General features: G+C 44.0%; 1 protein-coding gene across 1 annotated transcript; it reads right to left on the minus strand.

Moving 5' to 3' along the window:
* Nucleotides 1–20,363: 20,363 nt before the first annotated feature.
* Nucleotides 20,364–82,747, minus strand: LOC142750153 (beta-1,3-galactosyltransferase 2-like). Its single transcript, XM_075858994.1, has 2 exons — nt 81,961–82,747; nt 20,364–23,066 (listed from the first exon to the last, which is right to left on the minus strand). Exon 2 carries the CDS (start codon nt 23,056–23,058, stop codon nt 22,027–22,029), a length of 1,032 nt encoding a protein of 343 aa, XP_075715109.1. The 5' UTR covers nt 23,059–23,066; nt 81,961–82,747; the 3' UTR covers nt 20,364–22,026.
* Nucleotides 82,748–144,179: the final 61,432 nt, after the last annotated feature.

The following is a 144,179-nucleotide window of genomic DNA, read 5'->3' on the forward strand; positions in this document are numbered from 1 at the left end:
TGTGGAAAATCTAGAATACTTGTAACATAGTCATTGGTGTTTTCCTGTAATTTTCTGATGCTTTCAACACAGTGGAAACAAATCTCACATTAGCAAACAACGGGGTGGGGAATTGGGCCAAGGATCCTGGTAATGGGGTGCAGTGGGAAACACACCAGACCTGTCTGTCCTGTGACACAAAACATAGCACCATAATGGGGGGCCCAGTTTGCTATGGGGCACCCTCTCTTCTGTGCATGCTGCTGTTTAGTGCATTCGTTTCCACAAACAAAATGTTTTTTCTTAATTTAATCCATTAGGTGGCACAATATAGTGGTATAGTTGCCATTAAGGAACACCGCTGCCATGAAGGGGGTACTTGACTGCTGCAATGTTTAGGTAAGTGGTACATGTCTAAGTAACATCCGCATGAATGCCAAGACCCAAGATTTCCCAGCAGAACATTCCCCAGAACATCACACTGCCTCCACCGGCCGTCTTCTTCCCACAGTGCATCCTGGCGCCATCTCTTCTCAGGTAAGTGACGCACACGCACCCGGCCGTCCACGTGATGTAATAGAAAACGTGATTCATCAGATCAGACCTTCTTCCATTGCTCCATGGTCAAGTTCTGATGCTCACGTGCACATTGTATGCGCTTTCGGTGGTGGATAGGGGTGGTCAGCCAGTGGGTACGTAGCCCTAAACACAACAAGCTGCTATGCACTATGTATATATACGCTGAGTATATACAGTATACTGATTAAGTATATACAGTATATACACTGAACAGTGTATATAAACTCATGTTAATTACAGAAAATATATTGCTTCCCTAATTGTGGATAACGCAGGATCAGGATCTGTGCTCGCAACTTTCATGTTGAGTGTCAGCTCTAATTTGTTGACCGTGCACCTAAGTGGTTTTACAAGGGGGTCTTTGTAAGCCCATTGGCACACCCGCGATGTGTTAATGGGTGCCGATGGGTTGATATGGCAGCTGAGGGCTTAACAATAGTCTGCCATGTCCCAGAGTCTATAATTGGTATTGCCACATCCGCGAATACAGACAACGACATGGCACTGTGATTGCACTATTTTCCTGGACATAGTGTGTTACAATGGAGGATGCTGTCTATTCACATCTTCCTCCATCTGTGCCCATATTATGGACTGGAATGGAGTGCTACTGGAAAATAAAGCTGATAAAACAAGGGGCGTGGCTTATTAATGCAGAAAAACCATGTAGAACTTCAAAAAAAGTTTATTGAAATCATGATTGGTGTCCGTCGGGCTGGTATATGTCAGTGATCCCTGAGAGATCGCGCAAAAAAAAAATATACCACGCGGTATATTTTTTTTAACATGAGAGCCTATGGGTGATGCATGCCACTGTATGGAATCCGTCCCAGGTATACATTAAATGTATACATCAGGAAGCTCCCGACATCACTGTCCATATATGTCAGGATCTACAATGCAGGACTACCTGGCCCATACTTCAGAAGAGCTCTGCCCATGGACTTTGACCCTTATATGGACTGAGACATCAAGAGCTTCCCCACTGCTGAAAAAACCCAGCCAGAGCACTTGTGATGCTCTGACCAGGAACTCCGGCATTGTAGCTCCTGACATATATGGACAGTGACATCAGGAGCTTCCCCCGGGCAGAGAACTTCAGGTAGCACTCTGCCCTGGGAGATTCAGGCGACGTATCCCACTGTATGCCTATGGAGTGGGATACGTTGCAGCCATCTGTCAGAAGTATTGGTAGAGGATGCCAACATATACCACTGACGGAAGGCAAAAGTGCGATGCGAACTAGGCCTAAGCGCCGTCTAAAGAGTGGTCATTTAGATGTCAACCTGTAGGTAAAACAAATCATAATAGAAATCACAATTTTCAACAGTGGAAACAGCAGAAACACTTATTGTTCAAGTAATGAACTACAAATATTTGTATTATTTTTTTATTTTATTTTTTTTACTTCTTAGAAGTTTTATTGAGAATATAGTAAGGGCAAACACTGATTGACACTATATGATGTCTTCTAGTTTCCCACTGGTCCCTTCTTATTCATCACTTCTAAAGCTCACTTCTCTAGACGTCTGACCACAATATCAGCAAGTCCTCATTCTTATAATGGTGGACCGTGACAAGATCACTGAAGATGGTGTCATTGTAATCTATTTTCAGCCCATGAAATACATTCTTAGGAGGCGGGGTTAGTTATACCCCTATAAATGCATTGTCTACATTGAAAACCAAACCTATCACCTCTTGAGGTGGTCACGGTGGAGTAGCTGCTGGCCAGATTAGAAACCGGCACTGGCAGATGGTACCGTGAAGGATAAAAGCTGATAGCAGATCATTGGTCACAGGTGGATAGCGGATAGTTGGATACAGGCAAGCAGCGGATAGCTGGACACATGAAGGTAGCGGATAGCTGAACATCGGGTGAAAGAAGATAGCAAAAACTGACCAGATAAAGGCTGACAACAGGAACCTTTGCTGGATAACTCTAGGTTGTTCCAATGTTGCTCAGGCACCCTGTGGATAGTGGAAGTGCCTTAAAGAGGCTCTGTCACCAGATTTTGCAACCCCTATCTGCTATTGCAGCAGATAGGCGCTGCAATGTAGATTACAGTAACGTTTTTATTTTTAAAAAACGAGCATTTTTGGCCAAGTTATGACCATTTTTGTATTTATGCAAATGAGGCTTGCAAAAGTACAACTGGCGTGTTGAAAGTAAAAGTCCAAGTGGGCGTGTATTATGTGCGTACATCGGGGCGTTTTTACTACTTTTACTAGCTGGGCGTTCTGATGAGAAGTATCATCCACTTCTCTTCAGAACGCCCAGCTTCTGGCAGTGCCTTGAGAAAGGTTCATGTTGAACCGAAACGTTGCTGTATTGAGGTGAATAAATCCACCTTTGCTTTCATCTACTCTGAAGTCCTGGTGCCGTTACTGTGTTCTATATTTCTCTCTATTGGATGTTGGGGAATTGATTCACCCCCAGGTAACGAGCACATGGCCTGATTTCCTGGAACCATTGGAGTGCTGTGTTCATCTACCTTTGGACTGTATATATATATATATATATATATATATATATATATATATATATATATATAAAGAACACTTCAAAGGTGTACATAACCATTAAAGATTGTATACTCATTTTGTATCTTATGTAATCACATATTTACTTAATGCAATAAATGTAAACTTTATATAATCATGCACAAGTGCTTGTAACTTGGTATCTTTTATATAACTGTAAAGGATCTGCCAGGCACTGCGGGGTTAACTCCCAGAACTAATCAGTCAGCACCTGAGAATACATCCCTGAGACTGACTCCTGCTTCCACCATTCAGGCTGGCAGGCTTAGGAGTGGGAGAGCCTATCGTAACCTGGCCAGACTCAGCTAGCTCCCGCCCTCGGTCTATTTAAGCCTGCACTTCCTGTCCCTCGGTGCTTGTTATTGCTTTTGTTTCCTTCCTTTGATTCCTGATCTCTTTAATCAGGTTCAGGGGGCCCAATGGTTTTCTAAATTGGATCTACGGGGGGCGTATAACCTTATTCGCATCAAAGAGGGGGATGAGTGGAAGACTGCGTTTAACACGCCCGAAGGCCATTTCGAATACCTCGTCATGCCCTTTGGGTTGTGTAATGCCCCTGCGGTCTTCCAGAATTTCATAAATGAGATTTTGAGAAATTACCTGGGGATTTTTCTGGTAGTGTACCTTGATGACATACTGGTGTTCTCCAAGGACTGGTCCTCCCACGTGGAGCATGTCAGGAAGGTGCTCCAGGTCCTTCGGGAAAATAAACTGTTTGCCAAAACCGAAAAATGTGTGTTTGGGGTACAGGAGATTCCATTTTTGGGTCAAATCCTCACTCCTCATGAATTCCGCATGGACCCGCCAAGGTTCAGGCTGTGGCGGAATGGGTCCAACCTGCCTCCCTGAAGGCGTTACAGTGTTTTTTGGGGTTTGCTAATTATTACAGGAGATTTATTGCTAACTTCTCGGTCATCGCTAAGCCCCTTACGGACCTCACTCGCAAAGGTGCTGATCTCCTCCACTGGCCTCCTGAGGCTGTCCAGGCTTTTGAGGTCCTTAAGAAGTGCTTTGTCTCGGCCCCGGTGCTGGTTCAGCCCAACCAAATGGAGCCATTTATCGTGGAAGTTGACGCATCTGAGGTGGGAGTGGGGGCTGTCTTGTCCCAGGGTACCAGGTCCCTCACCCATCTCCGCCCCTGTGCCTACTTCTCCAGGAAGTTTTCGCCAACTGAAAGTAACTATGATATTGGCAACCGCGAACTCTTAGCCATTAAATGGGCATTTGAAGAGTGGCGCCACTTCCTGGAGGGGGCTAGGCACCAGGTAACGGTCCTTACCGACCACAAGAATCTGGTGTTCCTAGAATCTGCCCGGAGGCTAAACCCGAGACAAGCTCGATGGGCGTTATTTTTTACCAGATTCAATTTTTTGGTTACCTATAGGGCTGGGTCTAAAAATATTAAGGCTGATGCACTGTCGCGTAGCTTCATGGCCAGCCCTCCTTCGGAGGAAGATCCTGCTTGTATTTTGCCTCCAGGTATAATCATTTCCTCGATCGATTCTGATTTAGTCTCTGAAATTGCTGCTGATCAAGGTGCAGCTCCCGGGAACCTTCCTGAGAACAAGCTGTTTGTTCCCCTGCAATTCCGGCTAAGGGTACTTAGGGAAAATCATGACTCCGCACTATCTGGCCATCCAGGCATCCTGGGTACCAAACACCTCATTACCAGAAATTATTGGTGGCCTGGGTTGCCTAAAGACGTTAAGGCCTACGTCGCCGCTTGTGAGGTTTGTGCTAGGTCCAAGACTCCCAGGTCCCGACCAGCGGGCTTACTGCGTTCGTTGCCCATTCCCCAGAGACCTTGGACACATATCTCCATGGATTTTATCACCGATTTGCCTCCATCCCAAGGCAAGTCGGTGGTGTGGGTGGTGGTGGACCGCTTCAGTAAGATGTGCCACTTTGTGCCCCTCAAGAAACTACCCAACGCCAAAACGTTGGCTACCTTGTTTGTCAAACACATCCTGCGTCTCCATGGGGTCCCTGTCAATATTGTTTCGGACAGAGGGGTACAATTTGTTTCATTGTTTTGGAGAGCCTTCTGTATGAAGTTGGGGATTGATCTGTCCTTCTCCTCTGCCTTCCATCCTGAAACCAATGGCCAAACGGAGAGGACTAATCAGTCTCTAGAACAATACTTAAGGTGTTTTGTCTCTGACTGTCAATTTGATTGGGTCTCTTTCATTCCCCTCGCCGAATTTTCCCTTAATAACCGGGTCAGTAACTCGTCTGGGGTCTCTCCTTTTTTTTGTAATTTTGGGTTTAATCCACGGTTCTCCTCCGTTTCACCTGGTAGTTCCAACAATCCTGAGGTAGAGGTCGTTCATCGGGAACTGTGCACAGTCTGGGCCCAGGTTCAGAAAAACCTAGAGGTGTCCCAGAGCGTACAAAAAACTCAGGCTGATAAAAAACGTTCTGCTAACCCCCTGTTTATGGTCGGGGATCTGGTGTGGTTGTCGTCTAGGAACTTGCGTCTCAAGGTTCCGTCCAAGAAGTTTGCTCCCCGGTTTATTGGGCCGTATAAGGTCATTGAGGTCCTCAATCCTGTCTCCTTCCGGCTGGAGTTACCCCCGTCTTTTCGGATACACGACGTGTTTCATGCCTCCCTCCTCAAACGCTGCTCCCCGTCCTTGGCTCCCTCGAGGAGACCTCCTGTTCCCATCCTCACCCCGGAGGGGGTGGAATTCGAGGTGGCCAGGATTGTGGACAGCAAGATGGTCCAAGGCTCCCTCCAGTACCTGGTCCATTGGAGAGGATACGGGCCCGAGGAGAGGACTTGGGTACCCGCCCGGGATGTTCACGCTGGGGTATTGGTCAGGAGGTTCCACCTGCGTTTCCCCAGTAAGCCAGGTCCACTTAGAAAGGGTCCGGTGGCCCCTCATAAAAGGGGGGGTACTGTAAAGGATCTGCCAGGCACTGCGGGGTTAACTCCCAGAACTAATCAGTCAGCACCTGAGAATACATCCCTGAGACTGACTCCTGCTTCCACCATTCAGGCTGGCAGGCTTAGGAGTGGGAGAGCCTATCGTAACCTGGCCAGACTCAGCTAGCTCCCGCCCTCGGTCTATTTAAGCCTGCACTTCCTGTCCCTCGGTGCTTGTTATTGCTTTTGTTTCCTTCCTTGTGGTTCCTGGCCCAGCTACAGCTCCTGCTATTTTTGATCCTGCTCCATACCGACCCTGGCTTACCGACTACTCTTCTGCTTTTCGTTTTGTACCTCGCACACTCCTGGCTTGACTCGGCTCGTTCACCACTCTGGTTGCTCACGGTGTTGCCGTGGGCAACGGCCCCTTTTCCTTGCTTGTGTTCCTTGTATGTTTGTCGTGTTTGTCGTGCACTTACTGAGCGCAGGGACCGCCGCCCAGTTGTACCCCGTCGCCTAGGGCGGGTCGTTGCAAGTAGGCAGGGACAGAGTGGCGGGTAGATTAGGGCTCACTTGTCCGTCTCCCTACCCCCTGCCGTTACAATAACCTCTATAGTGTAAGAAATAAGCAGACAGATTAAGAGTTAATGTACAACTTTTATATATCACCACAGTTTTGCTTCAAAATTTTGTGGTGAGATATTGTTTCCTGTACATCAGTGATCTTTGTTTGACTAAGCTGACGAGCCATCATAACCTTCACTCATATTTCAGGAACTATTACTCATTCAAAAGAAGGGGATGTTTTATTAATTGTTTGTGGAGCTTCCCACACAGGGGAAGATTACAATGAGGGCAATCTGGGCACGTGCCCAGGGCCCGAGGCTGAAAGGGTGCCCAGTTCGCCCGGTTCTCCCAAACCGGATGTTAAAATTACAGCCGGTTCAGAGAACCGGGGTGAAGCGGGATCTCTCACCCAATTGTATCTGTATCCTTAGGACGTGGATACAATTGATTACTATTGCGCTGGTGAGATGGGAACTATCAGTTCCCGCCTCGCCCTCTCGGCGCTTTAACAGTAACGCTGTTGACGCAATGAGGTCATCACACTGACTGCGCCATTTCCTCGAATGATGCTGACTGGTTACTGACCAGTGCTATGTCGCTGGAGGACGGCACGGGAATGGGGAGAGGTGAAAATTCTATATATTTTTTTTTTCTGCTGCAGCGTTGGGGGTAATATCTACACTGGGCGCTATCTACACTGGGCGCTATCTACACTGGGCAATAGCTGCACTGGGCAATATCTACAGGGGGCATTGTGACTGGCACTATCTACACAGGGCATTGTGACTGGCATTATCTACAGGGGACATTGTGGCTGGCGCTATCTACAGGAGGCATTGTGACTGGCGTTATCCACAGGGGGCATTGTGACTGGCACTATCTACAGAGGGCATTGTGACTGGCGCTATCTACAGGGGGCATTGTGACTGGTGCTATCTACAGGCGACATTGTTAGTGTGTGGTGTTTTACTTTACAGTTTTTGACACAATTGAATTCATCGGGCAGAGTATGGTGCTATTATATTCAGGGCAACAGTGTATAGTACTATTGTATTCAGGGGCACAGTGTGTGATACTATTATATTCAGGGGAATAGAGTGTGGCACCATGAGAATTTTATCTTCGTTTATAGGTGCAGAAATGTTGGAAAAGTGAGGAGCCGAAGACATCTGAGCGGCAAACTCTGTGGACATAAGCTGTGGCCGGGAGAAGTCATCATAGAGGTCTGAACCAGATGGAGAAGAAAAGAGAAAAAGAACAAATAGAATCTGAGGCGTCACCTGTGAGTCACTCAATGTAAATGTTTATTCTCCCTGTGACTGATCAGTGCTGTAGTCACTGTATGATCTGCAGCGAGATGGTGAGTGTGTCATTCTTTTTTGTGAAACAACAACTCCCAGCATATTCTTACCATTGTTCTGGCTATACTGGGAGCTGTCGTTTTATGTTGTACAAACTTATATGGGAGGGGTTAAACTGATTCTCCAAATTAGATCTGTACGGACCTGTATTTGTGCTGGTGCTGTATTTATGTATTGAGCTTAGTTCTGGTGCTGTATATATGCATTGAGCTTTGTTCTGGTGCTGTATTCATGGCTGAGCTTGGTTCAGGAGTTGTATATATGTACTGAGTTTGGTTCAGGTGCTGTATATTTGTATTGAGCTTTGTTCTGGTTCTGTATTTATGTATTGAGCTTGGTACTGTATATATGTACTGAGCTTTGTTCTGGTGCTGTATTCATGTACTGAGCTTGGTTCTGGTGCTATATATATATATATATATATATATATATATATATATATTCTAAGCTTTGTTCTGGTGCTGTATATATGTACTGAGCTTTGTTCTGGGGCTTTATTTATGTACTGAGTTTGGTTCTGGTATTGTATTTATGTATGAGTTTGGTTCTGGTGCTGTATATATGTACTGAGCTTGGTTCTTGGGCTGTATATTTGTACTGAGCTTGGTTCTGTGGCTGTATATATTTACCTTATCTTAAGGTAAAAGTAGATGTTAAATCTACTTTTACCTTAAGAGAAGGTAAATATATACAGTAAAAACTAAACCCATCTGTTTTGATGTGAACTGCCTCCCACCCTCATAGATATTTTGCTCGAGGATGCTCCAAAGGTTCTCAATAGGGTTGAGGTCAGGGGAACATGGGGGCCACACCATGAGTTTCTCTCCTTTTATGCCCATAGCAGACAATGACACAGCGGTATTCTTTGCAGCATGAGATGGTGCATTGTCATGCATGAAGATAATTTTGCTATGGAAGGCACGGTTCTTCTTTTTGTACCACGGAAGAAAGTGGCCAGTCATAAACTCTACGTACTTTGCAAAAGTCATTTTCACACCGTCAGGGACCCTAAAGGGGCCTACCAGCTCTCTCCCCATGATTCCAGCCCAAAACATGACTCCGCCACCTCCTTGCTGACGTCGCAGCCTTGTTGGGACATGGTGGCCATTCACCAACCATCCACTACTCCATCCATCTGGACCATCCAGGGTTGCACGGCACTCATCAGTAAACAACACAGTTTGAAAATTAGTCTTCATGTATTTCTGAGCCCACTGCAACCGTTTCTGCTTGTGAGCATTGTTTAGGGGTGGCCAAATAATAGCTTTATGCACACTTGCAAACCTCTGGAGGATCCTACACCTTGAGGTTCGCGGGACTCCAGAGGCACCAGCGGCTTCAAATACCTGTTTGCTGCTTTGCAATGGCATTTTAGCAACTGCTCTCCTAATCCTATTAATTTGTCTGGCAGAAACCTTCCTCATTATGCCTTTATCTGAATGAACCCGTCTGTGCTCTGAATAAGCCACAAATCTTTTCACAGTACGATGATCATGCTTAAGTTTTCTTGAAATATCCAATGTTTTCATACCTTGTCCAAGGTATTGCACTATTTCCCGCTTTTCGGCAGCAGAGAGATCCTTTTTCTTTCCCATATTGCTTGAAACCTGTGGTCTGCTTAATAATGTGGAACGTCCTTCTTAAGTAGTTTTCCTTTGATTGGGCAGACCTGGCAAACTAATTATCACAGGTGTCTGAGATTGATTACAATGATCCAAAGAGCCCTAAGACACAATACCATCCATGAGTTTAATTGAAAAACGAATAATTAAATGCTTATGACACTTAAATCCAATGTGCATAATAATTTGGAACACGGTGTATTGGGAACTATCCTGGGGACCACAATGAGGGAATCTTACCGCAAAGTCCATATCTCTTTGGGGGGGGGGGGTTAAGGGTGAAAAACAGAGGATTCATTAGACTCCGCATTCTGGGCTAACTCGATAACTCGTTCTTGCCTGCTGCCAAACCACTTCTGCGCTGGATGTCTGCATGTAAGTTTGCATGGTGTCACTGAAGTGTGTTCCTTCTTCTACGCTGTGCTATTCTTCATAACCATATAGAGTAGGTGGGAGGGAAGGTTGTGGAATTAATAAATGGCAAAGAATTGTGGGATGGTGGGCAAAGGATATTTAAAAATAACAATAATAACAAAAATGTTAACATTTAATTTTCTTTTTGTTTTATAGATGTTCAAAACTTGTCTGGGTATCTTTTTTTAACGGCAGGGGCCGGAGCTAGCTCTAATACCCGCAAATTAACCCCTTAGATGCCGACTGCGTCATCAAAGTGGTTTATAGCTGATCTGCCCCTGATGACAATGACCTCCTGGTCTGAGTTCTACGGAAGCCTATAAGGTTGTAGAAAAATAAAACATGTAAATTCCAAGTTATTTATCCTGCGCTATGACCGCCATAAAAACATAAAAAACAACTCCAGAAACGCTGTTTTTTGATCATCTTGCCTCCCAAAAGATGGAATAAAATGTGATCAAAAAGTTGCATGTACCTCAAAATGCTACCAATAGAAACTAAAGACCGTCCTGCAAAAAAGAAGCAATTAGTACTTGATGGAAAATAAGGAGATTGTGGCTTTTGGAATATGGCGACACAAAAAATGTATTTATTTAAAAAAAGGGATTTTAGCGTGCAAACGCTGTAAAACATAATTTTTTTTATATACATATAGTATTTACGTAATCGTATCAACCCACAGAATAAAGTTAATATGTCATTTGTGGCACATGATGAAAACTGTAAAAAAAATTATAAGAATTATAAAAAAAATAATACGAGAATTGCTGTTTTTTGGTCACCTTGCCTTGCAAAAAAAAAAAAGGAATAAAAATTTATCAAAAGTCGCATGTACCCCAATATGGTAGCAATGAAAACTTCAGATTGTTCCGCAAAAATTAAGCCCTCACAAGCTCCGTTCCGGCTCTCAGAATAGGGCGACACAAACTGTTCGGCATGGGCGTTGCTAGCACTGGACCTCCGGGGTCCAAGCCCCGGATCTTTGGCCCGGTGTCCCGGATCCCTGGGCAACTGCCGCTACAGGGGCCCTGCGTCTATAGAAATTTACTATAGTAACTGGGGCCTATGTCATAAAATACACAGGCCCCTGTTAGTATAGTAATACCACTATACTTACCCTCCTTCCCAAGCGCAGCAGAAGTCCTGACGTCTTCTCGCGTCATGGCGCTGTGTACCACGCATGATGTCACGATGGTGGATGGTGTCGGGACATCCGCTGCACCGAAGAGCTGGGTAAGTGTAACATCATTACTTCCTGCTTGGGTCCTGTATCTAAGCCTGCCTTGTGGTAGGCTTAGAACCAGGGTCCAACAGACAGCATCACACATGGGCTTAGATACAGGGCCCATGTATGATACTCTCTGTTGGACCATGTATCTAAGCTTACCACAAGGCAGTGGGGGAAGGAGATGTCAGGAAAGAAGTTGGGAGGGGGGGGCGCCAAACTGAATCTTTGCCCCGTGTGCTGGAGAACCTAGCTACGTCTCTGCATTATTACACCTTATTATGCCCTGATATACACTGCACTGCTTACATGCGCCACCACATTATAAACTGAACATACTATATAAACTTACATATTATTTTTTTTTAAATTACATTTTTATTTTCACTGACAATTTCTAATAAAATCGATGAAACACTTGTTTTGTCAAAATGCTTACTTCACCCCTTTTCTCGATAACAGAATTTGTCCAGGATTCATTCAAATTCACAAAAATGACCGATTGGGAAACATTGCACATACAATGGTTTGATGTACAGAAATCTCAAATGGCCGTGAATGGAGCCTTTATTTATAGGTTCATGCTTTCACTTAACAAATATTAACCAATCAGATAAAGCCAGGTATACAATGTGTACGTCCACTTCTATATAAGGTAACAAGATGCTTTCTAGTTGAATGCCTTCAAACCCCTCTGGTAGTCATTACTCTTGAATGCCTGATGACGTCATCTTGGGGAATGTCTTCTTTTAAGAGAATCTTAAAACATATCTCATACATATCTCATTGAATATCATGCAGTCATTTTGATACAATTTATACGAATAACTTTATGAGGTCCCCTCTTTTTGACAAAATGCTGCATCCAACTATTCTATCCCTATGGGCCCTGATACTCCCTAAAGGTGAAAACTCGGATCCTCCTATCCCTTGCTGAAAGCGGACAACCCCATTTATTTAAAGGGGTATATCCACCACAGACATTTATGGCATATCCACCACAGGGGACCTCCTATGGGACATGCACTAATGTCGAGAATGGGGGGGTCACCCAACTACCGTCCTGCCTGGTGAATCTTCTGAAGTGTGCCGCACCCAGGTGGAGAATGAATGGAGAGGTGGGTGCACATGTGCGACTCACCAGGCTCAACGGAGTTCAGGTAATCCCTGTTGAAATAAAATGGTGGAAAAAAGTCACCTGCTTAAAAGCATATCCTAATCAGCCAGCTTTAACAATCTTCAACGTTTATGATCTGCTGAAGTATGTACGCTTCTCAAGACGTGCTTCTTTTTAAATAATGTCTGTGAAAATATCTACTTTCAAAGCTGTAAAAAAAGGATTGAATCGTTGGGCCAGTAGTTGTGGTTTGTTCATCATGTAAAGGCTTGGTGGCCTGTAAGGAGAGTGAACTGTATAGCCTCCAATTGCAGTCTGTGAGGAGGGTGAAGTGCCCCCTTCCCAACTACAGCCTATGGACTGTAAACATACCGTCTGTGTAAACTAGTCCTTCAAGAAACTTCAATAGTCCTGGGCCAACATGGATCAGGTAAATTAGTTTTGAATTTCGAACTCGAAAAATATTGCGGCAACAAGCAGAGGACACCAGCAGACGTCTGCAGCCTGGGGGAGAGAGAAGGTACGAGACCTGTCGGCAGGGACCACCGGGAGGAGTGGGATCCGCCGCTGGCGTTACAGGAATAACATTGAGATTCCATTAGTCCCGCTGACCTGACCGGATTCAGGTCTCAGCACAACAAACAGCGGCTCTGTATTTAGGAAACAAAGCAGCTGTATCTGAAAAAGTAAACATAATTCTTAATAAAAAGTATTTAAAAAGTTGCTCCAAGCACACTGATACACACACATATATATATATATATATATATATATATATATATATATATATATATATATATAAAGAACACCTCAGGTGCACATAACCATTAAAGATTGTATACTCATTTAGTATTTTATGTAATCACATAATATGTACTTAAATAGGCTCTGTCACCACATTATAAGTGCCCTATCTCCTACATAATCTGATCAGCGCTGTAATGTAGATTACAACAGTGATTTTTATTTTGAAAAACTATAATTTTTGAGCAAGTTATGAGCAATTTAAGATTTATGCTAATGACTTTCTTAATAGACAACTGGGCGTGTTTTTACTTTTTACCAACTGGGCGTTGTACAGAAGAGTGTATGACGCTGACCAATCAGTGACCAATCAGCGTCATACACTTCCCATTGTTCCAGCCCATTGTTACAGCGTGATTCTGCAATGAAAGAATCTGGGCTGGAACAATGAGAAGTGTATGACGCTGATTGGTCGCTGATTGGTCAGCGTCATACACTCCTCTGTACAACGCCCAGTTGGTAAAAAGTAAAAACACGCCCAGTTGTCTATTAAGAAACTACTAAAATTGCTCATAACTTGCTCAAAAATGATCGTTTTTCAAAATAAAAACCACTGCTGTTCTCTACATTACAGCGCCGATCACATTATGTAGGAGATAGGGCACTTATAATCTGGTGACAAAGCCTCTTTGATACAATAAATGTAACCTTTATATAATCATATACAAATGCTTGTAACTTGGTATCTTTTATATAACCTCTATAGTGTAAGAAATAAGCAGACAGATTAAGAGTTAATGTACAACTTTTATATATCACCACAGTTTTGCTTCGACATTTTGTGGTGAGATATTGTTTCCTGTACATCAGTGATCTTTGTTTGACTAAGCTGACGAGTCATCATAACCTTCACTCATATTTCGAACTATTATTCATTCAAAAAAAGGGGATGTTTTATTAATTGTTTGTGGAGCTTCCCACACAGGGGCAGATTACAATGAGGGCAATCTGGGCACGTGCCCAGGGCCCGAGGCTGAAAGGGGGCCCAGTTCACCCGGTTCTCCCAAACCAGATGTTAAAATTACAGCCGGTTCAGAGAACCGGGGTGGAGTGGGACCTCTTACCCAGTTGTATCTGCGTCCTTAGGACGTGGATACAATTGATTATTATTGCGCTGGTGAGATGGGAACTATCAGTTCCTGCCTCACCCACTCGGCGCTTTAACAGTAACGCAGTCGTAGCAATGAGGTCATCACGCCGACTACGCCATTACCTCGGATGACGCTTACAGGTTACTGACCAGTGCTATATAGCTGGAGGACAGCGCGGGAACGGGGAGAGGTGAAAATGTTTTTTTTCTGTGGGCAGCGTTGGGGCAATATCCACAGGGGCGCTATCTACACTGGGCAATAGCTACACTGGGCAATATCTACAGGGGACATTGTGACTGGCATTATCTACAGAGGGCATTGTGACTGCCATTATCTACACAGGGCATTGTGACTGGCATTATCTACAGGGGACATTGTGGCTGACGTTATTTAAAGGGGTCTTAGTGACTGGCGCTATCTACAGGGGGCATTGTGACTGGCACTATCTACCTATGGAATTGTGACTGGCGCTATCTACAGAGGGCATTGTGACTGGTGCTATCTACAGGGGCATTGTGACTGGTCTTATCTACAGGGGACATTGTTAGTGTGTATGGTGTTTTACTTTACAGTGTTTGACACAATTGAATTCATTGGTACAGAGTATGGTGCTATTATATTCAGGGGAATGGTGTATAGTACTATTGTATTCAGTGGCGCAGTATGTGATGCTATTATATTCAGGGGAATACAGTGTGCCACCGTGAGAATTTTATCTTCTTTTATAGGTGCGGAAATGTTGGAAAAGTGAGGAGCCGAAGACATCTGAGCAGCAAACTCTGTAGAAATAAGCTGTGGCCGAGAGAAGTCATCATAGAGGCCTGGACCGGATGGAGAACAAAAGAGAAAAACAACAACTAGAATCTGAGGCGTCACCTGTGAGTCACTCAATGTAAATGTTTATTCTCCCTGTGACTGATCAGCACTGTAGTCACTGTATGATCTGCAGCGAGATGGTGGGTGTATCGTTCTTTTTGTGAAACAACAACTCACAGCATATCATTTCCATTGTTCTGGCTATACTGGGAGCTGTCGTTTTACGTCGTACAAACTTATATGGGGTTAAACTGAATCTGCAAATGATCTCTGTACGAAACTGTATTTGTGCTGGTGCTGTATTTATGTATTGAGCTTAGTTCTGGTGCTGTATATATGTATTGAGCTTGGTTCTGGTGCTGTATTCATGTACTGAGCTTGGTTCAGGAGCTGTATACAGTGAAGGAAATAAGTATTTGATTCCTTGCTGATTTTGTAAGTTTGCCCACTGTCAAAGACATGAACAGTCTAGAATTTTTAGGCTAGGTTAATTTTACCAGTGAGAGATAGATTATATTTAAAAAAAAACTGAAAATCACATAGTCAAAATTATATATATTTATTTGCATTGTACACAGAGAAATAAGTATTTGATCCCTTTGGCAAACAAGACTTAATACTTGGTGGCAAAACCCTTGTTGGCAAGCACAGCAGTTAGACGTTTTTTTGTAGTTGATGATGAGGTTTCCACACATGTTACATGGAATTTTGGCCCACTCCTCTTTGCAGATCATCTGTAAATCATTAAGATTTCGAGGCTGTCGCTTTGCAACTCGGATCTTCAGCTCCCTCCATAAGTTTTCGATGGGATTAAGGTCTGAGACTGGCTAGGCCACTCCATGACCTTAATGTGCTTCTTTTTGAGCCACTCCTTTGTTGCCTTGGCTGTATGTTTTGGGTCATTGTCGTGCTGGAAGACCCAGCCACGAGCCATTTTTAATGTCCTGGTGGAGGGAAGGAGGTTGTCACTCAGGATTTGACGGTACATGGCTCCATCCATTCTCCCATTGATGCGGTGAAGTAGTCCTGTGCCCTTAGCAGAGAAACACCCCCAAAACATAATGTTTTCACCTCCATGCTTGACAGTGGGGACGGTGTTCTTTGGGTCATAGGCAGCATTTCTCTTCCTCCAAACACGGCGAGTTGAGTTAATGTCAAAGAGCTCAATTTTAGTCTCATCTGACCACAGCACCTTCTCCCAATCACTCTCAGAATCATCCAGATGTTCATTTGCAAACTTCAGACGGGCCTGTACATGTGCCTTCTTGAGCAGGGGGACCTTGCAGGCACTGCAGGATTTTAATCCATTACGGCGTAATGTGTTACCAATGGTTTTCTTGGTGACTGTGGTCCCAGCTGCCTTGAGATCATTAACAAGTTCCCCCGTGTAGTTTTCGGTTGAGCTCTCACCTTCCTCAGGATCAAGGATACCCCACGAGGTGAGATTTTGCATGGAGCCACAGATCGATGTCGATTGACAGTCATTTTGTATGTCTTCCATTTTCTTACTATTGCACCAACAGTTGTCTCCTTCTCACCCAGCGTCTTACTTATCGTTTTGTAGCCCATTCCAGCCTTGTGCAGGTCTATGATCTTGTCCCTGACATCCTTAGAAAGCTCTTTGGTCTTGCCCATGTTGTAGAGGTTAGAGTCAGACTGATTAATTGAGTCTGTGGACAGGAGTCATTTATACAGGTGACCATGTAAGACAGCTGTCTTTAATGCAGGCACCAAGTTGATTTGGAGCGTGTAACTGGTCTGGAGGAGGCTGAACTCTTAATGGTTGGTAGGGGATCAAATACTTATTTCTCTGTGCAGAATGCAAATAAATATATATCATTTTGACTATGTGATTTTCTTTTTTTTTTTTTTTTATATAATCTATCTCTCACTGGCAAAATTAACCTAGCCTAAAAATTCTAGACTGTTCATGTCTTTGACAGTGGGCAAACTTACAAAATCAGCAAGGGATCAAATACTTATTTCCTTCACTGTATATGTACTGAGCTTGGTTCTGTGTCTGTATATATGTACTGAGTTTGGTTCGGGTGCTGTATATTTGTATTGAGCTTGATTCTGGTGCTGTATTTATGTACTGAGCTTGGTACTGTATATATGTACTGAGCTTGGTTCTGGTGCTGTATTTATGTACTGAGCTTTGTTCTGGTGCTGTACATATGTACTGAGCTTTGTTCTGGTGCTGTATTTATGTATGAGTTTTGTTCTGGCACTGTATATATGTACTGAGCTTGGTTCTTGGGCTGTATATTCGTACTCAGCTTGGTTCTTGGGCTGTATATATTTACCTTATCTTAAGGTAAAAGTAGGTGTTAAATCTATTTTTACCTTAAGAGAAGGTAAATATATACAGTAAAAAATAAACCCCCAAAAAATTGAGGAATCTCAGTTTTTCCCAACTCAACCATTTTATGGTACTTTAAGTGGGCCAATAAAAACTACAACTCCTGCCGCAAAAAATAATCCTTCACACACCACTCCATTGACGTAAAAATAAAAAAATTATGGTTCTAGGAAGGCGGCGAGTGAAAAATGAAAAATGGCATGGACTTTAAGGAGTTAAACAACGGAGACTGGTTCTTTAAGGATATATTTATGCACAGCAGATATATTTTTTCCAGAAACCACAAACAATTTAAAGCTCCTGACCTCTTTAGGGTCTCAAAGTATTCTGCTTTCTCTCTTCTGTATGGCTCATTCTGCTTTTACAGCAAAACCGTGCCAGATCTGTGGCCACCAAAACACAAATCTGCAAATATATACGGTTCAGTGTCTTCAGAGTTGGGGGGGGGGGGGGGGGCAGACTTGAAAAAGCCCTGGTGGTCCGTTCCTTGATATTTTTCATGGTGTGCCCTGTGATTGCCTGTGTTTGACCGGCTTTCATCTTTACTCAGATTGATCCCACTAATCTGTGTTCCAACCTCTGGCCTGACACTGACCTTGCCTACTGATACGGATTGGTGGACCTGATGTTGCCCACCTATTACTGATCCGTATCTGTTTGACCACAATACTGCTTATACCAGCCAAGACATCTATTGGGAACTATCCTGGCGACTACAACGAGGGAATCTTACCGCAAAGTCCATATCTCTTTGGGGGGTGGGGGGGGGGGGGGGGGGGTTTAAGGGTGAACATCAGAGGATTCATTAGACTCCCCACTCTGGGTTAACTCGATAACTTGTTCTTGCCTGCTGCCAAACCTCTTCTGCGCTGGATGTCTGCATGTAAGTTTGCATGGTGTCATTGAAGTTTGTTCCTTCTATGCTGTGCTACTCTTCATAACCATATAGAGTAGGTGGGAGGGAAGGTTGTGGAATTAATAAATGGCAAAGAATTGTGGGATGTGGGCAAAGGATATTTAATAATAAAAATAACAATAATAATAAAAATGTTAACATTTAATTTTCATTTTGTTTTATAGATGTTCAAAACTTGTCTGGGTATCTTTTTTTAACGGCAGGGGCCGGAGCTAGCTCTAATCCCCGCCAATTAACCCCTTAGATGCCGACCGCTCCATCTAAGTGGTTTATAGCTGATCTGCCCCTCATGACAATGGCCTCCTGGTCTGAGTTCTACGGAAGCTTATAAGGCACGAAGACCGCCATAAAAACATAAAAAACAACGCCTGAATCGCTGTTTTTTAATCACCTTGCCTCCCAAAAGATGGAATAAAATGTGATCAAAAAGTTGCATGTACCTCAAAATGCTACCAATAAAAACTAAAGACCGTCCTGCAAAAAAGAAGCAATTACTCAGCTTTCTAGATGGAAAATAAAAAGGTTGTGGCTTTTGGAATATGGTGACACAAAAATTCTATTTAAAAAAAAAAGGCATTTTAGTGTGCAAAAGCTGTAAAACATAATTTTTTTTTATATACATATAGTATTTACGTAATCGTATCAACCCACAGGATAAAGTTAATATGTCATTTGTGGCACATGGTGAAAACTGTAAAAAAAAAAAATATAAAAAAAATAATACAAGCATTGCTGTTTTTTGGTCACCTTGCCTTGCAAAAAAAAAAAGGAATAAAAATTGATCAAAAGTCACATGTACCCCAATATGGTAGCAATGAAAACTGAGCACTCCTTTCTGTCTTTTGTATTTTGTATATTTTTTCTCTCTTTCTTCTTCTTTCCATTCTTCACTTACCAGTCCGTATTCCTCTAAGTGCAGTGACATGCGCAGCTCTTGCGGTCTCACACTTTGTTCTATCGCTGTTGCTCAGCACTCTGCACGCAGGCGCGTGCCTTTCCTCTGGATTGGTGCAACATACTGACAGTTGCCATTGGCCCTCAGACCTGTCCGTCTCACAGATGATGGCCAGGCTGTATGGCCTCATTCTATTGGGTCTCAGTGTTTTCACGCCCACTGTCATGGCGGCCCGAGGGCTTAAGAAGGGCGTATCAGCAACACGCCTTCAGATACCCCATTTGTACCCCTGAGGACGCTACGTTGTAGCGAAACATGTCGGGGGGGGGGGGGGAGCTTCTATCTCCATTTTAATTACAATACCTCACTGATTCGGTAGCCACTGACGCCATTGATTTGCATGCCACAGTTACTGCAGATACTGTTGGTATGCATTAATACAGACATATCCTATTGCCTATTTTCTGTCTGCATCTGAGTGATGCAAAATACATTACTGTCAGTGAGCATTGGCTAATTTTTAACATTGTGTGTTAGGGTATGTGCACACGATGAGAGGCTTTTACGGCTGAAATGACAGACTGTTTTCAGGAGAAGACAGCTGCCTCGTTTCAGCCGTAAAAGCTCCTCCTCGTATTTTGCGAGGCGTCTGTGACGCTCGTAAATCTTGAGCTGCTCTTCATTGAGTTCAATGAAGAACGGCTCAAATTACGTTGCAAAGAAGTGCCCTGCACTTCTTTGCCGAGGCAGTCAATTTACGCGTCGTCGTTTGACAGCTGTCAAACGACGACGCGTAAATTACAGGTCGTCTGCACAGTACGTCGGCAAACCCATTCAAATGAATGGGCAGATGTTTGCCGACGTATTGTAGCCCTATTTTCAGACGTAGAACGAGGCATAATACGCCTCGTTTACATCTGAAAATAGGTCGTGTGAACCCAGCCTTATGGTTTAGTTACCTGCTGTTTAATTTATACCCAATAAAAGTTATATTTTAATATATTACACTATCTCTTTAGCCGGCTGGGAATTAAGGCACCTCTCTTTTTTGCTTTACCGCAAATCAGTTTTTCCACATTATAAACTGAACATACTATATAAACTTACATATTATTATTTTTTTTATTTAATTTTTATTTTCACTGACAATTTCTAATAAAATCGATGAAACACTTGTTTTGTCCAAATGCTTACTTCACCCCTTTTCTAAATAACAGATTTTGTCCAGGATTCATTCAAATTCACAAAAAATGACCGATTGGGAAACATTGCACATACAATGGTTTGATGTACAGAAATCTCAAATGGCCGTGAATGGAGCCTTTATTTATAGGTTCATGCTTTCACTTAACAAATATTAACCAATCAGATAAAGCCAGGTATACAATGTGTACGTCCACTTCTATATAAGGTAACAAGATGCTTTCTAGTTGAATGCCTTCAAACACATCTGGTAGTCATTACTCTTGAATGCCTGATGACGTCATCTTGGGGAATGTCTTCTTTTAAGAGAATCTTAAAACATATCTCATACATATCTCATTGAATATCATGCAGTCATTTTGATACAATTTATACGAATAACTTTATCAGGTCCCCTCTTTTTGACAAAATGCTGCATCCAACTATTCTATCCCTATGGGCCCTGATACTCCCTAAAGGTGAAAACTTGGATCCTCCTATCCCTTGCTGAAAGCGGACAACCCCATTTATTTAAAAGGGTATATCCATCACAGACATTTATGGCATATCCACCACAGGGGACCTCCTATGGGACATGCACTAATATGGAGAATGGGGGGGGGGTCACCCAACTACCGTCCTGCCTGGTGAATCTTCTGAAGTGTGCCGCACCCAGGTGGAGAATGAATGGAGAGGTGGGTGCACATGTGCGACTCACCAGGCTCAACGGAGTTTAGGTAATCCCTGTTGAAATAAAATGATGGAAAAAAGTCACCATGCTTAAAAGCATTTCCTAAGCAGCCAGCTTTAACACTCTTCAACGTTTATGATCTGCTGAAGTATGTACGCTTCTCAAGACGTGCTTCTTTTTAAATAATGTCTGTGAAAATATCTACTTTCAAAGCTGTAAAAAAAGGATTGAATCGCTGGGCCAGTAGTTGTGGTTTGTTCATCATGTAAAGGCTTGGTGGCCTGTAAGGAGAGTGAACTGTATAGCCTCCAATTGCAGTCTTTGAGGAGGGTGAAGTGCCCCCTTCCCAACTACAGCCTATGGACTGTAAACGTACCGTTTGGGTAAACTGGTCCTTCAAGAAACTGTCCGGATGCCAGGTGATTATGTCTCGTAGATGTTTTTCTATTTTCTTGTTTTGCAGGTACCAGGAGGAGGCAAGCAGCTCTCCATCTATTCCTATCGGAGATAGGGAAAAAGCCATTTTTGTTTTAAAGCCAGGAATCTAAAGCAGGCTTAAGTGAGAGCTGCATTAATGTGCAGCTCCCACTTCAGCCCATGTGAAGGAGGCTGAACACTTGTTGGCAGGAACACCACCCTTTTATACAAGAAGCGTGTTGGTGTTGTTATGGCGCTGCAATATACTAGCTAATATCACATCTGAGATTGAGGGACTGTGCTAAAGCAGCGATGGGAAAGTTTGGCTTTTCACCTGCCCAATCCTCTTACATAAGTGACATCATAGGCATATGGTAGCTGCTGATCTCTCTCCCCTATAAAAATAACATGCATTTGGTCAAGTCGAAAAATTAATTTGGCCCATAGCTAACTTATGTCTATGGCCAACTTATAGGAATCACCAATGTACCAGATTTGTTTTACATAGAACCTACAAACAATTATAGGTATTCCCTACAGAAATTAACAATTAAAAACCTAATGCATTCCTTCCTATATCAACATGTAAATCTCTTTTTCATCCAGAAGTCTTCCCAAACTTTTAGCAAGTCATTATCCTTATAGTGGTGAACCATGACGAGATTGCAGAAGGTATAGGGATTATAATCAATCTTGTGCCCATGAAACATATTTTTTGGTGCTTTTGTAGGTAAAATATTCAGTTTATACAAACATACACCAATAAAAGCATCTTCAATGCCAAAGACTAAGATATCTTGTGCCACTTCATAGATCTTTCGAGACATATCTCCTGAAAACACGTATGCTGGACCAGATGGGTATGGTGGATATGTGTCCCCAGGATACACTTCCTCAGGTATATACCATTTGCTATTGTTGTTCCTTATGGGTCCTGTATAGCACACAATAAACCCAGTTAAAAAATTACTAAGAGGTGGAAGTTGTGGATGTAGAAGTTGGTGGACAAGATAGTTGACATTGAGAAAGACATCGTTGTCTACTTTCATTACATAAGAGACATTAGGGCAGAATTTTGTCACCCACTCCATTCCCATTAAAATTTTCAGAGTTAGATTACTATATGTATCCAAGAAGTCCTGTTGAACAATGTCCCCATAAATGCTACTTTCCTCTTCGAGGGACCTCTGTATGGTAAAAGTCATATTGGGAGAGATGCCAACCAAAAAAATTCTTATGATGTCAACATCTTCGTAGTTGCTTAAATTTCCCCAAGTGGTCCGAATGGTATCTCTAGATTTCACACCTTGACTCTCTCCCATCACCAGGAGAACAAGGAATGGGTTCCTATTTTGACATTTTTCTGGTTGGTTAATTAGAAACCTATAAGGATATGGATAAGGCAATGCCAGAGAGTGATGTGTGGTAGAGGATGAAGAGTTCAGGATAATGATATGACTTGTGAAAGATTGGAGATGTAGGTGATGTCGGAGCCAGTTCCATGTGTCCAAGATGTAATTATCTCCATCAAATATGGTAAACAATGTGTAAAATACCACACTTATAAGACATAGTTTAAAGTATCTCCAAATGTGCAGTCTTCTTATCATGATGCCACCTAAAAAACACAAAGACAATTTACTTGCTTGTGTTCACTTACTTACATCATGGTGGCCTCTTAATTACACCAAGGTTCCACCACAAACCACATGAGATAAACAAAAACCAAATGTCTCAAATTAGGCTATGGTCACACCTGCGACAGAGGTTTCTATTGTTCTGCTCCATCACGGAACATATTGACTTTAATGGGTTTCATTGGCTTTCCGTCAGGGTGTCTGTAGTTTTATCAGAAACAATAGTGCAGCATATAGCGCTATTGGTTCTGGTCATCTCGACAGGATCTGCGACAGAGGCCCCTAATGGAGCCTCCAACACAAAGTTACATATAGTTACATAGTTAGTACAGATGAAAAAAGACACATGTCCATCAAGTTCAACCAAGGAATGGGGAAGGGATGAAACAAAAATTCTACACATTGATATAGGAGCTGATATTTTTTAGGTTTATGAAATTATGCCTTTTTAAAGCCATTTACTGTCCCATCCTGTGACCAGCTCCTGTGGTCGGCTATTTCACAGATTCACAGTTCTCACAGTAAAGAAGACTTGTCATCTCCGGAGATTGAACCTTTTTTTTATCTAGACGGAGGTGTCACGGCGCGGGGTGTGGACCCACTGGGCCATACCGCATAGCGGGGAAGCAGCTGGCAAACAAGGTACAAAACAATGTCTATAGTTCGGAACGGGTACCTGAGGCAATGTAGACAGTAGCGGGAGCACGACTTGACTTTCACAGCAGGTAGCACCGTGGGTGCAGCGGAAGGCACGACTTGACTCTCTCAGCAGGTAGCACCGTGGATGCAGTGGAAGACTCGACTTGACTTTCACTGTAGATACGATAGCACGGGAAAGGGTACAGGCAGCAGGAACGGGTAACACTGGGAACTGGAAAACACTGGGAGACCTTTTGCAAGACAAACTTAGGTATACAACAACGCTCAGGCAAGGAACCAGTGGGCAGAGCCCCTTTTTATAGTCCAGCAGCCATTTGGGCAAATAATTGACGGGTGACAGCTGGACGCGTACTGGCCCTGCGGGAATCAGTTTGAGGACCCGAAAGTGAGTGCCGGCATATCCCTGGAGGGAGCTGACGCCGTGAAGAGAGATGTCCATGGCCGGGGCCGTCAAGGGGTTAGTCTGAACGACGACCCCCGGCCATAGACGTTACAGGAGGGAGTGCTCCCTTGTCTTTTGAGGGGGTTTTATATGGAACAGGATTTCACTATATTTCTTGTATGGGCCATGCATATATTTATATAAGTTAATCATGTCCCCCCTTAGTCGTCTCTTTTCAAGGCTAAATTGGTTTCATTCTTTTAATCTTTTCTCATAACTTAGATTCTCCATGCCCCTTATTAGTTTAGTTGCTCTTCTTTGTATTTTTTCCAACTCCAGGGCATCCTTTCTATGAACTGGAGAACAGAATTGAACTGCATATTCTAGATGAGGCCTCACTAATGCTTTGTAAAATGGTAATATTACATCCTTGTCCCGCAAGTCCATGCCTCTTTTAATACACGACAATATCTTGCGGGCCTTAGAAGCAGCTGATTGAGATTGCATGCTGTTATTTAGTCTATAATCTACAAGTACACCCAGATCCTTCTCAAAAGTGACTCCCCCATTGTAGCTCCCCCTAGGACATATGATAAGATGTTTATCTACATTAAACCTCATTTGCCAAGTGGATGCCCAAACACTCAGTGTGTCCAAATCGGCTTGTAATTTCTGAACATCTTCAATAGAGTGAACTATATTACACAGCTTGGTGTCATGTGCAAAAATAGAAACAGTACTATTAATCCCATCCTCTATATCATTAATAAATAAGTTGAATAATAGTGGTCCCAGCACTGAACCCTGGGGTACACCACTTATAACCGGGGACCATTCAGAGTAGGAATCATTGACCACAACTCTCTGGATACGGTCCTTGAGCAAATTTTCAATCCAATTACAAACTCTACTTTCTAACCCCATAGTCCTTAATTTACCCATTAGATGTCTATGAGGGACAGTGTTGAATGCCTTTGCAAAGACCAAAAACACTATATCCACAGCGGCCCCTCTGTCTAGGCTTCTACTCACCTCTTCATAAAAACATATCAGGTTAGTTTGACAACTTCTGTCCTTAGTAAAACCGTGCTGGCTGTCACTTATAATAAAAATTTTTGTCACATACTCCTGTATATAGTCCCTTAAGTGCCCCTCAAACATTTTCCCCATGATGGATGTTTAGCTTACTGGTCTATAATTACCAGGGGAAGACCTAGAGCCCATTTTGAAAATAGGCACCACATTTGCTCTGTGCCAGTCCCTTGGCACTTTACCAGTCACTAGAGAATCTCTATATTATGAAGAGGGGGACAGAAATAACTGAACTAAGCTCTTTAAGAACTCTAGGGTGTAACCCATCTGGTCCCGGGGCCTTGTGCTCATTTATTTTATTTAACTTAGCTTGGACCATATCTACCATATCTACTCCTCATTACCACTATTTAGGGGTCCTACATGTTCAGACTTTGGCTTTTTTACATTTATATACTCGAAGAATTTTTGGGGATTTGTTTTACTATCATTCGCCACCCGCCTTTCATTTTGTATTTTTGCTGATTTTGTTACTTTTTTGCCGATTTTATTGAGCTCCTTGTAATCTACAAAGGCTACAGCTGTACCCTCAGATTTGTATTTTTCAAATGCCTTTTTTTTTTGTTGTCATATATTGCCCTTTTTACAGAAGGTGTAAGCCATGTGGGGTTTAATTTTAGTTGTTTATACTTGTTACCTATAGGAATACATTTTGCACTATAATTATACAAAGTGGATTTTAAGATCTCCCATTTATTATTTGTACCATTATTTGACATTTGACATATTCCCAGTCTATGTCCTGAATTGCAGCCCTCATCCTGGGGAAATTGGCCTTCTTAAAATTAAATGTTTTTGCCCTCCCAGCCTGTGTTTGTTTTTTACAGTAAAGGTAAAATGTAACTATATTATGATCACTTTTACCGAGGTTTTTATGAACATTGACATTCCAAACAAGCTCTGCATTATTAGAAATGACCAGATCCAACAGAGCTTCACCCCTAGTCGGGTCTTCCACAAACTGGGCCATAAAACAGGTTGAGGAAATGTCTCCCCTTCACAGTAGCCAAACCATGACCCCAATTAATATCCCGGTAATTAAAGTCTCCCATTATCACTACAGTATCCCCCTGTGCAGCCCACTCCATCTGTTTATATAGCTGACCCTCCATCCCCTCAGATATATTGGGGGGTCTATAGATTACACCAAAACAATTTTTTCCAGTGTTTACCTCCCTTTGTAATTCCACCCACAAGGTTTCAATCTCCTCACAATCTTCACCCACTATTGTCTCTTTCAAACTCGCCTTCAAATCACTTCTCACATACAGACATACACCACCTCCTTCATATCACTTCTCACATACAGACATACACCACCGCCTTCATATCACTACTCACATACAGACATACACCACCGCCTTCATATCACTTCTCACATACAGACATACACCACCGCCTTCATATCACTACTCACATACAGACATACACCACCGCCTTCATATCACTTCTCACATACAGACATACACCACTGCCTTCATATCACTTCTCACATACAGACATACACCACCACCTTTCCTATCACTTCTCACATACAGACATACCCCACCACCTTCATATCACTTCTCACATACAGACATACACCACCGCCTTCATATCACTTCTCACATACAGACATACACCACCGCTTTTCCTATCACTTCTCACATACAGACATACACCACCACCTTCATATCACTTCTCACATACAGACATACACTACTGCCTTCATATCCCTTCTCACATACAAACATACACCCCCACCTTCATATCACTTCTCACATACAGACATACACCACCGCCTTTCCTATCACTTCTCACATACAAACTGTCATGGGGTTCATTAGGTTAATACACGATCAGCAGAGCCAGTGACGACAGGGCAACTCCAACAGGGTTTATTTCATCCAATGTTGACAGAACAAGTAGCCTTCAATGCAGGAACAGCACACAGTCCACAAAATCAGGTAATCACAGGAAACTCCTCAGAGCGCTGGCCTCAGCTTCAGCTCTCATTAAAGTCTACATCCAGGAGATCTCCAACCTTCCCAGGACAAACCCTTATATACCCCTCATGGGGATGAACATCCTGGGAGTTTCTAGTCACCATCATTTGTTATAATGACTTTAGTTTGTAGTTTGTAGTTCTACTATCTGTATGTGAGTTGTGGTCTTTTGTACTATTATGTCTATTGCCTCAGCCAGGATGAGGATAGGGGGGGGGGGGGGCGGGGGAATTGGATCTGCTTGGTTTGCTGGTCTGCACTCTGGCTGAGTGATGGTGGTGCCTCTTGATGACCCCCTGTGGAGACTGGACAATGAGGACACTTTATGTCTCGTGAACTGTACCTATGACTCATCTGATTGTCCATAGGCTGGAGAAACGACCTGTGGTACCTGATTACAGAGTCATTTCTCTCTGCTGAGGGCTCACAATAAACCACACATATTGCATCAAAACCTCTCATATAGTAAGTGAGCTGGCCAAGTGGCCTACTCAGGCCGCAGGCCACCTCACTCATAAGCCACTTATTACTGTTCAATAGGAACACAGGCTGTAAAGAAAGTCCAGTGCACATGTATATCCGGGGAAAAACGCAATGTCTGGAAACACAATCAGAAGGTTCAAGAAATTTCTACAAATGTTCCACGTTATCTGTTCGTTTTGGAAGATCTGATCCAGTGGCTTCCAGGACAGTCCAGCCCGTGAGATGAAGTCTCTGGGGTCAGGAGGTTTCTTTGGACCTTTCATCCAGTTTACAGGTTTCTGCAGACTTCGCATGGTCCATCCAGACACTTTCCTCCCCACTGCATCCCACCACAATATATTCGGTAATGCTGGCATACTATCTAACCCATCACCCAGGCAAAGATCATACCAGAAAATGCAGTCACTGTTCAGAATTGTAGTGAGTCCAGAGAAGTTGGTGGCAGAAGATGGGGAGATAGAAGTCAAATCGGTTTGAGAAAACAAGGGCCATGTTCATATTTGAAAAGGGTCTGAAGTCTCACCATCATGGATATCACCACTGCTGTTGAGACCAGTGTCTTGTTGTCCTTCGTAGACCTGCTCCTCCAACACTCCTTCTTCCACCTTAGAACTCGCTGACACTCCAGTGTTCTCTTCATCCATGTTGGAAGACTGTGTGCCCGGAGAGTCCATACTGACCGTAACATCCACAACATCATTGGACAAAGACAAATCAGACATCAAGGTAACAATAGAGTTGGGTTCCTCAACCTCTTGGAAATCCTGGGGTGAAGGGAACGCAGGAAACACATCGCAAGGAGAAGCACAAACATCATTGCTCACTAGTGGGTATGTTACGTGTGCCTTAAAGGGAAGGTGTCATGATTTATTTTTTTAGCATATTGCTTTTAATATGGTATTAACATAAATTTTATTCATTTGTGTTCTCGTGTTCTACTTTTAACTTTGTACCTACTTTTACTTCTCTATGGGGGCTGCCATTTTTTTTTCATCTCTGTATGTGTCGATTAACGACAAATACAGAGATAGAATACGGCACATACAACCCCATAGAGAATACGAACAGGAGCCGTTCTATTCTCTGCGGCGTACGCCGTCTGTGTGGGAACGGCGAATGCGCCGCTCCCACACAGACCAAAACTATGCTCGTTCGCAGAGCGAAATTCTGCGCCATTTTTATGTGGACCGGAAGCCGCTGCCGGACAGTAAGATGACGAATTACGGCCGCGGCTTCCGGCCATATGTTCAAGGAAACGAAGGCGCAAGGAATAGGAGTGGAGGCGGCCGCAGGAGCAGGTAATTTATGTTTGTGTATGTGATGTGTGTATTATGTTCGTGTATGTTCATGTTATACTGTCTGCTGAGCACTGTATCTAATCCTCCTAGACTGTGCAGTCGCTCAGAAAATGGTGGCACACAGTGTAGGAGGTTTGAAGGTTCAAACCCCTCCTTCTCCTGGCACTAGCCAGAATAAGGGAGGGGGGATTGTGTGAGGACAGTAGAGAGAGTGTGTCTACCCCAAATTTGCAGCATAAAGCAATGAGGTTGCTTTACCACATTGACCATGCTGCAATTTTGGGAACTGCTCCCTCTAGTGACTAGGACATGGAAATGTTATAAATTAGAATCTTTAAAGGGAAGGTGTCATGATTTTTTATTTTTTTTTATTATTATATTGCTTTTAATATAATATTAACAAAAATGTTATTTAATTGCGTTCTCATTTTTTACTTTTTAATGTATTCTTACTTTTACTTCTCTATGGGGGCTGCCATTTTTTTTTTCATCTCTGTATGTGTCGATTAACGACACATACAGAGATGGAATACGGCACATACATCCCCATAGAGAATGCGAACGGGAGCCGTTCCAGTCTCAGTTGCGTGCGCCGTCTGTGTGGGAACGGTGCATGCGCCGCTCCCACACAGACCAAAACTAAGCTCGTTCGTAGAGCGAAATCCGGCGCCATTTTCATGTGGACCGGAAGCCGCTGCCGGACAGTAAGATGACGACTTCCGGCCACGGCTTCCGGCCACGGCTTCCGGCCATAAGTTCAACGAAGTGAAGGCGCAAGGAAGAGGAGCGTAGACCAGCGGAGGCGGCCGCAGGAGAGGGTAATTTATATTCGTGTATGTGATGTGTGTATTATGTTCGTGTATGTTCGTGTGATACTGTCTGCTGAGCCTTGTATCTAATCCTTCTAGCACAGTGCAGTCACTCAGAAAATGGCGGCACACAGTGTAGGAGGTTTGAAGACATTCAAACCCTTCCTTCTCCTGGCACTAGCCAGAAGAAGGGAGGGGGGATTGTGTGAGGACACTAGAGGAGAGTGTGTCCACCCCAAATTTGCAGCATATATCAATGAGGTTGCTTTACCACAGTGACCATGCTGCAATTTTGGGAACTGCTCCCTCTAGTGGCCAGCACATGGAAATGTTATAAATTAGAATCTAATTTATAATATTTCCTCACTTGTGAAAAAATTAAAAAAATTAAGACAATGTGTAATCACTTAAATACTAATTGTTTAACTGAAAAAAATAATAATAATTTCAAGTGACACATTCCCTTTAAAGGGACAGTGTCATGATTTTTTTTAAATTAATTTATGTGGGGTGGTTGTGTGTGTGTGTGTGTGTGTGTGTGTGTGTCAGTCACACTGCAGGGAGCCCGGCTCCTAGCATCATAGTTATGTATGACGCTTGGAGTCCCTGCCTCGCTATGGGACAACTGTCATGTACTGTAATCATGTTTTAATCAGATGAAGCACAGCTGAGCTTGTCAGATGTAGCACAGTTGTGATTGTCAGATGTAGCACAGTTGTGCTTGTCAGATGTAGCACAGTTGAGCTTGTCAGATGTAGCAGACCTGAGCTTGTCAGATGTAGCACAGTTGAGCTTGTCAGATGTAGCACAGTTGAGCTTGTCAGATGAAGCAGAGCTGAGCGTGTCAGATGTAGCAGAGCTGAGCGTGTCAGATGTAGCAGAGCTGAGCTTGTCAGATGTGTTAGAGCTGAGCTTGTCAGATGTAGCAGAGCTGAGCTTGTCAGATGTAGCAGAGCTGAGCTTGTCAGATGTAGCAGAGCTGAGCTTGTCAGATGTAGCAGAGCTGAGCTTGTCAGATGAAGCAGAGCTGCGCTTGTCTGTGTAGCAGAGCTGAGTGTGTGTTTCTGTGTAGGAGAGCTGAGTGTGTGTGTCTGTGTAGCAGTGCTGTGTGTGTCTGTGTAGCAGAGCTGAGTGTGTGCACTCGCACAGTAGGGCTGTGTGTGTGTGTGTAGTGTGCGCAGCAGAGCTGTGACCTATTTTTTTGCAGCGGCGTATGCACGGGCGCCACTGATCCTTCATAGCCGCTTATCAGCTGTTTTGAAGAATCAGCGGCGAGCACCCCCCACACACAATTCCCCCTAAACATGCAACTACGCCACACAGAACCCCACCCACTGTTCTTTTTTAAAAACGCTTGCGTAAAAAACTAACGGCTCGCTTTGGCCATTGACTCAACATTTCTTTATTAAAGAAATAAAGAGCGTTGTATGTACTAGTTGCGCACTTTACCAATTATGTAAATAAAAAGGTGTAATCAAGAGTCTTTTGATGCAGTTTTTGGCAAGTAAAATGCACAAAAAAACGTGTCAAATACACGCCGTGTGAACCTGTCAACTGAAAAGTCATTCACTTCACTTTCATCACTCTAAGGGTATGCTCACACGCAGTGTTTTCAGCCGTTTTTCAGGCCGTGAATGTTCCGAAAAACAGCTGAAAAATCGGAAGCAGAATGACGGGGCATTTTTTACGTGGCCGTTTTCCAAAAACGGCACGTAAAAAGACGCCCGCCAAAATGAAGTGCATATCACTTCTTGGGATGTTTTTGGAGCAGTTTTTCATTGACTCTATAAAAAAACAGCTCCAAAAACGGGCATAAAAAACGCAGTCAAAAACACGAGTTTGATTAAAAAATGGCTGAAAATCAGGAGCTGTTTTCCCTTTATTTAGTAAGCGTGTGAACATACCTAGCCTTTTGGTGTGTCCTATAGCTTCTGCCAGCTGCAGAATCACACCCAAAATGGCAGCCGGACACTGCTTAGCAATTTGAAGACACCTTTTCTTGGCTTGTAGGAGGGGGGGGGGGTGAGATTCCCTCCCACATTTACGGCAGCTGTGAGTTAGGTTGCTTTGCCTTATTCACCTTGCTGTAATTCTGGGAAGTGCTCCCTCTGGTGGCCAACATAGAAAAACATGTCAAATTATTATTTCATTTTTAATACTTTCCACCATGTGGAAGAAAAAAAAATACAGCAAAAAAACTTAAAAAATATAATAGCAATAAGTAACTTACTTAAAAAAACAAAAACAAAAAAAAAAGGTTAATTTGCGACACATTCCCTTTAACCTCAGTTGGGCTTTCAGAACTGGCACTGGTGATCTCAGTGTAAAAGGTTTCAGGAGGTCCAGCGCTAGTTACAGCTCCTGTATCTTCATCATCCACAGCATTTGTTTCTGTAGATATATAGACATCCTCTGTATGCATTCCTTCCGGTCCTGAATTAAGTTCAGAATCTTTTCCCTCTTACTGGTGCTCCCACGTCTTATAGGATATGCTGCCCCCACACTCCACATCACTCACCTCTGGACACCAGTCCCAGTCCCAGAACTTATCATCCTTGGAGGCCAAACATCCCAGAACATCCATGGTCTCCAGGTGCAACTCCCTAGCTGTCACAAGAACTTGTTCCTTCCTTGCCATAGTCAGAGCCCGATCCCAAGCCCAGCGTTCAATGTCTTCTGTAGACTTTGGTCCGAGACAGTCATTGCCTCCTGGTAAACTACAATTGCTCTCCTCATGATAGACATCCTGGTGTGCAGACCTCTGTCCATCTCCCCTGCACACTGTTGATCCCACTTCTGACACCAGTTGTCATGAGGTTCATTAGGCCAATACACGATCAACAGAGCCAGTGACGACAGGGCAACTCCAACAGGGTTTATTTCATCCAATGCTGACAGAACAAGTAGCCTTCAATGCAGGAACAGCACACAGTCCACAAAATCAGGTAATCACAGGAAACTCCTCAGAGCGCTGGTCTCAGCCTAAGGCCCCCTGCACACGGCTGTGCCCGTAATTACGGCCGGTGATTACAGGCACGGCCGGCCACGGACAGACACTCGCTTTTGCGGACCATAAAATCAGGAGCATGGCCTGTGGTACCTGATTACAGAGTCATTTCTCTCTGCTGAGGGCTCACAATAAACCACACATAATGCACCATCACACAGACATACACCACCGCCTACATATCACTTCTCACATACAGACATACACCACCGCCTTCATATCACTTCTCACATACACATACACCACCGCTTTTCCTATTTGCTCTGTCTTTTCAAAACAGTGTAAAACCCTGTAGATTTACAGTCCAGTCATTTGAAGAGTTCGGCCGTGTTTCAGCAACACCAACTATATCTATATGTTCCTCCAGTACCAAGGCATCCAGCTGCCCCATTTTGCTTGCTAGACTTCTTGTAAGGGCGGTCATCACGGCCGGCACTGGAACGCTGGGGAGACAACGCAGGGATCATGCAGACTCACCGGAAGTTCGGCTCCAAGCGGACGCGCGTTGTCATTGTCCTGACAATGGCAGTTCATCGCCGGGTGCCATTGAAGAAAAGGAAGCCGCGGGAGGAACCGGAGGAGCAGGAGTCGGAAGTGACGCAGGGCGAGGAGGAGAAAGAAAGGGCGCGAAGAGGAGAGAGGAGCGTGTGAAGGAGCTATAACTGCCGAAGGAGCGGTGATCAGTGTGTGTGAGGTGAGGAGAAAGGAAGAGGCAGCATAGGGGAACAGAGGAGAGGGGGAAAGAGAGACAGAGCGGGGAGAGAAGACCCGTGTAGGACGAGGTTGTCCATATCAGAGGCCGCAGTGAGCACCCAGCCCCCCAACCCAGCAGCCACAAGCACTAGCCGCCCAGCAGCCGCCGGCCCTAGCCGCTCAGAAGCCAACAGCACGAGCCGCCCAGCAATCACCAGCTGTGCAGCAGTCCAGCCGTGCAGCAGTCCAGCCGTGCCGTAGCCAGCGGTGTAGCAGTACAGCCGTGCAGTAGCCCAGCAGTCCAGTGGTGCAGCAGTCCAGCCGAGCAGCAGTCCAGCAGTGCAGCAGTCCAGCCGTGCAGTAGCCCAGCGGTGTAGCTGTCCAGCAGTCCAGCGCTGTAGCAGTCCAGCAGTGCAATAGCCCAGCCGAGCAGTGGTTTAGCAGTCCAGCTGTGCAGCAGGCCAGCAGTACAGCCGGGTAACCGAGTAGCAGTCTAACCGTGCAGCAGTCCAGCAGCTCCGAGTCATAAGCCGCAGCAGCCAGACCCTGGACGTGGTCCCAAGGAAGAGAGAGTGACGGAGCTGAGGAGCACAGGTACTGAACTTATTTCTCCCCTGATCAAGGATAAGGAAGCATAGATCCCGTAGTCTTGTCAGTGCACCAGAGGCTTCGCCACTCGGGGAAGACGAAATAGACATTGAGCAGCGCACTTCAATGTCCCAACCTTCCATTAGTGATTACCACATGCCCGTGTTCCTGCGCCCATTTATGAAGACATTTGTTATCTGAAGTTAAATGTTTTAAACAAGTAGAAGAGATACAATTCTGATTGTCTACAGTAAAAAGTTAAACCAACAGCGGTGTCGTATCTATTGTTCACTACAACAGCCACCCACCTACATTCTGCCATTTGTGGACATACACTTAAAGAGGCTCTGTCACCAGATTTTGCAGCCCCTATCTGCTATTGCAGCAGATCGGCGCTGCAATGTAGATTACAGTAACGTTTTTATTTTTAAAAAACGAGCATTATTGGCCAAGTTATGACCATTTTTGTAGTTATGCAAATGAGGCTTGCAAAAGTCCAAGTGGGTGTGTTTAAAAGTAAAAGTCCAACTGGGCGTGTATTATGTGCGTACATCGGGGCGTTTTTAATACTTTTACTAGCTGGGCGTTCTGATGAGAAGTATCATCCACTTCTCTTCAGAACGCCCAGCTTCTGGCAGTGCAGACACAGCGTGTTCTCGAGAGATCACGCTGTGACGTCACTCACAGGTCCTGCATCGTGTCAGACGAGCGGGGACACATCGGCACCAGAGGCTACAGATGATTCTGCAGCAGCATCGGCGTTTGCAGGTAAGTAGCTACATCGACTTACCTGCAAATGCCGATGCTGCTGCAGAATCAACTGAAGCCTCTGGTGCCGATGTGTCTGACACGATGCAGGACCTGTGAGTGACGTCACAGATCTGCACTGCCAGAAGCTGGGCGTTCTGAAGAGAAGTGGATGATACTTCTCGTCAGAACACCCAGCTAGTAAAAGTATTAAAAACGCCCCGATGTACGCACATAATACACGCCCACTTGGACTTTTACTTTTAAACACGTCCACTTGGACTTTTGCAAGCCTCATTTGCATAACTACAAAAATGGTCATAACTTGGCCAAAAATGCTCGTTTTTTAAAAATAAAAACGTTACTGAAATCTACATTGCAGCGCCGATCTGCTGCAATAGCAGATAGGGGCTGCAAAATCTGGTGACAGAGCCTCTTTAAACTTGCATTTCAATTTTTCACATTCAGCATCAGAAATGTGATTATTAGACATTATTTGGGCATTTTTATCTTCAATGTTGTATTGTAACAAGAGGATCCCCTTATCCTATTGTCTAGTCCTCTCCCCACAATCTATTTCTCCCCCCACTAATATAGACCCCTCTCTAACCCGACTACCCTTTTATTTTCTTCATTGACCTCCCTACTCAGCCCTATTTTAAATACTCCGAAGATGTGAACAAGGCCATAAAAAAAGGTCAGAGCAACATCAGTCTGTATTTCCTCGGGCCCACCTGTCGAGATAATTCTGAGTTCCTGCCACCCGCCCACTCACCACACGTCTATTTAGAACATTTGCACGTCGCATTGCAATCTTTGTTGTTATTATTGCACACACGGGATATATCATCAATAAACTCTAATAGGTTCTTAGATAGACTGTAGTGACAAGTGATGAGTTCCAAAGTCAGCTCCAAATTAGGTTGTCTGCAGATTGAACTAAAGGGGTAATTTCCCAAAGGATTAACCTATCTTGGTGTGGGCTAGGGATAAACATATCCAGCTTCTAATACAGCCAATGGAGTGGCCACATTGGCTGTGCTGCTATTGATGCACTATGCCTGAAGGGGAGGGGGTCTATAGCTCATCCCATCCCCTCCCTTATACAAAAGTACTGTGATACTGATCTCCCATTTCTCATTGACTGTAACTTGGCCTCCCCCCCACCCCAATTTATCGCGATTTACTTATGTTGAGTGTATTTGTTGTTAGAAAAATGTTAAAAAACTAAAAACAAAAACAAAATTGGAACAAAGAACGGACAAGCCATATATATATATATATATATATATATATATATATATATATATACATATATATATATATATATATATATATATATATACATATATATATATATATATATATATGTATATATATATATATATGTATGTATGTATATATATATATATATATATATATATATATATATAGAAATAAATCCATCATTCATAAATACATTGTCTTTGGATCAAGACTACTAGCTGGCACCCTTTGCTATTGGACTTTTTTTGCTGGAAAACCGAGTGCTGCTGTCTCTCTCTGCTGGTATATATATATACATGTAAAGAGGAATATGTGGCAATACGCATACAGGATGATTTTAGCATCCAAGCTTTCCTTTGTGAACCGTTCAAAAAAAAAAAGAAAGAAAAAAATAATGGAAATGGACCCTGAGTCAACCCACGTTTAGATAACTAAGCTATGGTGTCCAGTGTTAAGTTATTTTAAGTGGTACACGCATTCCTAGCGGGTTGGAGACCTCTGCCTTATAGGATACCTTGCAAGTAACGTGTTAGTATAAAAGATCCACCTACTTTCCTCCAGACTCACAGATGTATTGTAGTCCAGAAGTGATTTCTTAATCTTCCCATTATGCCTTGAATCTTTCAGACGTCTAAAACGTATATTATTTATTATATTTGCAGATTGGAGTATTAGACATGCGATCTTCCGCTTCATGCCCGTGTGTAAGCAGTGCCAGGATGATTTTATGAGTATATGCTTTGCTTAAATGTGTCAGATCCCCCGGGATTTATGACACAGCTACAGAAGTGACTGCAATTACAGACCGCTGTTCTAAATGTGGCCTCTAAATACAGGTTGTAGAACCTAGAGGCCTATTCTCCTGCCTGTCACAGGTGAAGTGATAACACACAGCAAATGCCCGAGAGAAGGGAGTCAATAGAAGAATAAGAATGGTGTAAGCCTCTCTCTTCCTCCAACCATCATGGGAAAGGACCCCCCTCTTTATGGCTTCCATAGCTGCCACGGGTACTGCCTCTATGGTGAGTACAAGTTTTAGATTTAGACCCCAAAGCAGACCATATACATAAGATACTCCATATGTGGAAGGCCATGTTCAGACATGGTGGATTTGCGGTGCAGATTCTGCAATGAGAACCCACAGTAATTTACAGTACAATGCATGTGGAGGGAGTTTTCAAATCCCATGGAATTGAGGGCTTGATGCAAATTTTCAAAACCGCAGCATGTCAATAGTGACCTGGATTTTCACTGCGGATTGCACCCCTTGCAATGCATTTTGCGATGGATTAATTGCGGATTCGCAGTGAAATCTGCAGCAAAAAATATTCACCATATAGATAATCAATTAGAGTCCTCTGTTTGCCTAGCATCAGGGGGAACTAGGAAGCATTTTTTGGAAGAGAAATCAAAGTAATTGCGCAGTGTGGAGCAGCGGCTCCGGTGTCCTGCAGTCTGCAGCAGTATACTGAGGCTACAATGGCGTTCCTTTGTCCTGTAGCTGTATCCTGAGTCTTGAGTGGGGTTCCTGTGTTCTGCAGCAGTATTCTGAGGATGCAGTGGGGTTCCTGTGTTCTGCAGCAGTATTCTGAGGATGCAGTGGGGTTCCTGTGTTCTGCAGCAGTATTCTGGGGCTTGAGTGGGGTTCCTGTGTTCTGCAGCAGTATACTGAGGCTACAATGGCGTTCCTTTGTCCTGTAGCTGTATTCTGAGGCTTGAGTGGGCTTCCTGTGTTCTGCAGCAGTATTCTGAGGCTTGAGTGGGGTTCCTGTGTTCTGCAGCAGTATTATGAGGCTTGAGTGGGGTTCCTGTGTTCTGCAGCAGTATACTGAGGCTACAATGGCGTTCCTTTGTCCTGTAGCTGTATCCTGAGGCTTGAGTGGGGTTCCTGTGTTCTGCAGCAGTATTCTGAGGCTTGAGTGGGGTTCCTGTGTTCTGCAGCAGTATACTGAGGCTACAATGGCGTTCCTTTGTCCTGTAGCTGTATTCTGAGGCTTGAGTGGGCTTCCTGTGTTCTGCAGCAGTATTCTGAGGCTTGAGTGGGGTTCCTGTGTTCTGCAGCAGTATTATGAGGCTTGAGTGGGGTTCCTGTGTTCTGAAGCAGTATACTGAGGCTACAATGGCGTTCCTTTGTCCTGTAGATGTATTCTGAGGCTTGAGTGGGGTTCCTGTGTTCTGCAGCAGTATTCTGAGGCTGCAGTGAGGCTCCTGTGTCCTGCAGGCTGCAGCAGTATACTGAGGCTACAATGACGTTCCTTTGTCCTGTAGCTGTATCCTGAGGCTTGATCTGGGTTCCTGTGTTCTGCAGCAGTATTCTGAGGCTTGAGTGGGGTTCCTGTGTTCTGCAGCAGTATACTGAGGCTACAATGGCGTTCCTTTGTCCTGTAGCTGTATCCTGAGGCTTGATCTGGGTTCCTGTGTTCTGCAGCAGTATTCTGAGGCTGCAGTGGGGTTCCTGTGTTCTGCAGCAGTATTCTGAGGCTGCAGTGAGGCTCCTGTGTGCTGCAGGCTGCAGCAGTATACTGAGGCTACAATGACGTTCCTTTGTCCTGTAGCTGTATCCTGAGGCTTGAGTGGGGTTCCTGTGTTCTGCAGCAGTATTTTGAGGCTGCAGTGAGATGCCTGTGTCCTGCAGCTGTAACAGGTGGGAGGGAGTTTTGGATGGTCACTGCCCCACAGAGGAAATTGCACAGCAAGAACTTCAGATGACACAAGTATAAGATGCTGAATAGAACTTTACTCCAACAGAGGCACAATCTTCATGGTTACAATATTTGGTACATAATCTTGACGGTTTCATTAATAAATAAGCTTTATACTTGTCAGTTTCTGATATAACTGGTGAGAATGGGACACCGTGTTGGCTAATGGTTCAGTCTCAAGTTAAACTTGTGGTGCAGGGGATGTTTGTTCTCATATGAAGTGCTGAGCTAGCGCTACGCCATTCAGCCGAGCAATACAAAGTCTATTTGGCGGATCAGTCATTTGGTAACTTGCACCCTACATGGCAATCTGAACTGGCAGCTCACGCCCTGCCCGGCTATCAAATCTGGCAGCTCTCGCCCTGCCCGGCAATACAACAGCGGCTCTTGTCCCCGCTCGGCAAATCCAGCCACTCTGTACTGACTTCTTTCCCCCTTCTCCTGCTTATCCCACAAACATCACTCTTTATGTCTCTCTCCGCATCACTCACCAACTGTCACTATCTCAAAATCGTTATTTTTTTTCTAGACTAGGCTCCTCCCATTTTTTTTAAAGGGGCCGCACGCCACAACTGACCTCTGATGCTAATGTGCCTTCACAGAGTCTCGTCAAACAAAATCCATAGTGCTCTATGGAAAAGAACCTTTTCTCCTAATACAAATACAGTTGCATTACATAACATAACATTAGGTTTTTAACATATATACATAAGTGGGTTTGGGGCACACCCTGCACAGAAGTATCTGCAAGCTGTAGTAAGCTGCAGTAAGGCTCCTGTGTCCGGCAGCAGTATTCTGAGGCTGCAGTGGTGTTCCTGGGTTCTGTAGTAGTATCCTGTGGCTGCACTGAGATTTATTGGTCCTGTAGCAGTATCCTGTGGCTGCAGTGAGACTCATGTGTCCTGTAGCAGTATCCTGAGGCTACAGTGAGGTTCCATTGTCCTGTATCAGTTGTCCTGAGGTTTCGTTGTCCTGTAGTAGTATCATGTGTCCTGCAGCAGTTTCTTGGGGCTGTAGTAGGGCTCCTGTGTCCTGTAGCAGTATCCTGAGGCTGTAGTGGTGTTCCTTTGTCCTGTAGCAGTATCCTGAGGCTGCAGTGGTGTTCCATTGTCCTGTATCAGTATCCTGAGGCTGCAGTGGTGTTCCTTTGTCCTGTAGCAGTATCCTGAGGCTGTAGTGGTGTTACTTTGTCTTATAGCAGTATGCTGAGGCTGCAGTGGTGTTCCATTGTTCTGTAGCCATATCCTGAGGCTGCAGTGGTGTTACTTTGTCCTGTAGCCATATCCTGAGGCTGCAGTGGGGTTCCTTTGTCTTGTAGCAGTATCCTGAGGCTGCAGGGGGGTTCCTTTGTCCTGTAGCAGTATCCTGAGGCTGCAGTGGGGTTCCTTTGTCTTGTAGCAGTATCCTGAGGCTGCAGTGGGGTTCCTTTGTCCTGTATCAGTATCCTAAGGCTGCAGTGAGGTTCCTTTGTCCTATAGCAGTATCCTGTAGCTGCAGTGAGGCTTCTGTGTTTTTCAGCCATATCCTTTGACTACAGGGAGGTTCCATTGTCCTGTATCAGTATACTAAGGCTGTAGTGAGGCTCCTGTGTCCTTCAGCAGTATCATGAAGCTTCAGTGGGGCTCTTGTGTCCTGTAGCAGTATTCTGAGCCTGCAGTGAGGTTTCTTTGTCCTGTAGTAGTATCATGTGTCCTGCAGCAGTTTCCTGGAGCTGTAGTAGGGCTCCTGTGTCCTGTAGCAGTATCCTGAGGCTGCAGTGATGTTACTTTGTCCTGTAGCAGTATCCTGAGGCTACAGTGGTGTTCCTTTGTCCTGTAGCCATATCCTGAGGCTGTAGTGGTGTTACTTTGTCCTGTAGCCATATCCTGAGGCTGTAGTGGTGTTACTTTGTCCTGTAGCCATATCCTGAGGCTGCAGTGGTGTTACTTTGTCCTCTAGCAGTATCCTGGGGCTGTAGTATGGCTCCTTTGTACTGTAGCAGTATCCTGAGGCTGTAGTAGGGCTCCTTTGTCCTGTAGCAGTATCCTGAGGCTGCAGTGGTGTTCCTTTGTCCTGTAGCAGTATCCTGAGGCTGCAGTGATGTTCCTTTGTCCTGTATCAGTATACTGAGGCTGCAGTGAGGTTCCTTTGTCCTATAGAAGTATCCTGTAGCTGCAGTGAGGCTCCTGTGTTCTTCAGCCATATCCTTTGACTACAGGGAGGTTCCATTGTCCTGTATCAGTATACTAAGGCTGCAGTGAGGCTCCTGTGTCCTTCAGCAGTATCATGAAGCTTCAGTGGGGCTTTTGTGTCCTGTAGCAGTATTCTGAGCCTGCAGTGGGGCTCCTGTGTTCTGCAGCAGGTGTTCTGAGGCTGCAGTGAGGTTTTTTTTTGTCCTGTAGTAGTGTCATGTGTCCTACAGCAGTTTCCTGGGGCTGTAGTATGGCTCCTGTGTCCTGTAGCAGTATCCTGAGGCTGTAGTGGTGTTACTTTGTCCTGTAGCCATATCCTGAGGCTGCAGTGGTGTTACTTTGTCCTGTAGCCATATCCTGAGGCTGTAGTAGGGCTCCTTTGTCCTGTAGCAGTATCCTGAGGCTGCAGTGGTGTTCCTTTGTCTTGTAGCAGTATCTTGAGGCTGCAGGGGTGTTCCTTTGTCCTGTAGCAGTATCCTGAGGCTGCAGTGGGGTTCCTTTGTCCTGTAGCAGTATCCTGAGGCTGCAGTGGTGTTCCTTTGTCCTGTAGCCGTATCCTGAGGCTGCAGTGTTGTTACTTTGTCCTGTAGCAGTATCCTGAGGCTGCAGTGGTGTTCCTGTGTCCTGTAGCAGTATCCTGAGGCTGCAGTGGTGTTCCTTTGTCCTGTATCAGTATCCTAAGGCTGCAGTGACCTTCCTTTGTCCTATAGACGTATCCTGTAGCTGCAGTGAGGCTCCTGTGTTCTTCAGCCATATCCTGTGACTACAGGGAGGTTCCATTGTCCTTTATCAGTATACTAAGGCTGCAGTGAGGCTCCTGTGTCCTTCAGCAGTATCATGAAGCTTCAGTGGGGCTCTTGTGTCCTGTAGCAGTATTCTGAGCCTGCAGTGAGGTTTTGTTGTCCTGTAGTAGTATCATGTGTCCTGCAGCATTTTCCTGGGGCTGTAGTAGGGCTCCTGTGTCCTGTAGCAGTATCCTGAGGCTAAAGTAGTGTTCCATTGTCCTGTAGCCATATCCTGAGGCTGCAGTGGTGTTACTTTGTCCAGTAGCAGTATCCTGATGCTGTAGTATGGCTCCTTTGTCCTGTAGCAGTATCCTGAGGCTGTAGTAGGGCTCCTTTGTCCTGTAGCAGTATCCTGAGGCTGCTGTGGTGTTCCTTTGTCCTGTAGCAGTATCCTGAGGATGTAGTGGTGTTACTTTGTCCTGTAGTAGTATCCTGAGGCTGCAGTGGTGTTACTTTGTCCTGTAGCAGTATCCTGAGACTGTAGTATGGCTCCTTTGTCCTGTAGCAGTATCCTGAGGCTACAGTGGTGTTCCTTTGTCCTGTAGCAGTATCCTGAGGCTGCTGTGGTGTTCCTTTGTCCTGTAGCCGTATCCTGAGGCTGCAGTGATGTTACTTTGTCCTGTAGCAGTATCCTGAGGCTGCAGTGGTGTTCCTGTGTCCTGTAGCAGTATCCTGAGGCTGCAGTGGTGTTCCTTTGTCCTGTAGCAGTATCCTGAGGCTGCAGTGGTGTTCCTTTGTCCTGTATCAGTATCCTGAGGCTGCAGTGAGCTTCCTTTGTCCTATAGAAGTATCCTGTAGCTGCAGTGAGGCTCCTGTGTTTTTCAGCCATATCCTGTGGCTACTGGGAGGTTCCATTGTCCTGTATCAGTATACTAAGGCTGCAGTGAGGCTCCTGTATCCTGCAGAAGTATCATGTGGCTGCAGTGAGGCTTCTGTATCCTGCAGCAGTATCATGTGGCTGCAGTGAGGCTCCTGTTTCCTGCCGCAGTATCCTAGGGCTGCAGTGGGGCTCCTGTGTTCTGCAGATGTATCCTGAGGCTGCAGTGAGGTTCCTTTGTCCTAAGTACCCTGCAATGGGGTTTCTATGTCCAGCAGTTGCATTGAGGTTTCTTTGTACTGTAGCAGTATCCTAACGCTGCAGTGGTTTCCTGTATCCTGCAGCATTATTCCGAGGCTGCAGTGGTGTTCCTTTGTCCTGCTTCAGTATCATGAGGCTGCAGTGGTGTTTCTGTGTTTTGCAACAGTATCCTGAGGCTGCAGTGGTGTTCCTGTGTCCTGTAGCAGTATCCTGAGGCTGCAGTGGTGTTCCTGTGTCCTGTAGCAGTATCCTGAGGCTGCAGTGGTGTTCCTGTGTCCTGTAGCAGTATCCTGAGTCTGCAGTGTTGTTCCTGTGTCCTGTAGCAGTATCCTGAGGCTGCAGTGGTGTTCCTGTGTCCTGTAGCAGTATCCTGAGGCTGCAGTGGTGTTCTTGTGTTTTGCAGCAGTATCCTGAGGCTGCAGTGGTGTTCCTGTGTCCTGTAGCAGTATCCTGAGGCTGCAGTGGTGTTCCTGTGTCCTGTAGCAGTATCCTGAGGCTGCAGTGGTGTTCCTGTGTCCTGTAGCAGTATCCTGAGTCTGCAGTGGTGTTCCTGTGTCCTGTAGCAGTATCATGAGGCTGCAGTGGTGTTTCTGTGTTTTGCAACAGTATCCTGAGGCTGCAGTGGTGTTCCTGTGTCCTGTAGCAGTATCCTGAGGCTGCAGTGGTGTTCCTGTGTCCTGTAGCAGTATCCTGAGGCTGCAGTGGTGTTCCTGTGTCCTGTAGCAGTATCCTGAGTCTGCAGTGGTGTTCCTGTGTCCTGTAGCAGTATCCTGAGGCTGCAGTGGTGTTCCTGTGTCCTGTAGCAGTATCCTGAGGCTGCAGTGGTGTTCCTGTGTCCTGTAGCGTATCCTGAGGCTGCAGTGGTGTACCTGTGTCCTGTAGCAGTATCCTGAGGCTGCAGTGGTGTTCCTGTGTCCTGTAGCAGTATGCTGAGGCTGCAGTGGTGTTCTTGTGTTTTGCAGCAGTATACTGAGGCTGCAGTGGTGTTCTTGTGTTTTGCAGCAGTATACTGAGGCTGCAGTTGTGTTCTTGTGTTTTGCAGCAGTATACTGCAGTGCGTTTCCTGTGTCCGGCAGAATTGGAGAACACAGATTGCAGAGATTCACACTGTTAAGAGGAGCAGAGGCTGTGTGATGAGAGGGATTCCACAGTGACAAGTACTCGGCAGTGTACACACAGTGAGCTGGCTGGACGGAGACTGGAAGCAGCAAATAAGAGCCTCATTAAGAAGTGAAACATTTTGTGTGTGCACCCTCTCTCTATCCCCTGGGAGAATAATGTGCTGCTTATTATATTATTTAATTGAATATTTAATGTATAACTTTGTACAAAGTTGAAAGCAAGATTGCCTTGTTTTCTGTTATACCGGGTGGCCCTTAAAGGGATGGCAACTTTAATTAATCCTGCCTGAAATGCTGGGAGCTGTTGAGTAGAATTGTACTGAGGACTTTCCATATTCACCATTCTCAAGTTACTTTTTCTTGAGTGTTAAAAATCGCAGTTGGTAAGTCACCATCTTCTATTGTGAAAGTGATTAAAATATGTATAAATTAATCCATTTTGTGCAGCATCCATCTTGCCTGGAGTCTCCATCTTCTTTCTTTGTAGAGAATAAGAAAGTTACTGCTCCTTTAAGACAAGTTTGTAGTTTTCGAAGTTAGTTATCTTTGGCCTTGATGCTCATGCTCAACTTGTGGAAAGGAGAAAAGGGGGAGGGAGTGAGATAAGAGAGGGAGACGCACATATGTATGTGAGTAAAACTCCCCCATCTTAGAAGAACAATATATTATATCCTTGCCAAGAGAAATAAGTCACCTGCAAACCTGATGTATGAAGAATTATAATAATGCATTTGAAATATTCTTATTGGCTGAATCAGAGTTATTTGATTCCGCCCATTTAACACCTTAAATGCTGCAGTCAATCGCGACCGCAGCATTTAAAGTGTTACAATCAGGGGGGCACCCCCTCAAACAAGCCATCGCGCCCCACCCGCGGCACGGTCGGCCTTTAACAACAGTTGTTATATCAGCCTGGGGATCTAACAAAGGCCCCCAGGTCCGCCATCTTTGTACTTCTTTGAAGCTCTGGTTCCAAAAACCCCCCTTTCCACAATTTTTCCCTAAATCAATATTAAAAAAAAAGTTAACATAACTGGCATCGCCGCGTCCGTAAAAGTCTGAACTATCACAATATAGCGATGTTTAAAACACGCAAATTGCTGTTTTTTGATCACCTTAGTGCTCCAAAAAAATTTAATAAAAAGTGATCAAAAAGTCGCATATACCCCAAAATGGTATGGTGAAAACTACAGCTCGCCCCTCAAAATTTAAGCCTTCCTATCGATAAATTGATGGAAAAAGTTATGGCTCTCAGAATATGGCAACACAAAAGATTTTTTAAATTTAGCAAATAGTTTTATTTTTTTAAAAGTGGTAAAACTTAAAACAAAACATATAAATTTGGTATCGCTGTAATTGTATAAACCTGTAGCATAAGATAAATATGTATTTTTTTACCGCCTGATGGACGCCGTAAAAACAAAACCTCCAAAAAAATGGAGTAATCCCTGCTTTTTGCCCATTTCATCCCACAAATATTTTTTTTTCAGCTTCCCAGTACATTATGCGGTACAATAAATGGTGCCTTGAAAAACTACAACTTGACCCGCAAAAAACAAGCCCTCATACGGCTATATAGATGGAAAAATAAAAAAATTCTAGCTTTCGGATGGTGAAAATCCGAAAAATGGCGGAGGAGGGAAGGGGTAAAGGAATATTTCTTATGTCTACATATGCGCTGTTGTTCGCAAGTATTGAGGGAGTAAAATATTACAGAATGATGAATTTGTTTGCATAAAAGATACATAATATGGACTGCTAGAATGGTGACGCTATTTACATATTCATGTGTTATAAAAAGATTCAATGGGGTAAAGTTTTGAAGTTGATTCAAATGAATTAAAATACAGATATTGTGAGACACGGGGTCTTGAAAATGTACCCGCATATCCTGTGGATATGCCATAAATGTCCCTGATGGGAAAACACCTTTAAGTGCTAGGTCTGGGCCACAAAATGTACCAGATGCTTAGACTCGCAGACGTGCATGTATATCATATGGTTGTGTGAACAATGCACAACTGGTGCATCTTGTTAGGTGTCTGGCTATACAAGTTTACTGTGTGATAGTCAGTTGCCCCTCAGTGACTCCTTGTTATACATTGTGAGGTAGGACTGCTGAGTCCCCAGTCTCACTAGCACACCCAGGCCATGGTGGGACTACCGTGGCGGTTGGGGTCACTAAGCCTCGGAATAAATACGTTGTTACTAATAAAGCATTATAATTTTAGAAGAAACTATTGTCGCTGGTAAACCATTTTAGGTAACCCCATTACATAGGGCCAAATGTTTGTGGACACCCCTTCTAATTATTTTGTTCAGGTGTTTCAGCCATACACATTGCAAACAGGTACATAAAATAAAGCACACAGCCATGCAATCTCCATAGATAAACATTGCTAGTATGGATTGTACTATAGAGCTCAGTGATATCAAACATAGAACTGTCATGGGTTGCCACAAGTCAGTTTGTGAGATTTGTGATCTGCTTGATCTACCACGGTCACATTTAAGTGCTATTTTTATCTGCTAGATCTGTCTTTGTTACCTGTAAGTGCTATTATTATGTGCTATATCTGTCCCGGTCACCTGTAAGTGCTATTATTATCTGATAGATCTGTCCTTGTCACTTGTAAGTGTTATTATTATCTAATAGATCTGTCCCTGTCACCTTTAAGAATTATTATTATTATCTGCTAGATCTGCCACTGTCACCTCTAAGTGCTATTATTATGCAGTAAAAGCATCTAGAAGTAACAACAGCTCAGCCACGAAGCAGTAGATCAGAGAACCACACTGCCTTTGAAAGTGACATCAGCACAAAAATTGTGTGTCCGTAGCTTTATGAACTGGGTTTCCATGGTCGTTGCAGACAAACCTAATAGGGTTGCACCGTCCATGAGGCGAGGTGAGCCTCTTACTTTAGGCGGTAGCCTTCTACTTCTCTGAGGAGGCGGCGGTGCCACTGAAACCAACTGACCCCCCTCCTGTACAATAATTGTATTTGCGTCTATAGGACACAGATACAATTAAAAGCATCACTAGCGCTGGCAGGGCAAGGAACATTGGTTCCTTGCCCTGCCATTCACCACCTTTCAATGACGCAGGTGGCGCGATGACGTCATCATGCTGCTTGCATCGTTCAGTTCCAGCAGACCTGTTCAGAAGAGACCATGCCTGCGTTGCTGGAGAACGGTGTGGGAACGGGATCAGGTGAGTATGTAAAGCTTATTTTTTTTCAGTTAACAGTGTGAGTAGCATTATCTACAGGGGGCTCTACCTACAGGGGGCTCTATGGGTGCACTATTTACAGAGGGGGCAGTATCTACAGGGGGCTCTATGTGGGGCACTATCTACACGGGGATCTATGGGGCCACTATCTGCAGGGGGATCTATGTAGAGCACTAACTCCAGGGGGCTCTATGGGGGTGCACATCTACAGGGGGCTCTATGGGGGCACTGTCTACAATGGGCTCTATGAGGGGCACTGTCTACAGTGGGTGCTATGAGGGGCACTATCTACAGAGGGCACAATGAGGGACACTATCTACAGGGGGCCCTATGATGGACACTATTTACAGGGGGCTCTATCATTAACACTGTCTACAGAGGGCTCTATAGGGGGCACTGTCTACAGGGGGCTCTATGGGGGGTACTATTTATAGGGGGCACTATCTACAGGCGGCACAGTGTATGTGTGGGGTACTTCTTAATCAGGAACACAGTATATTGTGCTATTATAATTAGAGGTGCAGTGTATGGCGCTATTATATTTAAGGTCGTAGTGTGTGGAACCATGCGAATTTTATCATTGTTTATAGATCCGTAAATGTTTGAAAAGTGAGCAGCAGAAGACATCTGAGCGGCAAACTGCAGAAAAGGTCCTCGGCCGGGAGGAGTCATCATAGACGTCCAGACCAGATGAAGAAGAAAAGAGAAAAAAAAACGACTAGAATCTCAGAAGACGTCACCTAATGTAAATGTTTATTCTGCCTATAATCAGTACTGTAGTCACGGTATGATCTGCAGTGAGATGATGGGTGGTATGATATTTTTGTGAAACAGCAACACCCAGCATATCCTTACCATTGTTTGGACCATGCTGGGAGCTGTAGTTTTATGCTGGAAAAACCTATACGGCAGGGGTTACACTGAATTTGCAAATGACGTCTGTACTGAGCTGTATTTGTGCTGATACTGTATTTATGTACTGAGCTTGGTTTTGGTGCTGTATTTATGCACTGAGCTTTGTTTCTTGTGCTGTAATTATGTACTGAGCCTTGTTCTGGTGCTGTATATATGTACTGAACTTAGTTCTGGTGCTGTATTCATGTACCGAGCTTGGTTCTGGTACTATATATAAAATCTAAGCTTTGTTCTGGTGCTGTATATATGTACTGAGCTTGGTTCTGAAGCTGTATATATGTACTGAGCTTCATTCTGGTACTGTACATATGCTATAATTATATAGGATATAGTTATAATAACACAATTGCAGGGCAGATGGAATAGTTGCAATTCATTGTCTATTTAATGGGAAGCTGTCAGGTGGTTTTAACTCCTTGAATCGCCACCATGCGGTAATACATGACCTGACAATATTTCCAAACTTCCCTCTGTATGTTTTTTTCAGATGCAGCAAAAGCTATAAAGTCAACTTTTAGAACGGTACCCACTATAGGCTTATTACTCATTAAAGGGTCATAGGGTGGTCCCGTATCCTGAAGAGTCACATAGTCCTGTCTCCAAACCCACCTTTCCATGCTTGATTAACATCCCCCTGGATGTTTTACATCACTAGCAGCCTCCTCCAACTTTCTCGGATGCGCCATTGCCTTGTACAACTTGGGCACACACCGTGCAGCAAGGTGTACTCTGCCCGGCTTTAACGCTGCACCGCGCATGCCAGGGGAGTACAAGGCAACGGCGCATCCGCAAGAGTTATAGAAGGCTGGTAGTGATGTTGGTCATCCAGGGGGATGTCAATCAAGATCTTGGGGGGCGCCATTTAAATTTACAGGCAGCAGAAAAGCTGGAATCAGCCACAATCCTAAGATCACCATACACAATGCCAAGAGTCAGCAGGAGTAGTGTAAAGCATGCTGCAACTTTACTCTGGAGCAGTGGAAACATGAGAAGTTTGGTGTGCAGGAACTCGAGTGGCCTGCACAGAGCCCTGACCACAACCCCATCCAACACCTTTAGGATGAATTGGGTCGCTGATTGCAAGCCAGATGCTTTGCAAAAGAAAAGTACTGTTAACAGACTAAATTTTACAGTAAGGAATATACAGAAATCACACGAATTATCAAGAGGTATTTACCATTTTTACATCAAGATAACCTCTAACATGCTATCATACATAAGGGTTATCGTTTTGTCTCGAAGAAGGGCTTTTCTTTGGGAAATATTCTTTCACCCAACCCTTTTTCCAGCCAAAAAATGACCTTGTACATATCAGGATGTTTACCCTTGTGGATCTATTAGATGCAATGTTTATGCATGGCTACTGGTCCTAGAAATTTGCCTTACAAAGCATTGTGCTGTTGGCAGGGTTTACAGGTTATTCTCATGTATTGCTTTGATACTGTTTAACTTTTTACTTTATTTGCTTTAACTTCTGTCATCCTGCCCCTATTATTACTACTACTGGATTTTCAGGTCTGGTGGATTCTTATTTCTTTTCCACTTTATTTGCATGTGACCAGATACTTGTCCATCATTCTCACCTGTTGTTTTTACATGGTCTGTACCTTGTCTGTTTTAACCATTACGTATGTTTTTAATGCATACCAATACATTTTATAAGTTTTTTACCTTATATGGGTCTAGCACTTAATATTTCTATAGGTGCTATGCTAGATTTAGATGCGAGGTCTAAGACCCAGGATTACGAAACATATACTTTATTACAATCACTGCTTTTCATTGGTGTTACAAGTGCAATGTTTGCCAATATATCACAAAAATAAATATTTTTTTCTGGAGATGAAAATTCTTGTCCTTAAAAGGGTTTTCTAGTCCCTAAAAATTGATGGCCTATTCTCAGGATAGGCCATCAATAGCTGATAGATTCGGGGTCCGACTTCCGGTACCCCTGCCGATCAGCTTTTTTGAAGGGGTTGCAGCATTCATACGAGCGCTGCTTTCCCTTCATTTCTACTTGCTCACTGTGAATCGTCGACATAGATGTAGCGGCAATTCACAGGTACACTCAATGGGAGAAGGCTGCAATGCTGTGAATTGCCGATACATCTGTGTTGATGATTTACAGTGAGAAAGTAGAAATGAAAGAGTAGCAGCAATCGTAACGGTGCTCCACCCCTTCAAAACAGCAGTGGGGGTCCCGGGAGTCGGACCCAGATCGATCAGCTATTGATGGCCTATCCTGAGGATAGGCCATCAATTTTTAGGGACTGGAAAACCCTTTTAAATCCTATAAAAATAGTGATTTTTTCCGAGCGGCTGCCACAGGCTGCAGCGCCACCCAGGGGGACTGCTCCTCCTGGTCTGCTGCACCGGAGACGCCATCTCAAAGCCCTCCAGTCCACATTGTCCTGTGAACTAATCTGGGGTCACACTCCTTGAGGCCTGCAACCTCGCATCTTTGGACCGCACCACTCCGACAGTCGGGGGTGTTAACGGAGGCCACCACCGCTGCGGAGTGTGTCCTGCTCCACGCTATCCGCCACCTAAAACGGGATGAGTGATAGATTGAGCCAATCTCTTGGGCAAACTTTACATGCAATTTATTTGTCTCAAGAACCGGCCCACCATAGGGCAGGAAAGCTGGGACTAGCACAACATTCTAGGGCTGCAGTATCTACTGAAACGACCCCAACTATTGTTTGGAGCTCTCTAATACCCTAATACTTACATGCTATGATAAAGAAAAAAGGGACATTTGCTGCCTCCAGAAAGCTGACTGAATTCTTCAGAACTACAGCCCCGGAGGAACCTCCTTCATTAACTTTACATGCAGAGGGGCTGCCTTCTACACATAGCTCCCCCATGGTTTCCCAATCTCCAGACATGTCCACTCAGGTCTCTCCAATGGAGAAAGACCCAAGTCCTGAGGGACAAAAACGGAGATCTACTACTTCACCCTCAGCTTCTCCTAAAAACAAAGGGCCTGCACTTGTCACGTTGACCCCATCTATTTTAAACCCGCACTATTATATATCTCAATTTCCATCGACTGGAGACTCCATTACTGTGGACACTCTCAAAGATATGCTCATTATTTTGCAAAATGGGATCAACACCAGCAAGTCCTCCATGATCTGCACGTTGCAAACTAACGTAATTGCCAAATGCAAAAGAACGGATCATCTGGAAAGAAAGATGGAGGAATACTCCTTAGCACACAACAAATTGGTGGATGCGCACAATGCTTTAGCGGACGATGTAAAGTGGCTCAAGGCCAAAGCAATGGACACGGAGGACAGATCACAGAGGAACAATTAAAAAATTCGGGGCATATCGGAGGAGGTTCCCCCAGCAAAGCCTTCGAAATATATTAAACAATTGTTTCTCTCAATAGTGCCAACGCTCTCAGAACTGGATTTGACGATAGATCGTGCACACAGATATCCTAAGTCTAAATAGGCATCGGACTCTCTAGTAAGGGTGCATTTCTACCATGTCACGGAACTCATTATGTTCGCATCCAGGAAACATTGTCATCAGTCTCCTCCCTACACCTCGATATCCATCTTTCCGGACTTGTCCGAAGCTACGTTGCAAGCCCGCCAGGACCTGCTTCCAGTCACTAAAACTCTGCGCGACAATAATATCAAGTACCGCTGGGGATTTCCCACCAGGCTGTTAATTTCCTATAGAGGCACATCCCATGTTGTCTCTTTGGTGGAGGAGGGCATATCTCTTCTGCGGAAATGGAACATCGCCACTCCTGATTCTGCTTCTCAATCTGGGATTTGTTCTTCTCCTCCAAGAATCTCCCCTGAGTGACACCGTGCCAGTTCTCGAAAGTCTTCCACCTGAGTTGCGGTAAGATGGGTGTACTGTCATAATGAACCTCCACCAGCCCACAGTATGTCCTAAAACAAGATAGCCTATTTAATTTTTCTCACTTCTTTTGGACTTTTATGTCTTACATTCCACATTTTTTGTATCCTTCCTCCCCACCAGAGCCTACAGTGCTTATATGCACTATGCCTATTGTTGCATGTACACATGCTCTACTGTTTGTATTATGTTACCTATGTTCCTGGTACTCTCCTGTGACTACTGCTGCTTTTTTATACATCTTGCTCTGTTTGAAATTTTAGTTCTGTAACTCTGGCCTTTTTGTCTCTATGTACTCCGCCGTGCTGACACTATTGCGCCCGCCATCCCACAGCTTTATCTGGAACGCTAATCCTTCTGAGGATCTCATCTTTTAACTTTAAGGGACTGAATAGCCCCTTTAAACGTAGTTTGTTATGGAAAGAGGCTAAGTTACTGAATTGCGATATCATTCTTACCCAAGAGACACACTTTCATATAGATAAAATGCCTCCGTTTACATATAAGCGTGTTCCACATAATATTACTGCCTCCTGTCAAGCTAAGCATAAGGGGGTTCTCATTGCTATCAGAGACTCGGTTGCGTTTACTCTTAAATCCACTCTTCAGGAACCACAGGGCTGCTTTCTTGGCATAATCTGCGATATTAACAATATTACTTATACGATTTTTTTATGTGTTTCTCCCCATTAAAAGACAAGGACCTTATCTTAGATCTTTGCTCCCTACAATTAAGAAATTCACCTAGGGACTTCTAATTATAGGTGGTGATTTTAATCTAGTCCTTGACCCAATGTTGGATACTACCTCATATGTGAGGAACCCCCCAGCAAATGCCCCACTACTGCATGAAGAGGGTTTGTATGACGCATGGAGGTGTCAGGACGGTGGAGAAAGGAACTTCACTTTATTTTTCAGCCCCGCATAAATCTTATTCAAGGATTGACTTGTTCCTGGTTTCTAGCTGGGCCCTTAAGCAGACACACTCTTCCTCCACTGGTACCATAACATGGTCAGATCACGCACCTATTTCCCTGTCATTGCATGAAAAATTCTCCTCTCCTTTACAATGGCGATTAAACGACTACATCCTACTACACCCTGACCACCAACCATCTCTGAAAAATAGTTTAACCAATTTTTTTTATAGATAATGTTGGCTCAGTAGAGAACCACCATATTTTATGGAATACACACAAGGCGTACATGAGAGGCATGCCCATTAAAGCAGGATCCGCTGTAAAAAGGAAAAGGAAGTTTGTGATTTATATTCCTCAAATATATAAATATATAGAAACCAAAAATAAAAGAGTTCCGAGCCCACAACTCACTTCAGAGCTTCGTAGTCTACGTTGACAACTGCAATCCTTTCTGGCCTTCCAGTATGATAGAGCGCTTAAAAAGCTGCAACTCCAGTCCTATGTACACAACAATAGAGTGGGTGCGCTACTGGCCCACAAAATTAGACAGGTGACATCCAGATCCCGAATAGCATTTGTAAGGGATGCCCAAAATAAAATTGACCCCAGACTAATTGTAAAACAGTTTCACTCCTATTATTCCTCTCTATACAACCTTCATCTCGACAAAAACATGATACAGTTGAATAATCACGACATACAAACATTTCTAAATACCATCTCCCTCCCCATGCTTTCTCCACAACAGGTGGAGAAATTATCCTCTCCCTTTACTACTCGGGAAATCACTAAAAGTATCTCCTCCCTTAAACCACATAAGGCCTTGGGATCTGATGGGTATTACAATTACTATTATAAATGTTACTCGTCCATATTGGCCCCGCAGTTACTTCAGGTGTTTAACAAGGCCATTACAGATGGAAACTTCCCAAAATAAATGTCTGCCACCATTGTGACCTTACCAAAACCGGGCACGGAGCGTATCACACCTGCTTACTCCCATCCCATTTCCCCTCTGAAAATGGATGTCAAAATCTATAATAAACTGCTGGATGACAGACTTCTTCATGTAATCCCGTGGCTGATCAACCCAGACCAGCTCGGTTTCGAGTTGGGTAGACAGGCTCCTGATGGGACTCACAGATTCTTGCATCTAATTCAAAAGGTGGGGGCCACTCTGAAGCCTTCTCTGCATCTCCCTTCGGATGCGGAGAAGGCATTTGACAGGGTCCACTTTGTCACATATATTGGATAAGTTTGGATTTACTGGTGGAATTAAATCTGCCATTTTGGCCCTTTACGCTACACCTTCAGCTAAGGTACTGTCCTCAGGTTTTCTTTCTGAATCCTTCAACATCACTAATGGGACTCGTCAGGGATGCCCTTTGTCCCAAATAATTTTCACTATGGTCATGTAGCCTCTGGCTGAAAAAATTCACTCATCTATAGATATTCATGGTATGCAGATGGGTCACTACACCCACAAAACAGGATTATATGCAGATGATGTCATTATATCCTGTACACAGCCCCTCTCCTCTCTGCCTGCATTGCAAGCCGTTCTCTCCGAGTTCGGCAAAATATCTCATTATAAAGTCAATGATACCAAATCCTCAAATCTTGAGCATTGGGATAGATCAATCTACCCGTAATTTGCTTGCCTCTCAGCTACCTTATTTGTGGCAGGATGGCTCTCTGACTTATTTGGGTATCTCCCTGACGAGTCCCAGCTCACATTTGTATACTAAAAATTACTTACTCCTCATTCCCATGTAACTCATCTCTTTGAAGTTTTCTCTAAACCTATGATATCTTGGGCAGGTCGAATGGCTATTGTAAAAATGATAATACTACCAATCATTTTATATTTTTCCGTGCTGTTGTTATCCCTGATTCTGCCACCTTTCTACAAAAATGGCAAAGCTTACTCACAAATTTTATTTGATCTGGAAGAAAGCCTAGGATATGCATTTCAACCATGGTTCGCCCTTGGTCTGACAGGGGAATGGGAGTCCCCGATATAAGAAAGTGTTTTGTCACTACAGTACTCTCCCACCACCGACAATGGTGGAACAACAACTCGGACCTGAGGTAGGATGCCATCGAAAGAGATATAGCCAGAGTCCCTCTAGTCTCACTGCTTAGTTCCAATGACCACAATCCAACATGCTTCCTGAGATGCTCATCCACGATCTCCACTTCCATGGCGGCATGGAAATACCTGACCAAGAATACGTCAACTGGGAAACACAAACCACTGAAAAATTTACCAAGCCGTTATTTATCAGCTAAACTCTCGGATGTTTCCTTCCAAAATCGGGAAGATGCGGGCATATCACAGATAAATCTTCTCTTGGACTTGTCTCATTCCAACATATCAGAGATACATACAATATCACAAACCGGGACTTTTATAAATATCTCAGACTCAGACACCTGTTACAGTCTTGGCCACCAAATTCTCCAGCTATTCCTAAATTAGCCTTCGAGTACTTTAGCAGATCCTTTTAACAGGCCAAAGGCTCGATCAAGTACCTGGGTATTCATATTGGACGTACTCCTGATTTGCTATATGCATTAAATTATCCCCCCATAATCTCCAATATAATTGGCAAATTAAACCGGTGGCGCCATTTGCCTCTCTCTTTTATGGGAAGATGCCAATTACTCAAGATGGCCTGTTTCCCTAAACTCTTGTATCCTATGCAAACCATTCCCCTTCTCCTAAAGCATACGGAGATATTAAAATTAAACTCTGCATTTATTTCCTACATTTGGTCCCGGAAACACTCGAGCATATCCCTTAAGAAATTAATGTTGCCAAAAGATTTGGGAGGCATCAACCGTAGCTATAATTTAGCATGTCTCGCCTGTCATAGGACAGACTGGTTGCAAAGTTCTAGTTTTTATTCAAATTACACCCTCAAGGTGGGGTAATAACTCCCAGGCATTTATTATCTCTACTACATACTGCATTTGGGTCTCTTCCGATAAAAGTTAGATGTAGAGTATTATTACGGGACACTATCATGGCTTGGAAATCTATTAGAACTTATTTCCAACTCCAACAGCATTTATCCCAACATATGAATCTTTGGGGACACCTAGACTTTCCACGGAGACGAGATAAGGCACACTTTCTCGAGTGGCATACGCTAGGCATCTCCCAACTTCATCATATTTTGCATCCCTCTGAAAGCCGTTAGATGACTTTTCAGGAACTGATATCCCATCTCATCATTATTTGGCTTTCTGTCAACTAAGGTCTTTCTTAAAATCACGGCTTCAGTACATATCACCAGTATGTGTTGGAAACTCCCTAGATTATTTAATTATTTCTTTGCCGACGAAATCATCGCTCTCCTTGCTTTATGGCACGTTGAGAGAAAGATAGGCCAAATCTAAAGCATTATCTACTATATTCAAGGCCTGACATAGGGAATTCTCAGACCCTGACTTAACACAAAAGTTATTAGTGGGTTGGTCAAGAGTGAGAAAAGCGGTTGTGTGTGAACAATAGAGAGAAACACACGTCAAATTCTTGCATAAAGTTATTTATGTTTTTGACATACCCCCACATCCTAATTTCCCAGAGAGATTGGTGGCATGCCCGAGATGTAACACTCCCAAGACAGACCTCCTACATAGGTTATGGAGATGCACTAATTGAATCCCATACTGGGAGGAGATATTAGTTCTTATCACCGATACGTGGGGGTTGTCCCTGCCCTTAGACCCTTTACCCCTTTTATTTCATGTAGTACCTGATTCTTCACGAACTCCGAAAGCCTTACATGCATTAATGTTGGTAGCTAAACATTGCATTCTGGTGCATTGGCTTAAGACGCTGATCCCATCAACTGCTGATTGTCACGGACACAGGGTATGTGGACCCACTAGGCCGCTCCGCCGTAGCGGGGAGGCAGCTGAGCAGGTCACAGTCTATGCGAAAGTCAAATGGCAGACAGTAATGTTTGGGTACCTGAAATGGTCCGGACGGTGGCTGTGGCCTCAGCACGGATGGAGGCTGGTGCGGCAGGTGGCGCCAGACGTGACGGGCAGAAGACACTTGGCGTGGCAGAAGACACTTGACGTGGCAGAAGACACTTGACGTGGCAGACGACACTTGACGTGGCAGAAAACACTTGACGTGGCAGACGACACTACTCCAACGCTGGTAGGCACAGGAACTAGGACAATACGGAATATAGGAACGGTAACAGGGCACGGGTAACAGCTGGAACGGGAGACACTAAGGGACCATTGCGAGAAAGACTGGGAAAGACTAACAACGCTCAGGCAAGGATTAGAAGGCCGGGGGCCTTCTTATAGACCAGGAAATCGTGGCAGTTGATAGTGATGACGATTCCTATTTGCGCGCGCTGGCCTTTTAAGGCCGGGCGCGAGCGTGCGCGCGCACCCTACGGGACACAGCCGAACGGAGTGGAAGTGAGCGCTGGCATCTCCTAGGAGGGAGACGGAGACCAGCGCTCACAGATCCATTCCTGCGGGCGTCGGGAGGTGAGTAAACCCGACGGCCCGCGGCCATGGACGCTACAGTATCCCCCCTCTTACGCCCCCTCTTCTTGGGGCCAGAGTGAGAGAGGAACTTTTTAATAAGAGCAGGGGCACTGAGGTTCTCTTCTGGCTCCCAGGACCTCTCCTCAGGACCAAACCCTCTCCAGTCCACCAAATAGAAAGTCCTTCCTCCTACCCTTTTGCAGTCCAGGATCTCCTTTACCTCGAATACATCAGAAGGACCGCAGGAAGCAACTGTGGAACTAGAAGTCTTGCTGTAGCAGTTCGGGATCACTGGTTTCAGGAGGGACACATGGAAGGAGTTAGGGTAGGAGGCAGCCGCAGCTTATAGGAGACAGGGTTGATTTGTTGCAGGATCTCGAAAGGACCAAGGAACCTGGGAGCGAACTTGTATGAAGGCACCCTCAAGCGAATGTTCCGAGAGGACAGCCAGACTTTAGTCCCAGGAAGATACTGAGGCGGCTCTCTTCTCTTAGTATCTGCCTTTCGCTTCATGCGATCTACCGCCAGCAAAATAGAGGACCGGGTCTGTTGCCAGATTTGCAGGAAGTCCGCATATGCAGAGTCAGCAGCGGGTACCTGAGATGAAGTTGATACAGGAAGAGGGACTCTGGGATGTTGACTGTACACGATGTGAAACGGAGTGGAAGTGGTGGACTCACTTGTGTGGTTGTTGCAAGAAAATTCGGCCCATGGAAGAAGCTGTTCCCAGTTATCGTGCTGTGAAGAGATGAAGTGGCGGAGGTAATTTTCCATGATCTGGTTGATCCTCTCAACTTGCCCATTGGACTGGGGGTGATAGGCTGAGGAAAAGTCCAAACTCACATCCAGGAGTTTACAGAGTGCTCTCCAGTATTTAGAGGTAAACTGAACCCCCCGGTCGGACACAATGTGAAGAGGCAAGCCATGTAAGCGAAAGATGTGCTGAATGAAGAGACTCGCCAGTCGGGGGGCAGAAGGTAGGCCGGTCAGCGGGATAAAATGTGCCATCTTAGAGAACCGGTCCACCACCAGCCAGACAGTGTTACATCCTGCTGAGAGAGGAAGGTCTGTGACGAAGTCCATTGCGATGTGCTGCCAGGGGGCACTGGGTACAGGCAGAGGTTGAAGCAGGCCGGCAGGCTTGGAGTGAGTCACTTTATTAGAGGCACACACCGTGCAAGCAGAGACAAAGTCCAGAACATCCTTAGGTAGCGTGGACCACCAAAAGTGACGAGCAATCAGGTCTTGGGTTTTACGGACACCAGCTTGCCCAGCTAGTTTAGAACTGTGTCCCCAGTGGAGAATTCTTTTTCTGTCTGCCAACCAAACAAAAGTTCTCCCCGGAGGGATATTTCTGAGCTGCAGAGGATTGGCGGTGACAACGCAGGATGGGTCTATGATAGTCTGAAGGGACTCCACCGTGTCCTCTGTCTCAAGTGATCTGGACAGGGCATCGGCTCTCACATTCTTGTCAGCGGGACGGTAGTGGAGCAGAAATTGGAAACGGGTGAAGAAGAGTGACCACCTGGCTTGACGAGGATTCAGTCTTTGAGCGGACTGAAGGTAGGTGAGGTTCTTGTGGTCAGTGAAGATCAGGATGGGGTGAGCTGCGCCTTCTAGAAGATGTCTCCACTCCTCCAGGGCCAATTTGATAGCCAGTAGCTCCCGATCTCCAATGGAGTAATTGCGCTCAGCAGAAGAGAACAGTCTTGAGTAGTAACCACATACAACTGCCTTTCCTTTGGAGCTCCTCTGGAACAATAGTGCGCCTGAACCAACAGAGGAAGCGTCCACCTCTAGTGAGAACTGCCGAGATGCGTCACGGTGATGGAGGATTGAAGCTGAAGTGAAGGCTCTCTTGAGGCTAATGAATGCGGACTCTGCCTCTGGAGTCCACACCTTGGCGTTCACACCCTTCTTGGTAAGGGTAGAGATGGGAGCCGTCAGAGAAGAAAAGTTCGGAATAAACTGCCGGTAGAAATTGGCGAAACCCAGGAACCGCTGTATGGCCCTTACGCCTTGAGGACGTGGCCACTCCAGGACAGACTTTAGTTTCTCAGGGTCCATCTTAAGGCCTTGATCCGAGATGACGTAGCCCAGGAAGGGCAAAGACCTCTTTTCAAAGGTGCATTTTTCTAACTTGGCATACAAGCGATTCTCTCTTAGTCGCAGAAGAACTTGACGAACATGCCTCCGATGGGTCATCAGATCTGGGGAGAAAATTAGAATATCATCGAGATAAACTACAACACACATATAGAGGAGATCTCGGAAGATATCATTAACGAACTCCTGAAACACTGCGGGAGCGTTACACAGTCCGAAGGGCATCACTAGGTATTCGTAGTGCCCATCGCGGGTGTTAAATGCCGTCTTCCATTCGCCACCCCGGCGAATCCGGATTAGATTATAGGCCCCCCGCAGATCTAGCTTGGAAAAAATTTTGGCTCCTCGTATGTGATCAAACAGCTCGGAAATAAGTGGCAACGGGTATTTGTTCTTGACTGTGATCTGATTGAGACCACGGTAATCAATGCAGGGTCGGAGAGATCCATCTCTCTTTTTAACGAAGAAGAAGCCTGCCCCGGCCGGGGAGGAAGATTTTCGAATAAAACCCCTCTCCAAGTTCTCCTTGATATAGGCTGACATCGATAAAGTCTCTGGCAAAGAGAGAGGATATACTCGTCCACGGGGAAGAGAAGCATTGGGAACCAGTTCAATGGGACAGTCATAATTCCGATGTGGAGGCAACGTCTCAGCCTCTCTTTTGCAAAAGACATCCGCAAAACTGGCATACTGAGATGTTAGGCCGGAAAGTGACTGAGGCAGTGGGGGCACAACAGGACGGACTTGTGACAGGCAATGGCTATGGCATCTGGAACCCCATTGAAGAACCTCTCCAGAATTCCAGTCAAGTGTCGGGGCATGTAGACGGAGCCATGGCAGACCCAGCAGGATAGGGTTGATAGCCTTGGGTAGTACCAGGAAGGTGATCTGTTCCGAGTGAAGAGCTCCGACCCGTAGTGTCAACGGCTCAGTGATGAACATGATCGGATCAGGCAATGGTAGACCATTCACAGAGGCAACTGCCAGGGGTCTCTCCAGACAGACTGTGGGTAGTCGAAACCGATCCACTAGATCCTGCTGGATAAAATTAGCAGCCGCTCCAGAGTCAAGATAGGCGGAGGAAGGATGTGATGTCTGTCCGGTGACGATGGCCACAGGTATCGATAATCTGGAAGAGGTTTTAACGTTTGGAGACGTTCCACCTAGGGTTGCCTCTCCAATCAACCCTAGGTACTGGAGTTTCCCGGTTTCTGTGGGCATTGGCGCACAAAATGACCCTTGAGGCCACAATACATACAAAGTCCAGAGGAGCGTCTGTGCTGCTTCTCCTGTTCAGATAACCGGACTCTGTCTACCTGCATGGGTTCTTCAGGTAGCGCACTAGGAGTGGACTATAGTGGTCTCTGGACAGAGGGTGCTGGTCTGTGGGCCCGGCTCTCCTGACGAACCTGTTGAGAGCGCTCCCGGATTCTCATATCAACCCGGGTGGCTAACAGGATGAGGGCATCCAAGGTAGAAGGAAAGTCGCGGGCTGCCAGTTCATCCTTGATGTGAGAGGACAGTCCCTGCCAGAAGGTCGCCACCAGTGCCTCATTGTTCCATGCCAGCTCGGCTGCTAGGGTACGGAAGGAGATAGCATACTCCCCTACTGTGGAGCCTTCTTGCTTGAGGGTCAACAGAGTGGCTGCGGCAGAGGATGTTCGACCAGGCTCCTCGAACACGGCACAAAAGGACTGCAGGAACAAGGCTAGATCCGCAGATACAGGTCCTTGTTGCTCCAAGATTGGGTTCGCCCATGCGAGGGCCTTGCCAGCGAGGAGGGAGATAATAAATGGCACTTTGGCCTCCTCGAAGGGGAAGAGATGAGGCCGTAGCCTAAAATGCACCGTGCATTGATTGAGAAATCCTCTACATGCTCTGGGGTCACCGTCGTAGCGAGGAGGAAGGGGCAGAGGAACTGAGGATCCGGAACAAACAGGGGGAGCAACAGGCAGTGGCACGGCAACAGCTTCAGGAGGAAGAACCGGAGGTGGAACAGCGAGTAGATCCAGGCGGACCAGGATAGAATTCACCGCCTCAAGGAGTTGATTCTGACGTGTGCGTAGGTCATGCATCTCTGTCTGAATCTTCTGTACTGGGGTCTTGGGCTGGCCAGCGGGTTCCATGGCCTGAGCGTACTGTCACAGACACAGGGTATGTGGACCCACTAGGCCGCTCCGCCGTAGCGGGTAGGCAGCTGACCAGGTCACAGTCTATGCGAAAGTCAAATGGCAGACAGTAATGCTTGGGTACCTGAAATAGTCCGGACGGTGGCTGTGGCCTCAGCACGGATGGAGGCTGTGCGGCAGGTGGCGCCAGATGTGACGGGCAGTTTCCGATGAGGCAGAAGACACCTGGCGTGGCAGAAGACACTTGACGTGGCAGAAGACACTTGACGTGGCAGAAGACACTTGACGTGGCAGACGACACTTGACGTGGCAGAAGACACTTGATGTGGCAGACGACACTACTCGTACGCTGGTAGGCACAGGAACTAGGACAATACGGAATATAGGAACGGTAACAGGGCACGGGTAACAGCTGGAACGGGAGACACTAAGGGACCATTGCGAGACAGACTGGGAAAGACTAACAACGCTCAGGCAAGGATTAGAAGGCCGGGGGCCTTCTTATAGACCAGGAAATCGTGGCAGTTGATAGTGATGACGATTTCCTATTTGCGCGCGCTGGCCTTTTAAGGCCGGGCGCGAGCACCCTACGGGACACAGCCGAACGGAGTGGAAGTGAGCGCTGGCATCTCCTAGGAGGGAGACGGAGACCAGCGCTCACAGATCCATTCCTGCGGGCGTCGGGAGGTGAGTAAACCCGACGGCCCGCGGCCATGGACGCTACAGTATCCCCCCTCTTACGCCCCCTCTTCTTGGGGCCAGAGTGAGAGAGGAACTTTTTAATAAGAGCAGGGGCACTAAGGTTCTCTTCTGGCTCCCAGGACCTCTCCTCAGGACCAAACCCTCTCCAGTCCACCAAATAGAAAGTCCTTCCTCCTACCCTTTTGCAGTCCAGGATCTCCTTTACCTCGAATACATCAGAAGGACCGCAGGAAGCAACTGTGGAACTAGAAGTCTTGCTGTAGCAGTTCAGGATCACTGGTTTCAGGAGGGACACATGGAAGGAGTTAGGGTAGGAGGCAGCCGCAGCTTATAGGAGACAGGGTTAATTTGTTGCAGGATCTCGAAAGGACCAAGGAACCTGCGAGCGAACTTGTATGAAGGCACCCTCAAGCGAATGTTCCGAGAGGACAGCCAGACTTTAGTCCCAGGAAGATACTGAGGCGGCTCTCTTCTCTTAGTATCTGCCTTTCGCTTCATGCGATCTACCGCCAGCAAAATAGAGGACTGGGTCTGTTGCCAGATTTGCAGGAAGTCCCCATATGCAGAGTCAGCAGCGGGTACCTGAGATGAAGTTGATACAGGAAGAGGGACTCTGGGATGTTGACGGTACACGATGTGAAACGAGGTGGAAGTGGTGGACTCACTTGTGTGGTTGTTGCAAGAAAATTCGGCCCATGGAAGAAGCTGTTCCCAGTTATCGTACTGTGAAGAGATGAAGTGGCGGAGGTGATTTTCCATGATCTGGTTGATCCTCTCAACTTGCCCATTGGACTGGGGGTGATAGGCTGAGGAAAAGTCCAAACTCACATCCAGGAGTTTACAGAGTGCTCTCCAGAATTTAGAGGTAAACTGAGCCCCCCGGTCGGACACAATGTGAAGAGGCAAGCCATGTAAGCGAAAGATGTGCTGAATGAAGAGACTCGCCAGTCGGGGGGCAGAAGGTAGGCCGGTCAGCGGGATAAAATGTGCCATCTTAGAGAACCGGTCCACCACCAGCCAGACAGTGTTACATCCTGCTGAGAGAGGAAGGTCTGTGACGAAGTCCATTGCGATGTGCTGCCAGGGGGCACTGGGTACAGGCAGAGGTTGAAGCAGGCCGGCAGGCTTGGAGTGAGTCACTTTATTAGAGGCACACACCGTGCAAGCAGAGACAAAGTCCAGAACATCCTTAGGTAGCGTGGACCACCAAAAGTGACGAGCAATCAGGTCTTGGGTTTTACGGACACCAGCTTGCCCAGCTAGTTTAGAACTGTGTCCCCAGTGGAGAATTCTTTTTCTGTCTGCCAACCGAACAAAAGTTGTCCCCGGAGGGATATTTCTAAGCTGCAGAGGATTGGCGGTGACAACGCAGGATGGGTCTATGATAGTCTGAAGGGACTCCACCGTGTCCTCTGTCTCAAGTGATCTGGACAGGGCATCGGCCCTCACATTCTTGTCAGCGGGACGGTAGTGGAGCAGAAATTGGAAACGGGTGAAGAAGAGTGACCACCTGGCTTGACGAGGATTCAGTCTTTGAGCGGACTGAAGGTAGGTGAGGTTCTTGTGGTCAGTGAAGATCAGGATGGGGTGAGCTGCGCCTTCTAGAAGATGTCTCCACTCCTCCAGGGCCAATTTGATAGCCAGTAGCTCCCGATCTCCAATGGGGTAATTGCGCTCAGCAGAAGAGAACAGTCTTGAGTAGTAACCACATACAACTGCCTTTCCTTTGGAGCTCCTCTGGAACAATAGTGCGCCTGAACCAACAGAGGAAGCGTCCACCTCTAGTGAGAACTGCCGAGATGCGTCAGGGTGATGGAGGATTGAAGCTGAAGTGAAGGCTCTCTTGAGGCTAATGAATGCGGACTCTGCCTCTGGAGTCCACACCTTGGCGTTCACACCCTTCTTGGTAAGGGTAGAGATGGGAGCCGTCAGAGAAGAAAAGTTCGGAATAAACTGCCGGTAGAAATTGGCGAAACCCAGGAACCGCTGTATGGCCCTTATGCCTTGAGGACGTGGCCACTCCAGGACAGACTTTAGTTTCTCAGGGTCCATCTTAAGGCCTTGATCCGAGATGACGTAGCCCAGGAAGGGCAAAGACCTCTTTTCAAAGGTGCATTTTTCTAACTTGGCATACAAGCGATTCTCTCTTAGTCGCAGAAGAACTTGACGAACATGCCTCCGATGGGTCATCACATCTGGGGAGAAAATTAGAATATCATCGAGATAAACTACAACACACATATAGAGGAGATCTCGGAAGATATCATTAACGAACTCCTGAAACACTGCGGGAGCGTTACACAGTCCAAAGGGCATCACTAGGTATTCGTAGTGCCCATCGCGGGTGTTAAATGCCGTCTTCCATTCGCCACCCCGGCGAATCCGGATTAGATTATAGGCCCCCCGCAGATCTAGCTTGGAAAATTTTTTGGCTCCTCGTATGTGATCAAACAGCTCGGAAATAAGTGGCAACGGGTATTTGTTCTTGACTGTGATCTGATTGAGACCACGGTAATCAATGCAGGGTCGGAGAGATCCATCTCTCTTTTTAACGAAGAAGAAGCCTGCCCCGGCCGGGGAGGAAGATTTTCGAATAAAACCCCTCTCCAAGTTCTCCTTGATATAGGCTGACATCGATAAAGTCTCTGGCAAAGAGAGAGGATATACTCGTCCACGGGGAAGAGAAGCATTGGGAACCAGTTCAATGGGACAGTCATAATTCCGATGTGGAGGCAACGTCTCAGCCTCTCTTTTGCAAAAGACATCCGCAAAACTGGCATACTGAGATGTTAGGCCGGAAAGTGACTGAGGCAGTGGGGGCACAAAAGGACGGACTTGTGACAGGCAATGGCTATGGCATCTGGAACCCCATTGAAGAACCTCTCCAGAATTCCAGTCAAGTGTCGGGGCATGTAGACGGAGCCATGGCAGACCCAGCAGGATAGGGTTGATAGCCTTGGGTAGTACCAGGAAGGTGATCTGTTCCGAGTGAAGAGCTCCGACCCGTAGTGTCAACGGCTCAGTGATGAACATGATCGGATCAGGCAATGGTAGACCATTCACAGAGGCAACTGCCAGGGGTCTCTCCAGACAGACTGTGGGTAGTCGAAACCGATCCACTAGATCCTGCTGGATAAAATTAGCAGCCGCTCCAGAGTCAAGATAGGCGGAGGAAGGATGTGATGTCTGTCCGGTGACGATGGCCACAGGTATCGATAATCTGGAAGAGGTTTTAACGTTTGGAGACGTTCCACCTAGGGTTGCCTCTCCAATCAACCCTAGGTACTGGAGTTTCCCGGTTTCTGTGGGCATTGGCGCACAAAATGACCCTTGAGGCCACAATACATACAAAGTCCAGAGGAGCGTCTGTGCTGCTTCTCCTGTTCAGATAACCGGACTCTGTCTACCTGCATGGGTTCTTCAGGTAGCGCACTAGGAGTGGACTATAGTGGTCTCTGGACAGAGGGTGCTGGTCTGTGGGCCCGGCTCTCCTGACGAACCTGTTGAGAGCGCTCCCGGATTCTCATATCAACCCGGGTGGCTAACAGGATGAGGGCATCCAAGGTAGAAGGAAAGTCGCGGGCTGCCAGTTCATCCTTGATGTGAGAGGACAGTCCCTGCCAAAAGGTCGCCACCAGTGCCTCATTGTTCCATGCCAGCTCGGCTGCTAGGGTACGGAAGGAGATAGCATACTCCCCTACTGTGGAGCCTTCTTGCTTGAGGGTCAACAGAGTGGCTGCGGCAGAGGATGTTCGACCAGGCTCCTCGAACACGGCACGAAAGGACTGCAGGAACAAGGCTAGATCCGCAGATACAGGTCCTTGTTGCTCCAAGATTGGGTTCGCCCATGCGAGGGCCTTGCCAGCGAGGAGGGAGATAATAAATGGCACTTTGGCCTCCTCGAAGGGGAAGAGATGAGGCCGTAGCCTAAAATGCACCGTGCATTGATTGAGAAATCCTCTACATGCTCTGGGGTCACCGTCGTAGCGAGGAGGAAGGGGCAGAGGAACTGAGGATCCGGAACAAACAGGGGGAGCAACAGGCAGTGGCACGGCAACAGCTTCAGGAGGAAGAACCGGAGGTGGAACAGCGAGTAGATCCAGGCGGACCAGGATAGAATTCACCGCCTCAAGGAGTTGATTCTGACGTGTGCGTAGGTCATGCATCTCTGTCTGAATCTTCTGTACTGGGGTCTTGGGCTGGCCAGCGGGTTCCATGGCCTGAGCGTACTGTCACAGACACAGGGTATGTGGACCCACTAGGCCGCTCCGCCGTAGCGGGTAGGCAGCTGACCAGGTCACAGTCTATGCGAAAGTCAAATGGCAGACAGTAATGCTTGGGTACCTGAAATAGTCCGGACGGTGGCTGTGGCCTCAGCACGGATGGAGGCTGTGCGGCAGGTGGCGCCAGATGTGACGGGCAGTTTCCGATGAGGCAGAAGACACCTGGCGTGGCAGAAGACACTTGACGTGGCAGAAGACACTTGACGTGGCAGAAGACACTTGACGTGGCAGACGACACTTGACGTGGCAGAAGACACTTGATGTGGCAGACGACACTACTCGTACGCTGGTAGGCACAGGAACTAGGACAATACGGAATATAGGAACGGTAACAGGGCACGGGTAACAGCTGGAACGGGAGACACTAAGGGACCATTGCGAGACAGACTGGAAAAGACTAACAACGCTCAGGCAAGGATTAGAAGGCCGGGGGCCTTCTTATAGACCAGGAAATCGTGGCAGTTGATAGTGATGACGATTTCCTATTTGCGCGCGCTGGCCTTTTAAGGCCGGGCGCGAGCGTGCGCGCGCACCCTACGGGACACAGCCGAACGGAGTGGAAGTGAGCGCTGGCATCTCCTAGGAGGGAGACGGAAACCAGCGCTCACAGATCCATTCCTGCGGGCGTCGGGAGGTGAGTAAACCCGACGGCCCGCGGCCATGGACGCTACAGTATCCCCCCTCTTACGCCCCCTCTTCTTGGGGCCAGAGTGAGAGAGGAACTTTTTAATAAGAGCAGGGGCACTGAGGTTCTCTTCTGGCTCCCAGGACCTCTCCTCAGGACCAAACCCTCTCCAGTCCACCAAATAGAAAGTCCTTCCTCCTACCCTTTTGCAGTTCAGGATCTCCTTTACCTCGAATACATCAGAAGGACCGCAGGAAGCAACTGTGGAACTAGAAGTCTTGCTGTAGCAGTTCAGGATCACTGGTTTCAGGAGGGACACATGGAAGGAGTTAGGGTAGGAGGCAGCCGCAGCTTATAGGAGACAGGGTTAATTTGTTGCAGGATCTCGAAAGGACCAAGGAACCTGGGAGCGAACTTGTATGAAGGCACCCTCAAGCGAATGTTCCGAGAGGACAGCCAGACTTTAGTCCCAGGAAGATACTGAGGCGGCTCTCTTCTCTTAGTATCTGCCTTTCGCTTCATGCGATCTACCGCCAGCAAAATAGAGGACTGGGTCTGTTGCCAGATTTGCAGGAAGTCCCCATATGCAGAGTCAGCAGCGGGTACCTGAGATGAAGTTGATACAGGAAGAGGGACTCTGGGATGTTGACGGTACACGATGTGAAACGAGGTGGAAGTGGTGGACTCACTTGTGTGGTTGTTGCAAGAAAATTCGGCCCATGGAAGAAGCTGTTCCCAGTTATCGTGCTGTGAAGAGATGAAGTGGCGGAGGTAATTTTCCATGATCTGGTTGATCCTCTCAACTTGCCCATTGGACTGGGGGTGATAGGCTGAGGAAAAGTCCAAACTCACATCCAGGAGTTTACAGAGTGCTCTCCAGAATTTAGAGGTAAACTGAGCCCCCCGGTCGGACACAATGTGAAGAGGCAAGCCATGTAAGCGAAAGATGTGCTGAATGAAGAGACTCGCCAGTCGGGGGGCAGAAGGTAGGCCGGTCAGCGGGATAAAATGTGCCATCTTAGAGAACCGGTCCACCACCAGCCAGACAGTGTTACATCCTGCTGAGAGAGGAAGGTCTGTGACGAAGTCCATTGCGATGTGCTGCCAGGGGGCACTGGGTACAGGCAGAGGTTGAAGCAGGCCGGCAGGATTGGAGTGAGTCACTTTATTAGAGGCGCACACCGTGCAAGCAGAGACAAAGTCCAGAACATCCTTAGGTAGCGTGGACCACCAAAAGTGACGAGCAATCAGGTCTTGGGTTTTACGGACACCAGCTTGCCCAGCTAGTTTAGAACTGTGTCCCCAGTGGAGAATTCTTTTTCTGTCTGCCAACCGAACAAAAGTTGTCCCCGGAGGGATATTTCTAAGCTGCAGAGGATTGGCGGTGACAACGCAGGATGGGTCTATGATAGTCTGAAGGGACTCCACCGTGTCCTCTGTCTCAAGTGATCTGGACAGGGCATCGGCCCTCACATTCTTGTCAGCGGGACGGTAGTGGAGCAGAAATTGGAAACGGGTGAAGAAGAGTGACCACCTGGCTAGACGAGGATTCAGTCTTTGAGCGGACTGAAGGTAGGTGAGGTTCTTGTGGTCAGTGAAGATCAGGATGGGGTGAGCTGCGCCTTCTAGAAGATGTCTCCACTCCTCCAGGGCCAATTTGATAGCCAGTAGCTCCCGATCTCCAATGGAGTAATTGCGCTCAGCAGAAGAGAACAGTCTTGAGTAGTAACCACATACAACTGCCTTTCCTTTGGAGCTCCTCTGGAACAATAGTGCGCCTGAACCAACAGAGGAAGCATCCACCTCTAGTGAGAACTGCCGAGATGCGTCAGGGTGATGGAGGATTGAAGCTGAAGTGAAGGCTCTCTTGAGTCTAATGAATGCGGACTCTGCCTCTGGAGTCCACACCTTGGCGTTCACACCCTTCTTGGTAAGGGTAGAGATGGGAGCCGTCAGAGAAGAAAAGAGAAGAAAAGTTCGGAATAAACTGCCGGTAGAAATTGGCGAAACCCAGGAACCGCTGTATGGCCCTTACGCCTTGAGGACGTGGCCACTCCAGGACAGACTTTAGTTTCTCAGGGTCCATCTTAAGGCCTTGATCCGAGATGACGTAGCCCAGGAAGGGCAAAGACCTCTTTTCAAAGGTGCATTTTTCTAACTTGGCATACAAGCGATTCTCTCTTAGTCGCAGAAGAACTTGACGAACATGCCTCCGATGGGTCATCAGATCTGGGGAGAAAATTAGAATATCATCGAGATAAACTACAACACACATATAGAGGAGATCTCGGAAGATATCATTAACGAACTCCTGAAACACTGCGGGAGCGTTACACAGTCCGAAGGGCATCACTAGGTATTCGTAGTGCCCATCGCGGGTGTTAAATGCCGTCTTCCATTCGCCACCCCGGCGAATCCGGATTAGATTATAGGCCCCCCGCAGGTCTAGCTTGGAAAATTTTTTGGCTCCTCGTATGTGATCAAACAGCTCGGAAATAAGTGGCAACGGGTATTTGTTCTTGACTGTGATCTGATTGAGACCACGGTAATCAATGCAGGGTCGGAGAGATCCATCTCTCTTTTTAACGAAGAAGAAGCCTGCCCCGGCCGGGGAGGAGGATTTTCGAATAAAACCCCTCTCCAAGTTCTCCTTGATATAGGCTGACATCGATAAAGTCTCTGGCAAAGAGAGAGGATATACTCGTCCACGGGGAAGAGAAGCATTGGGAACCAGTTCAATGGGACAGTCATAATTCCGATGTGGAGGCAACGTCTCAGCCTCTCTTTTGCAAAAGACATCCGCAAAACTGGCATACTGAGATGTTAGGCCGGAAAGTGACTGAGGCAGTGGGGGCACAACAGGACGGACTTGTGACAGGCAATGGCTATGGCATCTGGAACCCCATTGAAGAACCTCTCCAGAATTCCAGTCAAGTGTCGGGGCGTGTAGACGGAGCCATGGCAGACCCAGCAGGACAGGGTTTATAGCCTTGGGTAGTACCAGGAAGGTGATCTGTTCCGAGTCAAGAGCTCCGACCCGTAGTGTCAACGGCTCAGTGATGAACATGATCGGATCAGGCAATGGTAGACCATTCACAGAGGCAACTGCCAGGGGTCTCTCCAGACGGACTGTGGGTAGTCGAAACCGATCCACTAGATCCTGCTGGATAAAATTAGCAGCCGCTCCAGAGTCAAGATAGGCGGAGGAAGGATGTGATATCTGTCCGGTGACGATGGCCACAGGTATCGATAATCTGGAAGAGGTTTTAACGTTTGGAGACGTTCCACCTAGGGTTGCCTCTCCAATCAACCCTAGGTACTGGAGTTTCCCGGTTTCTGTGGGCATTGGCGCACAAAATGACCCTTGAGGCCACAATACATACAAAGTCCAGAGGAGCGTCTGTGCTGCTTCTCCTGTTCAGATAACCGGACTCTGTCTACCTGCATGGGTTCTTCAGGTAGTGCACTAGGAGTGGACAATAGTGGTCTCTGGACAGAGGGTGCTGGTCTGTGGGCCCGGCTCTCCTGATGAACCTCTTGAGAGTGCTCCCGGATTCTCATATCAACCCGGGTGGCTAACAGGATGAGGGCATCCAAGGTAGAAGGAAGGTCGCGGGCTGCCAGTTCATCCTTGATGTGAGAGGACAGTCCCTGCCAGAAGGTCGCCACCAGTGCCTCATTGTTCCATGCCAGCTCGGCTGCTAGGGTACGGAAGGAGATAGCATACTCCCCTACTGTGGAGCCTTCTTGCTTGAGGGTCAACAGAGTGGCTGCGGCAGAGGATGTTCGACCAGGCTCCTCGAACACGGCACGAAAGGACTGCAGGAACAAGGCTAGATCCGCAGATACAGGTCCTTGTTGCTCCAAGATTGGGTTCGCCCATGCGAGGGCCTTGCCAGCGAGGAGGGAGATAATAAATGGCACTTTGGCCTCCTCGGAGGGGAAGAGATGAGGCCGTAGCCTAAAATGCACCGTGCATTGATTGAGAAATCCTCTACATGCTCTGGGGTCACCGTCGTAGCGAGGAGGAAGGGGCAGAGGAACTGAGGATCCGGAACAAACAGGGGGAGCAACAGGCAGTGGCACGGCAACAGCTTCAGGAGGAAGAACCGGAGGTGGAACAGCGAGTAGATCCAGGCGGACCAGGATAGAATTCACCGCCTCAAGGAGTTGATTCTGACGTGTGCGTAGGTCATGCATCTCTGTCTGAATCTTCTGTACTGGGGTCTTGGGCTGGCCAGCGGGTTCCATGGCCTGAGCGTACTGTCACAGACACAGGGTATGTGGACCCACTAGGCCGCTCCGCCGTAGCGGGTAGGCAGCTGACCAGGTCACAGTCTATGCGAAAGTCAAATGGCAGACAGTAATGCTTGGGTACCTGAAATAGTCCGGACGGTGGCTGTGGCCTCAGCACGGATGGAGGCTGGTGCGGCAGGTGGCGCCAGACGTGACGGGCAGTATCCGATGAGGCAGAAGACACCTGGCGTGGCAGAAGACACTTGACGTGGCAGAAGACACTTGACGTGGCAGAAGACACTTGACGTGGCAGACGACACTTGACGTGGCAGAAGACACTTGACGTGGCAGACGACACTACTCCAACGCTGGTAGGCACAGGAACTAGGACAATACGGAATATAGGAACGGTAACAGGGCACGGGTAACAGCTGGAACGGGAGACACTAAGGGACCATTGCGAGACAGACTGGGAAAGACTAACAACGCTCAGGCAAGGATTAGAAGGTCGTTGATAGTGATGACGATTTCCTATTTGCGCGCGCTGGCCTTTTAAGGCCGGGCGCGAGCGTGCGCGCGCACCCTACGGGACACAGCCGAACGGAGTGGAAGTGAGCGCTGGCATCTCCTAGGAGGGAGACGGAGACCAGCGCTCACAGATCCATGGCTGCGGGCGTCGGGAGGTGAGTAAACCCGACGGCCTGCGGCCATGGACGCTACACTGATGTTATATCACAAATGAAAAAAGTTTATTCACATGGATAAACTGGATATTGAACGAATGGCGGAAGCAGGTCACTTCTTGGTATGGTAAAAAGATCTACACATCAATCTCACGTTAACTGATTGGAGGCAGGGTCAAAGCAAACTTCCCACAGCTCAACACATTGGGAAATTGCTCTTAAAATCTTAATGAGATGGTATAAAACCCCTGCATAAATTTCGAGCTGTTTCGAAAAAAGCGACTTCTTCATTGCATTGTGGAATTACCTGCTCGTGTACAATTTCTGGAGGGCAACATTCGCCTTAATAGCTAAAGTTACCCCTGCCCAATCCTCCCGTCCCCAGCACTGGCCCTGTGCTTTATTGGCATGCTGGATATTCCAAGAAACATCCGGACTATGACGGGACATATTCGGATGGCTGCCAGGCTCATGATTGCTAGGTCCTGGAAATCTCCAGCGCCTCTTACAATTCCGGAACTTACTAATCAGGTTCGTCTGGACAGGCTCATGTAGAAAATGGTAGCGTCCCGAAACAACAAATACTTTTTTCTCGTGTATTTGGTTAGACTTTATGGATCAACACCCTACTCCTCGCCCATAGCCTAATGTCTTACGTACAACGTGCGGATTATCCTGAGACTTTGCAATATTCAATAGTTTGAATGGATTCTCCTATATTAATATATGTATTATACCTAGATCGTGTTGATGTACCTTATTGACAGTAATGGTATTTGAATTGATATTTCCTCACTGCTTAACATTTCTACTTTGCTTCAACTCCATACTCCTCCAGCAGTCAGAGTTTCCTTTGCTTTCTGTTCTCTATTTTGTGTTATTTTAGTACTCATGTATTACTTTATATTCAGCTGACTTATTGGAATGTACAATGCTGTACTTTATTAAAATGTTAATAAAATTTCAACTTGGAAAAGAATCAACGTGGTTCGAAACACATACATTTTTGCTCTATTTTTTTTTACTATGTTGTGATGCTACTTGTTTTAAGATTGCTTGGAATAACCAGTAGGTTTTATTGGAAGTGCTACTCTCAAACTCTATTTTTGGATTACAATCGATCTAACAACCAGTGAGATCATATGTCCGTGCACTTCAAATAGGAATATGGATCTGGCTTCAATCAGTGGCGGAGTACCTTAACCCCTTAGTGACAAGCCTATTTTAGGACTAAGCAATTTTTTTTCGTTTTTCCATCGTCCCATTTAAAGTGCTCTAACTTTTTTATTTTTCCGTCAATTTAGTTATAGGTGGGCTTGTTTTTTGCAGAATGAGACATTTTGCGGGTACATGGGACTTATTGATTAAGTTTTATTATTACTTTTTTGCGGGCAAAGAAAAAAATAGCAATTCCGCCATAGTTTTTTGCGTTTTTTTTTGTGGTTTAAATTACATATTAACTTTCTTGTTTGGGTCATTACGGTCGTGGCGATACCATATATGTGTGCTTTTATTTCTGTTTTACACTTTTACTAAATAAAACCACTTTTTAATGGAAAAAATGTTTGTTTGTTTTTTAAACTGTAAGCTTTATTAATATTTTTTATTTAACATTTATTACATATTTTTTTAGTCCCACTAGGGGACTTCAATATGCGATCTTTTGCTTGCTGCCATAATGCTTTGGTATACTTAGTATAGTGTAAAACTAACAGGCAATCTATAAAAGCTCTTGCACACGACCAAGTTCGGGCCGTGAAAAACGGTTCGTGTGTCGGCCAGGACCGCTGTACAGGTCAACAGGTCAACTGCAGTACAGGTCAGTTCGCTGAACTGTTGTTTTAGACACATGTCTGGTAGCCCCCTGGTTGACTTTTACAGTGAGCTGCTCCACTGTAGTGTGTTGTTCGGCCCTCGCCCACCTTCGTATCCGACGTTCACCTGTCACATCAATGGCACGTGGGGGTCCGCAGTTTCCACGTCGGTTATTCCCAATGGTGCCCACTCACGATACACTTTCACCACAGCAGCACATGAACAGTTCACAAACTGCGCTGTTTGAGAAATACAGCCACCCTTGGCCTTTGGTGACAGCGGGTTTTGCATCTCTCTGACACACAGGATCTACCTGTTATTGATCACATCTAAGTTCATAACTTAGACCCACGGTCACTGAAGCCGTCAGTCCCGCTGACCTGACAGATCTGGGTTTCAGCGCAAGATACAGATTCTCCAGGATACATAGAAGCTGTATCTCAAGAAGTTAATTTTTTTAAATAAAAAAACAATTAAAAGGTTTTATTTAACCCCAATGATGCATTATTTTATGCATAAAAAAAAAGTGTTTATATAGCCTTTAATCTAATTAGTGAAACTAAAATTACATATATGATACATTCATTAGGTGGGGAAGGGTAACTAAACTTATTTATTTTTTTTGCAGAAAAATAAGACGACTCTGGCCATCCATAGACACATGTGATATCAAAAACACATGAAAAGGCCCACTTAAAAATTACACATAGAAAAAACAAAACACTGTCATATATGCGCACAAGAAAAATGCCCACAATTCTGAAACACGGAAAAATACCCACACAGAAAAATACACACATTTCATTTATAATTCGACATAACCATGTAGATAACAATTCATCACCCATATCTAAGAGTGAATAGGTATCAAAGCTAGGACGAGGGGTAGGCAAGGGTAGGCTATAGCCTAGGGCGCCATCTCACAGCAAGCAGGGGGTGCAATATAATTGAGCGCCAATTTCAAGTGTATATATATATATATGTATACAGTTGAAACCTGTGACAGAGCAGGGAGCCACAGTCTGGATGACGCACAGGACGTCAGCGTAAAAGAATGTAAATTAATTGCTATAAGCGCATTGCATTTTCAACTAATTGGCAGGCTGCAGCTGGAAAGTCCAGGTGCCACCAGCAAATAGCAGTAAACGCGATATTGACGAGGATACTTAATAATAAGGAAGATATGTGCATGAGATGGAATTGCCTGAATAAAAGTATCTTTAACACATCTCTTCCTGTATATACAATACTGTGCAAAAGTTTTAGGCGGTTCTGGACAAATGCTGCAAAGTAAAATTGCTTTAAGAAAAATAAGTGTTAATAGTTTTTTTTATCAATTAACAAAATACAAAGTGAACAAACAGAATAGAATTCCAAATCAAATCAATATTTGGTGTGATCAACCTTTGCCTTCAAAACAGCATCAATTCTTCTAGGTACACTTGTACAAAGTCATGTATTTTGTAGGATTATATACCAAACAGGTTATAATGATCATAATTTCCATATGTAGGTTGAAACACAGTCATTAACTGTAACAGAAACAGCTGTGTAGGAGGCTTAAAACTGGGCGAGGAACAGCCAAACTCTGCTACAAAGTTGAGGTTGTGGAAGACAGTTTTATGCCACAGGTCCACCATGGCAAGACTGAGCTCAGCCACAAGACACAAGGTAGTCATACTGCATCAGCAAGGTCTCTCCTAGGCAAAGATTTCAAAGCAGACTGGGGTTTCAAGATGTGCTATTCAAGTTCTTTTTAAGAGGCACAATGAAATGGGCAACGCTGAGGACTGTAGATGCAGTAGTCGGCCAAGGAGCTTAGTGCAGCAGGTCAAAGACACATCATGATTTCCTCCCTTCGAAATCGGAAGATGTCCAGCAGTGCCATCAGCTCAGGACTGGCAGAAAGCAATGGGACCCAGGTACACCCATCCACTGTTCAGCGAAGTCTGGTCAGAAGTGGTCTTCATGGAAGCTTTGTGGCCAAAAAGCCATTCCTTCAACGTTGAAACAAGGCTAAGCGACTCAACTCTGCACAAAAAAACATAGGAACTGGGGTGCAGAAAAATGGCAGCAGGTGCTCTGGACTCATGAGTCAAAATGTGAAATATTTGGCTGTAACAGAGTAAAGTTTGTTCACCAAAGGGCTGGAGAGCGGTACAATAATGAGTGTCTGCAGGCAACCATAAAGCATGGTGGAGGTTCCTTGCAAGTCTGGGGCTGCATTTCAGCAAATGGAGTTGGGGATTTGGTCAGGATTAATGGTATCCTCAATGCTGAGAAATACAGGCAGATACTTATCCATCAAACAATACCATCAGGGAGGCATGTGATTGGCTCCAAATTTATTCTGCAGCAGGACAACGACCCCAAACATACAGCTAATTACATTAACAACGTAAATAAGAAAAAGGTGCCCTGAAATTGGTGATATGGTCCCCACAGAGCCCTGATCTCAGCTTTATTGAGTCTGTCTGGGATATTACATGAAGAGAAGGAAGGAGTTGATGAAGCCTACATCCACAGAAGATCTGTGGTTAGTTCTCCAAGATGTTTAGAACAATCAACCTACCGAGTTCCTTAAAATATTGTGTGCAAGTGTACCTAGAAGAATTTTTTGCTGTTTTGAAGATACATAGATAGATAGATAGATAGATAGATAGATAGATAGATAGATAGATAGATAGATAGATAGATAGATAGATGTTAACGCAATCATCGGCCAAAATATATTAGACTGAAATTTATATTGGGTATGTCCAGTGATTTATCCAGTTTCAAATCATAGGTAATCAATATATCACGAGAGGGGAATAACACACAGATGCTACTGGTATGCTCAAAATACTCCTCTAAGGTTTATTGCCAAACTCAATTATAATAATATCATTCAAAAGGGGCTTAAGCTTGAGGTTAACCAATCAGAGACAATGTGACAATATTTCTTATTCAGCCAATAGCTTACAGTGAGAATATTTCAAATGCATTATTTTAATTCTTCACACATCATGGTTTGCAGGTGGCTTATCTTTCTTGGCAATAATATCCTTGTAAGATGGGAAGACATACTCACATGCATATTTGAATGTGTCTCCCTCTTTCCATCTCACTCAATGTTCCTTCCTTCCAAGCCTCGTATGGGAACCAAGGGTAAACATAGCTCAACTTATAAACATAAAAACCTGCCCTAAAGGACTAATGACTTTCTTATTAGCTCTGTTTTTGGGCTAGCTGAATTAAGTAGCTGATATAAGTGGAGTTATTAAACCGGATTGTGTTGCTTTGTTCCTGCGTGTGATACTGTGCGAGATAACTGAATTTGAGTGCTTGCAAATTGAAGATAGTAAAAACTGACACAATTTAAAAAACTTTTTCTTTGCAGCTTCTTTCCTGCTGAGCAGCTGACTAGGGGGAGGGGTTAACTGCTCTCAGGTTATATAAATTAGCCTGCAGACCTCTGTTGAGCTTGCTCTCTTTTGGGCTAACTGGATTAAGTGCTTGTGATATAAGTGGAGTTATTAAACCGGAGATAAAAAGAGGAGTTAAAGTCCCTGTAAGTACTCATCTTCTTTTCTTTTACTTTTAATTGTTCACTGTTTTTTTTGTAACTGGGATAATGGACAGCAAAATTGGAGGTTTTCTTCAGTGCACAGTTTGCCATATGTATGCACGACTGGAGCAGGAGTTCCAGGGTGAATACCTCTATGGCAGTTGTGAGCATGTTGTTCACCTGGAAGCTAGCATTAGAGATCTGGAGGAGCAAAATGCAACACTGGGGGCGATAGACAATCTTGAGCGGAGCATGCAGCTCACTGAGCACGCAGTTAGTGTGGTAGACCTGGAGCGTGAATACATGGGTCAGCAGGACCAGGCGAGTAGCTGGATTAATGTAGTTAGGGGCAGTAGAAAGGGGTCCAAGAAAAGGAAGGCCAATCCTGTTTCTGATATTCCAAGCAAATTGCCAAGTTGGGTGATGATGCAAGCGTGTCGGTCTCAGAAATGGCAGCCCTAGTGGATACTGATCTCCTTAACAGCCGGGAGAACAGCCCAGCTAGTAGTTGGCGGGATGGTAATGCAGGTAAGGCAAGACAATTGGTAGTTGTAGGGGATTCTATAATCAGGAAGATGGATAGAATAATTTGTCGCCAAGACCGCCTCAACCGAATGGTTTGCTGTCTCCCTGGTTCCAGGGTTCGGCATGTGGTGGAACGGGTGGATAAATTACTGGGAGGGGCTGGTGATGATGCAGCTGAGGTGGTCCATGTGTGAACCAATGACAGAATACATGGTAGGTGGAGGAGCCTTAAGAATAATTTGAAAGAACTAGGCTACAAGCTGAAGGGAAGGACCTCCAAGGAAGTATTCTCAGGAATACTGCCTGTGCCATGCCCATCACAGGAAAGACAGAAGGAGCTCAGGGAGCTAAATGCATGGCTGAAGTCTTGGTGTAGAGGAGAAGGCTTTGGGTTCCTAGAGCACTGGGCTGATTATTCATTGGGGTACAAACTGTATTCTGCAGATGATTTGCACCTAAATGGAAAGGGGTCCACTGTGCTGGGGGAGAGAATTTTAGCTGGGGTGGCAGAGTATTTAAACTAGGGCTGAGGAGGGAGGTCAATGTAGAAAATAAAGGGGTAGTCAGGTTAGAGAGGGGTCAGATTATAGATTATATTGGTGTGTGGGGGGGGGGGGGGGAAATAGACGGTGGGGAGAGGACTAGGCAACCGGATAAGGAGATCTTGGTACAAAACAACATTGAAAATAAAAATGCCCAAATAATGTCAAATAATCACATTTATGATACTGAAAGTGAAAAATTGAAAGGCAAGTTAAAGTGTATGTCCACAAATGCCAGAAGTCTAGCAAGAAAAATGGGGGAGCTGGAGGCCTTGGTACTTGAGGAACATATAGATATAGTTGGTGCTGCTGAAACATGGCTAGACTCTTCACATGACTGGGCTGTAAATCTACAGGGTTTTCCACTGTTTCGGAAAGACAGGACAAATAGGAAAGGCAGTGGTGTATGTCTGTATGTGAGAAGTGATATGAAGGTGGTCGTGTATGTCTGTATGTGAGAAGTGATATGAAGGTGGTCGTGTATGTCTGTATGTGAGAAGTGATATAAAGGTGGTGGTGTATGTCTGTATGTGAGAAGTGATAGGAAAGGCGGTGGTGTTTGTATGTGAGAAGTGATATGAAGCTGGTGGTGTATGTCTGTATGTGAGAAGTGATATAAAGGTGGTGGTGTATGTCTGTATTTGAGAAGTGATAGGAAAGGCGGTGGTGTATGTCTGTATGTGAGAAGTTATATGAAGGTGGCGGTGTATGTCTGTATGTGAGAAGTGATATGAAGGTGGTGGTGTATGTCTGTATGTGAGAAGTGATATGAAGGCGGTGGTATATGTCTGCATGTGACAAGTGATATGAAGGCGAGTGTGAAAGAGACAATAGTGGGTGAAGATTGTGAGGAGGTTGAAACCTTGTGGGTGGAATTACAAAGTGAGGTAAACACTGAAATATTACTTTTGGTGTAATCTATAAACCCCCCCCCCCCCCAATATATCTGAGGAGATGGAAGGTCAGCTTTATAAACAGTTGGAGCGGGATGCACAGGCTGGTAATGTAGTGATAATGGGAGATTTTAATTACCGGGATATTAATTGGCGTCATGGTTCGGCTACAACTGCAAAGGGGAGAAATTTCCTCAACCTGTTGCAGGAAAATTGTATGGGCCAGTTTGGGGAAGACTAGAGGTGAAGCTCTGTTGGATCTGGTAATTTCTAATAATGCAGAGCTTGTTGGGAATGTCAATGTTCGTGAAAACCTCGGTAACAGTGATCACAATATAGTTATATTTTACCTATACTGTAAAAAACAAACACAAAAACACTTCATTTTAAGAAGGCCAATTTCCCCAGGACGAGGGCTGCAATTCCAGATATAGACTGGGAAGAACTAGTGTCAAATAATGGTACAAATGATAAATGGGAGATTTTAAAATCTACTTTGGGTAATTATAGTGCAAAATTTAAACGACTAAAATTAAACCCCTCATGGCTTACACCTTCTGTAAAAAGGGAAATACATGACAAAAAAAAGGGCATTTGAAAAATACAAATCTGAGGGTACAGCTGTAGCCTTCTAAATTATAAAGAGCTCAATAAAATCTGTAAAAAGATAATAAAATCAGCAAAAATACAAAATGAAAGGCGGATGGCCAAAGATAGTAAAACAAATTCGAAAAAAATCTTCAGGTATATAAATTCAAAAAAGCCAAGGTCTGAACATGTAGGACCCCTAAATAGTGGTACTGGGGAGTTGGTCACAGGGGATCAAGAGGAGGCAGAGTTAATAAATGGGTTCTTTAGCTCTGTATATACAACTGAAGAAAGAGCAGCTGATGTAGCCGGTGCCAGTGCTGTTAATATATCAGTTGATATACTGAATTGGATGAATGTAGATATGGTCCAAGCTAAATTAAATAAAATAAATGTACACAAGGCCCCGGGACCAGTTCTTAAAGAGCTTAGTTCAGTTATTTCTGTCATCCTCTTCATAATATTCAGATATTCTCTAGTGACTGGTATAGTGCCAAGGGACTGGCCCTGCGCAAATGTGGTGCCTATTTTCAAAAAGGCCTCCAGGTCTTCCCCGGGTAATTATAGACCAGTAAGCTTAACATCCATCGTGGGGGAAATGTTTGAGGGGCTATTGAGGGACCATATACAGGATTATATGAAAATAAATAGTATTATAAGTGACAGCCAGCACGGTTTTACTAAGGACAGAAGTTGTCAAACTAACCTAATCTGTTTTTATGAAGAGGTGAGCAGAAGTCTAGACAGAGGGGCCGCTGTGGATTTAGTGTTTTTGGACTTTGCAAAGGCATTTGACACTGTCCCTCATAGACGCCTAATGGGTAAATTAGGGACTATAGGTTTAGAAAGTATAGTTTGTAATTGGATTGAGAATTGGCTCAAGGACCGTATCCAGAGAGTTGTGGTCAATGATTCCTTCTCTGAATGGTCACCGGTTATAAGTGGTGTACCCCAGGGTTCAGTGCTGGGACCACTATTATTCAACTTATTTATTAATGATATAGAGGATGGGATTAATAGCACTATTTCTATTTTTTCAGATGACAACAAGCTATGTAGTAATGTTTAGTCCATGGAAGATGTTCGTGAATTGCAAGCGGATTTAAACAAACTAAGTGATTGGGCGTTCACTTGGCAAATTAAGTTTAATGTAGATAAAAGTAAAGTTATGCATCTGGGTACCAACAAACTGCATGCATCATATGTCCTAGGGGGAGCTACACTGGGGGATTCTCTTGTTGAGAAGGATCTGGGTGTACTTGTAAATCATTAACTAAATAACAGCACAATGTCAATCAGCTGCTTCAAAGGCCAGCAGGATATTGTCGTGTATTAAGAGAGGCATGGACTCACGGGACAGGGATGTAATATTACCACTTTACAAAGCATTAGTGAGGCCTCATCTAGAATATGCAGTTCAGTTCTGGGCTCCAGTTCATAGAAAAGATGAAAAATACAAAGAAGAGCAACGAAACTAATATGGTGAAATCCTGTCCCATTTAAAACCCCCTCAGAAAAATAAAAGGTGCACTCCGTCCGTCTGGAGAAATAAAGGTTCAACCAGCAGAGGCGACAAGCCTTCTTTACTGTGAGAACTGTGAATCTATGGAATAGTCTACCGCAGGAGCTGGTCACAGCAGGGACAGGAGATGCTTTACAAAAGGCAAAGATAATTTCCTAGAACAAAAAAATATTAGCTCCTATGTGTAGAAATGTTTCCCTTCCCTTTTCCCATCCCTTGGTTGAACTTGATGTACATGTATCTTTTTTTAACCGTACTAACTATGTATGTATGGATGGATGGATGGATGGATGGATGGATAGATAGATAGATAGATAGATGGATAGACATATACACTCACCTTTTGGAGGTAGCAGGCAGCCTGGAGAGCCTCTGCAGAGAGCGTGCTGGATGGAGAAGAGGTCGGATATCTGCCTCCTGCCCTCACATTTGCTGTGATTACATTATCCGGACATGACATTACTCGAGAGTCTGGTTTGAGCTGCTCTCTGGTGCCTGTTTTTTCCGATCACCTCCCCCTTCTCCTTTCTGTCTGAATGCCGACATGTACAGCTAGCGGATGTTGTATGCAGATCTGAGGCGTCTCTCACACCCTTTAGGTGAGAAGTAGAGAGGAGTGATTAACTGTGTGAGAGCTGCAGAGTAATTTGATGACAGCTGCTCCTGTGTGCTACCTTCACTTCGTCGAGTTTGCCCTGTGAGTGCCTCCCCCTCAAGAAAACTGAAGGGCCGCCACCTGCGGACAATAGCTCAACTCGCTTCATGGGAGCTGCGACCTTGCACTCACTACAGAGATCCACACTGCTTCTGGAAGTGAGAACAGCACCAGACCGGTGCGTCCAGAGCTTCATGAAATGGGTTTACATGGTCGCTGCACATCAAGTCTATGATCACCATGCACAATGACAAGCGTCAGCTGGAGAGGTGTAAAGCACGTCGTCACTGGACTCTGGAGCAGCGTGTTCTCTAGAGGCATGAATCACGTCTCTCTATCTGGCAGTCTGATGGAGGAATCTGGGTTTGGCGGATGCCAGGTGAACGCTACCTACTAGAATACATTGTGCCTACAGTACGTGATGAAGGAGGGGTAATGGTCTGGGGCTGATTTTCAAGGTTTGGACCTTTTAGTTCCAGTGAATTATAATATTAAAACTACAGCATTCAAAGGCACAATTGTAGCTTCCAACTTTGTGGGAACAATTTGGGGTTTGTCCCTCTCCTATTCCAGCATGACCGTGCCCTGTGCCAACAGCGAGCTCCATAAAGACATGGTTAGGTGAGTTTGGTGTGGAAGAACTTGACTGACCTGCATAGAGTCCTGACCTCAACCCCATCCAACGCCTTCGGGATGAACTAGAACGGAGATTGTGATCCAGGCCGTCTCCTCCAACAGCCGTGTCTGACCTCACAAATGTTCTTTTGGGTCAACGGGCAAAAATTCCCACAGACGCTCCAAAATCTTGTAGAAAGTCTTCTCAGAAGAGTGGGGGCTGATATGGTCACCAAAGGGGGAACCAACTCCATATTAATGCCGATGAATTTGGAATGGGATGTCCAACAATCTAATAAAGGTGTGATGGTCAGGGGTCCACATACTTTTGACCAGATAGTGTAGCTGCTGGTGAATAATCTTTTGTCTTGGTGCAGAGGTTTTGTCACGGGGGAGGTTTTACGGATACGGTGAAGCATATAAAGCGGACACACATACAAACATATGCCCACAGACTTGAAAGACCCAGTCACTGCTCTCATTATGAAGTGAACAAATAATGTCACTGACAACGCCATCAGAATACCACCACCATAGCCAGCAGAGTGCCCCTCATATAGGCTGCCAGCAGAGTGTACTGGTATAATTTGTGATTTTCCAGGGCAGTAAAAGGGTTAATGGGTACATCACTGGTGATCTAGGGTAGTAAAGAGGTTAGTGTCACTGTCATTTGGTTTTATCTAAGGCATTTGCACATTATTAGAAACAGTGCCACACCTGTGAACAGGTTATTTATAGTATTGCAGCTCCATTCACTTTAATGAAGCTAAGCTGCAATACCAGACACAACCCATTGACAGGTGTGGCGCTGTTTTGGGGAGAAATCAGCCATGTTTTTCTAATCCTGCACAACCACTTCAAATTAGTCCCAAAATATTCTGTTGATCTTTATAGGTGTTGTAGTTCCATCTAAATGTTCTTTTTTTCCTGTCACACAGCTAGAGCTTATATATTTCTGGCTGTTTACAGCCACCACTAGGGGGAGCTCACGGCATATAGATTTATAAAGCTCCTATGTAAGTCAATGGGAGCTGTATAAATACAAATGTAGTCAGCTCCCCCTAGTGGCAGCTGCCGGCTGAGGGAATTTTTGACCCTGTAACCCTGCTTCAATTGCATACATCGCTGGTTCATCATGTTATAAGATGGAAGGGATCATTTATCTCTGGGGACAGTTAAAAATTAGATCCCTATTTAAACAGTAGGGACATGAGAAAATCTCATGGCTATGGTCAGCTACATATAGATAGCAACAGGCCGGGGGTTTCAAAGCGTGAGATGTGGTGGTGCTAATAAAGCTTGACTGCAGATCTGGATGTGACTGGAGAACAGTATATAAGTCAGTATCAAGTCTCATCATATAAGTGACACACTGATAGATACAATAGAGTGTGTAATATGTTGCTTAGACCTTTCTACTTAAAGGGGTTGTCTACATTGGACAATGTCTTTTTGTTAAAATAGATCCCTGACAATAAACAGATCGAACCCCCGCGATCAGCTGTAATCTGTTAAGTAATTCAGCATAAGGGTATGTGCACACACACTAATTACGTCCGTAATTTACGGACGTATTTCGGCCGCAAGTTCCGGACCGAACTCAGTGCAGGGAGCCGGGCTCCTAGCATCATAGTTATGTACGACGCTAGGAGTCCCTGCCTCTCTGCAGGACAACTGTCCTGTACTGTAATCATGTTTTCAGTACGGGACAGTTGTCCTGCAGCGAGGCAGGGACTCCTAGCATCGTACATAAGTATGATGCTAGGAGCCCGGCTCCCTGCACTGAGTTCGGTCCGGTACTTGCGGCCGAAATACGTCCGTCAATTACGGACGTAATTAGTGTGTGTGCACATACCCTAAGTGTTCAATTTTCCTGCAGCGCCACCACAGGAGACATAAAGTATTACACAATGCCTATAGAAATCAGTGAATGTCATGGGTCCTCCAAAAAGGAAAGTTCCCTAATAGATTGATTTTCATAAATGAAATAAACATTTTTATGTATGGCTTATAGAAACCACAGGGACCTCAACAACCTTGGGTATATCACACAGGTTTTTGGTCCGATTTGATCGAATCGGTTGTCTGATGCGGTTTGAATAAATTTGCTCCGATTTGCATTGTCTGTTTTTTCTAAAGCCTCCACCAGATCTGGATTAAGATGATCAAGACAAGTTATATATTCATATATGGACAGTGATGTCAGGAGGAGAGAATGTGTCCCAGGCAGAGCGCTAGAAGCGGCTCTGCTCCTGGACTCCATGTCTGGGGAAACCCCTGACATCACTGTCCATATATGAACAGTGATGTCAGGAGCAGAGCAGTGTCCCAGGCAGAGTGCTAGTAGTGCTCTGTCCGGGACTATGGCTCTGGGATTGCCCTTGACAAGACTATCCATATATGGACAGTGATATCAGCGGCTTCTCCTGAAGCAGAATCCCCAGCCAGAGCGTCGGCAATGCTCTGGCTGTGGATTCCACTCCTAGAGGGAACCTCAAATGACGCTACCTGCAGGGAGGGAGGCTGTGTGGCACTAACAGGGAAGCTAGCTGTGTGACACTACCAGGGAGGGGGCTGTGTGGCACTACCAGGGAGGATGGGGCTGTGTGGCACTACCTGGGAGGAGGGGGCTGTGTGGCACTACATGGGAGGGGGGTTGTGTGGCACTATCTGGGAGGTGGGGGCTGTGTGGCACTACCTGGGAGGGGGCTGTGTGGTACTACCTGGGCGGTGGACTGTGTGGCACTACCAGGGAGGGGGGTTGTGTGGCACTACCTGGGGGGGCTTTGTGGCACTACATGGGAGGAGGGGGCAGTGTGGCACTATCGACAGAGGGCACAAATTTTATGGGAGTACAAACTGGGTGCCTAACTTCTATATGTTGGCATAAACAGGGAACAATGTGATGTTTTCTGCCATTTTACTGACGCCGTGAGTTCTCCCACAAAGAGGCCTACTAAGTGATTTTCGGGTCGGACGGCAGCGGACTGTCAGCTGCAAGCCGCCCGCAAATCGCGTGCCATGCACATGGCTGCAGCCATTATTTTCAATGAGCCCGGACCGCAGAAGACAGCCGTAATAAGACATATCCGTTCTTTCTGCAGTGTGGGCTCCCGGGCCATGCATGGACCGTAAAAACTACGGTCGTGTGCATGGCCCCATGGAATTGAATGGGGCTGCAATTCTCCCATGGATTTTCAGGGGAATTGCGGCCGCAAAAGCACGTTCGTGTGCATTGGGGCCTTAATTTTTCGGTTTGTGTGTGGTTTTATACTGTAACTTCAGCACATATGATCAGACTCAATGCTGAATGTAAATTGTTTGCTCCAGGGTAACCTGGCTGTTAGCGGCCTCGTGCAATTGGTTGCTTTAGAAATGATTGATCCCATTGACAGTCGCGCTGCCTACTATACCGACCTTTCTATATCTCTCTGCCTTTTTTTTCTCAGGCTATTTGATTCTTGTTTATTGATTTTTTTTACAGGGGGGATTTTACCCATCAGGCTACCCTTCCTAATCCTACCCATCCTATGTGGCTTATTAATTTACACAGCACATGGCAAAGTGCAAGTCTGACCTATCTACTCTTATAATAGAAACAGAAACCGTATGATAAAAAAAGCATTGTCCTGCCTCAGGCCTTGGCTTTAATCCAATGTCTTCAGCCATAGTAAAGTGCTCTCATTATGCCATGCTGAAAAGTGGGAGTTATTGATGCACATATAAGATAAATGCCACCCTTCCCTCTATTTACCAGCAGCTGTAAAGCACTTTGTTTGGCTGCAATGTAGGATGAGATCTATTTTATGTTCCATCCCTATCTCAGTCCAATTTTTAGGGCCTAAGATACAATGATCCTTAATTTGTTGAAATTGTGTATCAGACTGGACCCACCAGAGGAGATGATTCTGAGGGCCCATCCTGCAGCTATATAGAACACAATGGAATAAAAATAAAATCCCCCCAAAATGAATACCCCAGCAGATACTGTCCTCTTTAGATTGGGTTGTCCACTGATGGGCCCACTAAAGGCTCCTTTGGTTTTCTAGTTGGTCAGTCCAATCCTTTCTTCCCCCACCTCCCTGTTCAACAGACTTGTCACAATATCTATGATAGTCCTTCCACCACAATTGGAGGAGCCTAACTAAGGGTTGGGGAAATGTGACTGTTATAATCGAGCAAAGTTTATGCAATTGCGCGCATATATCTGACAGCCACATTCATATTAGTTCTTCCCACCAAAAAAAGCAGGATCAATGGTTTCACTTAGTCTCCAGATATTACTGGGACACAAGTATGGTCAACAGGGAGGGGAAGTTCATGGAGCTCTGGCGTAGAAACATTCAGCATTATAAAGAAATTTGTCCCACCAGGCACAGTTAAGTTTTACTCTTTTTTTATTTTCATTTTATTCTATGGTTCTGATAACTTTGGGCAACAAGTTCAAGGGATTGTGGCTGGTACTTGCATGAGGCACATGGTTGCACAGATACGGGGTAGAATGTGGATCGGTACATGGCTGCACTGCTATGGGGCATGTTGTTCCTGGCACTGATACGAAGGCATGTGCCCGATACCATTATGGGTAATGTGCCTGGTACAGATAATGACAAAGGTTTGCGCAGCTCACAGTTAAAAGTGAAACCACTAGATTGTCCACAAGGTTTTGTGTTTTTTCCCCCTTTTTTATGAAGACAGTTGTAAATGTTTCCTTATCGAGAAACCCATTGTAGTTGCGGGATTCCGTAAAACCGTAAAAAGCTAAATCCATAGCCGGTACACATCTTCCCCAATCACTATATAAGGGAAAGAGAAAGAAGAGCACACCATTGGAGGTCAGTTGCCCATAAACCCTGACTACTGATGAAGGGGGAATGGGATTCAACCCAGCAGGGCCCCCAGGAGCCAGGGAGGATGTCAGGGGAGAGGTAGAAAAAGTGGTCAACAAGTGGTCTAATGAACCCTCACGCTCAGACCGGGAAGTAACTCTACATCCGACATGCTGTACTTCCTCTGGACCGGACAAAGATGTCTCCAGGACTTCACTCAGAGGGAAAGAGGAGGGTTGCCAGGTGCATAATAAATAGTAGCATGGAACATAACACAACCCCTAGCAGTCAGGGGTGCCTCTACTTAGTTGAACAGGTACCCTGCAAAATAACGGTTAGACGGCTGGGGAAGGTCAAACTAAGATCTGGAGGTGGGAGGATAGAGATACAAATACAGGGTTATTTAGAGCAGATAGGGAGTGGGGATGGAGGTAAGCAAGTCAAGTAGGCAGGTGACAAGGAATAAATGTGGACCTGAGAAAAATTAAGGGTGTTGGTAATATCAAATGTATTCTGGAAAATGCAAGAAGTCTTGCAACTAAAATGGACGAGTTGGAGATTTTAATAACCGCCATAGATTATGATGTAGTGGGTATAACAGAGCTATGACTGGGTAACTAATGTGGAGGGCTACACCGTATTTATCAGGGATAGAAAATATTAAAAAGGGGAAGGGTTTGTTTATAAAATCCAGCCATACACTTTAGACAGCTATTCCTCCCGACCCCCCCACCCCCTGCCAAATACACGGCTAGGCTGTATTTTCAATAGGGAGAAGGAAGAATGCTGCTGCCATACTCCTCTGGCAGCGGCTTATTACTAAAAAACAAAAGGAACGGTCATGTTGAAATTCAATATGCCCGATCTTTCTTTCCCTGACCTCTGCCATTGGGGAGAGTTGTGATGCCGCCGTACACATAAGATGGTCCGCCGGTCCTGCCTAAATTAACAGGTTTGGCCGACAGACATCTAATGTGTATGACCACCCTTATGGGGGTTTTACACTGGGCGATTATCAGGCAGACAAGCGTTCATAGAAACAGTGCAAACGATTGATCCTCTGCTGATCGTATCATTTTAAAAAAGTTTAATATTTTTGTTGTCGGCAGCATATCTCCCTGTGTAAACAGGGAGACACGCTGCTGACATTATAATAACGTATGGGGGTGAGCGATGTGAGTAACGACCGCTCGTCCCCATCTATAGCTCCGTGTGACAAGAGCAAACGAGCACTAATCAATAATGTCTCGTTGATTGGTGCTCACTTCACCGGCCGATTATCGGCTGGTAGGGCCTTAAGACCATTGTTTATTGAAGACATTGGAGGAGACTGTGACAGTGTGGAGTTATTTTGGGTAGATATTCATGGAGCAGCCTATAATGGTAAACTACTAATTGGAGTTTGTTATAAGTTACCAAACCTAGCCGAATGGGCTGAGAATGAAATGCTGCAGCAAATAATAATAATAATGGGGTACTTATATTTTTTACTATTCTGACATGAATTGGGATATAGAGGCCGCTGGATGTGCTAAAAGCTGTATGTTTTTATCCACAATTCAAGACAATTATTTCGCTCAGTTGGTTAATGATGGGATAATGAGCTAGATCTGGTCTTATCTAATAGACCAGATACAGTATCAGTTGTGGACAGGGGTGGAATTTGAACAACAAATTCCCTGTTTTGCGGACAAACGCATATGCGCCGGGTGGGGGGGGGGGGGGGGGGTTTTAGCAGTGTTTTCCGGTGTATCGTGCCATGGACAATGATTCTAATAATCAAATAAAACAATTACATTATTCCAAATACACCCTATGCTAAAGTGGACTCTAAATAAAGAAATTCCTGTTCAAGAATGTTTAACTAGATTTCCACAATATGTATATATCTACATAAGCGAACGTACCTACTCACACATTATATCAAACTCATCCATTACATATAGACCTTTATGCGCACATTTAATATCCTAAGCGTGCTCAGCCCATTTAGTTACACTGTGCTCTGTGAGAAGGGTGGAGGACAGTGCGGTTTGCGCAGTAAGCCACATCAAATCTTCCGGCTAACGTACAAACACGGTGCCAGAACCAAGTTCAGTACATATATACAGCACCAGAACAAAGCTCAGTATATATATATATATACCGCACCAGAACAAAGCTCAGTACATATATACACCACAAGATCAAAGCTCAGTACATATATACAGCCGGAGAACAAACCTCAGTACATATATACAGCACCAGAACCAAGATCAGTACATATATAGTGCCAGAACCAAGCTCAGTACATAAATCCAATACCAGAACAAAGCTAAAGTACAAATATACAACTCCAGAACCAAGCTCAATACATATATACAGCACCAAAGAGAAGCTCAGTACATAAATATAACTCCAGAACCAAATTCAGCATAAAAATACAGCACCAGAACAAAACTCAGTACATAAATAATGCACCGGAACAAAGCTCGGTACATCACTACAGCATCAGAGCAAAGCTCAGTACATATATACAACACTAGAACAAAGCTCACTACATAAATACAGCAGCGGAACAAAGCTCAGTACATAAATACAACACCAGAACCAAGCTCAGTACATATATACAGTGTCAGAACCAAGCGCAGTACATATATACATCACCAAAACCAAGATCAGTACATTTATACAGTGCCAGAACCAAGCTCAGTACATAAATACAGCACCTGAACCAAGCTCAGTACATAAATACAGCACCGGAACAAAGTTTAGTACATAACTACAGCACCACCGCAAAGCTCAGTACATATATACAACACTAGAACCAAGCTCACTACATAAATACAGCACCGGAACAAAGCTCAGTACATAAATACAACACCAGAACCAAGCTCAGTACAAATATACAACTCCAGAACCAAGCTCAATAAATATATACAGCACCAAAGAGAAGCTCGGTACATATATACAACTACAGAACGAAGCTCAGCATATAAATACATCACCAGAACCAAACTCAGTACATAAATACAGCACCAAAAACAAGCTCAGTACATAAATACAGCACAGAAACAAAGCTCAGTACATAACTGCAGAGCCAGACCAAAGCTCAGTACAAAAATACAACACTAGAACCAAGCTCAGTACATAAATACAGCACCGGAACACAGCTCAGTACATAAATACAGCACCGGAACCAAGCTCAGTACATATATACAGTGTCAGAACCATGCTCAGTACATATATACAGCACCAGAACAAAGCTCAGTACATATATGCAGCCTGAGAACCAAGCTCAGTACATATATACATCACCAGAACCAAGATCAGTACATATATACAGCACCGGAACAAAGCTCAGTACATAAATACAACACCAGAACAAAGATGAGTACATATATACAGCACCAGAGAAAAGCTCAGTACATATATATAAAACTAGAACCAAGCTCAGTACATAAATACAGCAATAGAACAAAGCTCAGTACATAAATACAACACCAAAACCAAGCTCAGTACATATATACAGTGTCAGAACCAAGCTCAGTACATATATACAGCACCAGAACAAAGATCAGTACATATATACAGCACCGGAACAAAACTCAGTACATAACTACACACCAAAGCCAAGCTCAGTACAGATATACAACACTGGAACCAAGCTCAGTACATAAATACAACACCAAAACCAAGATCAGTACATTTATACAGTGCCAGAACCAAGCTCAGTACATAAATACAGCACCTGAACCAAGCTCAGTACATAAATACAGCACCGGAACAAAGTTTAGTACATAACTACAGCACCACCGCAAAGCTCAGTACATATATACAACACTAGAACCAAGCTCACTACATAAATACAGCACCGGAACAAAGCTCAGTACATAAATACAACACCAGAACCAAGCTCAGTACATATATACAGTGTCAGAACCAAGTGCAGTATATATATATATACATCACCAGAACCAAGATCAGTACATATATACTACAACGGTTCACACCAGTTAGTTTGTGAATTCTCTGTATCGTCAGGGAGATGGTGCTTGGAACCCAGGCAATGCTTGGCACAGAGGGTAGAGGCGGTCAGATGGAAAAGCAGAAGTCAGGACAGGCAGCAGACGTCGTAACGGGTATGGAAGCAATAGGTCAAGGCAGGCGGCAGGCATCGTAACGTGTATGGAAGCAATAGGTCAAGGCAGGCGGCAGGCAAGTATAGTCAAGTTCAGGCAGAGGTTAGCAACGGGAAATACAGACAAAGGCAGAAGGGAAGGAAACAGAGAACCGGGGCACAGGGAAACTCATGGGGAACTTGGTTGAACAAGCACGGATGAAAGGAAGGAGGAACCTTAAATAGGAAGTCTTTTGAATTAAGGCGTGTGCTGGCCCTTTAAGACAGAACGAGTCAGCGCGCCCTCTAGTGACTGCAGCCGCACATCGAGGATGACGGCCGCGGAGGGAGGTAAGGGATGCACTTACCTGACGCCGCCCGGGGCCAGCAGAGCACACGGATCTGGTAAGTGGAGCTCGGGATGAGCAGGAGGTAAAGGAGGGCACAGGAACCGGATCAGAGGCCGTGGGAAAGACAGGGAACAGCGCGGCAGCCGTTACATCTACAGTGCCAGAACCAAGCTCAGTACATAAGTGCAACACCAGAACCAAGCTCAGTACAAATATACAACTGCAGAACCAAGCTCAATAAATATATACAGCACCAAAGAGAAGCTCAGTACATATATACAACTACAGAACGAAGCTCAGCATATAAATACATCACCAGAACCAAACTCAGTACATAAATACAGCACCAAAAACAAGCTCAGTACATAAATACAGCACAGAAACAAAGCTCAGTACATAACTGCAGAGCCAGACCAAAGCTCAGTACAAAAATACAACACTAGAACCAAGCTCAGTACATAAATACAGCACCGGAACACAGCTCAGTACATAAATACAGCACCGGAACCAAGCTCAGTACATATATACAGTGTCAGAACCATGCTCAGTACATATATACAGCACCAGAACAAAGCTCAGTACATATATGCAGCCTGAGAACCAAGCTCAGTACATATATACATCACCAGAACCAAGATCAGTACATATATACAGCACCGGAACAAAGCTCAGTACATAAATACAACACCAGAACAAAGATGAGTACATATATACAGCACCAGAGAAAAGCTCAGTACATATATATAAAACTAGAACCAAGCTCAGTACATAAATACAGCAATAGAACAAAGCTCAGTACATAAATACAACACCAAAACCAAGCTCAGTACATATATACAGTGTCAGAACCAAGCTCAGTACATATATACAGCACCAGAACCAAGATCAGTACATATATACAGCACCGGAACAAAACTCAGTACATAACTACACACCAAAGCCAAGCTCAGTACAGATATACAACACTGGAACCAAGCTCAGTACATAAATACAACACCAGAACCAAGCTCAGTACATATATACAGTGTCAGAACCAAGCTCAGTACATATATACAGCACCAGAACAAAGAACAGTACATATATACAGCACCGGAACAAAGCTCAGTACATAAATACAACACCAGAACCAAGATCAGTACATAGATACAGCACCAGAGCAAAGCTCAGTACATATATATAAAACTAGAACCAAGCTCAGTACATAAATACAGCAACAGGACAAAGCTCAGTACATAAATACAACACCAAAACCAAGCTCAGTACATATATACAGTGTCAGAACCAAGCTCAGTACATATATACAGTGTCAGAACCAAGCTCAGTACATATATACAGCACCAGAACCAAGATCAGTACATATATACAGCACTGGAACCAAACTCAGTACATAACTACACACCAAAGCCAAGCTCAGTACAAATATACAACACTAGAACAAAGCTCAGTACATAAATACAACACCAGAACCAAGGCCAGTACATATATACAACTCCAGAACCAAGCTCAGCATATAAATACAGCACCAGAACCAAGCTCAGCATATAAATACAGCACCAGAACCAAGCTCAGTACATATATACAGCACCACAATAAAGCTTAGTACATAAATATAGCCCCAAAACCAAGCTCAGTACATGTATATATGTTTTGATCTTGGTTCTTATGATGTATACAGGGCCAGCCTTAGGGGTGTGCGAGCTGTGTGAGTGCACTGGGCTCTGCCTCTACTCTTTGCTCTGTTCTTGGTTTCACACCGAGTAATTAAGAGCCGAGGAGCAGAGGAGGTGTGTGTGTGTTTGTGTGTGTGTTTGTGTGTGTGTATATACAGTATGTGTCTCTGTGTTTGTATGTGTATATGTTACAGTGTGTGTGTGTCTCTGTGGGTGTATACAGCATGTGTCTCTGTGTTTGTATGTGTATATGTTACAGTGTGTGTCTGTGTCTCTGTGTGTGTATACAGTGTATGTGTGTGTGTCTCTGTGCATACAGTATGTGTCTCTATGTTTGTATGTGTATATGTTACAGCAACGATACCAAATTTGTAACGATTTTGTATGTTTTACTACTTACACAGTAAAAATACTTTTTTTTCAAAATTATTTGTTTTTGTGTCTCCATATTTGAAGAGCCATAACTTTTTTATTGTTCCGCCGATGCAGTTGTATGAGGGCTTATTGTTTTTACAGGACGACTTGTAGTTTTTATTGGTACCTTTTTGGAGTGGATGCGACTTTTGTATCACTTTTTATCACATTTAATTTAAGTCAGAATTCTCAGAAAACAGCAATTTTTCCATAGTTTTTTTATTAAATTTTTTACGGCGTTTACCGTGCGGGTTAAATAATGTAATAGCTTTATAGTCGGGGTCGTTACGGATACTGCGATACAAAATATGTGTATCTTTTTTGCTTTATTCTTTTTTTTTAATAGTAAAGCATTTTGTAAGGGGAAAAAGTGGGTTTTTCATTTTTCTTTCACATTTTTTTTTATTAACTTTATTAAACTTTTTTTTTTACTTTTTTTACTTGTCCCACTAGGGGACCTTACTATGCAATCATCTGATTGCTTTTATAATACACTGCAATACTTTTGTATTGCAGTGTATTACCGCCTGTCCGTTTAAAACGGACAGGCATCTGCTAGGCCATGCCTCTGGCATGACCTAGCAGGCATACACCACAGGCAGACCTGGGGGCCTTTATTAGGCCCCTAGCTGCCATTGGAGACACAGACACTCAGCGATTTTACTGCCGGGTGTCAGTGGGATGAGAGGGAGCTCCCTCCCTCTCTCCAAAACCACTCAGATGCGGCGCTCGCTATACTAATATCGATCTCACACATTCGAGCAGGGATGCCCCCAGCCCTCAGCTACCTCTGGCAGCTGAGAGCAGGGAGATTTAACAGCTCCCTGCTCTGTTTATTTATTCTGATGCAGCGGCATTAAAAGGCTATTGCATCAGAATAAAGCCTTATGGGCGGTCATAAAGGGGTTAAAGTAGAACAGATAAAACAAAGATATATGTGCTGCCTCCTATATACCCTGCTGCCCCTATATACCCTGCTGCCCCTATATATTCTGCTTCCACTATATATCCTGCTGCCCCCTATATATCCTGCTGCCCCTTATATAACCTGCTGCTCCTTATATAACCTGCTGCCTCCTATATACCCTGCTGCCCCCTATATACCCTTCAGCCCCTATATACCCTGCTGCCCCCTATATATAATGCTGCCCCTTATATACTCTGCTGCCTCCTATATACCCTGCTGTTCCTATATATCCTGCTACCCCCTATATATCCTGCTGCCCCTTATATGACTTGCTGCCTCCTATATACCCTGCTGCCCCTTATAAAGCCTGCTGCCCCTTATATACTCTGCTGCCCTTATATATATGCCTCTGTGTGTGTGTGTTTATATGTGTCTGTGGGTATAGTTATCATCTAAGACATTATCTGTACTCAGAGAGTTATCACTGTGTTATCTGTGGTGTTACATAGGACTGCAGGTAACATCTACGACATTATGTGTACTCAGAAAGTTATCACTGTGTTATCAGCGGTGTTACATAGGACTGCAGGTAACATTTACTGCATTATCTGTATTCAGAGAGTAATCACTGTGTGTTATATGTAGGTGTTACATAGGACTGCAGGTAACATCTACGACATTATCTGTACTTAGAGAGTTATAACTGTGTTATCATAGGTGTTACATAGGACTGCGGGTAACACTACTACATTATCTGTATTATCTGTACTCAGAGAGTTATCACTGTGTTATCGGTGGTGTCACATAGGACTGCAGGAAACACTACTACATTATCTGTACTCAGGGAGTTATCACTCTATTATCTGTGGTGTTACATAGGACTGCAGGTAACGACTACTACATTATCTGTACTCAGAGAGTTATCACTGTGTTATCTATTGTGTTACATAGGACTGCAGATAATATCCACTACATTATTTGTACTCAGAAAGTTATCACTGTATTATCTGTAGCGTTACATCGGACTGCAGGTAACGTCTACTACATTATCTGTACTCCGAGAGTTATCACTGTGTTATCTGTGGTGTTACATAGGACTGCAGGTAACGTCTACTACATTATCTGTACCCCGAGAGTTATCACTGTGTTATCTGTGGTGTTACATAGGACTGCAGGTAACGTCTACTACATTATCTGTACTTAGAGAGTTATCACTGTGTTATCTGTAGTGTTACATAGGACTGCAGGCAATATCTACTACATTATCTGTACTCAGTTATTACTGTGTGTTATCTGCGGTGTTACATAGGGCTGCACATGAAATCTACGACATTATCTGTACTGGGTATATATGTGCCTGTGTGGGTATATATGGGTCTGTTTGTGACTGTGTCTTTGTGCTTGTATATCTGTGCCTTTTATGTATTTGTATACGTGCCTGTCTGTGTATTTATCTGCCGGTGTGTGTGTGTGTGTGTGTGTGTGTGTGTATATGTGTCTGTACGTCTATATATTTACCTGTATGTATATATTCCAGAATGTGTGTATGTATATTTGCCTGTATGTCTAAATATCTGTCTTTACGTATGTACAGTATATATGTTCCAGCGTGTCTATATACGTGGTTAATTTTTGGTTTGTGTAGGGGGCGGCAATAGAGAGTCCTGCACAGGGCGCCATTCAACCTAAGGCCGGCCATGGATGTATATATGTATTGAGCTTGGTTTTAGTATTCTATTCATGTACTGAGCTTGGTTCTGACGCCGTATATATGTACTGAGCTTTGTTGTGGTTCTGTATTTATATTCTGAACTCCAGAACCAAGCTCAGTACATATATTCAGCACCAGAACAAAGCTCAGTACATAAATACGGCACCAGAACAAAGCTCAGTACATAAATACGGCACCAGAACAAAGACTAGTACATATATACAGCACAAGCACAAATACAGCTCAGTACGGAGATCATTTGCAAATTCAGTTTAACCCCTGCCGTATAAGTTTTCACGTCATAAAACTACAGCTCCTAGTATAGCCAGAACAATGGTAAGGATATGCTGGGAGCTGCTGTTTCACAAAAAAGAACAATACACCCACCATTTAGCTGCAGTTCATACAGTGACTTACAGTACTGATCAGTCACAGGGAGAATAAACATTTACATTTAGTGACTCACAGATGACATCTTCTCAGATTGGAGTAGCTCATTCTCTCTTTTCTTTTCCATCTGGTCCACACCTCTATGACGCCTCCTGGCCACGACCCATTTCTGCAGAGTTTGCTGCTCAGATGTCTTCGGAAGCTCACTTTATGAAAAATTTCCGCACCTATAAACGAAGATAAAATTCTCATGGTGCCACACTCTATGCCCCTACATATAATAGTATCATACACTGTGCCCCTGGATATCATATTGCTACACACTGTGCTCCTGAATATAATAGCACCATACATTGCGCCCATGAATAAAATTGTGTCAAAAACTGTCAAGTAATGCACTACACACACACACACACACACACACACACACACACACACACACACACACACACACACACAGTGCCCCATGTAGATAGTACCCCCTGTACCTAGTGACCCTGTAGCATCCGCTGTAGAGAGGGCTCCTGTAGCATCCCCGTAGATAGGGCCCCCTGTAGCATCCCCTGTAGATAGTGCGCTCTGTAGCGTTCCCTGAAAAAAGGGCCCCCTGTGGCGTTCCCTGTATATAGCAATTAGTCTTGTAGACTGGGATCATGTGATGGTAAAAAGGGATACTAAAGCTAAATGGGGAGTTTCTATAGATATATTACATGAATTATGTAGTATGTTTATATCCTCTGGTAGCAAAATGACTAGGAATAATCAATATGGCTGAATAGGGAAGTACTGAATATAATAAGAGGAAAATAAAAAGCATTCAAAACATTGAAGGTGGAAGGTCCAGAAAAAGCATTCCAGGCTTACAAAGATCTCAATAGGAAATGTAAAGGACCTTTTACAGGGGCCAATTATCGGGCGAACCCTGATTCATCGTCTGATTTGCTGATTTATGCAGTAATAAATATTATTGTTGTTGGCAGCACGTCTTCCCATGTAAACACGAAGATGGGCTGCTGACATGATGGAAGTGTATTGGGACGAACGATCGTAGTAACAATCACTCATCCCCATACATAACCAATCATTGCTCCTTGTGAAAGGAGCAAATGAGTGCCAATCAACCTCGTTGATTGGCGCTTGTTTTTACACCCAATATCTGGCTGTGTAATAGGACCTTGAGACTTATAATAAAGTTACCAGAATTATTCACAGAAAACAAAATCGCTAACAACATTAAAATGCATCCTACAACTTTTTATACACATATACTGTATATAAATCTATAAATGCCAAAAATAATAAAAATCCTTTAACCCAATTCCTTCTTTAGCCACTTTTGACCTTCCTGACAGAGCCTCATTTTTCAAATCTGACATGTTTCACTTTATGTGGTAATAACGTCGGAATGCTTTTCTGAGCGATTCTGAGATGTTTTCTCGTGACACATTGGACTTTATGTTTTGACCGCACAGGTTTTTTACAGAAATTATTGGAACTAGGCCATGAAAATTAAAATCTAAATTTTTTCAAAGAAAATGTAGGTTAAGCAATTTTTTTTCTCATTTCCACAAGGACTAAAGGAGAAAAAGCACCACAAAATTTGTAAAGCAATTTCTCCTGAGTAAAACAATAACACACATGTGGTAATAAACGGCTGTTTGGACACACAGCAGGGCTTAGAAGGGATGGAGCGCTATTTGGCTTTTGGAGTTCACATTTAGCAGGAATGGTTTGTGGAGGCCATGTCACATTTACAAAGCCCCTGAGGGGACAAAACAGTGGAAACCCCCTACAAGTGACCCCATTTTGGAAACTAAACCCATTGAGGAAATTATCTAGGGGTATAGTGAGCGTTTTGACACCACAGGTTTTTTTGCAGAAATGATTGGAAGTAGGCCCTGAAAAGAAAAATCTCAATTTTTTTCAAAGAAAATGTAGGTTTAGCTAATTTTTTTCTCATTTTCACAAGGACTGAAGGAGAAAAAGCACTGCAAAATTCGTAAAGCAATTTCTCCCGAGTAAAACAATACCCCACATGTGGTAATAAACGGCTGTTTGGACACACGGCAGGGCTTAGAATGGAAAGAACGCTATTTGTTTTTTGGAGATAACATTTAGCAGGAATGGTTTGCGGAAGCCATGTCCCATTTGCAAAGCCCCTGAGGAGACAAAACAATGAAAACGCCCAAAAAGTGACTCCATTTAGGAAACTACACCCCTTGAAGAATTCATCTAGGGGTGTAGTAAGCATTTTGACCCAATAGATGTTTCATAGAATTTAATAGAATTGGGCAGTGAAAATAAAAATCCTTTTTCTTCACTAAGACGTAGCTTTAGAGGAAAATTTTTCATTTTCTCAACAAATATAGGAAAAAAAGAACCCAACATTTGTAAAGCAATTTCTCCCGAGTACGGTAATACCCCAATATTTGGTCATAAACTGCTGTTTGGGCACACGGCAGGGCTCAGAAGGGAAGGAGCGCCATTTGGAGTGCAGATTTTGCTGGATTGGTTTCTGGGCACCTGTGGGACTAAAACAATGGAAACCCCCCAGAAGTGACCACATTTTGGAAACTACACCCTTCAATACATTTACTTAGTGGTGTAGTAAGCATGTTAACCCTGCAGGTGTTTTGTAGAAATTAGTGTGCACTCGATGTTGCAGAGTGAAAATGGGATTTTTTTATCCATAGATATGCCAATATGTGGTGCCCAGCTTGTGCCACCATAACAAGACAGCTCTCTAATTATTATGCGGTGTTTCCCGGTTTTCGAAAAACCCTACATGTGGCCCCAATCTTTTGCCTGGACATTTGACCAGGCTCAGGAGTGAAAGCGTACCATGTGAAATTGAGGCCTAATTTGGCGATTTACAAAGTATTGGTTCACAATTGCAGGGGCTCAGATGTGAAATAACTAAAAGAAACCCCTGAGAAGTGACCCCATTATGGAAACTGCACCCCTCAAGGCATTTATTAAGGGGTGTAGTGAGCATTTTCACCCCACAGGTCTTTTCCATAAATGAATGCGCTGCGGATGGTGCAAATTAAAAATTTATATTTTTCCCTAGATATGCCATTTAAGTGGCAAATATGTCATGCCCAGCTTATGCCACTAGAGACACACACCCCAAAAATTGTTAAAAGGGTTCTCACGGGTATGACAATGCCATATATGTGGAAGGTAACTGCTGTTTGGGCACACTGTAGGGTTCAGAGCGGAGGGAGCGCCCTTTGGCTTTTGGAGCGTGGATTTTGCTTGGTAGTAGATTTGTTTGAGTATTGCTGGTGTTTCAGTTTATAATGTGGGGGCATATGTAAGCTGGGCAGAGTACATCAGGGGCATAGTCAGGTGGTATTATAATGGGGTAAAAAAACAATAATATGATCCATAGATGTGTGTTACGCTGTGAAGCAATCCTTTCTGCACAGGCCGGTGTCGCACTGATATATGGCGTCCTTTCTTATGCCCCTTTTGGTCCACACTCCGCACCTTTGCAGTTTGGGGAATTTTGCTGGGAAAGTGTTGTCCTGGTACAATACGGGCACCGTCGCTTCCAGCGGATATGTTTGGGCCCTCCCCTTCCTGGTTCCCTAATTTTAGGTCCTTGATAAACCGCCTCTTGAAACAGAAGAAATGTTCCCCTCGGACCGGCACAACTGCATATTTTTTATTTCCTGACTTATTGGAGCCATAACTAATTTTATTTTTTCATAGACGTAGTGGTATGAGGGCTGTTTTTTTGCGGGACGAGCTGTAGTTATTATTGGTACCCTTTTGGGGTACATGCGACTTTTTGATCACCTTTTATCCTATTTTTTGGGAGGCCAGGTAAACAAAAAAACGCAATTCTGGCATAGTTTTTTTTTAGTTTTTTTATACAGCGTTCACCATGCGTTATAAATTACATGTTAACTTTATTCTGCGAGTCAATACAATTCCGGCGATACCTAATTTATAGGACTTTTTTATGTTTTACAACTTTTTGCACTATAAAATTACTTTTGTAAAAAGAATGTTTTTTTTCTGTCGCCAAGTTGTGAGAACCATAACTTTTTAATTTTTTTGTCGATGGAGCTGTATGAGGGCTTGTTTTTTGTGAGACGAACTATAGTTTTTATAGGTACCATTATTGGATACGTGCGACTTTTTGATCACCTTTTTATTCCAATATTTGTAGGGCAAAGTGACCAAAAAACAGAAACTCTGGTATAGTTTTTTACGTTTTTTTTTACGCTGTTCACCGCGTGCAATAAATAATATAATATTTTGATACCACAGGTCGTTACGGTCGCGGCGATTCCAAATATGTATGGTTTATTATTATTTTTTCAGTAATAAAGGACCTGATAAGTGAAAAAGTGCGATTGTGTTTTATTTTATTAATTGTTTTATTGTTTTCAAACTTTTATTTTTTTCACTTTTTTTTACACTTTTTTATACTTTTTTTTTTTACACTTTTTTTCAAGTCCTACTAGGGGGCTTGAAGGTTCAATGTCTGATGTTTTTTTTCTAATACATTGCACTACCTACGTGGTGCAATGTATTAGATCTGTCAGTCATTCACTGACAGCAAGCCGATTAGGCTTCGCCTCCCGGCGGGGCCTAAATCGGCTCCCGTAATGGCAGAGCAGGAGACCATTGTGTCTCCTGTTGCCATAGCAGCAGTCGCCAGCCCTGATTGCCTGTCAGGGCTGGCGATCTGCTAGTAACCGCTACGATGCAGCAATCGCTTTCGATTGCTGCATCGAAGGGGTTAATGGCAGGGATCGGATCTAGCTCCGATTCCTGCCGTTACAGGTGGATGTCAGCTGTAACATACAGTTGACTTCCACCGCTGATGACGCTGGATCAGCTCTTTAGCCGGCACCATCTTGCCGGCGGCTACGGAAGACAATCAGGCTCCGCCGCCGGGCGGATCTTGACTGGCTTCCGTGCTAGGCAGACCGGGAGGCCAGTATTAGGCTTCCGGTTGCCATTGCAGCCACTGGAACCCCGGAAATTACGTTGCTGGCGTTCCGATGAGCTGCAAACACCTTAAGTGCAGCAATCACATTTGAGCGCTGAACTTAAGGGCTTAATGGCGGGGATCGAAGCTAATTTTGGTCCCCGCCATTACAGCCGGATGTCAGCTGTAAGATACATCTGAGATCCAGCGATGATGGCACCGGCTCAGCTTCTCAGCTGGTGCCAAACATTTGGCGTATGGATACAGCAATTTGCGGGGAAGTCATGGCTTTCCATGGCGTACCCATACGGCAAATGTCGGGAAGGGGTACAGATATCTTGTAGAGACACTGTTACGCTCTGAGCCCATGATGCTGACACTGATCTTGTCGAGTGTGCTCTTGGACCAGAAGCAGGGTCAAGACCTATTTGAAGGTAGGCAAGAGAATCACAAATTTTATCCACCTTGCTAAGGAATCCTTAGCTGATTTATTTCCTCTTCCGGGATCCTGGAATTGAAGAAATAGGTTTTCCAATGCTCTGAATATCTTCGTGTTTTTTTTTTTAGATAATCAATAAAGCTCTTTTTAGATCTAAATACTGTCATTTATGTTGGAGGTCTCCCTCTGGACCAGAAGAAAACACTGGAAGAAAAATGTCTTTGTTAATATTTTCACTAGTAGACACTTTAGGTAAAAATGCAGGTAACGTACGGATAACCACCGCTTCAGAAAGAAAGCGAAGATAAGGCTCTCTACAAGATAGAGCTTGGAGCTCACTAAGGGCTCATTCAGACGAGCATGTACCTCATCCGTGTGACGGCCGTTAAAACAGGGCCATCACACGGACTCATGTATTTCAATGTGGAAAAATAGGACATGTAAAGTCCATGGCCACGGACTGTCGGCATTACTCACCCCACGACAGCCGCAGCCATGGAGCTGTGAGAGCTGGCCCGCATCTCCTCCTCAGTTCCGCTTCCGCTTCGCCAGCGCACACGTGAAGAAAAACAGTAATTAGCCCATACTCACCCTGGACTATAAGAAGGGCTCTGCCCCTTCCTTTATTGCCTGAGCATTGTTGTGTTTACCGTGTCAGTCCTTGCAAATGGTCCCTTAGTGTTTTCCAGTTCCCAGTGTTCACGTTGCTGCTACCTGTACCCTATATCCCATGCTACATTCTTCCTGTGCCTTAGAGAGTTGGAGTCATGTTGTGCCACAGATCACGTCTGCTGTGCAGCATCATGCCTGGTGTCTGCTGCCAAGGTCCCATCCGAGCCTAATCATCGCTACTGTCTGAACTACCACAGGTACCCTTACTCGGACTATAGACATTGACTTGGTACTCTGTTTGGCCAGCTGCTGTCCCACTTCGGTGGTGTGGCCCAGTGGGTCCACATACCCACAGAAAGTGACGCATGTCCTACATTCGTTTTAGACGTCCGAGGTTGCCAACACTCGTCTGAATGTAGCCTAAGCCTTTTGGCTGAAGTAATTGCTACAAGAAAAAGTACCTTCCAGGACAAGAATGTTATGTCCGTCCGCCTCCTCTAAGTGTTCGAAAGGTTGTTCTGCTAAACAATCAAGAACAAAAAGCAAGCTCCATGTCGTAATAGGATTTCTGATGACTGGTCTAAGATTCTTCAAAGCTTTAAAAAAATCTCCTTACTAAAGGGTTGTGATGAAAACGTTCCTTGAGTGATAGCTGAAAAGTGAACTTTTAAGGTATTTACTTTAAGCTCTAATTGGAATCCATCTTGGAGGAATTGAAGGACTTGAGGTAACTCAGGACTAGGTATATCTTTTTCTGCTGACTAACATGTTAATTTATTCCACACTCTTCTGTAGACTGTGTCGTGGATGGATTTCTGGTTGCCATAAGTGTATCTACCACAGATTTAGAAAAACTCAGTCAGGATTATCTCAAAATTAATACAGTTAATTGCAGCTTGTAAAGATGTGAGTGCAGAAATTCTCTCTGAAATAACAAATCTTTCTGGTTTGTTAGTCTCTAAAACTCTTCCATCGAAAGCCTTAACAACTCTGAAAACCACATCCGTCGGGGTCAGAAAGGGACGATGATGATGGCTGGTGGTTAATCTGTTCTCAAGTTCGCCAGAACTCTGTGGATCAGGAGAATCGGAGGGAATAGATACACAAACCTGTTTCTCCAGGACATTGACAATGCGTCTCCTGCATATGAACAGTCTGTTGCAGTTCTGATTAGAAGACATTAAGTCTATTTCCGGTGTCCCCCACCTGTTGATGATCTTTTGAAAGTACACAGGATTCCCATTCTCGTGATTGTATCAGTCTAAGGCCTCATGCACACGACCGTAAAAATACCCGTTATTACGGGTCGTAATTACGACCCGTAATAACGGGCTCATAGACTTCTATTGGCCACGGGTACCTTCCCGTTTTCTTACGGGAAGGTGCCCGTGCCGTTGAAAAACTTAGAACATGTCCTATTTCAGGCCGTAATAACGGCACGGGCAGCCCATAGAAGTCTTATGGAGCTCCCGTAATGACGGGTGGCTACGTGTGTGCACCCGTCATTACGGGAGCGTTGCTAGGCGACGTCGGTAAATAGTCACTGTCCAGAGTGCTGAAAGAGTTAACTGATCGGCAGTAACTCTTTCAGCACCCTGGACAGTGAATTCCGATCAGAATATAGAGCAACCTGTAAAAAAAAAAGACGTTCATACATACCGAGAACTTCTTGCTTCCTCCAGTCCGGTCTCCCGGCCGTTGCCTTGGTGACGCGTCCCTCTCGACATCTGGCCCGACTTCCCTGGATGACGTTTCAGCCCATGTGACCTCTGCAGCCAATCACAGGCCAATCACAGGCTGCAGCGGTCACATGGACTGCCGCGTCATCCAGGGATGTCGGGCTGGATGTGAAGAGAGGGACGTGTCACCAAGATAACGGCCGGTAAGTATGAATTTCTTTAACTTTTATTACAGAAAGGTCTGTCCCTTCTCTCTATCCAGCACTGATAGAGAGAAGGGCTGCTGATTAGTGCAGTGTAATTTTGAAGCCAAAAATGTGCCCGTAAATATGGGTGGAATACGGGTGACACCGGGCCCGTATTTACAGGCACGGGCCAGTAAATACTGGTGCAAAACGGGTCGAATACGTGTGACACCGGACCCGTATTTACGCCAGTATTTACGGGTGGGAAAAAATACGGTCGTGTGCATGAGGCCTAAGGCTGAGTGTATCCGCATAGATATGTATCAGGCCTTTTATGTGGACTGCTCTTTAATCCACCAAATTCTCTTCGGCCCAAAGCATGGTTTTCTTGCATTTTGCAGACAGTAACGCACTTCTGGTCCCTCCTTGCTTGTTGAGATAATAAATTATGGCAGTGTTGTCCGAATGGATTATAACCACTTTGTTTTGTATATCCGACTTGAATTTCTGCAGGCCTAGACTTACTGAAATTGGAAGACCAAGGATGATCTTGATTAGGCCAGAGACTCTGCATTCTGATGTCCGAAAGATGGGCTCTCCAATCCATTGAAGATACATCTGTTACTATAATTTTACTGGAAGAAGGAGGCTCTTTCAGCAGGATATTTTCTGCATTTGAGTCCACCAATTTAGATATTTTAGGGTTGGCTGTAAGGCACACATTCTGTAATCCAGATTCCTCGGATTCATGTCGCATGCTGGCAGATCTCTGCTTGTAGATCTCGAAAATAAGCTTTGGCACAGGAAACTGCGTTTATCGTTGCAGTAAGTAGACCTAGGATGTTCATTTCTGATCTTATAGAAAGGATTGGATTCTTTTGACAATTACCAACTGTCTCTTGAATTTTTGGGATTTTTTCTTCTGAAAGAAAGAGTTTCATTTGTATAGAGTCTAGAATAATCCCCAGGAATTTATTCCTGGTAGCCAAAATTAGATTGAACTTTTCCCTGTTTATAATAAATCCGTGTCTTTCTAGCAGCTGGATTGTCAACAGAAGATGATGATGAAGACTTTCCGCTGTAGATTCTTTTATCAACCAGTCGTCAAGATACAGAATAATAAATATTCCTTGCGAGCGTAGAGCTGCTGCCAAGACTACCATTATCTTTGTAAACACCCGAGGTGCTGGCGAAATCCCAAAGGCCATTGCTTTGAATTGGAGATGAAGTCTGGATCCCTGAAATAGAATTGCAAGGTGAAGAAATCTTCTGAATGCAGAATGAATTGCGATATGCAGGTAAGCATCCTTTAAGTCCAAGGATGCCATCTCATCTCCTTGCTGAAAAACTGCCGGAACAGAGTGGATAGTATCTGTTACAGGAGAATATTGTTCCCATCCAGACACTCTGTCTTATGACCACATAAAATATACCTGGTAAATAGATATAGTATATACTGATATTATTCAGTGGTGTTCACCCTTTGAGGTGGCAGTATGCTCAGAAGCCATTTGGTCATAGATTCTTATCTACTGCCTTATTAGCATTACAATGGACCTCAGTACAGGAAGGAGCCATTGTAAACTGGATGTAGAGACAGCTGAGCATAGTGGGAATAGATTTACCTATACTGTACAGATGCACATTGGAAGGTGTATGGGTGGTCATAAGGCGGAGTCAATGGAATGGGTGGGTTCAACCCAGGGATAGGAACATATAGGTCATGGGAAGCTCTTGGTGCGGGCTCTTTCCTGCCAGCCCCGGACGCTCAGCACTTAACATCAGGAGCAAGCTAAGTTATATTATATGTGTGCTTTCTGTGTATGTATATAAGTATAATTATATTACAGCAGACTTTATATGTGTACATAGAGATATTCTAGGAATCTTATGTGGATTATAGATGAGTAGATATATATATGCTGTTTATGCATGAGTCTCTATATGTACATGTACTAATGGTCAGGCGCTGTATGTGGCTTTGGTTATAGTTGTAGTACCAGGAGACCGTATAAGGTTGGGACCTGGATTTATATTATATATACATACACATTACTAGTCACATGTGCAAAGTGTTCAGGGAAGGTAGGAAGAGAGGCCGCTGTGTGTGGTTGTGTTGTCTATGTAATGTATTGTATCTTGATGTAGTGTATATTGGTTTGTCACGTCTATGTTATGAGTAAAGTATTTTTATATATTTAAGTATCTGCGAGGGTTGTATGTTACTCCTGTGGTGTGTGAAGGACTGGAGTGTGTGCACATTGTGAACAGTACAAAGTAAGCGGACTATATGAGAAACAAATGTAACGGACTAGGAACGGAGAAAAGGGAGATAATACAGATAGTCAATTGCCCCCTTTAACAGTATCCATCTTGAACCGGGTTTTCACCAGGCAGCAGTTTAAGTATCTTAGATCTATTATTAACCCCTTAATGACCAGCCTATTTTAGACCTTAATGACCAAGCTATTTTTTACGTTTTTCTATCGTCTCATTCAAAGAGCTATAACTTTTTGATTTTGTTGAGATTGCAACGATACCAAATTTGTATAGATTTTGTATGTTTTACTACTTTTACACAGCAAAAAAACTTATTTTTCTAAATTATTTGTTTTTGTGTCTCCATATTTGAAGAGCCATAACTTTTTTATTTTTCCGCCGATGCAGTTGTATGAGGGTTTTTTTGCGGGACGACTTGTAGTTTTTACCATTTTGGAGTAGATGCGACTTTTTGGGCCTGATTAAAAAAAAAAAATAGCAATTTTTTATTGTTTTTTATTTTATTTCTTATGATGTTCACCGTGCGGATTAAATGATGTAATAACTTTATAGTCGGGGTCGTTACGGACGCGGCGATACCAAATATGTGTAACTTTTTAACTTTATTTTGTTTTTTAATAATAAAGCATTTTGTAAGCGGAAAAAGAGGGGTTTTCATTTTTTTTTTTTTCACTTTTTTTTTTCACTTTTTATTAAACTTTTTTTTACTTTTTTACTAGTCGCTATAGGGGACTTTAATATGCGATCCTCAGATTGCTTTTATAATACACTTCAATACTTCTGTATTGCAGTGTATTATGCCTGTACGCGTAAAACGGACAGGCATCTGCTAGGCCATAGAAAAAAGATGTGGTTATTCAAAACCATACCTAAACATACCCAAAATTGCAATATAATATAGCACGGTGCCATTCCTGATAAAGAATATTGAAAAAGAAAAAGAAAAAAATTATCCAGGAATATAACTAGGCACTCTTGGGTTGGATAAAATTTAACAAAATATTTTATTTATGAATCCAGATAATACCGGCAGTATAAATTTATACAACAACAATTTAAAACATTTTTCTCCTGGCCAGGAAAAGAGACATATAATAGCACCTCTATGCTTCTATAATATCACCTCATAAGTATGTATGTAAACATCATATATGCACGGAACAAATTTGAAAAGATAACAATTTTCAAAGCAAAAACGCTGGGTTATGTTCACACTTGCGATTTTCAACCATATATGCTGTTTTTGTCACAAAGTGGCCAGAGTTCCTATGTAGAGTGATTGGTAATGATGTTTTAAAGACATTCTTTTTATAAGAAGTATAAATCTCAAAATAGGAAGACAGTCCCATATGTTAAGGGGATATAATTTGCAGCATATCTTTTTCCCTCCTAGGCGGATCCTGATTTTTATAAATCTTATGGTGATAGAGAGTCCTTTCACAGACCTGTTAAGGTCAATATGTAGCATATAAATCTTATGGTGATAGGTGGTCTTTTCACAGACCTTTAGGGTCAATATGTAGCCCTTAATCTTGAGCCTTAGAGGTTTTTACCTTGAATAGCCAGCGAATGCCAGGAATCCTTGCATGAAAGCAGTCGGTCCAATAGATGGAAGGGCAAGATCTTCACAAAAGGCAAAATTCACCTGTATGGCCATACATTTCATTTAAGCCTCCAAATCTCCATCATCATATCAGTTGAGAATTTTCTCCTCGGTCTCCACGGGCATTCGCCACTGCACTCCGAGAGACACGGGCCCGTCAAGGCAGGATCACACGCTGGCAGCCAGGTAAGTTTAAAATTCTATCGTATGTCTCCTTCCACGTGGTATCTCCAACACTGGACAGGAATTCACAGGGCAGAGTGTAGACGTCACTACCCGCCCTGTCTGATTGAGACAGCTGACGCGTTTCATCCAATACAGGATTTCTTCAGAGCCGTTTGACAGATACTGCCAAACCTGATACCTTTATAGTATCCCAAAGTTCATTCATTGGTTCCATGGTTGTACAGGTAATCTTCCATGGGAATAATCCAAAAAGCATTATAGGAGTCATATGTAGATCTTTCATAAAGTGCCATGATCAATTTCAATAGAAAATAGAGGTATTTTTTTGGTCAAGTAAACAGTACATTTGTCCATTAGTTTATATATATATATATATAGAGAATGTATTTAGTGCTCTCATAGGGAGGGCAATTAATATTGCATCCCCATACAGTTTTAACAATAATATTAATTGAGTATGAATCCTCCATAAAAATATTGATATTACCTAGGTCTAATTATCAATATTAATTTATCCAAGAACATAATTAGCCAAAATTGCTATTATTTAAACCTTGTGGCGGAATTATGGAGAAATAAGTTTTTTAACATAAAATCCCTTGCTACGCAGTTTATGTAATTATGCTATATCGTAAGTTATATACAAAAAGAAAAGTGATCAGCTAAATTGATCAGTATTTCAAAACTGAACAAATAATTTGTTCATTTTGCAGCTATCTTTATATATATATATATGGAATTCATAATGTATTTCAGGGGAAGCAGGGAGAAAGGGCCCATACCCGTTAAGGCATCAGGACCTGAGTCCCCACTTCAACCCAGAAAATGTTCAAAAACAATGATCCATCAATATAGTGGCAGGATCCTATAGGAACACTTTTACCACTAGATCTCGTGATCGTTTTGTTAGATATATATAGCTGTTACTCATGAGAGGAGCCGCCAAGGAACCCTAGGGGGGGCAGGGAGAGGGATCACATGCCCAAGGGATGCCCGGAGGGCACTAGGTCCCTAGTCCCCACCACCCACAGCCAGCGGACCCATAAGCATCCCCTCCCACTGCAGAGGATTGCAAGGGGTGGATAGTATATTATTTTATTACATTCACCCAATTGATTGAATATTTTATATTGAGAGAACACCATTCACATTCATTCTACAAAGAACAGATCCCATTATGTAAACGAAATGGGACATCCAGACCAGAGGCACACTGTTGACATTAATGTCCGATTCCAAGGAAGAGTTTTTTATATATAAAGTCACCTACGAGCTTCAAATTTGATTTCAAAAGTGAAGCACAAGATCTGTCTTCTCGTTTTGAAAATAGGGGATACTCCAAAAAATTGATTAAGAAAGGATATAATAGGGCATCCAGACAAAATAGAGAGGAAATCCTCAAGAGAGGTAAAAAAGACGACAGTGACAACAGAGTTAGATTCATTTCGAGATATGGGTCCCATTGGGATATACTTCGAAACTTGATGATAAAAAATTGGCCACACTTGACTTTGGATAAAAAAATCAAGTCAATAGTAGGGAATGTACCGAGTATGGTCCCAAAAAAGGCCCCTACACTGAGGGATATGTTGGTGAGCTCGGAGTTTAAGAGAAGGACCCCAGGGAATGAGAACTGGCTACAAAAACGTCCAAAAGGAATGTTCATGTGCGGCTCTTGCAAATGTTGTAAGTATGTGTCAAAATCAGACACCTTTTTCGATAGTGAACACAGAAGGGAATTTAAAGTCCTTAATTTCATTAACTGTCGTTCGACTATGGTCGTCTACTCCATTGTCTGCCCATGTGGGAAACAATACATTGGTAAAACGAAGCGAGAGTTACACATTCGTATCAATGAACATGTCCGGGACATTATTAAAGGTGAAATAACAAATCCCCTAGCTGCACATTTTAAAACATATCATGCTCAATCACCGACTGGCCTAAAATTCATGGGGATCTACCAACTATTTCAAGATAGAAGGGGAGGTGATCTTAACAGAATACTTCTTCAAAAAGAAACCATGTGGATTTATACATTGGGAACTTTGAATCCTAGGGGACTTAATAATGAAATAAAATTTAATATGTTCCTCTGAGACTCTATCTATTGGGAGCTAATGGACTTCCACTGGGATGGCTGCTTTACCAGCGTCCGTAGTGGTCTCCAGTTGCTCCTTTTGGATCTTGGTACAAGTATGTTGAGCGGTCTTATCTTTGTGGTACGGTGCTCCCCCTTCGATTTTCTGTATTTTCCGAGCTACATAGCATTAGCAAACAATATAAATATATATATGTATTCTTCTGAGAGCTCCATATTAAAATCGAATTTGAAGCTCGTAGGTGACTTTATATATAAAAAACTCTTCCTTGGAATCGGACATTAATGTCAACAGTGTGCCTCTGGTCTGGATGTCCCATTTCGTTTACATAATGGGATCTGTTCTTTGTAGAATGAATGTGAATGGTGTTCTCTCAATATAAAATATTCAATCAATTGGGTGAATGTAATAAAATAATATACTATCCACCCCTTGCAATCCTTTGCAGTGGGAGGGGTTGCTTATAGGTCCGCTGTGGGTGGTGGGGACTAGGGACCTAGTGCCCTCCGGGCATCCCTTGGGCATATGATCCCTCTCCCTGCCCCCCCTAGGGTTCCTTGGTGGCTCCTCTCATGAGTAACAGCTATATATATCTAACAAAACGATCACGAGATCTAGTGGTAAAAGTGTTCCTATAGGATCCTGCCACTATATTGATGGATCATTGTTTTTGAACATTTTCTGGGTTGAAGTGGGGACTCAGGTCCTGATGCCTTAACGGGTATGGGCCCTTTCTCCCTGCTTCCCCTGAAATACATTATGAATTCCATATATATATATATAAAGATAGCTGCAAAATGAACAAATTATTTGTTCAGTTTTGAAATACTGATCAATTTAGCTGATCACTTTTCTTTTTGTATATAACATATGATATAGCATAATTACATAAACTGCGTAGCAAGGGATTTTATGTTAAAAAACTTATTTCTCCATAATTCCGCCACAAGGTTTAAATAATAGCAATTTTGGCTAATTATGTTCTTGGATAAATTAATATTGATAATTAGACCTAGGTAATATCAATATTTTTATGGAGGATTCATACTCAATTAATATTATTGTTAAAACTGTATGGGGATGCAATATTAATTGCCCTCCCTATGAGAGCACTAAATACATTCTCTATATATATATATATAAACTAATGGACAAATGTACTGTTTACTTGACCAAAAAAATGCCTCTATTTTCTATTGAAATTGATCATGGCACTTTATGAAAGATCTACATATGACTCCTATAATGCTTTTTGGATTATTCCCATGGAAGATTACCTGTACAACCATGGAACCAATGAATGAACTTTGGGATACTATAAAGGTATCAGGTTTGGCAGTATCTGTCAAACGGCTCTGAAGAAATCCTGTATTGGATGAAACGCGTCAGCTGTCTCAATCAGACAGGGCGGGTAGTGACGTCTACACTCTGCCCTGTGAATTCCTGTCCAGTGTTGGAGATACCACGTGGAAGGAGACATACGATAGAATTTTAAACTTACCTGGCTGCCAGCGTGTGATCCTGCCTTGACGGGCCCGTGTCTCTCGGAGTGCAGTGGCGAATGCCCGTGGAGACCGAGGAGAAAATTCTCAACTGATATGATGATGGAGATTTGGAGGCTTAAATGAAATGTATGGCCATACAGGTGAATTTTGCCTTTTGTGAAGATCTTGCCCTTCCATCTATTGGACCGACTGCTTTCATGCAAGGATTCCTGGCATTCGCTGGCTATTCAAGGTAAAAACCTCTAAGGCTCAAGATTAAGGGCTACATATTGACCCTAAAGGTCTGTGAAAAGACCACCTATCACCATAAGATTTATATGCTACATATTGACCTTAACAGGTCTGTGAAAGGACTCTCTATCACCATAAGATTTATAAAAATCAGGATCCGCCTAGGAGGGAAAAAGATATGCTGCAAATTATATCCCCTTAACATATGGGACTGTCTTCCTATTTTGAGATTTATACTTCTTATAAAAAGAATGTCTTTAAAACATCATTACCAATCACTCTACATAGGAACTCTGGCCACTTTGTGACAAAAACAGCATATATGGTTGAAAATCGCAAGTGTGAACATAACCCAGCGTTTTTGCTTTGAAAATTGTTATCTTTTCAAATTTGTTCCGTGCATATATGATGTTTACATACATACTTATGAGGTGATATTATAGAAGCATAGAGGTGCTATTATATGTCTCTTTTCCTGGCCAGGAGAAAAATGTTTTAAATTGTTGTTGTATAAATTTATACTGCCGGTATTATCTGGATTCATAAATAAAATATTTTGTTAAATTTTATCCAACCCAAGAGTGCCTACTTATATTCCTGGATCATTTTTTTCTTTTTCTTTTTCAATCTGCTAGGCCATGCCTCTGGCATGACCTAGCAGGAATTCACCACAGGCAGACCTGGGGGCCTTTATTAGGCCCCCGGCTGCCATAGAAGACACAGACACTCGGCGATCTTATCGCCGGGTGTCGGTGGGATGAGAGGGAGCTCCCTCCTTCTCTACAAAACAACTCAGATGCAGTGCTCGCTATTAAGCGCCGCATCTGAGGGGTTAAACGGGTGAGATCGATACTGATATCGATCTCATCCATTAGAGCAGAGATGCCCCCAGCCCTCAGCTACCTCTGGCAGCTGAGAGCAGGGAGATTTAACGGCTCCCTGCTCTGTTTATTTATTCCGATGCAGCGCCGTAAAAAGGCTATTGCATCAAAATATAGCCCATTAGTGGCCGCCGTAAAAACACTATGGGGCGGTCACTGACGGGTTAATCTTCTAGCACCGTTTGGCTTCGGTACTGGAGAAACACGGGAATAGATGCCTACTCCTTCTTGTAACATGGGGACTGGCTCTAAGGCATTTTTGCTGCAAAATTCTTTGGGTAACTGAAGAATGACAGGACTTTCTTAATTCAGGAGAAAACAATCTTTTGGTCAGTGAGGAAACTCAAAAGCATATCCTTTTTCTAAGATCTGCAGAACCCATTTGTCTGAAGTAGTGACTGGCCAGACAGAAAAATAATTTCATAATCTTGCTCCCACTGGATGACCTTCTCTTCTGGTGTCAGAACTCGGGTTTATGAGGTGGTGGACCTCCTAATTTTTCTTGTTTTTAAAATCCAAGTTTTTGTTTCTAAACTTCTGTCTGTCAAGTCCAGAATATCTTCCTTCTTTGAATCTTCGGCTCGGCCCAAAGGACTGTTGACCTTTTCCATCTTTATTGGATTTCAAGATTTTGTTCGGTTCCACACCAAACAGTCAGCCAAGTTCAAAGGGGAGTGAACAGAAATTATTATTAGATATAGAGTCACCAGACCATGACTTCAACCATATATCCCTTCTGGCTGTATTATTTAAGGGAAGGTATCTACACCGTGTTCCAAATTATTATGCACATTGAATTTAAGTGTCATAAACATTTAATTATTAGTTTTTCAATTAAACTCATGGATGGTATTGTGTCTTAGGGCTCTTTGGATCATTGTAATCAATCTCAGACACCGTGATAATTAGTTTGCCAGGTGTGCCCAATCAAAGGAAAACTACTTAAGAGGGACGTTCCACATTATTAAGCAGGCCACAGGTTTCAAGCAATATGGGAAAGAAAAAGTATCTCTCTGCTGCCGAAAAGCGTGAAATAGTGCAATACCTTGGACAAGGTATGAAAACATTGGATATTTCAAGAAAACTTAAGCGTGATCATCGTACTGTGAAAAGATTTGTGGCTGATTCAGAACACAGACGGGTTCGTTCAGATAAAGGAATAGTGAGGAAGGTTTCTGCCAGACAAATTAATAAGATTAGGAGAGCAGCTGCTAAAATGCCATTGCAAAGCAGCAAACAGATATTTGAAGCCGCTGGTGCCTCTGGAGTCCCGCAAACCTCAAGGTGTAGGATCCTCCAGAGGTTGGCTAGTATGCAAAGAGCTATTATTCGGCCACCCCTAAACAATGCCACAAGCAGAAACGGTCGCAGTGGGCTCAGAAATACATGAAGACTAATTTTCAAACCGTGTTGTTTACTGATGAGTGCTGTGCAACCCTGGATGGTCCAGATGGATGGAGTAGTGGATGGTTGGTGAATGGCCACCATGTCCCAACAAGGCTGCGACGTCAGCAAGGAGGTGGCGGAGTCATGTTTTGGGCTGGAATCATGGGGAGAGAGCTGGTAGGCCCCTTTAGGGTCCCTGACGGTGTGAAAATGACCTCTGCAAAGTACGTAGAGTTTATGACTGACCACTTTCTTCCGTGGTACAAAAAGAAGAACCGTGCCTTCCGTAGCAAAATTATCTTCATGCATGACAATGCACCATCTCATGCTGCAAAGAATACCTCTGTGTCATTGGCTGCTATGGGCATAAAAGGAGAGAAACTCATGGTGTGGCCCCCATATTCCCCTGACCTCAACCCTATTGAGAACCTTTGGAGCATCCTCAAGCAAAATATCTATGAGGGTGGGAGGCAGTTCACATCAAAACAGAAGCTCTGGGAGGCTATTCTGACATCCTGCAAAGATATTCAAGCAGAAACTGTCCAAATACTCACTAATTCAATGGATGCAAGAATTGTGAAGGTGATATCAAGGAAGGGGTCCTATGTTAACATGTAACTTGGCCTGCTAAGTTTTTTTTTGATTGAAAGAGCTTTTGATTTCTGTAAATATGACCTGATGCTGCAAATTCAACAAATTACCATTTTAGTTCTATTTACAACCTTTAACCCGTTAGTGACCGGCCCATCGTGTTTCTACGTCGGTCACTAACGGGCCTTATTCCGATGCCATAGACTTTTTACGTCGCGGCATCGGAATAAGTTTACAGAGCAGGGAGCTGTCAAATCTCCCTGCTCTCAGCTGCTAGAGGCAGCTGAGGGCTGGGGGCGTCCCTGCTCTGCCGGGTGAGATCGATATAAGTATCGATCTCACATGTTTAACCCTTCAGATGCGGTGCGCAATAGCGAGCACCGCATCTGAGTGGTTTTGGAGAGAGGGAGGGAGCTCCCTCTCTCCCCCACCGACACCCAGCGATACGATCGCCGAGTGTCTGTGTCTCCAACGGCAGCTGGGGGTCTAATAAAGGCCCCCAGGTCTGCCTGGAGTGAATGCCTGCTAGATCATGCCGCAGGCATGACCTAGCAGATGCCTGTCCGTGTTAAACGGACAGGCAGTAATACACTGCAATACAAAAGTATTGCAGTGTATTATAAATGCGATCGCAGAATCGCATATTATAGTCCCCTAATGGGACTAGTAAAAAAGTGAAAAAAAAGTTTAATAAAGTTAATTAAAAAAAAAATTTGAAAAAAATGAAAAACCCAGCTTTTCCCCTCACAAACTGCTTTACTATTAAAAAAACAAAATAAAGTTAAAAAGTTACACATATTTGGTATTGCCGCGTCCGTAACGACCCCGACTATAAATCTATTACATTATTTAACCCGCACGGTGAACGCCGTAAAAAATTTAATCAAAAACTATGGAAAAATTGCTGTTTTCTGTGAATACTGCCTTTAAAAAAATGTGATAAAAAGTGATCAAAAAGTCACATCTACTCCAAAATGGTACCAATAAAAACTACAAGTCTTCCCGCAAAAAAAAAGCCCTCATACAACCGCATCGGCCAAAAAATAAAAACGTTACGGCTCTTCAAATATGGAGACACAAAAACTAATAATTTTGAAAAAAAAAGCGTTTTCACTGTGTAAAAGTAGTAAAACATACAAAAACTATACAAATTTGGTATCGTTGCAATCGTAACAACCCGCTGAATAAAGTTATTGTGTTATTTATATCACACGGTAAACGGCGTAGATTTAAGACGCGAAAAAGAGTGGCGAAATTTCAGGTTTTTTTCTATTTCCCCCCAAATAAAAGTTAATAAAAGTTAATCAATAAATAATATGTCCCCCAAAATGGTGCTATTGAAAAGTACAACTTGTCCCGCAAAAAACAAGACCTTATACAGCTACATCGACGCAAAAATAAAAACGTTATAGCTTTTGGAATGCGACGATGGAAAAACTTAAAAAATGGCCTGGTAATTAAGGTGAAAATAGGCTGGTCATTAAGGGGTTAAAATGTATTGATCTCTGTTGTGCATAATAATGTGAAACAGTGCATTTTGAGTTTTTTACTTCTAAAAAAAAATCTGTTATCATTAGGAGATTTGTTCAATAAAATTCGCATTATACTCCAACGGTTGATGGCTTGAAGATTATACTGACTGTCATTTGCATCGACTATTTAGGAAAATCAGCGAAAAATAACATTTGCATAATAATTTGGAACGCGGTGTATATTGTTCCTCAAAGAAAAAATGGCCTTATGTTCCCTTGGGTAAATTATCAACAGATTTAATATCTACCGTAGTATGTAGCTCAGCTAAATATCTTTGGACCAACTCCTGAAACCTATCCAAAACGGCAGGCTTAAGATGAATTGGATAGAAGGAGGGATTATGGACAGAAAAATTAAGGGCCCTGGACACAGTTTCACACTCAGGCAGAGCCAACTCCTCCTGCAAATCCTGCAAAACATTAGTGCATATATGATCTTAGAATGAAAAAAATGGCATATCATTAGTAAGAGACAACTCCTGGGTCATGTTCATGTAGTCCTTGGAGTCATCCATGTTATCGGTATATGAGTCATGATCCAAGAAGTGTCTTTTGACAGTAAGTAGCCTAATAAATCGGTTGACATCCACCATAGTATTGTACAGATTAAAGTGATTAGTTGGAGCAAACGAAAGTCCTTTGGACAAAATAGATATTTCATCCATATTCAAGATCTGTGATGATAAGTTAATGACATTTATTGTTTGTCCTTCGCTCCCGTGCGATTCCTCTGCGGATATCTTCCTGCGATGCTTTCTCCCCGCCCTACGTAGTCGTTTTTTTTTATTTTTGTCCTTTCTTTGACTTATTGTAGTAAGAGGGGGGTTTCTGTAAATTTATGGACATAGAGCAATCGTCAGATTGACCCTCTGAGATTTCTGCTTCCGTGGAGCTGAAATTAACAGACTTTTTCACATTATCCATTGATTGCAATTGTTTGCGTGTTTGTTTTTTGAGAATAGATTTAGGGGTATATTTCTCTCAATGACCCCATTCGTATACTGCATCCATATTATAATCAAAAAGATGTCTTTGAAATGTAGATTTTTTTTTTTTGTATTTTTTTTTTGCTTTTAGTGATAGCAGTTTCTAATTCTGAGATGCCATGTTGAAAGACATCATATATCAGCAAGTCCACAGAAGGGAGCAGAGACAACAGGAACACATGAAGCAATAAATAAAAGTAGAAATGTCAGCTCACCCTCCCAGGTGCACAAAGAAGACAGCGATATATGTATGTGTTGCAACTATGTACATCATATTAAAGAAGTTCGGCCATTGATGGAACTATACATAAAATAAAACAATTCATCAACTGCAACACACGACATGTAGTATACCAAATAAACTGTACACTCTGTGATTTATCCTACGTTGGGTGTACAAGTCGCCCCCTTAAGAGAACATCTCAATGGAGCCACTAATCCTGAAGTTAGCAATCCTTTCAATGCATCTAAACACTTTAGTCTTATGCATCAATGCAATATCAGCAGCTTCCAGTTTTCAGGAATTGAAAGGGTTAACAAACCAGTGCGAGATGGTGATCATAGGAGAGCACTATTAAATCGTGTGGGATACTGGATTCTCATGTTGAATACTATAGTCCCCAATGGTCTTAATGTGAGAAATGATCTTATTATTAATTATTAATACTTCATATAATTTTTGTACTTGGTCTGAGATTTTATAGATACATTTTTATACATTTTTGTATGTTTTATATGTCATCCACTTTGTGATTATTGTATACACCTGATTAAAATGGGTGTTTTTCTTTCCTGGCTGCTATTTCAGCCACACATTGTAATTCCCTCCCCTATCTATGAGTAATGGCTCTTGAGAGCTAGAAACGCGTCAGAGGGGACGGACGCTTTATGTAATTTGTCCACTTCAAGCTGTTCAACTTTTCCGCTGGCTATTTAAATAAATAAATAAAGAAGATTTATTTTTCAAAAAAGGAGTGCTTATCTTTTCCTCCTGAATATATATATACAGCCCCAGAACCAAGCTCAGTACATAAATATAGCACCAAAACCAACCTCAGTACATATATACATATATACAACACCAGCACAAATACAGCTCAGTACAGAGATCATTTGCAAATTCAGTTTAACTCCTGCCATATAAGTTTGTACGACATAAAATAACAACTCCCAGTATAGCCTGAACAATGGGAAGAATATGCTGGGTTTTGCTGTTTCACAAAAAAGAATTCTACCATCTGCCATCGTACAGTGACTACAGTACTGATCAGTCACAGGGAGAATAAACATTTACATTGAGTGACTCACAGGTGACACCTCAGATTCTTTTTTTGATGTTTTTCTCTTTTGTTCTCCATTTGGCTCAGACCTCTATGATGACTTCTCCCGGCCACATAATTTCTGCAGAGTTTGCGGCTGAGATGTCTTCAGATCTCCTCACTTTTCCAACATTTTCGCACCTATAAATGAAGATACAATTCTCATGGTGCCACACACTATGCCACTAATTATAATAGTATTACACACTGCGCCCCGAATACAACAGTACTTACTATACATTGTGCCCCTGAATATAATAGCACCATACTCTGTCCCCATGAATTAAATTGTGTCAAACACTGGAAAGTGAAACACCACACACACACTCACAATGCCCCCTGTTGTTAGCGCCAGTCACAATGCCCCTGTAGATAGCTCCAGTCACTATGCCGTATGTAGATAGCGCAAGTCACACTGCCCCCTGTAGATAGCACCAGTCACACTGCCTCTATAGATAGCACCAGTCATAATGGCCTCTGTAGATACTGCCAGTCACAATGCCCCCTGTAGATAGTGCCAGTCACAATGCCCCCATAGATAATGCCCCCTGTAGATAGTGCCAGTCACAATGCCCCCTGTAGATAGTGCCAGCCACAATTCCTCCTGTAGATAGCGCCAGTCACAATGCCCTCTGTAGATAATACCCCCTGTAGATAGCGCCAGTCACAATGCCCCCTGTAGATAGCGACAGTCAAAATTGCCTCTGTGAAAATGCCCCCGGTAAATAGCGCCAGTCACAATACCCCCTGTACAAATTGTCCAGTGTAGATAGCGCCCCCTGTAGACATTTCCCCCTGTAGATATTGCCCCAATGCTGCCCACAGAACAAAAAATAAAACATTCTCACCTATCCCCGTTCCTGCTCCGTCCTTCAGCAATGCAGGACTGATCAGAGACCAGGCGGTGTCATACAGCATAATGGCACAATCGGCATGATGATGTCATCGCGCCGACTGAGTCATTAGTAAAGCGCCAAATGGAAGGAAGGGAACAGATAGTTCCCTGTCTCATCAGCGCTAAAGAAAGCAAGTGTATCCGCTTCCTAAGTAAGCAGATACAATTGGGTGAGAGCTCCCGCTTCACCCCGCTTCTCTGAACCTGCAATAATTTTAACAGCCGGTACGGGAGAACCGATGCAAACCAGACCCCCTTTCAACAGCCTCGAGCCCTGGGCACTTGCCCAGATTGCCCTCATTATAATTATAAGTGACTCGCAGGTTACGTCTTCTCAAATACTAGTTGTCCTTTTCCCCTTTTCTTCTCCATTCGGTCCAGACCTCTATGATGACTTCTCCCGGCCACAGCCCAATTCTGCAGTTTGCCGCAAAGTGATATATAGTGACACATTTAGAAAAAGGAAAGTTAATGTGAACAAGGTAGGTGGTGAGAACTATTTGAAACAGAGTTACTGGGGCATACCGCCTGGAGGCGGCTGGTATACTCTTACTCAGACTCACAGCCAGGTATGCCCCTGTAACTCTGTTTCTTTTTCTAAATGTGTCACTATATCACTTTGTGTTAACAAAGGAAATTCTCTGGCAGAATTTATATATCCATTTACTATTTGGTATGTTACTTATTTTGCTTAGATTCACATAACATAGGGGTTGCCTATTGGTCTCAACACTGGATACATTTACATTGCTATATACCCTGTGTGTAGAGTCGATTACCATTGTATGCTTACCAGCTTCATGTTGTTTCTATTTTTATATATTTTTCGCTGTGCTTTCTTTTTAATAGATAATTAATAAAAAATAAATTTTATATCCACATAATTATCTTGCTTGGTTATATTACTCTGTCCCCTGTGGATAGTGCCCACATATAGTCCCCCTGTCAATAGTGCCCCACATATAGACCCAAAAAAACTTTACATACTCACCTGATCCTGTTCCCGCACCGTTCTCTTGCAATTCAGGCCTGCTCTCTTCTAAGCAGGTCTGCTGGGGCTGAACGCCACAAGCGCCGCAATGCATCGTTAAATGGTGCTGAATGGCAGGGCAACTCATTCCTGGTTCAGAAGGACAAGACTGTGATTGCGCAGAAGCCAGTAACCAAAGCTCAGCATGGAAAACCACATTGGTGATATAGGAGATCTACGAGAGAGACAGGAGTAGGTAAAATTTGCCACATATTACAGTAAAAATGACGAAAAAATTACTACAATCAAAAAATATGGCCAAATTCATGGGACTATAATTTAAACAACAGGAAACACACCCCTGTAATATGATAGAACCGTAAAACAGGGACACCCCCCTGAAATATGTATATGTATATACCTGAAAAGGCCATCACCAGGGACACACCACTGAAATCTTCAATAGTAAAGATCCTCTTACACGGCACGCAGTGGGCCGTGGAAACAAGCGCTGATTAACGAGACAGCTCGTTGATTGTCCCTCGTTTGCTCCTTTCACAAGTAAAATCTGCCACATATTATAGTAAAAAGGCGAAAAATTACTACAAACAAAAAATATGGAAAAATTCATGGGACTATCATTTAAACAGCAAGAAACACACGTCTGTAATAAGATAGAACCGAAAAACAGGGACACCCCCTGAAATATTTACATGTATATACCTGGAAAGGTCATCACCAGGGACACAACGAGGGCTGTGTAAACGAGCGCCGATCAAAGAGACAACTCGTTGATCGGCCCTCGTTTGCGCCTTTTACAAGGAGCTAGTATGGGGACGAGTGTTTAGTACTACGATCTCTCGTCCCCATACACCTCTATCATTTCGGCAGCGCATCTCCCTGTTTACACAGGAAGATGTGCTGCAGACAACAATAATTTTTTAGGCTTAGTAAACTATACAATTAGCCGATGCTCGTTCATCGGTGGATCGTTGACCTGTTTACACAGGGCAATTATCGGGAACGAGTGTTTTGTGAATGCTCGTTTGCCCGATAATTGGCCGGCGTAAAAGAGCCCTAACACAGGGTCACTCCCCAGTATAAAGATGGTGAGCCATGCATGTAAACAAAGTTGTACGTGCTTCCGCAAAGACAAATAAAAAAAATACAGTGTGTGATTGGAGTGTGAGCCTTTTAAATAGTCAGGTGCCTGTGGATTTGGTAGCTAATGATTAGTAATAGATTATGTTTATCTATGCAAGGTGGGCTTGTCCGAGGGCTAAATCCTCAAAGGCCATTTACTCTGCGGTACTGCCGTAGGACGAAAGAAAATCTGACCTTTTCAGCTTGGATAAAAGATGCCTTAGATGTGATCTCATTTACATAAGTATATGTGTGATCAATGCAAAGAACTAGCCAAGTAAAAGAAGGAATATCCAGGAACTCCATGTGATAAAAAATCTCCTCCTTTATTCCAAAAATATACAGGCAGAAAACATGCTTGCAGACAGACTTAGGCTTTGTTCACATCTGAGTTGGGGTTCCGTTCATGGGCTCCATCAGACCTTTCCGTCATGAATGGAAACAATAGCTATCATGTCCATGGCCGTCCGAGCTGCCACAGTTACACTATACGAACTATAGACTGTGACCTGCGTCCTGTTGGCCAGCTGCCATACCATCAAGGCGGTACGGCCCAGTGAGTCCACAAACCCAACGTGACAGTACGCTCAGGCCATGGACCCTGCTGGTCGATCCAAGACCAAGATGACGTCACAAGAGATGCGGACGGATATGCTGGACCTCCGGTCTCGACAGGACCAACTCCTCCAGGCCTTGAACATTCTCGCACGTCGGCAGCAGGTGCGAGCTGCCGTTCCTCCCACTACACCTCCTGGCAGTGTTGATCTTCAGACTACACCTCCTGGCAGTTATGATCTCCCATTTTCTTTGCCACTTCCTGACCGCTATGATGGAGACGCAGGGACCTGTCGTGGATTTTTGAACCAGTGCCAGATCCACTTCAGCCTGTATTCAAGGGCATGTTCGTCTGATGGCGCAAGGGTCGCTTTCATCATCTCTCTCCTCACTGACAAGGCCCTTACATTGGTGAATCCTATCTGGGAGAGACAAGGACCAGAGAGACCTGTGACTTCAAGGGGTTCCTCCGGACATTTTGCATGGTGTTTTAAGAGCCTGGATGAGTCTCGTCTGCAGCGGTCTCCTTGCTGAACCTACGCCTTGCGGGAGAACTGTTGTGGAACAATAAGGCCCTGGTGGCTACATTCTGACAGGGACTCTCTCCTAAGATTAAGGACGAGCTTGCCGCTCGAGATCTACCGTTTACCCTGGATGACCTCATCCTTCTGGCCGCCCGGATTGATATAAGGATCCAAGAACGGCTCCAAGAAGCTCGTCGGAAGGGAGGCCTTCCTTTTCCTGTCCCTACCTTGCAACAACCCCTGCTGTCTTCAGATGCCGACCCTCCTAAGGAGTCTCTGAGGATGGTCCAGTTTAAGCTATCTACCCAGGAGAGACAACGCAGACACACTTTGGGACTCTGTCTATATTGCGGCCTCGGAGGCCATCTTGTGCCTCTGTGTCCGCAAAAGTCCCAAAGCCTAGTGTTGGTAGGAGAGACAACCATGGGTAAAGAAGGACTTTCGTCTAAATTGTCATTACCTGTGACCATAGTGTCCGGCGAGAAAACGCATCGGATCTCTGCATATCTGGACTCTGGATCCAGTGCTAATTTCATTCATAGAGACCTGGTGGATCTTCTCCAATTACCCACCACCCCTCTGGAGAGGCCTTTGATGGTTGCATTGGTAAATGGACAAGCTCTGCCAGACCCAGTTATAGGTGTGACCAAGCCGCTGAGGCTCGGCGCTCTACACTCCGAGCTTCTCTCGTTCATTGTCTTGTCCAAGGCCGTTAACCCTGTGCTGCTGGGCCTGCCTTGGCTCCGACTACATGCCCCAGTCCTGGACTGGAACTCTGGAGAGGTTCTCCAGTCGGGCCCCAAGTGTCACAACTGTTCCCTGGTACAGATTAGTCCGGCTAAGCCTCCTCTGCCTCAGTCATTGGCAGGATTGCCTGGTCATTATGCTGCATTTTCGGACGTCTCCAGCAAGAGGGAGACACTGCCCCCACACCGGGTGTATGACTGTCCTATCAAGCTGATTCCTGGTGCGTCCCTTCCACGTGGTAGGGTATATCTTCTCTCCTTGCCCGAGACTCTGTCCATGTCCGCCTATGTTAAAGAGAACTTGGAGAGGGGCTTCATACGGAAGTATTCCTCCCCGGCAGGAGCCGGGTTTTTCTTCGTCAAGAAAAACGATGGATCTCTGTGTCCTTGTATCGACTACCGGGGTCTAAACCAGATCATGGTGAAAAATAAGTATCCGTTGCCATTGATCTCAGAACTGTTTGATCGTATATGTGGTGCCTACAACCTAATCTTGATTCGCCAGGCTGACGAATGGAAGATTGCATTTAACACTCGTGATGGACACTATGAATATCTAGTAATGCCCTTCGGCCTGTGTAATACTCCCCCGGTCTTCCAGGAGTTCATTAATGACATCTTCCATGACCTCCTCTATGTTTGTGTTGTGGTTTATCTTGATGACATCTTGATTTTTTCTCCAGATCCTATGACTCATCAGAGACATGTCCGTCAAGTTTTGCTGCGGTTAAGGGAAAATTGTCTGTACGCCAAGTTGGAGAAGTGCGTGTTTGAGAAAGATGCTCTACCCTTCCTGGGCTACATCATCTCGAATAGAGGTCTCAAGATGGATCCTGAAAAGGTAAAGTCTGTCCTGCAATGGCCACGCCCCCAAGGCTTGAGGGCCATACAGCGCTTTCTGGGATTCGTCAATTTTTACAGACAGTTCATTCCAAACTTCTCCTCACTGACATCTCCTATCTCTAACCTCACCAAGAAGGGCATGAACGTCATTCAATAGGCAGACTCCGCATTCAATAGCCTGAAGAGTGCCTTCACGTCAGCCTCTATCCTCCATCAATATAACCGAAAAACACAGCATGGATCTGAACAGCCCAATAGAAGTACCCTGCGGCTGTCAGCAAGCAAGAAATTAATAGATGTGATATGAGCTAGATCCTGGGGCGTGTACCCACATAAGCATCCAAAACATAAATATATAACCTACAAAAGAAGATGCCTGAAGACTGGAAGTATATGAAATTGAGAAAATACTTTATTGAAAACAACATATAGACGTACTAGAATAAAAAACGAATCCATAAACCAACAGGTTAAAAGGACATACAAGCCAAGCAACTCATGAGGTAAGTAATGTATGAATATAAATGCATGTAAAAATGCCTGGTAATGGACACTATCGCTATAACACTATCATTATGACAAATGAACTCCTGCCCAACACAGTTAGTATCAACATAGAGTAAAGGAAAACATAATGAAATGATTGTTTAAACAGGTGTGTGTGAACAAGGCAGAAAGAACACATTGCTAATAGATGAGCGAATTGTGATGGTAGAACGTACCCATAATAAGTCCAGGACTGGATGCACAGCAGTATGTCCACCCCAACGCGCGTTTCGGCGCTAATGCCTTCGTCTGGGGGTAGTGCTGGACAATGTACGTGCCACTTTAAAAAGGGGAGACCAGCCAATAGTAACAGAGTATCCAAAATGAGGGGTCCCAAGAATGAAGAATGTATACATACCTCGCTGTCTGAATACAGGTCGCTGCCTCGAGGTGAAGCAAGATGGCCGCGCCGCCGGAAACATCGCCGATGAGGGGCCGGAATCGGAGACGCGTCACCGCGTCAGCTGACACGGTCACGTGAGTCCGAGATCCGACACGTCACCAGCGACGGAACGGAGGCCCGTCACTCGTCCACCCAAAGGAGCGACACAGCGAGGAAGGGGTAACCCAGGGATACAAAAACAGAATGTATTGGCTGGTATAAGAAATATGAAGAAATGTTAGATGTTTTGGCCGAAATCATCTGTGCAACCATACAAAATATATATATTTAATATATTGACATAAATTAGTAAACAATTGCGAACAAAGAGGTGTGTATAAGTGCATAGCATAAGAATGGATTGTAACAACACTCCACAACAAAAAACACAATATACATGTATGTGCCAAAAATGACATGTGAGAAATGAAATAATGTAAAAAAGGGGGGAGGGGGGGGGGGAAAAGAGGGGAGACAATGTAAGTGACATATGTGTATATGCAAAAGTGACGAACAGCGCCATCGACATAAAAAGAGGAAACCATCGTATGGGGCCATATAAATGTGATGATAAAAAATAATAAAAAATGAGGAATGTTAAACAGTGAAATTAATGAAAGTGTGTGTGTGAGTGAACATATGCAGTGGATGGTGAAAAGTAATAAGATGAATAAATAAATGTAAAACATTGAATAAAAATGTAAGTGAAATAAATGAACTAAAGTAAAGTGAAGTGTTTCATAACAAGAATGAGTGCACATGAAGTATTGTGATATATGAAATATTGATATTTATTGTGTTAAAAAACATCAAAAATAGTTACAGTAATATAATTGTGATGCATAAAAAATTAATATTTATTATGTTAAAAAAACGTCAAAAAATAGTTGCAATAATACAATCGATGAACATGATGAAGAGGCCAGACGAATGATAATTCAAGATGGAGGTCCCCAAGAAACGTGGACAAGCAGGAAATCCAGATATACTGAGAAAAATCTCAATTAAAAGAAACTAATCTGTCGAGTACAAATAAAAAATGTTAAAATCACAGAAACACAAGCTCTATGTATATACACATATCTATGAATTTGCTAATAAAAGAAACCAACACCACTAAAATTACTGGCAATCAGAGAAATGATGAGAACCCCATGGTCTCGTTGAGACCCTTGGGGTGCATGGTTTGGAGCCTCCAAATCCATTTGCACTCCCTCTGTAGTAAACGCTTTTTAATGTCGCCCCCACGCATGTCCAGATTGATGTGGTCAATGCCCCTCACCTTCAACATGCTAGATTTACAAGCATGGTGTAGGCGGAAATGTCTGGGGATTGTTTTAAGTTGTTCAACATCGTCTGCATTTTTCGCGTTTTCAATGTCCCTAACGTGCTCTCTGACTCGCAACCGTAATTCGCGGGTGGTCATACCAATATATATCTGCGGGCACGGACAAGTTGCATAGTAGATGACCCCTTTGGTGTTGCAAGATATGGGCCAACAAATTTTGAAGTTGTTGGTACCACTAGAGTCCACAAAAGTATTCGACCGTTCTACATTGGGGCAGCTAATACAGTCACCACACGGTTTGCAGCCCCATTTGGGTCCTTTTGTACCAAAAACCTTACCAGGCTTGGTAGGTGAAAGATAGCTGTGTACCATGGCATCACGCAGATTGGGAGCTCTGCGTGGCGCCATGGCAGGGTAGTGTGGAAGAACCCTCTGTAAAATGGAATCGGTCATCAAAATGGGCCAAAATTTATTCAAAGTGTCCCGCATCTCAGCCCAGCGTGAGTTAAAGGTGGTAACAAATCTCACCTTTGATTGTTTACGTTCCTTAGGAGTGACCTGGAGTAGTTGTTGTCGACTCACTACTGATGCACGATGACGGGCTTTGCGTATGCAACGTTGACTGTAGCCTCTCTGGGTGAACCTGTCTCCCAATTCATCAAAACGTGATTTAAAGTCAACTTCACTGGAACAAATCTTCTTGACGCGTAAAAATTGGCCTACTGGGATCGCATCAATAGTATGTCGAGGGTGTGAAGAGGTGGCATGCAAAAGCGAATTGGTCGATGTCTCCTTCCGAAAAAGGTCCGTCTGCAAAAGACCATCAATGTCCTTTTTAATCAAAATATCCAAAAAATCAATATTTGAATAACTCCATTTATAGGTGAGTTTGATATTAAGGGAATTGCTATTCAAAGCATTGATAAACGTTGAGAGATCATCTGGAGTACCCTGCCAGATCATGAAAATGTCATCAATGAACCGTGCCCAGAACAGGACACGGCTCATCGATGGCCCATGATCTGACATGAAAAGGTTCCTCTCCCACAGCCCCAGGAACAAATTGGCATATGAGGGTGCGCAAGCTGCCCCCATAGCCGTGCCCTGGAGCTGTAGGAAAAAGGAACCATTAAAGGTAAAGAAATTGTGATGAAGAGTGAAATCAAGAAGAGACAAAATGAGTTGAGAAGTTTCCTTCTCAATATCGCTCATAAGTAGGAAATTTGCCACTGCATGAAGGCCGTCCCTATGTTGGATGCTGGTATAAAGGGACTCGACATCGCAAGTGACCAATAAATGGTCCGGATCTAAATGGATCCCCTCAATCTTCAGCAATAAATCAGCCGAGTCACGCAGATAAGACGGCAAACATTCTACCAAGGGTTTAAGATGGAAATCAATCCATTTGCATGCCTTTTCAGTCAGACCCCCTGTACCCGAAATAATAGGCCTACCTGGCGGATTTTTAGCATCCTTGTGGATCTTGGGTAACAGGTACATAGTTGGTATGGTAGGTTCTGGTACATAGAGAGAGTCACTCAGTAGTTTCGTGATTGTGCCATTTTCCAAAGCATCTTGCAAAATCTTGTGAAACTTAAGTCTGAAAGATGACAGGGGGTTAAAAGTAAGTTTTTGATAGCAAACTGAGTTGCGTAATTGGCGGTTTGCCTCGTTGACATATGACTGACGAGGCCACAGTACTACGTTACCCCCCTTGTCAGCTGGTTTCACCACAACATCATTCCATGATTTAATTTTAGCAAGACTATCCCTCTCTAGTTGATTTAAATTATCATAACTGATTTTACGAGATATCGTACTCCACTCATCCGAGACAAGTTTCACGAACAGATCCACTGCTGGACAAATGGCAAGAGGGGGAAATTTAGTGGATTTGTTCACTATGCACTCGGGTATCTTACCTTTGGGTAAGGAATCATCCTGATTAAGTAAGTCTTCCAGTGCACGTAGTGTTTCTTGTTCCTGTGCTGTTGTGAAGGTAATATCATCCTCTTTGAAATACCACCTCTTAAAAATCAGGGATCTCCCGAACAACTGTAGATCCTTCACTGCCAGAAAATGGTCAAAGGAAGAAGCAGGGGAGAAAGTCAAACCCCTTGCCAACAAAGACATATCACTAGAAGTAAGTGAATGCTTAGATAGATTAATTACCTTTAGATGTTGATGGCCTGAATTGGTTTCCGGATTAAAGTTTGGATTCACTTGTCTAGGATTGTAATCAGTTCCTCTGTTGGCCCTTCTTTTTGGATATACAGAATCATTGTAATTGACTTTACGTTTTAGTCTGGTGCTAGTACGACCATGAACCGTATTGCGTGTGGTCATTTCGTATTGGTCGCTGAGAGATGATATGGATGAGATAGATGACGAACGACTGATGTTTGCAACAGTTGTGGAGTGTTGTTACAATCCATTCTTATGCTATGCACTTATACACACCTCTTTGTTCGCAATTGTTTACTAATTTATGTCAATATATTAAATATATATATTTTGTATGGTTGCACAGATGATTTCGGCCAAAACATCTAACATTTCTTCATATTTCTTATACCAGCCAATACATTCTGTTTTTGTATCCCTGGGTTACCCCTTCCTCGCTGTGTCGCTCCTTTGGGTGGACGAGTGACGGGCCTCCGTTCCGTCGCTGGTGACGTGTCGGATCTCGGACTCACGTGACCGTGTCAGCTGACGCGGTGACGCGTCTCCGATTCCGGCCCCTCATCGGCGATGTTTCCGGCGGCGCGGCCATCTTGCTTCACCTCGAGGCAGCGACCTGTATTCAGACAGCGAGGTATGTATACATTCTTCATTCTTGGGACCCCTCATTTTGGATACTCTGTTACTATTGGCTGGTCTCCCCTTTTTAAAGTGGCACGTACATTGTCCAGCACTACCCCCAGACGAAGGCATTAGCGCCGAAACGCGCGTTGGGGTAGACATACTGCTGTGCATCCAGTCCTGGACTTATTATGGGTACGTTCTACCATCACAATTCGCTCATCTATTAGCAATGTGTTCTTTCTGCCTTGTTCACACACACCTGTTTAAACAATCATTTCATTATGTTTTCCTTTACTCTATGTTGATACTAACTGTGTTGGGCAGGAGTTCATTTGTCATAATGATAGTGTTATAGCGATAGTGTCCATTACCAGGCATTTTTACATGCATTTATATTCATACATTACTTACCTCATGAGTTGCTTGGCTTGTATGTCTTTTAACCTGTTGGTTTATGGATTCGTTTTTTATTCTAGTACGTCTATATGTTGTTTTCAATAAAGTATTTTCTCAATTTCATATACTTCCAGTCTTCAGGCATCTTCTTTTGTAGGTTATCTATCCTCCATCATCCAGATGTTTTCTCGACAGTTCTCGTTGGAGGTGGACCCCTCCTCTGTCGGTGCTGGTGCACTCCTGTTCCAGAGAGGTTCCAAGGGCAAGTCAATGGTATGTGGATATATCTCTAAGCTCTTCTCTTCCGCAGAATGCAACTACTCGATTGGGGAACATGAGTAACTGGGGACATCCCTCCAGGGAGGACCTTTGTGCGCCTGACTGACAGAGGAAGAATCCTCCGCTGGGGACACTGCTCTAGACTGGCAGGTCACGTGGTTACCTGTAAGATCCGAGACCTGATTGCCCGTCATTTCTGGTGGCCCACGCTGCCCAAAGACATCATGGACTTCCTGCTCAGCGTGTGCAGTTAACAAGGTCGCTCACTCCAGACCTACTGGTCTGCTCCAGCCGCTGCCAGTGACCGATGCTCCCTGGCAGCATATAGCTATGGACTTTATTACTGACCTGCCTCTCTCTGCAAGATGCAATACTTTCTGGGTGGTGGTGGATCGATTTTCGAAAATGGCCCACTTTGTTCCACTGACCAGCCTTCCTTCTGCTCCTCAACTGGCAAACCTTTTCATCCAACACATCTTCAGCCTGCACGGCTTGCTGTGGCATATTGTGTCTGATCGGGGGTCCAGTTCACCTCTAGGTTCTGGAGAGCCCTCTGTAGACTCCTCAACGTAAGATTGGAGTTTTCCTCTGCCTACCATCCTCAGTCCAATGGTCAAGTCGAGAGGATCAATCAGATCTTGGAGAACTACCTACACCACTTCATCTGCAAGCAGCATGATGACTGGGTGCAGCTTCTTCCATGGGCTGAGTTCTCATATAACAATCATACTAGTGAGTCCACAAAAACCACACCGTTATTCATTGTCTACGGCCAACATCCACGAATTCCTCTCCCGGTGTCCGTTATGTCCGAGGTACCAGCAGCTGATTCCGCTTTTAGACACTTCCTGCAGATCTGACAGCAGACTCGATCCTCCATCCTACTGGCAGTCGACCGCATGAAACGGAAGGCAGACACGAGCAGAAGAGAACCTACTCAATTTCTCCCTGACACGAAGGTCTGGCTGTCCTCCAGGAATATAAGACTGAGGGTGCCATCATACAAATTTGCTCCCAGATTCCTCGGAGCCTTCGAGATCCCGCAGCAGATCAGCCCTGTCGCCTACAAGCTTCGGCTGCCTCCTGCCCTCAAGATCCCCAACACTTTCCATGTCTCCCTCCTGAAGCCGGTAGTTCTGAACCGCTATACCAACCCTCCTAGCCCTGCTATTGCCTCCAGTGGTCCTTCAGACACCTTCGAGGTTAAGGAGATCTTGGACACCAAGAAAGTAAGAGGAAAAACGTTTTATTTGGTGGATTGGAGGGGGTTTGGTCCTGAAGAGATGTCCTGTGAGCCAGAGGAGAACCTCAATGCTCCTACCCTTCTGAAGAAGTTTCTCTCTCACTCTGGTCCCAAGAGGAGGGGGCGTAAGAGGGGGGGATACTGTCATGTCCATGGCCGGCCATAGTCGAGACCATGATAGTTCATAATCTATTCACGACAGTCAATTAGGTGGAATTTATTAATTACTGTACGCCAGTATAATTGCATTAAAAAGTCGCAAATTATGGCTTTTTACCGGTTTATACTTTTGAAAAAAGTGGATAGTACTTAATGTAAGGGGGCAGGGCCACCCGTGTCCCGACAAATTCAATATAATTTACGTTAGTAATTATGGAAGCTGGCATAGACTTCCCTTTCTGGCTCATGGACAGCCAGAGATGCGCCTAATTTATTAATAAACGTGGGCCTCTTAATAAATTTGGGGCATTTTCTTCCAGCGCTATTATTAATAAGACTGGTGTATGATACGGCAGTCTTAATACATTTCCCCCAATGACTATAGAACTAAAGAGATTGCTTCTGACAGTAGCGAAAAACATTGGACGGCAGTGGGTTACCCACTCTAGAAGTAGAAGACCATAACATAGCTATAGGATAAGGGCACCCAGCATAGAACTTCTTCCCTGACTTCCTATAACAGTCCTGTCTCTGTCATACCCAGGGTGAAAATAAGCAAGACGGCTCAATTTTTCTATGGCACCCCCTTTCACACAACTTTGTTTAGAGTCGATGTACTTGGCTTGCCCTTGCTAGTCCAGTCATTCACTAGGTCGGTAGGACAGAGAGATAGGGTTGCCTGAGCACAGTCAGACAGGCCAGTGGCCGGTAAGAGAAGTCAGGCAGGATCGGGTATGCAGTACCAGAGAGATAATGTCAGATGAGCCAAGGGTCAGGTAATGGAGATCAGGAAGGATCAGGATACTGTACAGTGGAGACGAGTAGTCAGGGAAGGTGGATCATTAACAGGTGAAGTTCAAGATCCCAAGCAAGCAAATACACCTATAACTGGCACTGATGCCAGTGGAACGCCACTTTAACTATTCAACGAGCAAAGACAGCTGCTTTACCTTCATTGGCCATTAGGGGGAGCTCACTGCATACAGAATAATAAATCTCAATACTAGTTGTACAAATCCATATACAGTGAGCTCCACCCAAATATACAACTTTCTTACTTAAGTCTGTCATAAAAAGGTGGCTGCTTTCCTTGAGATAAGTGGTGCCGGAGTTGTCCTTTAGCCGCTTAATCCACATAAAATAACATACTCATTTGTCCAAGATACAGGCACATTTAGGGTAGAGTTGGGAAATGTAGATCCAGGGCCGGCCTTAGGTTGGATGGCGCACTGTGCGGGACTCTCTATTGCCGCCCCCTAAACAAACCACAAATTAACCACATATATAGTGTGATCGCAATTTGAGGTCACGTTACGCCTTGATCTCCATGCAGGTTCAAATCAGGTGGGGGGGGTGCGAGCTCGGAGAAGCAAAGACACACTGAGACGTTTCTCAAGGCAAAAATACTTCTGACTTTATTTGCAGAGACACAGAGTTTATATAGTAAAAATATCACATAACTACGTGCAGACACACATGAATCATTTACATTCTTGTGGTTTCTTCCCTCGTGATTTATGTCTCTATGTACATAGTTCTTATCTCTTACATCTAGTTGTTAATCTGGTGTCTGGTCCTTATCTATCTTGGCTGTATGCACAGAACTCAAACATCATATAAACAGACTCCTTTGTGTCTGGTAAGTCCTTGTAGGGCCCCAATTTCTACTATCTACAGAATGTCTGCAAATCTATTCCATTACCTTTCAATAATACCCAACATATATTCTAATACATGTTCTTCTCTTCAGCATTGCACTCCTTGGGGCCCCAGATACATTATACATATATTTATTCCATAACAATCCCTCCTTTTGTGATTTTACCAACACCTAAATTCCAATGCTACTTCTATCTCCTGATAGCAAGGCTTCGATCCATTTCTTCACTTGATTCACACAGGTATGTAGGTGGGGTAATCTCACAACACTCTTTCATCATAATGTATAGGCCTCTGATTGAATGCTTCCCTTATTTTGCAAAATGCATAACAATTGAAACATGTAAGCAATACAAATAATATCATTAAACATATCAAGGGTTGGAATAACACATGCAGTATCTTAGTGGCAGTGGGGAAAATCCTGTAAAAACGTCATACCAGTGATGGGCACTAGCATCTTTTATTGCTGACGATAAATGTATTACTTCCTTAGCTGCTATTGTAGCCAATACTTTCACTTTACTTAGAGTCACATTATGGGCTGCTATCAATTTCTTTACGTCTTTAGACTTTTGTAACACTTGTTTTAACTCTTCCAGTGGCAAACTAAAATTTCCATAGGGCAAAGGTTCAGGTACCCATACAGTGGACATTATTTCTTCTAAAGTAGGCAGGAACACTATAGTTTGGTTCCCCCAAGTCAAATGCGTCACATTGTATAGACATCCTGAAAATGGTCCTGTGAGATTAAACTGGCTAAGGGTCTGCTTGTCGTTAGTTATTAAGCATACATGCTGTGGACCTACTTCAATATAAACCTGTAGGTTAGCTTGTGGGATTATAGTGAGTGCGCATACATTATCCTGGTGCTGCATTAGACAGGGTTCATATATCCCTGACTGTTCATTACATACATATCCTTGCTCTGTTAACTGGCACAAATCTATATTCCTTGTCTTATTGTGAGAATCTATGTGTGTTCCTTTCATTTCCGGCACCCAATATTGTCCTAATAATGTCACCGGATCAATCATTACCATTGGTATAACAATAAATTTGCATAATAGAGTAGGATTTTTCACATGAGATGCTATTAGTCTTCCTGCGCACCATCTAGGTGTACACTCAGTATACTCAGGCTGTAACAATAACCATGTATCATTTCTCTCTCCTATGGGCAGAATGTCTGTCCATTGCCTAACATGACTCTTATATGTGGCTTAAAACTATCTCTTAAAATTGTTATCAAGAATACAAAATATATTCTATTTCTTATTTCGCTATTATTCATACATAATATCATCCCATCAGTTTCTTTTATTACAATCGTAGAGTTGAGCCTCTCCTTGTTGCATCTTTCATAAATCTTATTTATCATTTCATTTCTATTTTTACTGGTTGTATATTTCTGTAGATACTGTAAATCTGGTTCATAACAACAAAACAACAGCCGTCTCTTCTTGTATGCTAATGTTGGCTGTTTTGTCTATGTGAAGGTACACAGTCCCTCCATGTGGTCCTTTTCTCCAAGTCCCTTCGGTTGTAGTCACATTTGTAGTATAACATTCCAGTGATTCTGTACTGATTACGTGTACAGGAGTAGCAGTTCTGCCTTTTTGTATAAGAGCACACGCAACAACCGCCGCAACAACCGCAAAGATCTTCATTCTTCTGGCTGAAGAACCTTTTTACAATGACTGGCGTGAATCCAGCTTGCCTTTCCTTCGAGCTTCACTGAGGTGCTTGTAACGAGTAGGACTTGAAAAGGACCATCAAATCTTGGGTCTAGACTTTTCCTCACGTGTCTTTTGACAACGACCCAATCTGCTGGTTCTAGCTTATGCGTCCCTTCAACTGAATCAAGACCTGGAATGGAAGCAAAGACTTGTGCATGCACCTTAGTCACTTGTTTGTTCAGCGTTGATACATAATCTGTTAGTCTACCATACTGCATTTGGAGCACCTGTGGAAAATAACATCCTAATCTGGGAGCCGACCCAAATAAGATCTCATATGGGCTGAGACCTGTTCTTTTTGTGGGCGTGTATCTTACTGAGAACAAGGCTAATGGTAGACACTCGGTCCATGGTTTCCCGTTTTCTACCATTGCTTTTTGGATTTTCAATTTGAGAGTCCCATTTAGTCTCTCAACCTTCCCACTGCTTTGTGGATGGTATGGTGTATGTAGGGCTTGACTTATGCCTAGAGCTGACAACACATGGTTCATGATTTCACCCGTAAAATGAGTTCCTCTGTCGCTCTCGATCACCTCTGGAACTCCATATCTGCACACCACCTCGTTGATCAGTTTCTTTGCTGTGGCTACGGCTGTAGCTTTGGTGACTGGAAAAGCTTCTGGCCATCCTGAAAAGAGATCAATACAAACAAGCACATACTCATAGGTACCGACTTTTGGTAATTGAATATAGTCTATCTGTAGTCTCTGGAATGGGTAAATTGGTCTGGGTGTGTGCTTCTGTGGTACTTTTACAGTTCTTCCAATATTATGTGTTGCACAGATCATGCATCCTTGTGTAAAACTGCTGGCCATCACACTAAACCCTGGGGCATACCACACCTTGTTTACCAAGTCCATCATTGCCGTTTTTGACTGGTGTGTCTCTCCATGTGTTATCTGGGCCATCATTGGGAACATTGTCTTAGGCAGGCACAGTTTATTCTGGCACTGCCAGAGGCCATCTTTTCGTAGCGTTGCTCCTTGGGCCGTCCACTTGTCTTTTTCTTCTTTTGTTGCTTGTCCTTGAAGTTTTTGCAGTAGTTCCGGGCTTACAGCTGGTCTTGTTTCCTCTGGATCTTTTATCTGACATACGGCTGCTAACACGGGTAGCTTCTGTGCTGCTTGCTTTGCTGCTTCGTCTGCCAGGGCATTTCCCCTTGCTTCTGGTGTGTTGGCCGTAGTGTGAGCTTTTATCTTTATTACTGCTACCTCAGTAGGTAACATCAGGGTCTCCATCAAGTATTTTACAAAGTCTGCATTCTTTACAGGTGTACCTGCAGAGGTCAAAAATTGTCTTGCCCTCCATATGGGGCCATAATCATGTGCAATTCCAAAAGCATAACGAGAGTCAGTGTATATATTTGCTGTCTTTCCTTCTGCATGTTGGCATGCTGCTGCCAGGGCCTTAAGCTCCGCTTCTTGTGCTGAGCGGGACACTGGTAAGGAGGCTGCTTCTAGGACTACATCTTCGGTGGTTACTGCATATCCTGTAAGAAAAGATCCTTCTACACAATACCTTGAACCATCCACAAAGAGTATTAGGTCTGCGTTTTGGAGTGGGGTATCTTTTACATGTGCGAACCCCACTGTTTCCTGGGCCATAAGGGCCATACAATCATGTTCATCAGTTTCAGGCAAAAATTGTGACCATACTTTACCTACGTCTTCTCCCCCTTGCTCCAAAGGCAGTAAGGTAGCTGCGTTCAATGTAGTACAGCTATGGAGTGTGACCTGCTCAGGGAGAAGGAGTGCACAGGTTAATCTCAAATGTCTTGCAGTTGACAAATGCTTAGGTTGTACTTGAGTTAGAATAGCAGTAATATACAAGTTTTGTTTTGCCTTCTCCCTCATCTAAATCCATAAAGACTCGTGTGAGTGATGTCACATCACCTCCTGTGTAACTTTGCTGGAGGGGGATGGTCTCTTACACATAAACCAAAATTGTACCTGATCAGTTCCTTCACCCTTCCCCCCTTTGTGGACTCTGCGAGAGTGATGTAGCAGAGTTCAAAACTACATCTCAACATAACACTAATTTAACCCCCTATAATGTACAACAGCCTGAAACAAAAATGACTTTTTCCTGACAAACATTTGATCTTTACAATGACATAACTCATGTGTGAAATCAAAAACAAAACAATTGTAGTTAGTTATTCAATAAAACAGAAAATATTATCTCTGATAACATTAATTACTGCAAACCAATAAACAGTATATAAAAATAGGGAACGGTGGGGGGCACATACATTTTCAAAACCCCGTGTCTCACAGTATCTGTAGTTTAATACATCTGAATTAACATCAAAACACATGAAATCTGATCACATCATAACACATAAATATCGTAACTTTTATAACCAACAGCGCTTGCGCAAAAGAGAAGAAATGTATTTCGGTTTGTAGACATTACTGATATATATATATCTCAGCAGTGCATATTGAGATCCCTTTGTCTCATCAGCCCTGCAGACTGCACCCAGTCAGCCCCCCTCCTCCTCCTCCCAAACACAGCACACTTTAGGGGGGAGGGAGGGGGGTCACACACTCAAAGCTTCTCACAACTTCTCACAACTTCTCACAACTTAACACTTTCAATGCCGGCAAAACAACATACGTATCTGCAATCATTTATCACACCATTGTATAGAAATTATCTACGTTAATGTTTAACCGTACAATCTGACGGCCACCATCTCTATCTTATAATTACGTGTTGTTTCATCAGTGAACTAGACTGGAACTTCTGTAAAATAGAAAAAACACTACAAATGACAAAATTAACAAGGTGATTATTTCACACTGATTTGGTTGGGCCGGGCGTGGCCACATCAGGGGCAGGGGGGGGCAGGCTCTCCCATTGGAAACAGTACGCAGGGGGTTTCCCACCAACAATGAGGACACACTCAACATGAGGTACGGACGGACGCCATTACCGGGCGTCGGCTGGTCCTGTTTTCTAATACATACAATACATTTCTTATTCCTAACTTCCTCTTCTGCAAATCCCTCTAAAGCACTTTTCATCAACTTTCTACCTTCCAACTTCCCTTTGTTCTCCAGAATACCTTTTTCCCAATCTGCGGCTTGGAGCCGCCCTCCTCTTTTTCCCTCTGCCAGTTTTCATGCCTTCATCAGGGCAAGCAACTCTGCACTCTGTGCAGAATGTATGACAGGATCAAGGGTCTCATCATATAAGACAGAGGTGTCTGGTGGTTTGGCTGTGAAGGACTGCTTATACATTATTACATTTATCACTTTTCCTGATTCAATCTACAAAATGACACAAAGTCATACAAAATATCTATATCAGCATTCAATGTTGTGTCCATTCATTTCAAGAACAAGATTACATTTCTTATCTCACTAGCAGCTGTTCTCCACCTCCCCCTTCTCTTATCACACTAGTTGATTCTAAATTATACCATATGGGAATTTACTATAAGGTTATTTGCAACATTAAAACAACTACTACTTCTATACCTCCCTTTGCTTTAAACTTTACTTTATAAAATATGAATTTCCTCTGACAACCTCCTGCACTTTTACTTCAGTGTATTAACATTACATACATTTGTAGGCTCTTTGTTGCTTTCTAAAAGATGCTACAATCCATCTACTCCAATCTGCTTTGTCATTTGACTCTGTGTGGTTCTGGATTTACAATCCCCTAGTAAATTTACACCATTTTAACAGGTGCTTGCTCACCCATATGCCATACGACTCTATTGGCTGTTAGGGAAAGTCCCACACTACGTATCTCCTACGTACACTCTGTATACACTATCCAACTGAGCCAAATTACAACCAACTAAACAATAATCCCACAAAGGATCTGCTCATTATATCATCTATATTTTTCCCGATCTAATCTTCCCGCTTTTCCCATTCCACATGCCTTCATTAACTGATTCGTTCCTTGCGTTGCCTTTTTACCTTCTCTTTCTGCTACTACCTGTTTGGCTGTCAGTCCTTGTGGGTGCTCATCTCGTAATAGGAACACCAAGTTCCCCATAGTTATAAGTGGTCGCCTATGGGCAGACCCTAAGTTACGTAGGGGGTAATTTTCCTGATAGGTAAATTTCTTCTCACCTATTTTAGACAGTTACTTATCCCCTCGAAACTTCTTAATAGGAACACCAAGTTCCTCATCTTGTGACTGTAAGTGGTGGCCTTTTTTGGCACACCCTAAGTAATTCAAGGGGTAAGTTTCCTGATAGGCAAATTTCTTTCTTGCCTATTTTCGACAGTTACTTATCCACTTGATACTTCTTATTTTGTTACAGATTTTAGCTACTGACAGATGAATTTCTTTCTCATCTATTTTAGACAGTTTCTAGTTTCCGTACTTACTCTTCTACTCTGGCCAGAGGATCTTTCCCTTTCACAGTCCTTTTATAACTTTCCTCGTCTGAGACACCACTCAAGGAGATATCCTCCACACCATAACAGTAATATGACAAATATTCCTAATCCAAATAACAAGGCAAACGTAAAATCAAGCTGTTCTTTTGACATGCCGGATTATCAGATTGCACAAAATTCTGGAATTTTGAGCTGAAAATCAGTGCATGATAATCTCCGCAAGTACCTCAATGCTGTACACACATTTTCGGTATTTTGCCGGATTATCGGAAGTTTTTTCCCAAAAACAATTTCCTTATTCTAAAATGCATTTGTGACACAAAACTGGGTTTCTACAACATTCATACAAATACTGTCATGGAGATCAGGCACTTTATCCTGAGGGTAGGATTACATATAGACTTGACCAGATTTTTACACTAAAAATACCCTCATGTGGCCCCTCTATCCCTCAGGAGTACTACCGGGAAGGTGACCTACCAGACAGGAAGGTGCAGAGCAGAGTTTGTAAGAATTAAGTCTTCTTACCTTGCTGCAGCAGTGGTCTGCACGTTCCTTCGTCCGGGTGGTCGCCATTCAAGTCCCGGGAGATCCCCTAGGTGGGGTGCCGTCCTTCTGGTCAAGTCCCTGGTTCGGGCGCCATTTTCTGTGATCGCAATTTGAGGTCACGTTACGCCTTGATCTCCATGCAGGTTCAAATCAGGTGGGGGGGGTGCGAGCTCGGAGAAGCAAAGACACACTGAGACGTTTCTCAAGGCAAAAATACTTCTGACTTTATTTGCAGAGACACAGAGTTTATATAGTAAAAATATCACATAACTACGTGCAGACACACATGAATCATTTACATTCTTGTGGTTTCTTCCCTCGTGATTTATGTCTCTATGTACATAGTTCTTATCTCTTACATCTAGTTGTTAATCTGGTGTCTGGTCCTTATCTATCTTGGCTGTATGCACAGAACTCAAACATCATATAAACAGACTCCTTTGTGTCTGGTAAGTCCTTGTAGGGCCCCAATTTCTACTATCTACAGAATGTCTGCAAATCTATTCCATTACCTTTCAATAATACCCAACATATATTCTAATACATGTTCTTCTCTTCAGCATTGCACTCCTTGGGGCCCCAGATACATTATACATATATTTATTCCATAACAATAGACACGCACATACTGGAACATATATACTGTACATACATAAAGACAGATATTTAGACATACAGGAAAATATACATACACACATTCTGGAATATATACATACATACATACATACATACATACAGGTAAATATATAGACGTACAGACACATATACACACACACACACACACACACACACACACACACACACACAGGCAGATAACTACAGAGACAGGAACATATACAAATACATAAAAGGCACATATATACAAGCACAAAGACATATTCACAAACAGACCCATATATACCCAGTAGAGATAATGTAATAGATGTTACCTGCAGTCCTATGTAACACCACAGATAACACACAGTGATAATTCTCTGAGTACAGATAATGTCGTAGATTTCACGTGCAGCCCTATGTAACACGACAGATAACACACAGTGATAACTCTCTGAGTACAGATAATGTCGTAGATGATAACTATAGCCACAGACACATAAAAACACACACAGAAGTATATATATATATATATATATACATATATATATATATATATATATATATATATATATATATATATATATGTATAAGAGTATATAATGGGCAGCAGGGTTTATAAGGGGCAGCAGAGTATATAACGGGCAGCAGGATTTATAAGGGGCAGCATAGTATATAAGCAGCAGGATATATAAGGGGCAACAGGATATATAGTGGGCAACAGGGTATATAGGGGCAGCAGGGTAAATAGGGGGCAGCAGGGTATAGAGGAGGCAGCAGAGTATATAAGGGGCAGCAGGATTTATAGGCTGGCAGCAGGATAAATAGGGGCAGCAGGGTATATAAGAGGCAGCAGGGTATATAAGGGGCAGCAGGATATATAGGGGCAGCAGAGTATATAGGGGCAGCAGGGTATATAAGGGGCAGCAGGATATATAGGGGCAGCAGAGTAGATAGGGCAGTTGGGTATACAGGGGCAGCAGGGTATATAGGGGCAGCACAGATATCTTCATTTTATCTGTTCTACTTTAATATTGAACACACACTTTTACAAAGAGACATAAACACATGCAGAGAGAGAGACACACACACACACACACACACACACACACACACTGTAACATATACACATACAAACAGAGACACATACTGTATACACAGAGACACGCACTGTATACACACACAGAGCTCAGTGGCGCCTCCTTCATGCTTGGAGGGGGCAGCGCCCTATGCGCTCACACACCCCTAAGCCCGGCCCTGTGTAGATCCTTCTCCCAACAACTTAATCTTATGTCTACAGGCAACTTCATTATATCAGTGATAGAATCCTGTGTAAATAGCGCTCTGGATAAGATAATCTGCAAATGCCTTTTAAGCTTCATTTACACAGAACTATTTTGTAATGTCAGCGAGATAACACCTTTACTACTACGGTGCTACATACTGGTGAGAATTGTCGGGCCCCCTTACCATTCTTATATACAAGCTTTAAAGGTTTTGTTGAGGATTAGAAAAAATAATTGCTGTTTTTTTCAGAAACAGCGCCACATCTGTGCATGGGATGTGTCTAGTATTGCAGCCTTCAAGTAAATGAGGCAGAACTGCCATACCGCCACCCTAAAACATAATAATAATAATAATAATAATAATAACAAGCACAGATATGCATAAATTCAAACACATACACACACTGTGACACAAATATACACATATGTATCCTCAAATTAAAAGACAGCACTCCAAATTCTTATGCTCTTGTGTATTAGTTTTATTCCAACTGTATATGCACCAAGGAAAATATTCATTTGTTTGGTGTTTTGGGCTATAACATCAAAAAGTCTTTTATCAAGCTGGACCTGTGCATTCATCCGCTCCACGTCTTGGAATGCATATATACATACACATATACGATCAGCCATAACATTAAACTCACCAGCCTAATATTGTGTAGGTTCCCCTCGTCTCACCAAAACAGCTCTGACCCGTCGAGGGATGGACTCCACAAGACCTCTGAAGGTTCCTGTGGTATCTGCCATCTAGACGTTAGCAGCAGATCCTTAAGTCCTGTAAGTTGTGAGGTGCGGCCTCCATGGATCTGACTTTTTTTCCAGCACATCCCACAGATGATCGATCAGATTGAGACCTGGGGAATTTGGAAACAAGTCAACACCTCAAACTCTTTGTCATGTTCCTCAAACCATTCCTGAATAATTTCTGCAGTTTGGCAGAACGTATTAAGGTCCTCTTGCACCGGCCAATTTTGGCCATTGCAACGAGCGCCAATCAAAGAGACAGCTCGCTTATCGGCGCTCGTTTGCTCCGGTCATACGGAACTATGTATGGGGACAAGAAGTACTATGCACACCAATATGGAATTATTTATCCAAGTAAATAATTTATTTATTTGTAGCCAGTGACAGTGCCTCATACAGCGGTTACCCGACAATCTTACAGCGCCAGCCACGCAGGACCAGCATTGACTAAAGTGCCTGAGGAAGGTCAAGGCTTTGACCGAAACGTCGCACGCACTGTCACTGGCTACAAATAAATAAATTATTTACTTGGATAAATAATTCCATATTGGTGTGCATAGTACTTCTTTTCTCTACTGGATCGGGTTGGGCCCCTACTCATGCACCCACACCATTACCTAGTGCTATCCGAACCCTGTAACTATGTATGGGAACAAGCACTCGTTATTCCGATCGTTTGTCCTTATACATTTTCATCATGTCGGCAGCACATCTCCATGTTTACACAGGGAGATATGCT

Source organism: Rhinoderma darwinii, chromosome 3 (assembly GCF_050947455.1).
Source record: "Rhinoderma darwinii isolate aRhiDar2 chromosome 3, aRhiDar2.hap1, whole genome shotgun sequence".
In the NCBI taxonomy this organism is placed as follows: Eukaryota; Metazoa; Chordata; class Amphibia; order Anura; family Rhinodermatidae; genus Rhinoderma; species Rhinoderma darwinii.

Excerpts from the sequence above, each read along its gene's own strand:
- LOC142750153 (XM_075858994.1), bottom strand. The coding sequence starts at position 23,058 with ATGATAAGAAGACTGCACATTTGGAGATACTTTAAACTATGTCTTATA.